Source organism: Onychostoma macrolepis, chromosome 13 (genome assembly GCF_012432095.1).
Source record: "Onychostoma macrolepis isolate SWU-2019 chromosome 13, ASM1243209v1, whole genome shotgun sequence".
Taxonomy (NCBI): Eukaryota; Metazoa; Chordata; class Actinopteri; order Cypriniformes; family Cyprinidae; genus Onychostoma; species Onychostoma macrolepis.
This window is the reverse complement of record NC_081167.1, coordinates 29,172,889-29,285,344: the sequence shown is the minus strand read 5'-3', so window position 1 is coordinate 29,285,344 and position 112,456 is coordinate 29,172,889. Positions and strand designations below refer to the sequence as shown.

General features: G+C 35.9%; 2 protein-coding genes and 1 long non-coding RNA gene across 5 annotated transcripts; 2 read left to right on the top strand and 1 right to left on the bottom strand.

Annotated features, from left to right (window-relative positions):
• The first annotated feature begins 26,355 nt into the window (after window positions 1-26,355).
• Window positions 26,356-65,766, top strand: fbxo11a (F-box protein 11a). Of its 2 annotated transcripts, XM_058795155.1 has the most exons (22): window positions 26,360-26,692; window positions 44,382-44,509; window positions 44,877-44,958; window positions 45,054-45,198; window positions 47,567-47,696; window positions 48,050-48,133; window positions 48,985-49,117; window positions 49,697-49,803; window positions 49,948-50,059; window positions 50,958-51,064; window positions 51,161-51,298; window positions 54,020-54,237; window positions 54,342-54,522; window positions 55,618-55,740; window positions 59,495-59,580; window positions 61,707-61,783; window positions 61,881-62,024; window positions 62,110-62,220; window positions 63,024-63,131; window positions 63,219-63,327; window positions 63,410-63,508; window positions 64,545-65,766. In XM_058795155.1, the coding sequence occupies exons 1-22, from the start codon at window positions 26,605-26,607 to the stop codon at window positions 64,672-64,674; spliced, it is 2,640 nt and encodes an 879-aa protein (XP_058651138.1). In that variant the 5' UTR covers window positions 26,360-26,604; the 3' UTR covers window positions 64,675-65,766. The 2 variants fall into 2 exon arrangements, with proteins under 2 accessions (XP_058651137.1, XP_058651138.1); XM_058795154.1 differs by having other exon boundaries at window positions 26,356-26,692; window positions 63,024-63,327.
• msh6 (mutS homolog 6 (E. coli)) lies at window positions 65,735-77,795 on the bottom strand. The gene is made up of 10 exons (XM_058795153.1): window positions 77,290-77,795; window positions 76,016-76,224; window positions 75,715-75,890; window positions 72,505-75,058; window positions 71,387-71,673; window positions 70,316-70,433; window positions 70,140-70,229; window positions 69,883-70,037; window positions 67,467-67,666; window positions 65,735-65,941 (listed from the first exon to the last, which is right to left on the bottom strand). Exons 1-10 carry the CDS (start codon window positions 77,520-77,522, stop codon window positions 65,860-65,862), a joined length of 4,104 nt encoding a protein of 1,367 aa, XP_058651136.1. The 5' UTR covers window positions 77,523-77,795; the 3' UTR covers window positions 65,735-65,859.
• On the top strand, window positions 76,831-85,841 carry LOC131551916 (uncharacterized). 2 transcript variants are annotated; one of them, XR_009273849.1, is made up of 5 exons: window positions 76,831-76,893; window positions 80,305-80,481; window positions 83,654-83,810; window positions 85,049-85,264; window positions 85,352-85,841. It is a non-coding gene; the product is annotated as an uncharacterized LOC131551916 (long non-coding RNA). The 2 variants fall into 2 exon arrangements; XR_009273848.1 differs by having other exon boundaries at window positions 85,049-85,841.
• The last annotated feature ends 26,615 nt before the right edge of the window (window positions 85,842-112,456 follow it).

Here is a 112,456-nt window from a genome sequence, read left to right as displayed (position 1 = left end):
TGAACACAAAAATATATATTTTTAAAAATCATTACACCAGTGTTATTTTACTATAAAGAGATGCTTTTATTATTTTAAATTAGTTTATATTTTTATATTTTCCATTTTCATTTTAGTTTTTTTAAAATAGTTTTTATAATTTTTATTTCAGTTTTAGCTTTAGATATTTTAGTACATCCAGATAAACTAAATGAAAATGAGAAATGTTGTTAGCAGAAATAAAATAGGTTTTTAAAATTTCTTTTTAGACACGTTGTGTCAGATTTTAATCAAGAGGACAAACAAACCAGTCACATTTTATGTCTTATTCAACAGCATTGGCTGCACTAAAAATCTTCACAAATTCTCCTTTTGTGTCGACAGATAAAAAACAGCATCCTGTGAAGGTTTGAAACCACATGAGGGTGAGTAAATAATGCTTTAATTTTGGGGTGTGAACTAAAAGAAAAGGATTTTGATCCAAGAACCCTACTAAGCAAAATCAAGCTCACTGAGAAGGAATATTGTTAACAATGGAGTGTCAGAGGACATTGAGTACATGACATCCGCTCACATACATCACGTCCTTGCAGTTTACTGTAGCATCATGTTCCTGATCAGAGCTATTCATAGAGCTAAGAGGCACTTTGAGATGCCCGTTCTCCCACAAGCCCTGCCATAATGCCCAGAGATAATGAAGTTGCAGTACCAGCGGCTGGGAGACAAGATATAGCAATCAGCTCGCCAATGGAGCTGATTGGAGATCAGCCTTTAAAAAGACTTTTACTCTGTGCTGGTCCGCTCTAATCAGATTGAGGAGCTAAAAGACTTGAAGGAGACCCGGTCTGAACAATTGAGTTAAGAAATGTTTTGGTCTGATTCTCTAAGGAAGCTTTTGAGCAATCGTGTAAATAAAATAGAATGGATTTTTCTTTGAGAATAAGAGTAAACGTGGATCATGTTTGTTTAGGAGGTGTTAAGGAGCTGTTTGCCACTGGGCCTGATGTTTGAGCACTATTTGCCATGCTCCTACATCAACATTCTTTGCTGGTAATCGAAATACGTTTCTATCAAACATTCGCAATGTTTTCACTTAATATAGACATAGAAATTAAAATGTTGTTCAGGGTCTAAGACTCACCTTAAAATCTGATTGGTCGATTAGACTGTTGTTCCAAGACCAACAAGCGTGTAGATCCAGGAATGTGTACTATGTTAAAGTCAACATGACCCTATTTAATTTCTAAATATACATGCATGGTTTTATTGTAAATACTTCATAAGTGCATGTTATTCCAAATAAAAAAAATGTAATCACTTATATAATAATTTGCTCTTGCTCAAAAATCTTTCAATTTGGATCTATTCTGGTCTGCAATTTTTCCAATTTCCAATCTTTCCATTTTTTTCTGATACAATAAATTGCCAATTAATGTAAAAAGTAAATGTAAAAATTAAAATGTAAAAAAGTCCCTGTATTTTTTCACTGAAAATCCCATTTCATTCAGAAATACAACAAATTATTGGAGTAAAATAGGCTGCATGTTGACTTGAAGTATATTTGAGCAGTTGGACATGTACAAAGGATTAGAAGTAAAAAAAGAATAAAGGAACTGTTCTCTGTACAACTTGTTGCCTTACTAATATTTAGTTTATTACGTATTTTTCATTATTATTTTTTACATTCATCTTATTTTACCACCTACTATATATTTATATTTAAGTGGCTGACCAAGTTTACATTTCACTGCAAGTTGTATCCTGTATATAACTGTGAATGTGACAATTAAAAATCTTGAATATTGAGACTAAAAGTATATATATATATATATATGTGTGTGTGTGTGTGTGTGTGTGTGTTATTCCATATTATATATAAACAATATTAATAATAATATATTTTGTTTTCATGATTATTTCTTATGTTCAAATCTCATTTTACCATTTTAATCCATCTAAATAGCTGACCAGATTTACACTTCACAGCAGGTTGTATCCTGTATATAACTGTGTATGAGACAAACAAAAATCTTTAATCTCAAAACTGAAAGTGAAAGGAAAGGAAAGGACATAGGTGCACCATAGATGAAGTGAGCCAGGGTCGATAATTGGGTGGACGGTGTGTAAGGGTGTGTCCATGCAGTCTGTGAGTGGGCGGTGTGCATGTGTGTGTGTGTGTGTGTGTGTGCGTGTGTTTGTGTTTGTGTAGTGGTCAGATACCCTGCTGCTTTTATAGCCCATAAATCTGAGCAGGCCAGCGGCTGCTGTAGTCAGCTCACTGAGAGCCTTTCATGCAGAAAATGAATCAGACCATTTGAAAGTAAGCGCAAACACCTCACTTTCACGCACACACACTGCATGTCTGCCCCAGCCAATACACAGGCACTCCACTCCATTCCAGCCGGCTTTAAGCTAATAAAACACTCCATTAATGACGAGCATAGTTTGTTCACAAGATACTTCCATCTCGCTTTCCATGATAGACGTTCTTGCTCTCGCGCACACACGGAACACGCTTGTTGCTGTACTTAATCAAAACGAGCTGTGACACCGTATCTGGCAGTGGAGGGTTATTGAATTAAAGCAGCTCTTTAATGTACTCTAGTCTGCAAACCCATCTCTGCAGTCTTCAATATCGCATTAAAGTGAGACGCCTTTCCGTAATTTTATCATCTCACATGCAAACTTGCTTGACCTACACGCCATCCGGAAGAAATCAGCATTTATGCTTTTCCTATTTCTGCTTCCACACTACTGAGTACAATCACCTTCATCTCTCTCTGATCAAAAATAATGTATCACAAAAGGATAGACTAAGTTATGCTTGCCTGTGCATAAGTCGCTGCCATGGTACTAGAGTGTTCTGCGTAGGTGCTAGGGCATCTGGTTGCCAGGATGTTGTTGTGCAGTTGCTAGGGTGTTTTGGGTAGCTGCCAGGGTGTTACTAGTTGCTAGAGTGTTTTGGTGGTTGCCATGGTGTTGCTATGCAGTTGCTAGGTTGTTTTGGGTGGTTCACAAAGTGTTACTAGTTTCTAGAGTGTTTTAGGAAGTTGCCAGGGTGTTGTTATGCAGTTGCTAGGGTGTTTTGGGAGGTTGCCAGGGTGTTTCTATGCAGTTGCTAGATGTTTTGAGTGTTTCCCAGAGTGTTACTAGTTGCCAGAGTGTTTTGGGAGATTGCCAAGGTGTTGCTATGCAGTTGCTAGGGTGTGGGTGGTTGCCAGAGTATTGCTATGCAGTTGCTAGGGTGTTTTAGGAAGTTGCCAGGGTGTTGTTATGCAGTTGCTAGGGTGTTTTGGGAGGTTGCCAGGGTGTTTCATGCAGTTGCTAGATGTTTTGAGTGTTTCCCAGAGTGTTACTAGTTGCCAGAGTGTTTTGGGAGATTGCCAAGGTGTTGCTATGCAGTTGCTAGGGTGTGGGTGGTTGCCAGAGTATTGCTATGCAGTTGCTAGGGTGTTTTAGGTGGTTGCAAAGGTGCTACTATGCAGTAGATAAGATGTCACTATGGGTGTTTTGGGTGGTTGCCAGTGTTGCTATGTAGCTGCCAAAGCATTACTATGCCGTTTAACATATTGTTTTGGCTGGTTGCTAAGGTATTACTATGCAGTTGCTGAGGTGCCTCTGTCTCTGTGGGGCCAAAACATCTCAACTCCATATTTAGGATTCAAATTCAATGTTTGTAAAATACTTAGTCAACACACAATGTATGTCTCACTCAAATGAAAATCCAGCAAAACACATGAGCCTTCCCTGTCAGGCAGTTTATGAGCATTTACATAGATAAAGGTGTAAGGGCAGCCAAACCGGGTAAACAAGAACTATTTGCATTCACCTGAGGGCAAGTGCCGACTAACTGTGGCACTCCCATCAGCCATCTGCTTTTCTTTTCTTGTCTTTCTAAAAATAAACACCATATGATGTCAGTTTTCATCTTATTGTCCTGTACATTATGGCTTGACATAGTGTGTAATATAGCACTTAAAATATTGATTCTGCTTGGATGATTTTTGGAAAGAATATTATTACTAAAAATGATCTTTTCAAGAAATGCACAAATACACACACACACACATATAAAACAGAGACGCACTTGAGTGACGCACTTGAGTGACGCCCAATGCTGGGTAGTAACTGATTACTGTAATCTGTATTACGTAATCAGATTCCAAAAATGAAGTACTTGTAATTTGATTAAATTACATTTTAAAATACTTGAAAACAGACGACAGTTACTTTTTTATTGATTACATGGTTACACTGGTTATTCACAAAATAGCAATGAATTATTTATCATTTATGCATTCTAACTAATTCCTGTTTTTCAGCTTTTAAATGTTCCTTTTTAAAATAGCCTGCTACTTATATACATTCAGAAAATCTTCCAGTTTTAAGTCTTTTCTCAACATTTCAACATTGCATCAACTTCTAATGAACAAATACATTTTTATTTGAATTATCACTATTTATTTGAATGTACTACTATGTTTTTTGGGAAGCTTTTTTCTTTCAAACACAAATTCATGTTATTTCTTATTTACATGTGATACAGGCATTCTCAAACTTTTTATTTATTTCACCTAATATTAATTGGAATTCCCCCCTGAGATTTTAAGGTAATAAATTAATAATTAAGTAATTTGCCCATTCACAGTTCTGTGACATAGTTAATAGTCACATGACATGCAGGTAAACAAATTAAATATGTAATTTTTAAATTGTAAAAATGTACTTTAATGTAATTGTTCATTTAAAATGATTTATTTTAATTTTACATTTTTATGATTTAATTAATTATTAGCTTTTCATTAAACTTACGAACCCCCTGCAGTTTCTATAAGAACCCCAGTTTAGGAAACCTTTACATAATGTTTAATGCACTTCATTATGTTAACAGCAAATGTAATATATTTTCTTTCTCTTTGCATTTTTATATCAATATGGAACAAGTTTATCCTATTTAAATCAATATGATAAACAAGTTAGCTCAAAAGTAATCTAAAAGTAATCTGATTATATTACCTAAAATGCGTAATGTAATGGATTACGTTACTAACTATAATTTTTGTCATGCAATTTGGAATCGGTAACTAATTACAATTTTCAAGTAATCTGCCCAGCTATAGACCATCGAATCTCGACTCAAGCAGTTTGCTTTGCGGCTCACGGCATTAACAGGCTCTCTGTTCCTCCAGATGTGAAGTGTGGAAGGATCTCCACGGGTGGCGTTTGTCTGACACAGAGAGCCTTATTAAACACTGTGACAGTGGAGTGTGTTTGCTTACAGAATCCCCGTGTTTGACAGCCCTTTGTGTGCGTCGGGCCTTTATGAAATGTGTCAACAGCTCCTGCTTGACTCTTATCTGGCTGATAGACACATGACGGTAATAAAACACTCGACATGCAGCACAAAAGACGCAGAAGCTACGGTGCAATTAACCCACGGTCTGGGTTTGATTTGGCCTACATATACAGAATAAATAAACAATTTTTAGTCATATTGGTGCTGGTTAGTGACATATAGACTTGCTCTTAAAGGTTATAAAGCAATATAATAAGATGAAAGTGTAAACATGTAGATGAATGATGTATTAAACCTGCTATATATCTTGTGAAATAAGCAGTAATTGATTACATGCAGTGCTGGGTAGATTACTTACAAATTGTAATCCGTTACTGATTCCAAATTACATGACAAAAATTGTAGATAGTAATGTTATCCATTACATTACACATTTTAGGTAATATAATCAGACTATTTTTAGATTACTTTTGACCTATCTCACATTGACCGTTTTTCACATTGATTTGAATAAGATAATTAATTGTTTATGATTTAATTAATTATTAGCTTTTCATTAAACTCACAAACCCCTTGCAGTTCCTTCATGACCCCAGTTTGGAAAAACTTGACGTAATATAATGTTTAATGCACTTCATTATGTTAACAACAAATGTAATATATTTTATTCCTCTTTGTATTTTTATATTAATATGGTACAAGATTATAGGTAGGTCAAAAGTAATCTAAAAGCAATCAAAAAGTAGTCTGATTATATTACCTAAAATGTGTAATGTAATGGATTACGTTACTAACTACAATTTTTGTCATGTAATCTGGAATCAGTAACGGACCACAATTTGTAATAAATCTATACTGGACATAAGGACGGTGCAAGAGTGAAAAATTAAATAATAACATAATGTGACAAATACATCCTGCACATTGTGACTTGATTAAATACCGTCCCTTTAAGACGTTATGACTCAAACTTGTTCACTTTTCACTTAATTAACTTCCAAAGGTGCTCATTGGCCTGTATGAAACAACCATTACTGAAGAAAAACAGAATTTACGGAGGCAATAAAACAACACAGGATCAATAGGCTGATCTGATTTGCTCCTCCAAACAGTGTATTGTGTTTCAGTCCTGCTGAGAAAGGCTTTTGTTTGATGAACTGGCTGCTTTTCAAGTGAGACACCAAAACAAAAGATCAACCCAGACGTTTAAACACAGACTCATAAATGACTGTGATATCACAGACTGTGATTCAGTGAAACCTTTCTTTTCCTTTGAGTCATTTTTCATCTTATTTCAGAGATGATCGTTTCTGGTATTAACATGTAAATGATAAATGGGAGGAAAAAACATAGAATAACATTCAAGTAGGGATTTAAAGACCAGAATTGGGAGTGGCTCTTTTGATACACATAATAGAACACCTTAGCAACACCATAGAAAAGCCCTAGCAACGATCTTGCATTGTGGTAGTTGGCAACCACCCATAATGCCCTGAGCAACCAAACAGCAATATGCTGAAACCAATCAGAACACTTTAGCAACTGCATAGATATGCCCTAGCAATCTTGCATTGTGTGAGCAGTTAAAACTATTCAAAATTCCTTAGCAACTCCCTAGCAGCCACATAGCAACACCCTAGAAACCAAATTGCAACCTACTAAAATCAATCAGAACACTTTAGCAACAGATAGAAATGCCCTAGCAACCATCTTGGACCGTGGCAGCCAGTTTAAAACTACTCTGAATTCTTTAACAACTCTATAGCAACGCCCTAGCAACCACATAGCTACACCCAAAAAACAAACAAATTGCAACATACTCTACACTGCCCTAAAACCAGAAAACCTCTTTAGCAACCATTTTGCACTGTGGCATCAAGTTAGCAACCACCCAAAATGATCTAGCAACTGCATAGAAACGCCTTAGAAACCAAATTCCAACATACTAAAACCAATCAGAACACTTAAGCAACAGATAGAAATGACTTGGCAACCATCTTGCTTTGTGGGAGCCAGTTAAAATCTATTCCGGGTACCTTAGCAACTCCATAGCAACGCCCAAGAAACCACATAGCAACACCCTAGAAACAAAATTGCAACATACTAAAATCAATCAGAACACCTTAGCAACTGATAAAAATGCGCTAGCAACAATCTTGCATTGTGGCAGCCAGTTTAAAAGTATTCTGAATTCCTTAGCAACGCCCTAGCAACCGCATAGCAACACCTTACACCTTTCACGTTTCACCTTAAAACCAGAACACCTTAACAACTGCACAGAATTTCTTTAGTAACCATTTTGCATTGTGGTATCCAGTTAACAACCATCCAGAGTGCCCTAGCAACCACATAGAACACCTTAGCAACCACCTAGCAGAGCACAGTAAGTAGCGCAGAGATTTTCTTGAGGAGCTGTGGTTTGTGGGACCGTCAGTGGTGTTTGGTGGAGCGGAGCAGTGCTGTTCATGTTCCCCTCCCCCACAGCCTCAGGCACAAGTGCACTCTTGTGTTGCGGGACAATGGTGATGCTGTGAGCCGCTACTGTCTGTCACTGGCACCATCAGCCCCGGCGTGGGCCGCAGCACATGCTAAAGCTGCCACCAGTCTTCTGATGGAGAACTTCACACCCCACACAACTCCACACACCACCAACAAACCAGTCCAAATATCACGTGTGCGTGTACATGGGAATGTACTCTATAGTGAGAAGTCTACTTCATTTCTCAATTGTTTCTACTTAATTTAATGTGCTTTAAGATATATTTATTCCTATTTTAACTTTTTTTTTAATATGTTTTGTTTAAACTTTTGAAAACAATAAAGAAAGACCAGAAAATATTCTTTCAAGAAGAGTTGTGATATGACAAGTGTATAAAACAATACTTTAAAACATGAACTTAATTAAAACATTAATATAAATTCATATTTTAACTGCATGTCAATAATTTGAGTATTTTATTTCTCCAAAGGAATTTTAGGAGAAACCTTTTATTAAACATAATATTATTAAAGAGTTTGTAAGTTCGTCAACTAAAAGTTTAATGACTGTATATTTACAAACCTAACCGAATGAACCAAAGGAATATGGCAGAGACAACGTTGATACTTAAATGATATATAATTGAGAACTTATTTAACTGCCCAAAGAAAAATCACTAACGAGAAGTCTTTAATTTCTCAATGATCTCTCCTTAATTTAATGTGTTAACATATTTTTGTGCCTTAACATATGATAAATATCTATTATTTTATTTCATTTTTATTTTAACTATTTTCCATAAAGGAAATATTCAAAATATACTGCATCTTTTTTCAGTACAAATGCCTCATCTAAACTTTTGAAAACAATAAATAAAGAGTAAAAAAAGGTCTTTCAAAACCAAATGATATTTAATTTTCTTAATTTTTCTACTTTAATTTGTTTAAATACTTTATTTTTGTGCTTTAACACATTTATGTCAATTTGTTATTTTTTATATTATTTTATTTATTTATTACTATTTTTATAAAGGAAAAAGGAAATATTCAAAATATAATCGAAATATTATGTACTGAATGTAACGGAAATATTAAAGATATAATGCATCTTTATTTGTATATATGCTTTGTCTAAACTTTTGAAAACAATAAATGACAAGTAGAAAAAGTTCTTTCAAGACCAAATGATCTAACCTGTGCTATATGCAAAGCATATAAAACAATAATAAAAATAAATAAATTTTCTAATTCATTTTCTCTCACATGTCAACAACTGACCATTTTTAAGTCTACTTTTACTTTTCCAAAGGAATTTTAGGAGAAACCTTTTATTAAACATAGTAGTATTGAAGATGGAGGAATTGAAAAAGACAGAGTTTGTCAAGTAAAAAATAAAGTCTCCAGAGCTCTCAGAGAGCCACTTCTGAGCAACAAAACGAAGAACTTTAGACTTGTAGTAAAATAAATGAGAAAATACCAATCATGCCTATCACTGCATGTATGTGTGTTTTAAGGTGAAGTGCAAATGTAAGTGTGAAAATGTACAGTAGGGTGAACACACACACAGACCTGAATGAGGCGCAGATGTGTTGATGAGTGTGTTTTCCTCATGGCTGGGTGTGTGTGACCCTTCGCCTGCAGGGGAACTGGTCTGCGAGTGTGTGTGTGTGTGAGGAACGCGTGCCGCCTCGCTGAGCAGTGCCTAATGAAGCGAGGATTGTGTCCGTAGGGCAGACGGGCCTCGTGTTCCTACGCAACCAGGAGTCATGGGGAGGTGGTGAGACAGCGAAACGGGCTACGACTGCTGCTGCTGCTTCTCCATATCAACACACACTTCTGCTGCCGCCAACCCCAACACATTCTTTCTCATGCTTTTCTAGTCACTTTCCTCTCTTTTTCCTTTCAACTTCTTGCAGACACTTGATTTGAGCAAACTTCGAACTCTAAGTATTGCATGCATGCAACACCCTAGCAACCACCTAATGCCCTAGCAACTATAATGGACACTCCAGCAACTGGACATCCTGGCACTGTGGTGGCGAGTTTTGTGTTGACGAACACCATTTCCTAAATTCTAGACCAGGATGCAATGCTGTTATTGGTAACTAAAACTATTGCGTTAAAAAATAGCTTTGATTAATTTAACGTCTTAACTGTCACCGTCCCCTCTGTGGGACGCCTATGTTTACTTCACTATTTTACAATTAAATTCTAATCTAATCATGATAAACTATATATCATTGGAAAGGTCTACGACTCCTAAATAGGTATTTTTCCACTTTTTCTGTTAAAAAATTATGTAGGAAAAGTAATAGATTAATTTATGACTAGAGTGGACCTGAAAAATCTACATCACAACAGGAGTTCTGACCTTTGTCACAGAAAGTCTTCTTAGTTGCCTTTTTCTCTATCACGCTTTAGAAATAATAAGGAATTATATATAAGTTGAAAACTTAAAATCTCAAAATTCATCCTTTGAAACCCATTTTAAAATCAGACATTGCATTACCATGGAAATCAAAATCATGTTACAAAATGTTTTCATTCATGAATTATAAAAATTTAAGTTTGGATAGTGCACTATAATGTCTATGTTCAAAACTGTGAGTGACAGTTAAGGGGTTAAATGAAGCTGAAATAAAACAACATATAAATATTAGATGAAAACTTAAACTTAAAAAACTTAAATGTCACAAAAATAAACAAAAATTTGAAATTAAATTAAAAATAAGTTTAAATTAAAGTACATAAATGACTTTATGTGGTTTTACTTTTAATTTTTGAGGTTCAATTAAAGCACTAAAAAGCACATAACAAAACTACTTAAACTTCAAATAAAATTAAAATGAAAACTGAAAATATAAAAATAAAAGATAATTTAAAATATTAATAAATACTAAAATAGTTTAGAAATATTAGCTACTAAAATAATATTGTAGACAAACACTTCATAACTTAAAAAACTTAAAAATGAAAATTAGACATTTTAAAAATAAGGGGAAGTAGGCTACTAAAACTTGAGAGAGAAAAAACAGCTAAATAAAAAAAAGTAATAACAATTTAATTAAAAGAAAATTAAAACTAAAAATATAAAAATAAAAGCTAATTCACAATATTTATAAATATTATAATAGTATAAATACTAAATGTCCAAATACTACTGTAATAACACTGGTGGAAGAATACTACATTTCCCAGAATGCATTGTTGCATATCCAAGGCTCAAAATACCAGCTTGTCAGAATGCATTGCAGTGAAGTGTGAAAGTGAAAGTGAATTCATTAACACATACATTCACAACAATATTATTTTTGTTTGATAATATTCACAAATAACATGAGTGGTATGCAATACTTTCAATTCAAATTCACAATTAGTTCTTCGATTCTGCATTTTGCACAACTGCTTTAAATAGTTAAGAAATGGCTCAGAAAAACACATTTCAAAACAGCACAAATGTAAAGCTGGTGGTTTTTTACAGTATCACTGGCTTCAGCCCACATGATAGACTCCCATATGCCTGATTCACACTCCAGTCCTTCACTATCTCGAGGGCTTTGATCAGCATATGTGTGTCTCCCTCCTAAATGCTCTGGGACAGTCTGAGGAGGTCAAGAAGTGACCCAGTAATGGCCAGTCTGTCATCATGATCCTTCTGCTCTGGCAAACTCACATCCAGTAAAGAGCAGCCAATATTACTGAAATATTCTGAACCAACAAAAGTATTATCTGAATGCACATTTGAACTGTTTTCCCATTTGATATGCCACAAAATGCCCTTATATGAAACTATTAAAACTGGCATATTAGTGCCTTCCAGAAGTCCATATAAGAAATATAAATCACAAATGAGGTCTCTTTAATATCTCAATTAGTACATTAACAGAGTAACCGGCATTGCATTCTGGGAAATGTAGTGTTTTTCCACCCTAGGTCAAAAAAGTGAATTTATTAGATATGATGGAATTTATAAACTAAAATATGTCTAAATATATAAAATAAAATTACACCAAATCTACCTGTCAGGCTTATTATTAAAACATGAAACTTGAAATTCTGTAAACCCTATAAATTTGAAAAGCAGTTTCTACACTGTTAAAAAATGTCTCACAAACTTTTAGCCTTATATACTGAATCTCGTTCAAATTTTTAATCTCACATATCCCAGAAAAATGTTGTTGAAATTGGTTAAATTATTGGAACTTCCTCGGATCTCACAGATGGATAAAGAATCTTTGGAGGCCCCATTAAGTTTGGAGGAGCTGCACGTCTCTCTAAAAAGCCTTCAAAAGGGCAAATCGCCAGGTCTAGATGGTCTCCCCCCTGAATTATATTTAGAAATTTGGGATTTGGTAGGGACACTTATGCTTAATTCATTTAATTTTGCAATTGAACATGGGGTATTTCATAGAGATCAAAAAACATCACTGATGTCATTACTTCTTAAAAAAGGGAAAGACCCATTAGATTGTTCCAGCTACAGACTGATTTCGCTTATCCCATGTGATCTTAAAATCTATGCTAAAGTTTTTGCTTTTCGTATGGAGAAGGTAATTCATAGTTTGATCAAAGAGGACCAAACTGGTTTCATCAAGGGGCGCAATGCATCTGACAATATGCGTCGACTCTTTCATATTCTTGACTTTGCAGACTCTCGTCCGACCCCTTGTGCGGTCTTTTCACTTGATGCAGAAAAAGCCTTTGACAGGCTAGAGTGGAACTATATGTGGGCAGTTCTGCAATGTTTCGGCTTCGGTGAACACTTCATTTCTATGATTAAGACATTATACCACTCACCTGCAGCATCAGTCATAACTGGTAATATTATTTCCCCCCCATTCCCTTTGCAGCGGGGAACAAGGCAGGGATGTCCGCTTTCGCCCTTATTGTTTTGTCTATCTCTTGAACCCTTAGCACAAGCCATCAGGAAATCTGAAGTATCGATTAAGATTCATGATCATAATCATAGTATTTCATTATACGCTGATGACATTATTCTATATTTAGACCACTTTGATGTTTCAGTCTCTAGTATAATTAAGGAATTTGATCATTTTAGTAGCTTATCAGGATATAAAATAAATTGGAGCAAATCTGCTTTAATGCCAATTAACAATGTTAAAGTTAATTCTTCTATTCCCTCATTTATCCCTATTAAGGAATCTTTCATCTATTTGGGCATTACCATACATTAAAACATTCATAAGATTGCCAGAGACAATTTTAATAATATTTTAGTTAAGGTCAAAAATGACATTCAAAGATGGAAGAATCTTAAAGTCTCTCTTCAAGGAAGAATCTCCACTGTTAAGATGAATTTGTTACCTCGATTTAATTTTTTTTTCTCTATGCTACCACTTTCTCCCCCTCCAGGTTACTTTAAGGAGATCAACTCCATACTTTCTCAATTTATCTGGAATGATAAATGCCCCAGAATTAAGCTTACCACATTACAACTTCCTAATAGCGCAGGAGGACTGGCTGTACCAAATTTTGAACTGTATTATTGGTCGTTCCAGCTTAAGGCTCTTCATAATTGGGTTGATCCTCAATCTACAGTTTCTTGGAGAGTGATTGAAGCTGACAAGGTTAAACCAAATAGACTCCAAGATATGTTATTTACTGGCACAGGAAAAAAAGGGGATAATTATAAATTTGGTCCGGTTGTGGCCAACTCTATTAAAATCTGGAAAACGGTGGAACGTCTGATAGGAGGAACCTTCAAATTTTGTAATAGTACACCTTTATGGCACAATTTTAATTTTGTATGCGGAAATCGTCCATTTGTCCAACCCTCTTGGTCCTCTTTGGGTGTAAACACATGCGGTGATATATATGATAACCAGGGCTTATGTTCATTTCAGACATTAAGAACCAAATTTTGTCTACCAGCATCCGCATATTTTGTCTTTCTTCAATTACGTTCTGCTCTCAAAGCGTATGGAGTTCCTTGGGCATCTCCCATCTCCTCTCATCCTATGCAAGATTGGATTGCACCATCTGTTGGTCGGCCGTCTGTTTCTTTAATATATAATAAGATTATTGATTGCATTACAAAACCTCTTTCTATTAAAACTATTTGGAATAGGGAATTATCTGACCTTAATTTGTCTGTCGACTGGGAGAGAGTGTGGTCTAATCTCAGTTTAACATCTAAAAATCTGGCTCATCGTCTTATTCACTTCAAAGTCATTCATAGAGCATACATAACTCCTTACAAAAGATTTAAAATGAAACTACAACCGAATCTCAACTGCCATATATGTAATACTACATCATCAGGTACTTTTCTGCATATGTTTTGGGAATGTCCTGTCGTCATCAGTCTATGGACACATGTAAACCTGGTTCTATCATCCTTACTGCATATTGATTGGTCTGTTAATCCAAGTTTGTGTCTTCTTAATGATGATTCTGGCCTCTGTATAACTTCAATGCAAAAGAGAATGTTGTTTGCTGGTTTTACAGCTGCAAAGAAGACAATAATACAAAACTGGTTGACACCGCATATGTGTGGAAAAACATATTGGATCCGTAGCCTCCTACAAATAGTGACTTGTGAATGTACAACAGCACGAATCAATGGGGCCAAGCCTTCTACCATTGATGCTTGGCAGTGCTTTCTCTTTGATATACGTGACTGTATAAAGGAGTGACTTTTATGTTTTTCTTGTCCTTCCCTCTCTCCCTCCCTTTGACTGGACTTTGAGATATTGAGTATGTGTCTGTTGTTTTTTTTGTTTTGTTTTTTTATTATTTTGTATTTTTTTATTTATTTATTATTAATTTTTTTTGGATGTTATGTATGAAAAATAAAAAATGTTGATAACAAAAAAAAAAATTGGTTAAATTATTTTGTTAATTAGGTTTTTATTATTGGTTAAATTATTTTGTTAATTGGGTTTTTATTATAAATTGTTTATTATTTTATTATTAATTTTATTATTAACATATTTTTAATCTCTTTTTCCTGATTAAATAAGGGTATTATTTATTGAGTTAATGTAATGGAAAAACATGTTGCCATGACTTATTGATCAAATTCAATTCATATCCAGGAATCCATTGAAAACTGCAGAAGAGCCCTGATCTCAGTGTCTCAAGTGTTGCTCAGTCTGTGATCAAAATATTTTTTCACAAATTCTCCTAAAACCATATTATCTTTACATTCATTATATAACATATACATGCTGTAAAGCCAAACTGTGAAATTTCACTGAAATATTACTGAAAGTTATAGAAACAACGTTAGCTGAACTCAAAATCTGATTACATAAATTTATTAGAATGTCACTTTAATATTTTTATAATACTTTAATTTAGTCAATATTTTAATTAAAATTGCAATTTCTATATGTAATGTTTCAGTTAATATATATTTTAATTAAAAAATCTAAATTGTAAGTTCAACTTTTTTCAATCTTCGAGTTTGTTAACTTTAAAAATTGGATGTAAATTAGTGCCTCAATTTTTGAGTTATGCCAACTTATTATTTATATATATATATATATATATATATATATATATATACACACACACACACACACACATACAGTATATATACATACATACAGTATATATATATATATATATATATACACTGTATACACACACACACACATATATATATACATATATACTGTATATATACATACACATATATGAAATAATAATTATAAAAGTCTGAAAATGGTAATAGTTATAACAACACTATTATTATTGCAATTTCAATATGTAATATTTCAATTAATATATTTTGTATTAAAAATCAAAATGGGAAGTTCAACAAACATAATCTTCAAGTTTGTTAACTTATTACCTCACTTTTTGAGTTATGTCAACTTATTATTCTTATATACATTAAATAATAATTATAATTAATTATTAAATAATAATTATAATAGCAAAAATATAGTCACATAAAAATGCACAATGTCAAAGTAATTTGTTTTTAAATGTTGTAACTCATTAAAAGTCTGAAAATAGTAGTAGTAATAATAATAATTATTACTATTAGAAATATTATTCCTCTAAAAACATAATTTGTTGGTAAAAGTCATAACTAATTAAAAGCTTTAAACTAGTAATAATAATTAGATATTAGGGTTTACAGTGTTCTGTATTCTTACTGTATGCCAACATTTTTATTTCTGAGACAAAGCAGATCATTACTCCAAGATACTTCCTTCCAAGAGTTACGAAAGAGCAACCTGTGAGCAATAACGTCTTACTCTGGGTGTAAGTGTGTCTGTTCTCAGATCAGTGTTACGGTTGAGGGATGAAGCGGTGCGGTCAGTGCTGTTCTATTCTTAGTGTTCGCTGAGACTCGGCTGGGCAGGAGAAGGTGCGAGAATCTGCTGCCAGCTCCCACCGCGCTGATCAAACCGGCGGGGCCCATCAGCCATCTGTCCCCGAGATACAGAGCCCCGAGAGCAGCAGCAAGGGCCCGCTAACACTCCTGCTGAACGGAGGGGGCTCGTTCTCCTAGCAACCTGCCCTTCTTTTACATGTGTTTCAGGGGGTGCAGTGTCCTTATGGCAGGCCTCGCTCGCTCTCACTGTCCTATTTATGGTAATGAGCCATCTGCCCTTTCTGCAGTGCTCGAGGGGAGTGTCTGTGACGGGACAGGCCAGGGGTCCCGGGACGTTCGCCGCTGTAGTGCTCATGTCTGTCTTTTAGCACTTAGCAGACGGACTTGTTGATTCACTGGAAATGGAGGTAAATGAGCCGTGATGTGATGCTCGTTGTGTCCAGACCCATTCATTTATTTGAAAAAATTAAAAATGCAATTCATACAGACCATGACTTAAATACACCTCTTTTATCAGGAGTTTCACATTCACTCAGTTGTCTGCGTTTCAGAACTCCAAATCAGTTACATCGCAAAATGATTCACATATATTCAGATCGCATTACAAATAATTTGATCCAGATCGGGAGTTCAAAGTACATATCGCAAATCATTTGATTCAGATCGGGACTTTGGAGTGCGGATCGCGAATTGTTTGTTTCAGATCGGGACTTCGGAGCACATATCACAAACCATCGTTTCAGATCGGGATTTTATAGCACGTATCACAAATCTTTCAATTTGTGCGTATCGCAAATCATTTGATTCAGATCAGAATTTCGGAGTGGGTTTATGAATCATTCAAATCGGGACTTCAGAGCACATATCACAAATCACTTGATTCAGATCGGGACTTCAGAGTGTGTATCAAAAATCGTTTGATTCAGATCGGGACTTCAGAGTGTGTATCGAAAATCGTTTGATTCAGATCGGCACTTCAGAGTGTGTATCGAAAATCGTTTGATTCAGATCGGGACTTCGGAGCGCATATCACAAATCATTTGATTCAAATCGGGACTTCAGAGTGTGTATCGAAAATCGTTTGATTCAGATCGGGACTTCGGAGCGCATATCACAAATCACAAAAGGTCACTTAAAATGAGATTGGATGAACCAATTGCCAAACCAAGTGAATGAATCTTTCTCAGAAGAGTGACAAAACACCAACTCATTTCAATGTCTGATTTATAATTACGTAAGCTTTTTGTGAAATTTAGATTAACTCATGTTGCTTGACCTCTACATATTTAAGTGTGCGTGTGTGTGTGTGTGTGGGGGGGGGGTGTTATGTCCCCACCAATGTCAAAATCAAACCTACACCCTTGAATGTGTGTAAATATATATAAATATAAAAAATTATATAATTTATTATTATTTTTTTTTAATTATAATTGCAAAAAGATGATTATGCCAGGCTTTGTACTACATTACTACATTATCTGTGTATGTATGTGTATGTCTGTGTGATATTACAACAACTTACAAGAACTTTAAAATAACTCTTATATAATGGATCTTTTACATTTCTCTATAACAGTAAATTTTGTCTTTATCGTAATCTGAAACTTTCTTATTTCTCTCTGACACAGAAGCAGAGCTTTAGTCCTTGAGTAACATCCTTTGACTCCCAGCATGCACCCTGGCCTGAGTGTTTGCATGTGTGTGGGCCGCAGTATGACACACTCGCAGTGTGTGACGGGGAGGTGTGAAGGTAAACTGTGAGATGTTGTTGTACCGAGCTTGTGTGTATAATGTGCTGGTTATGAGTGTGTATCAATGAAGCACCAGATCTACACTAGACTACAAGTGATGACCAACACAGAACCAGAACTGTGCAAAAGTAACAAAAATGCCCGTAAAATCAAATAAAAATAAATTTCTATATTCGTTGATAAAAATACATTTATTAATATTACCACAAACTACATAGGCCCAATTATGTGCAAAATTAGTCACAGATCTGTTAATGGGTAAATAAAAAATAACATAGTGTCAGATTAAGGAACAAAAATAAAATAATATCTATTTTAATTATTATAATTATTTTAAGTATTTTATTAAATTCACTTATATATAATATATTATATTATATATAAATTCAAAATAATAAACATTTAGTTTAGATATTTATAGAATGTTTATTGTATAATATTAAAATATAATAAATTATGCAGATTTTAAATATACTGTATATATATATATATATATATATGGGAACATATGAACATAAATTTCCTGTTTTCCATCCTCACATGAAAGAAAAATATTTTTGATATAGAATATTTATTTATTAATATTTATTTTTAATTCTTATAATTATTTATTGTTTATTAATTTATTATGAATAAATTTGTTTATGAATTTGTGTGTGTGTGTACAGTATATATATATATATATATATATGCAGGTAATAATAAAACAATAAATAAATAATGAATTTGTATGTGTGTGTGATGTATATATTTATTTATTTATTTATATAAAAATGATGATTCTAATGAATTGAGACATGAGCAGAAGCAAAATGTGCTGTTTTCCATCCTCACTAGCAGCTTCTCTCAGACTGTATGAGAAAGTCTCTTGGCGTCGTGCTGACGCTGAACTCATTACTATGGCAACTGATGTAGATACATGGGATGTTGGCTATACTGAACAAACGGATCCGATTTCATCACTAGCAAAGTAACAGTGCAGACAGTCAGTCTTGAAGATCAGAAATGAACAGCAAATGGCTTTGGGTGCAGGTTTGCATCTTTGCTCATTTTACACACTAGCGTGTCACACGTCATTCGGATCATTAGTGACAGTCAGACAAGACCGAACGTCTCTGTGAGCAGCTGTGCACACATTACTAAAACACAATCAAATCAGCAAATATCAGTCCTCCGACGTCTGACATAAAACACATCTCACATCTCACTATCTTCAGTAAGGAAAATGGCTTCCTGTGACTGAAACACACCGATGTGTTGCCACTAAGTGAAGAAACCGATAGCTGAACGTTACGAATACAACTTAAGCCAAAAATCTAGTGAAATCTATATTCAGTTTGCTCAAACACTTTGTAACACAACATTGCACTGAACTGAATGTCATTAAAATAAAATAAAAAATAAAAACAAATAAATACATTTTTAATAATAAATACATTTAAAAAAATTCTTAAAATAAGAATGCGTTAAATTGATCAAAAGTGACAGAAAAGGCATTTATAATGTTACAAAAGATTTCTATTTCAAATAAATGATGCTCTTTTGAACTTTCTATTCATCAGTGAATCCTAAATAAAACTTTTTCCACAAAAATATGATGCAGCACAACTGTTTTCAACATTGATAATAATCAGAAATGTTTCTTGAGCAGCAGATCAGCATATTAGAATGATTTCTGAAGATCATGTGACACTGAAGACTGCAGTAATGATGCTGAAAATTCAGCTTTGATCACGGGAATAAATTACATTTTACAATATATTCACATAGAAAACTTATTGTAAAATGTAATAATATTTCACAATATTCCTGGTTTTACTGGAATCTTTCAAAAGCATTTTTTTTTTATATCAACATTTTTTATTTATTTATTTATTTATTTACTGTGAAACATGTTTTGTGAAACATATTTTTCTGAAAAATAAATGTCACTGGTCTGACATTTTGTTATACATCCCTGCATGCGTGTTGTTTTAAGAGGGGAATGACCCTCAGAGCAGACGGATCAATAACAGCGTCAGACTCAACATACGGCCAAATGTGTTTCAGATCAAGTCCCAGACGTCCACAGAGGAAGACGAGCTGTTTAGGGATACAGAAAGTCAGGTTTGGGCTACAAACATTAGATTAAGCCGAGTAAAAACACACTGTCCAGGAGAAGCCCATAACTGTGTCAGGACTGAGAGCATCACAAGACCATGTGATTTATACATGATACGGTTGTCATGGCAGCGCTAAGACAGCGGAGGGGCGAGCTAGACGAAAAAGATGATTAAGGCCAAGAATAAATAATCATCAAAGTTTCAGATTATGAAGGGAAAAGAATTATACAAATAAATGCATATTATTTTCAACATTCAAAATATTTTACAGATAAAACATTGTCTGAATAAAACTTTTGCCACTACAAAATATGAAATTATTTTGAATTAAATTTAATAAATTTACAATATTCATTATTTTCTTATTTTAATATTATATTTAAATATTTTACAGTTAAAACATTGTCTGAATAAAACATGAGTTGCATTTCTCTGTATAAAAGTTGCTGTTACAATGCCAGAAAAATAAAAACATATTTTAATTCATTAATTAGTTAGAGATCGTTTTATGGGTAAATGACAAATAAAAAAAAGTTTATGAAGGAAAGGATAGTAAAAGATTATTCTAAATTATTACAGTTATTTATTTAATTAATTTATTATTTTATTATCTGCATATTATATGAAGGAAAAATTATTACAAACAAATATTTGACATTATTATAATTAATTAATTTATTTATTTATTATTTGCATCTTATTTAGAACTTAAATTTTGGGAGAAAATTATAAATCTGTTTCAACAACTAGCCCCTCTTCAATCAATCAATCAATAAAATAATTTCAGCATTTCTTATTTTTTTATTATGGATAAAAGAATCTGCTAAAATAAATAAGTAATAAATAAGTACTAGTAATGTCTGCAAACACCACTAAAAAGAAAGCAAAACCAAAATGATGATGTTTAGATATTTAAATGAGCCTTCAGGACAGTGTTGTTAATGTCAACTAAAACTACAACTATTAGTAATAAATAAATACATTAACATGCTAAAATTACTAAATCTAAAAGTTAAATACAAATAAATTAAAAGATATATATATATATATATATATATATATATTTTTTTTTTTTTTTTTTTAAGTAGTAAAAATGACAAAAGCACAATTATTAAATGACTAAAACTTAGAATGAAATCAAAATGAAAACTGATAATATAAAAATAAAGGTAAATTCCAAATATAAATAAATACTATTCTATTACTACTATTAATAAATAAAAACACTTTTTCAAGAACAGCTACACCGTTTCTGCAGTAAGTCGTCAAGGTCTCATACACAGGAACAATAATTCTTCCAGTATAGTTCAACTAAAACATGGTACAAAAAAAGCAACAGCAAGTTCAAGGGTTTGATGCATGTAGTAATAAATATGCATTCCTTGAATGCACTATAAAAGAGTCTGACAAAAGTGTGAATGTAATAAATTCATGAAAGCGTTCTCCGGTTGAAGGTTGTTTCTGCAGTGTTTTTGAATGGAACTGAGTGGCACCAACCTCAGTCAATGAAATCTCAGTAGATCAGCAGGTGTATTATACAGTCCTGGCCCTTAATAACGAGCACTTTCGCTTCCTTTAGCGCCAACCATAGGGAACTGCGCATTTGTTCAGCAGTCGATGTGAGCGACGTGCCACATCCTGCTTCACACACACAAACACAAGCAGCTTCCTGTCACTGGCCACACCAGCTGGAGTTCACTGATAGCCTCACATACAGCTCAACACTGCCACATCAACTCACAATCAACAAGATTCTCAGACACACATTCATGCATAAAGCACTAATTGGTCTGTTGTCTTCATATTTTACAATATTTTCAGTATTTGATCACAGGTTTTGATCAGCTGATGTGCATCAGGGCCTAAAACAAGAGCTGAATTTAAAAGGAAGGTATTTCCCTTTTTGCAAAAAAAGGCCAAAAATATATTTTAAATATATGCTAAATATGTGTTGTAAACAGTGAAACTCAATGAAATATATTTTTGAAAATGAAAATATATTTAGTTTCAACTTTCATATACCAAAATATATTTTAAAAGGTATTTCAGGGGCAAGAAAATAAATGTCAAATCTTTAAAATCTTAACAGTATAGATGACAAATAAAGTGAGGGTAAAATATATTTTTGAATGCTGTAACACACACACACACACATATATATATATATATATATTCAAAAATATAAAAATGGGATATATATATATATGTGTGTGTGTGTGTGTGTGTGTGTGTGTGTGTGTGTATTTTTCAAAAATATAAAAAATGGCCAAATAATATAAATAATATAAAAAAATACATTTACATAAATATATTTTGAAATATATTTTTTGTCCATTTTTGCATATTTTGAAACACATTCAAATATATATTTGATAATATACATATTTTTGCTGTATGGCTTGCATTTTCTGCCCCACATTCAAGGACCACTTGAATATTAAAACTCTGAAATCTAAAAGGACTAACTTGTTAAAAACAAGGTTTAATATAATCAGCTTTTCTTCTAAGTCACATGCACAGTTTCTATTTGATGATTAATAACAAATAATGACTAATGCAACCAGTAGAAATGTAGACTTCCGTCTAATGAGGACAAAATAACAATGCAGGCTTGGAGACCTGAGGCTAAAGATGTTTTTCGTTTGACATAGACTAGATTCATTTGAATTGTTAAACGCAAAAGTTTAATGTCACTTTTTGCTCCGTTGTGATATAGTGGTCTGCACGGACCTCTAGTGGTCAAACTCTAGAACAACATGCCTATTTACCAGCTCAGAAACTGTTCATCCAGACCTGCATCATTTTTGATGTAATATACCAAAACAATACAACATGTTAATAACCACCAATTAAAAACGAAAAAAAAAACTGTAGCTTTTTGTAATTCAGTACCAGGTATTACAGGGACAGGTACTGATACATTACAAAATGCCAAACAACCACCTACAAAAAATATTTTATACATAAAAATACATATCTTTTTTATTATATGAATAGATATAAAAATGAAATAAAATAATATAAAATGATATAAAAATAATTTATTTATGTTTTTCAGGTGGGTGTCATTGAAAATGTTTGCCATATATTAATGGACTAATTAATAATATTAATTATCTTGTTATTTGCCTCAGAATCAAATAATTAAATGGATCCTTACAAGATCCTTTTTTATTTTATTTGATCTATTTTGTGTGTGTTGAATGTGCATTCTAATTAAAACAAATGAATGGGCTGAGTAATAATATTTACTTATTTATAATGTTATTTTGTTATTTGCATCAGTGTCAAATAATTCAGTTCTTTAAAAAAAAAAAAACTTTACAAGATCCATAAGATACGTTTATTTATTTATTTTGGTTGTGTTGAACGTGCATTCTAAATGAAAACAAAGCCAAGCCAAACATCTCGTTCTGTGCCAGAAATACATATGTGATTCATTTAAATATACATCATGCATTTGTTTGTTTCTGATCAGACTCAAACATCAACTAACCTGTTGTTTATATGCAGATTGTTGTATTATTCACCTCTCACAATATTTACGATTTAATTTTGTGATTGTAACAGCTAAGGAAGCATCACCTGCTGCGCAAATGAGGCTATGCTGCCACATTAATATTTAATCATTTATGAATAATATAATTACCATTAGCAATCTGCCATTTTCCTTCTCATACAAAGGTTGTGCAAAATTCACAACTGAAGAATTGGCTGCCTGTAATGGATGTGAATTTGAACTGAATTGACCACAAAGTGGAATTTGTATCTGAATGACAGGAAGTGGAATTTACTAAACTGCCATTAAAAAAAAAAAAAAAAAAAAAAATCAATGAAGGTAATGCATTCTGGGAAATAAAGTTCCATCTTGATCCACCAAAATGAGTTTATTAAATATGCTAAAACACATATAAATACTAAATATAAATCTAGGATTTCTTTGCATTTCAATTCACTTTACTTTGCCTTCCTTGCAGTCAAATTTGAATTCCAGTTCTGTATCCTGCTTGCTACCTCAATTCAAATCAAATTCAAATTCAGGGGTTTAATTGGAATTTTAAATGCATTATCTATTCAGTTTCGAAAGATGCATAAGTCTGTCTACAGTAGTGAAGACACAAAAATCTTTTCTTTCACTGAGCTTCAAGCATGTTTACAAATGACACATCTGAATTCACTCAGTGATATATCCATGTCAAGAAATGCCACATTTCCAGCTGATGGATGTGTGCACTAAAAACATGCTTCACGCGAGTATGATATTGTGCAAACAATATTGCATATGTTACACAGCATTGTATAACACCAGTAGGCTACTGTTTGGCTTTTCATCCAAAAGCTGCAACCAAATGCCAGGAGGTCTCAGATACACAGTTGCAGTTCCATTCAGTCACAGCAGATAGCGCTGTCATGTCTTTGGGCTCTTAAAATAATACAATACACTGTCATCTGAGAGTGATGAAATGATAAAACTGATGAAAGTGTCTTCAGCAGCAGAAACTTGCGTCACACACCAGCAATGCAGAATTCAAAGGCATCAACACGTGTTTCTCTCTTTTATTTGACATACAGTCATTTAGACTCAGTCCTGTTTTCAGTTGTGATTTTGCTGAACCTAAGGCAATATGAAACCATACTCATATTATGCAAATAAAACGACATATTCTGCCTATGGCTAAAATATTAATTGCTACAAATGGTAGTATCATTGCTAATAATTGCTAAAAATTGTAATATCATTGATATACTGTTATAGTTTTCATAATTATAGTTTTCATTTTGAATTATAGTTTATTTTTATATTTTCTGTCTTCAGTTTAATTTCAGATGATTTTAGTCATTTTATTATTTTGTCATCTTAATAGTTTTTCTAATATTTCTTTTTATTATTTTATACAATATATGTTTTCAATTTTATATTCCAATTTAAAGTATACATTATATATATATATATAGAGAGAGAGAGAGAGAGAGAGAGAGGTTAAACTAAATAAAATTTACATTACTTCAGTATTTTTTATTTATCTTTTGAATTCAATTTTATTTTAATACATTTATTTTCTGTTTTCAATTTAATTTTAGTTAGTATTAATAAGCTGTTTTTCATTTGTAATATTTTTAATATATATATATATATATTTTTATTAGTTTTAGTTATTTTAGTATTTCAAGTTAAAGTTATATATATATATATATATATATATTTTTTTTTTTTTATTTTTTTTTTTTATTTCATTTAACTTTTATGTTATTTCAAGTAACAACAATGTTTTTTGATGGCTTTAATTTTTAGTTGACTATAATAAACCTGATATACGTGTTATTTTTGTATGTTTTATTCACTTATTCATGTTGAAATCATGCAGACCAGGGCTGCGTTTCATCATAAGCCTAAGCAGATCGTAAACCATCGGTACTAATAGTTTCTACTTAACTTAAAATGCTTTTGGGAAATGCAACCCAGCTTGAGAACCACACTGTTCTTCTTCTTCTTCAGTCTTATCAGACAAATGACCTTCTATCCAGCTGCAATTTATTAAAATGAAACAAAAGCGTACTTGACATCAAATTCAGACCACTGTTTTGGACAAAAATGGTCAAAACCTTCAGCACAAATCTGAGTTGTCCTGTGGATCTTATGTTCGTTATTTAAAGGTAATTCTGATATAGATTGTACAAAAAATGTACATTATTTCAGTTCATACACCAAATGTGACCCTGGACCACAAACCCAGTCATAAGGGTCATTTTAAAAAAGGAAATTTACTCAATTTACTTATTTATTTACATAAATAAGCTTTCCATCGATGTGTGGTTTGTTATGATATGACAATATTTGGCCGAGATACAACTACTTGAAAATCTGTAATCTGAGGGTGCAAAAAAATCTAAATATTGAGAAAAATAACCTTTAAAGTTGTCCAAATAAAGTTCTTAGCAATGCATATTTCTGATCAAAAATTAAGTTTTGATATATTTACAGTAGGAAATTTACAAAATATCTTCATGGAACATGATCTTTACTTAATATCCTAATGATTTTTGGCATGAAAGAAAAATCTGTAATTTTGCCCCATACTGTTGGCCATTGCTACAAATATACCCCAGCGACTTAAGACTGGTTTTGTGGTCCAGGGTCACAAATACGAAAGCCTATTTATCTAAATAGACCTTTTAAATTATTGAAAAATGTAAATGTATTTGCAGTTGTATTTTGGACATGTACTATTAGATTTGTTTATTTATACCATGGTACACTGGCTTCAGTATCATGGTGTTGCTCACTGTATTATGGGACATTAGTGGCCCCAATAGTACTAATTGATTAGTACCATGTACCATGGTATTACCACGGTATTCTAAGCCGTTTCAGAGAATACTACGGTTTTACCATGGTACTTTTTGTAATGGGAAATCTACTGTGATTGGTGGAGTGCAGCACCATGTGGTTGTGTATGGGAGTGTGTGTGTAAGTGTGTGTAAGTGTGTGTGTAAATGGCTCCTCCTGCCACTGAAAACCGAAATCGGAGCGCCTGGACAGTAAAACCGCTTCCCCTGAGCTCAGACCAAGCAGATTCTCAGTGCAATGCACTTTAGGCTTTTATTTACATTTTCCGAGCTCAGCACAGTGTAAGGATCCAGAGGAAAGGGCTGCAGCGGTGTGTGTTTTGACCAGAAACCCGTCAAATGAACTCCGTCAGAGCGACGAACCGCAGACCCCGGCGAGTGTCGAGGCCGCGCCCGGTGCCGCCTGACAGAAACAACGCAGAAAGAGGTGACTATATCTCTAACAAACACAAACCTGGGCTTGATTCACACCAGTCCCTCTTCTTTCAGAAGGCCTGTGTAGATTCCAGCAGCATTCGTGTTGTGATGTTGTATTTTGAGGTTATTTGTGTTAATGTTCATTCGCTAGGAAACACCGAGGCTTCTGATCCCCCCGCAGGCCGCGCTTTGTTTAACTGGGCTTGACTTGCTCTCCACACTACTATAAACCCCATTTAACGGGATATTTTGGACTAGGTACAATCCAGAACGAACTAGTCGTGATTTTAAATGCGTCATGAGTCTATACGGTGGCACCGACGATGAGATATTCGTGACAAATGGCAGCGGTCAGTTGTTTTACAGCGCTGTGATGGTTAGCATCTGCTGTTAGCAGCACAACAGCTAAGCCAACCAAATATAGCACAAACCCCAGTAAATATCACTGTCACAACCGTTATTCATTAGATTATGTATTAAACCCTTTACTTAGGCCGTTTGCAGTCATTAAAGTGTCGTGGAGATACTATGTTTTTACCATGGTGTTTTTGATGTGCCTTAGAGTACTATGTATATATATATATATATATAGTGGTACGTGAATATGATATATTTCAGTACCATTATTATTATAAACCCAATCACCAATGAGTTTAGACATGTACTATAGTAATAATTTTCCTTAGACGTATCACAGTAGTACCATGGTACAACGATGGTGTCAAATGATAATACCATGGTACTTTAATTTATTCCATTGGACTGAAGTTCATGTAATACGACATTTCCAAGAAACTTTTGTACTACCACAGTATGTCTAAAAACCATTGCAGTACCATGATGATTTTTGTAAGTGAGACTTCTGCCATGGTATTGCCAAATTTTTGCACATTTACCATGGTAGCAGCGTGGTATTTTTGAGTATCATATAAATACCTTAATATTTATTAAACGTACCATAGTATTACTGTATGATACACTATGATACCATCACAGCACTTAATTTGTAGGGGTTATATCAAAGAGTACAACACTACTGTCAGGTTTTGTTTTAGAAATTTATGGCAATTAGTTTTTGGACAAGTGTCAAGGTTTTAACATGGTATTCTTTAAAGAAAACTATGAGTACCATGCACTTACAAAAAAGTACTGTGGTAGTACCATACGATACACATTGTACTTCCAAGAACACCATAGTAAATGTCCAAAAACATGGTATTATAATGGCACTTTTTTGTGAAGGCTTCCTGTTTGTTTTTTCTTTGGTTTAATTAGTCCGCTGTGTTGGATGTTGTAAACTTGATGCCCTCACTGACTTGTTTATTGTTGTTGGGGTTTGATTTGCTTGTTGATGAGTTGTAATGACTAGTTAACTGTTTCAATTCCCCAGCAAGGCTCTGGTGCTGAGAGCTGGGTAATGAACCCCTCTGATGCATATATGCATGCAGTCATTGATGGGATGTAATATCGTTATGACAGAATAGTGCACTACTACATTTCCGGATTGGTTGACCACTCATGCACCTCTAGTCCTTTTGGCCATCCAGTCCAACAGCTATAAGAGTTTGTTAATTTGCTATGCAAATCTAACAGCGGGACAGCTTGTTTGGGATTCAGGCAATCAAACTTGAGAGCTGGTTGTACTAACCACATCTTAACTTCTAATTAGAGTGTAGTCATGGGACTAGAGCGAGACTGAAATTGAAGGACGGTTTCAGCACATAGAGAGAGGCTCTGGGTATGTAAATGAATGGCTGCTGTCACCTTATGGGAATGTTCTGTAATCAGGGTTGTGAGACAGGTGTTGCATTGAAAACATGCTTTAAACAGCCTTCTTCATGCAGGTGTTGAGTTGGACACAAGCTATATTTTTTAGTTAGATGCGGATGTCATTTCTTAGAACAGATTGTTCTATATTGTACATAAGGCTTCCCATTTTATCGAGTGTTTACTCCGCATTGGCAGTGTAAAAAATGACAACTATTTACAATCTCATTTTTCTGATAGAGGTTGTGATTTTAATATGATAATAATAATATTAAACAAATTAAACCTAAAATAATATTAAACAATAAATATTAATATTGAATTAAAAAATTAGTAAGATTTAAGCATTTAACTGTAAAATTAAAAATATTAAACTTTAAAGTGTGTAAAAGAACTAGGGGTGGGAATCTTCAGGCCCTTCACGATCCGATTCCAAAACGATTCTTGATCTACATTTTTTCCTCAATTAATTCTTCTGCTGTGCAAATACATATTTACAACTTCACATTTTAACCAAAATTGCAGTTTCTATGCTTTTTGTTTATAGTTGGAATCTCTGTATGTCAGTACTGCCATCTTAAAAATAGGGGAGTGAATCTTGGTTTCATGATTCAATTCAATTACGGTTATCATTATTAACTCAATATCACGATGCATCACATTCTCAGTTTTTAATATTGCTGCACATGGCTACATTTTCATATAAATTTGAAATCAAATTTATTTATTTTTATTATACAAGCAGGCTACTTTTTAAAACAATTACTTATTTAAAATAAGTGTTTTTTTAAGTATCCGAAAGTTTACAGACAATATTTATGGGTTTTTCTTTTTTTCCTCAGCATTATTGCCGTTTGATTATTACTGATGAGATCATAGACAGTGGCAGCTTTAACAGGCTGCATTCAGACTAATGCACAGATCTATTTCGATATATCAAATGTTTTGTCCTGTTCTGAAAACATAAATGACTGTGTGTACATCACTTTCATATAAAAGTATTCAGAATCGTTGAAGAGAGAATCGCAATGCTTCGGAGATTTGATTTTTTTCTCCCACCCCTAAAAAGAACACAGTGCCACATTTCACTTTTAAACATGCAGCGCAGATATTTATGTAATTAATAGTTATAACAAGTAGTGTGGTAACTGTAGCAATTGTTATATATATATATATATATATATATATATATATATATATATATATATATATATATATATATATATATATATATATATATATATATATATATATATATATATATATATAAAATATTTTAATTTAAATAATATTTATTTAATTAAAATTAATATATTAAATTATTTAAAAATAAATTATTTACTACTACTACTATTGGAATTTCTGAAACGTGCAGTGCATATACTTGTGTAATTAGTTCACAGCCTTTGTGATTTGATAATTGCACTAAGTCATATTACGATTTCTGTTTTATTTCAATTCATTGTGGAGCCCTAGTTTGTTCTCTGTTTTCGCATTTTATCAAGTGTTTCCACTGCATTGGCAGAATCTTCTAAAAAATGGTTGCAACGGGTTGCACGACTTAATAAAGCTCTTAATTCAAATGAATTAATTAAAATTAATTATGTCCCTTAATTCCCTTAGGTTATAACCGAAATCCAAAACATTGAGGTAATTTTCAAAAGAATTGAAAGGTGCTTTACCGTGCAGAATACTTCCTGGAAAACTTTAAAAGCTGAATTTACTGTTGTGATAATACTCCAGGATGGAGATATTTTTGTCAGAAGTGTTTATTGCATCGGTGTCACATCTTTGGGGTTTGTGAGTAATGGCAATGATGCTACCGTAACTCTCACAAGGCGTGTTAAGGTGAGTCTAGCACATATTTTTATTTGGACGGCTCCGCTGGGGCACTGCAAGGGAATGTTTGGAAATAAGCTGGAATGTATCTTTCTTACGAAAACTGGGTCAAAACTGCAAAGCTTTAAAACAGGATTGGCCAGAATTGGACTGAGAGATAGCGATAACTGAGAGGGTGTGTGTGGTGTTTAGTGACAGCTAAGTTTGCCACAGAGTTCTTGCTTAAATTGAGGTGTAAAGTTCACACTAGGGGCTTGGTAACTACTAGTTATATGTTTCTTCTATCTCCCGGTGGTCAGCTTTTGTGTTTCTACTATAGAAAGCAAGATCATGGGTTCAATTCCCAGGGAATGCATGAACCAATGAAATGTAAATCTTCACTGCAATGTAAGTCACTTTAGATAAAAGCTTCCTCCAAATGCATAACTGTAAATGTAGCTAAAACAGTAGAGCATGGTGCTTGCAATGCCAAGGTTATGGGCTCAATTCTCTCAGGGAATGCATGAATTGATAAAATGTAAACCTTTATTGCAAATCACTTTGGATAAAAGTGTGTCAAATGCATAAATGTAAATGTAGCTCAAAGAGTAGAACATGGTGTGGTGCTTGCAACACCAAGGTCATGGGTTCGATTCCCTGGGAATGCATAAACTGATAAAATGTGTACATTAAGTGCAATGCAGGTTGCTTTGGCTAAATACAGAAATTTGCACAATGCATAAAATAAGAAATGTTTAAAATGATCAAATGTAAACCTTCAGTGCAATGTAAGTCACTTTGGATAAAAGCATCTGCCAAATGCATGAACGTAAAACTGTTTATCAATAACTTTATTTTCCACTCAAACTCGTAATAATGCTGATAAACTGCTGCTGTAACGAACCAGTAAAGCTGCACTTTGTATCACAAGCTTCATTAAGTCAAATACCTTCAGCCGATAAGATCTAAACCTCACTCAGCATCTATTCATGTGTGTCCTGTAGGGGGTCATGTATGTCTTTGAAGCTTAGCAGCTGTAGTCTGAAAAGAATATTAATAAAAGGTGGGGCGATCAAGTCTTGTAATTCAGACGTTACAGATTGTTTAAACGCTATTCAGTGAAGCTTAACATGCTGTCAGGCGTATTCCCAGCATGAGACTTTCTCAAGAAAATGGACTTTGATCGAAGCTCTTTTAGTCAGTAGGTTAAGTGGGATTTACAAGGTTACACTTTTTTTCTTTTCTTTTTTTCTTCTTCCTTGTTGTGGAGGAATTAAATGGGGGGGAAAAGTGTGGCTTAAATAGCTGAAAGCAACAAAATATTTTATTAAAATCAAATTGGCATAATTTATAATTAGAAAATTTTATTTAGTCCCATGACCTGTGCACCTTTTCTGCACTGATCATGTGGTAGAATTTTCTGAAATGATGTAAATACGATAAAATCTGAGGGTACTACACTTTTTGGTAGCTCAAGGCTTATATTGTTGTTGTTGTTGTTATTCTTATTCATATTCTTATTTTTAGATGAAATGCTGTATTTGTTAATATTAATTGTATTATTTAAATGTGTAATATATGTTAATAATATTATATTACGATGAATACATTTATAAACATATGTGCGCGCACACACACAAATGAAATATTACAGTAATTTTTATATTTATATGAGAAGACTTTCTACATTTTCATATCATTTATACCGCAGAGGAATGCGACAACCGCAGCAACCGCAATATTTGCGTGTTTTCTTTATTCGTAATATTATGCTTTTCTTGTTTCGTGCATGTGTACTAAATATTTAATAAGTTAGTAATGATAACAATTTTTGCCACGCTGATTTGTACAGAGTCTCCCTAGATTTGCACTTAACAATCCTAAACAGACAGCGAATGAGAGAGAGATCGACTGAGCGTGTGCGATTACTTGCATCTGTCCTTCATGCCGAGATGAGTCATGTATTTGTGAAAATAGGTTGCCATGTCCAAGGAAAGTGAAATCTCTGTCTTCGCATTGACACATTGCAGTTAAGCTAAGCCTTTAAATGTGGTGCTCAAAGTTAAAATGATTTCAACAGTGTGTTTCGTTACGTCTCTCTTTGAATGAATCAGCGTTTTTGAACGTGTAGTTGAAGAACGGTTTTAAACAATGTCTTAAAACCTTTTAACAATGAAACTGCACTCACCAACAACCTGTCAAGAATGCACAGGTGAGATATCAACAGAAAGTCTCATGTCCAGTCAGATTCGAGGATCAGCACTAGGTTAACAATAACTTAACAATCTTATCGTCAGGTTTATGTATGGACCATTGTTTTGTCATTCTCTTCTGTTTCCTTCACTTCCTGTTTCAACGCTATTTAGTTTCGGTTTAATTGGCTTTTAAATATGACCTCGTTACATCGTAACGTATTCACACAGATGTGGCGATAATACCACATATCGTGCTATTGAGCCACTCAAAATTACCACAAGGGAAATTCCTTCACCGCGACAGCCCTATATATATATGTATGTTATTTTTAATCACTTTTTAGCTTTTTTTCCCCAGTTTATTTCAATTTTACATTTTGTTAAAACATTCCATATTCAAACATTTCATTATTCTGAATATTATAATGTTATGTTTAATATGTACAGTCATGGCCAAAAATATCGGCACCCTTGGTAAATATGATCAAAGAAGGCTGTGAAAATTAATCTGCACTGTTAATCCTTTTGATCTTTTATTTAAAAAATTCACAAAAATCTAACCTTTCATTGGATAATAATAATTTAAAATGGGGGGAAATATCATTATGAAATGAATGTTTTTCTCTAATACACATTGGCCACAATTAACGGCACCCTTTTATTCAATACTTTTTGAAACCTCCATTTGCCAGTTTAACAGCTCTAAATGTTCTCCTATAATGCCTGATGAGGTTAGAGACACCTGACAAGAGATCAGAGACCATTCCTTCATCCAGAATCACTCCAGACCCTTTAGATTCACAGCTCCATGTTGCTGCTTCTTCTCTTCAGTTCACTCATTTTCTACAGGGTTCAGGTCAGAGGACTGGAATGGCCAGCAGAAGCTTGGTTTTGTTCTCAGTGACCCATTTTTGTGTTGTTTTTGAGGTTTGTGTTTGGATTATTGTACGGTTGGAAGATCCAAACATGGCCCATTATTAGATTTCTAACAGAGTCAGTCACTTATTGATTTTTTTATCTGTTGGTATTTGATAGAATCCATGATGCCGTGTGTCTAAACAAGATGTCCAGGACCTCCAGCAGAAATATAGGCCCACAACATCAAAACTACAGCAGTATATTTCATTGTACACATGGGGTACTTTTTATCCCTGTGTTCACCAAACCCATCTTGAGTGTTTGCTGCTAAAAAGCTCATTTTTTAGTTTCATCTGACCATAGAAGCCAGTCCCATTTGAAGTTCCAGTCGTGTCTGATAACTGAATATGCTGGAGTTTGTTTTTGGATGAGCGAGGAGAATTTTTCTTGAAACCCTCCCAAACAATATGTGCTGATGTAGGCGCTGTTTGACAACTTTTATTTTAAGGTTTTCTGACCCCGAGACTCAACTATTTTCTGCAATTCTCCAGCTGTGGTCCTTGGAGAGTCTTTAGCCACTCAAACTCTCCTTCTCACCGTGCATTAGGATGATATAGACACACGTCCTCCTCCAGGCAGTTTCCTAACATTTTATGTTGATTGGAAATTCTTAATTATTGCCCTGATGGTGGAGATGGGAATTTTCACTGCTCTAGCTCTTTCCTTAAAGCCACTTCACTAATTTGTGAAGCTCAATTATCTTTTGCTGCACATCAGAAATATATTCTTTGGTTTTTCTCATTGTGATGGATGATTAAGGGAATTTGGGCTTTGTTTTCCCGTTTGATTCATAATCACCCTGGAGTGCTCAAAACTGTGAATATGAATGGGAATATACTTCAGAGATATTTCACTCATAAGAATTTCTAGGGGTGCCAATAATTGTACCCAATGTGTATTTGAGAAAAACATTTATTTCATAATGATATTTCCTCTCATTTTAAATTCTTATTCTCCAATGAAAGGTTAGACTTTTGTGATTTTTTTTTTTTTTTTTTAATAAAAGATCAAAAGGATTAACAATGCAGATTAATTTTCACAGCCTTCTTTGAACATATTTACCAAGGGTGGCGATATTTTTGGCCATGACTGTTATATTATATATTTATGTATTATGTGTATTCTCTTAATTAATTTAAGGTTCTAAATTACATGATAATGATAAACAAATGACAGAAATCGTTTTACTTTTAGATGCCTTGTATGCTCGCTGCAGGGCAGTGCTTGATATGTCACTTATCTAAATATCAGTAATTCTTAATCAATAATAACATTTACACAGAAAGAAAGCAGTTTTTTTGTGGCTGGATCTCCTGAGTGTGGATGATCTTTGTTTGGAGACAGCATGCTGTCTGTTGTGTTGCACTAGTTGGTGGGACACCGTGTTTGTAGTGGTTACTGGACTAGTAGCCCTGGAGAGCCCCCAGTGCAACCAGAGCAACAGCGCTGCGTTTGCAGGATGTCTCTCATTCACCGACGATCCTTGTGCAGAATGGCCTCCTTCCCACCTGAAGGTAAACTAGATGCACTACAGATTAGAATCCTTTATTAATCACATCCTCCCACGACGTGCTTAATGTGATAAAGAGCGTGTCGTGTTACAGCGGAGCATGTGTTTGGCGAAGTCCGCCGGTAATAGTGATGCTAATTTGAAATGTGCTGTTTGGATTTGACTATGACTTTCAACATTTGATGCCTCTGAGGGATCTTGAATCACATGTATTTAAATCAGCGGTTTCACTAGCGGTGGATATTAGTATCGCTTTAGAAAATAGCCTGAAGCATCCACTTATACTCTTCCTGAACCTAGGCTTTCAGTGCATATGATTTATGTATTTTCACACATGATTTTGTGGATACTGCTTCTTAATCGTCTCTCAGGGTGTGTTATGTGTCCTGTTTGTATATTGCACGTATATTAGCTACAGATTTGAGATGTCAGATTATCTTGGTGTTATCGATGCGAGTGTTGCTAAATTTGAGCGAATTGCTTTGTATCTCAATCCTAACCTTTGTCCCTGACGCTCATCTCAGTGTATTGAGTTACAAACATCACTGCTGGATTTGAAGGCTGTTAACGGTGTTGGAAGCTGATTGTTTAACAGCACGTTTAATGTGTTAAATGCACTGAAAACCGAACTTAAAAATCCACAAGATTAGAAATGCATTATTGTGGAGAGGTGATTTCTTTGTTAACAGACTTTGACACTGAGGTTGTTGTGGATTTTGGACTGTATGTTATGGATGTAAAGTTGTCTGGTTCCTGAAGTCTTCAGTTACTTTTGGCTAGCAAATCACTGACCAATATCATGAACAAAACGTCTCTTGAATGCAGTTTTACAGAACCTGACTTTTGAATAGGGGTATAATGCAATAATACATGGCCCATAATTTAATCTGTGCGAGTGCATATAATTGTTGTGATGCAACCTGTTTTCATTTCTCTAAAAATGTTCACAGTTATGTGCCTTCTGTGTGCTGATACGGCTGATTCTGCCGTTCTATCAAACGTTACATAACTTCATCTTTACATTCTTAAATGCAGATTTTAGATTGGTTAATATTAGCTGTCAGTCACTGCTTTCCGCTGTCAGGTGACAGGGAGCTAACTACCACGGGAAATGCAAAGGGCTGAAGAAGAGAGAAAATGAAAAGAACACTGACAGATTTCTTTTGTAAACCACCTAATGTTACAAATAATGGTGCTGGTGATAGCGATCATGTGGTGAATGTTGATCCACCAGCCGAAAAGAAGGCGTACAGTTTTCGGAGAGATTGGTTGAAAGACTTCGAGTGGCTCCGCTATGAAAATGCACTGTGCTCTATGCACTGCATTCACTTTAAAGCCTGTGGGACGGAGTTTGCAGGTAACACTAACAGCATTCGCCATTTTAAGCTCGAGTGCTTGGTTAAACACGGAGCGAGTGCCAAACACAAGAAATGCAGGGACAAGTGTGTGGCAAAATGTTCAGGATCATCAGGTTCAATCGTTAAGGCCTTTAATTGTCATGATGCTCACGTAGGGGTCTGTGATAATATCGTAATTGTTGTTTTAACGATGTGCGATTTGACATTATCGAGTATATTGCAAAAACCAAACGAAACCCCTACAGAGAGTGCACGTATACATGACGTGATGAAGTCTAGTAGGTTAAGGCCCTTTCACGCGGGACGCGCCAGTCGCGAGTGTCTAGTTCATTTTCAATGGGAGACATGCGGAAAGCGGCAAACCGAGGGCGGTTTCGCTGGCGGTGCGGAGCGCAAGTGGTGCTCATGCACCAAAATCCTGCCAAAGGATTTTATCTTTTTGTGAGCGGCAGCGGCAGCCACATTGGCTTTAACAAATCAGTGAATAGATTATTAACAACCAGACATAAATAAAAAATCCAGAGAGTGGGAGCTTGTGAGCACACGAGTTGGTTTGCCAGGTAAAAATACAAATACGTACAAAATGTCCAAACAATACATTATTGTGCGTGGTTAAATGTTATGATAAACACTAAACTACCTTACAAAAGTTTGGATTTGGTATAAATACAAATGTGACCTTGACAATTGTAACTATGGCAACGTCCGCCCCAAAACCGCGTCGCAAACACCGCCTCCACTGCACAAAATGCTTGCACTACAAGAGAATGCGGCAGTCGCGCGGCAGAGGAGTGCCCTTTTTTTCCTCCAAAAATCAGCATGATTACAAATGTGATATTGATTGTATACAAGTTAAAATTTAATTTTACTGACTTACGTTTTAGACACCTATTTCGACAACAAAAATAACTCCAAACACAGCACTGTTTTTGAGCAACATGACGGCATTTAGTTCCTGCATGAATCAACCGTTTAAATGATTCGGTTCAATCGCAGTGACTCACGTATTAACAGTGACTTGCTGCCACCTGCTGGCGGTTTTAATTTCACATTTAAAGTATTTTTAATTTAAAAAAAATAATAATTTCAAATATCGGTATTCAACGTTTTATGTGTACAGTATTTAAAACATTATATATGCATGTGTAACTGCAGGTTAAATGCATTCATGTCCTGCATTAAGCAGTGTGTAAATGCATCTAAATGCCACTTCAGAAATTCAAAGATGAATTTTGTTGATACTGATTTCATTTGCTTGAAAACAGCCCAAATGTCTTATTCTAATTGACTGATTAAATGTAAGAATTTGACATGATGATGCACACTTTTGGAAAAAATGGCTTAATTGTAAAAATGACCATAAAATGTAAAAATCAATTTAAACTTATTGGAAAAGATTCATTTCTATCACTGCTGTGAACTGACTACCACACAGATTATGAAGAATATCAAAGTCAGCTGTCCACGGTAACACAAGATCAGCACAATACTCAGCAAAATATCGTCTAATTATCGATAAAATCCTAGAAAATATCGAGATATAATTTTTTTTGTCAGTATCGCATACCCCTAGCTGCTAGTCGTTCTGCGCAATCGCCAGAGCTGAATGTAAAATTTAACACTGCATACACCATCCTAACCCTCGCCAAAGAGGAGCTCTCTCTCTGTGTTTAACCAAACTCAAATTAACTTTAGGTGGTTTACGAAAGAAATCTGTCAGTGTTCTTTTCATTTTCTCTCTTCTTCAGTCCTTTGCATTTCCCGCGGTAGTTATAGCTCCCTGTCACCTGACAGCGGAAAGCAGTGATTGAGTGATTGACAACTAATATTAACCAATCTAAAATCTGCATTAAAGTTAAGAATGAAATGAAATTTGTAGTTGTGGTGCTCATTAATTTTTGCTCCTAAAGTTTTGCTGGTGGTCAAAAAGTTAATAACAGTGCTACCAAGTCAAAAATTTACTTTCGAGCTCTGTAATGTCTTAAGTGCATGAGGTACTTTCATGCGCACAGCTATTTCTATAAATTAAACACTTTTTTTCTGTTTAGAGGTCATGTTGAGATGTCATTTGGGAGTTTACTTTACTGGAAAACTTATGAAGAAAGTGTAGACAAAACCATAAGATTACTAGTTTGAGCATGTATGAGATTAGAGCGCTCTGATGTAATGATGATTGTAATTTTAATGGTAAAAGACTAACAAATGGTTCATTAAAAACCTGTTAATTGGTTAAAAACTGTTATATATCTAATGAGTCATTTCATGCAGTTTTACTGCTTTTTTTACGCTGTTAAATATACAGTTGTTGTAAGTAAAAAAGAACAAGTCGTCCTGTAATGTTCAGTGAAGAAACTGTAAATTCATTCCCAGAATTGACACTTCACATTTGATGTTTTTTCATTTATATAAATGTTGCTTTACTTAAATTTTTTCTGATTAGTTATGTACATTAGGGTTTTATGTTACATTTTTAATTTGATTTGTTAATGTTAAAGCTCATTGCATTATTTCAGTGTCATGCTTGTTACCATGATGGTGTTTTGGTTGATATTACGATGCACCTTCTAGCTTCTATAGTGATTTGGTATATAAACTTTATTTTTTTACTTTAAGTTTAATCTGTAAAACTTCAAATATTATTGCCATATTTTTTTACTTTCTTTTAAATTAAAAAGTAAGATTTGGTTTTACTGTAAAAATTAGTTTGATTTTGAGCACTGTCATTTTAGAAAATCGTCCTTGAGCATACCGTCTGATGCTGAGACTACTTGGAGAAAATGTAGATAATCTATTTTTTAGGTTTAACCAATTAAATCACAAGCCTTCTGCAATGGCAGATCTTTTTGAATTGGCGTTTTTTCAGAGGTGTAGGTGCTGTTGTTTCTGTTGTCTCAATGATTTGATGTTCAATTAGAGGACATGACATTGTGATGACATGGCTTTGAAATCCTCTTGATTTGATTACTGTTAGATGCTTTCAATTTCTTCATAACAGCAGTTAGTTTCACTTTCAGTTCAGGCAGACCTCATTTTGTGTGTTTCAAGACGTGAAGGAAACACGAAGAGATGCTAAAAGCCTTCAGCAATGAGCTGTTTTGTTCATCTGGATGTGAGCCATACGGTGAAGCTTCTGTTGCACTGCTGTGTTCATCAAGCTATTATGTAGCTTTGTAGACAACATGGTGTTGAAATGAACCCTGTTTAATGTCGTCAATTGTTCCTGCTATCATTGTGCACGATTGATTGGTGAACATCTTTCATTTCAACATTATAAAATGATTGTTTTGTGTTACTCCATGTTCTCTTTTGATGCTTTAAGAAATCCAGCTCAAATCTGTATTTCATATCCATTGCAATCTCAGTTCAGTGCAGTTTCATTCGACTTAAATCTGTCAAAAGATCCTCGTTTTTGTCTGGCGTACAAATCAGTGATACAAATGGAGAGATGCTGTCCTGTATGTGACCTCCATCAGATGGGGAGGGTTTCCATAGCAATGACCATAGAGAATATCACTGCAATATTGTACTGTGGCAAGTAAGTGTATTGTCAGATGTGCCCTTTAGAGATCCCATCAATTACAGAAGCTTTTTCTCCTCAGCGGTTGGACAATTAAAGGACTAGTTCACTCAAAAATCAGCTTTTTCTCACCCTCATCTTGCACCAAAACGTTTGACTTTCTAGCTTGTGTGGAACATAGAAGCAGATGTTTAGCAGAATGTTCATGTTGTGTTTTCTTATGCAGTGAAAGTGGATGGTGACGTGTCAGACTCTGAAAAGGACAAAAATATACCATAAAAATTAAATAGTGTCCACACGACTTGTGCAATACATTTACTTTTTCTGAGGTGAGAGAAAGACTGAACTTTTTGGTCTGTTGTTCTTGTTTTTGTTATAGGAGTAGTAAATCAATGTAGAATTTCTATACTTCTGTGTGTTGACCTGACGAGTGCACAATTTTATAAAATCTAAACATTCAGTGAAATAACATTATTTAGTGGGGAACAAATAGAAGTGAATAAGTGTACGACTAAATCTGGTAAAATGTTGCACATTGCTCTTTGTATTGTTGTAAAATACATTAATGAAAACAAGTAAATGTATTTATACAAGTCATTTCTTTTAAAGGTATAGAACAGTAATGAAGGCAGCAATATATTTTAAATAGGAGTCCTATCTATCATATGTTGCTCCCTCCATTACTGTGCTATGCATTAGATTATTAATAGCCTCTCTTTTTCCGTCCTATCATAGGACAGAACAAGAAACGCTATAAATAATCTGTCGTTGCGCAAAAGTATTATAATATGAAAAGCTCCAATGCAGAGCAGCACAAAGCGCTTATGCTCATCCCGTGCACAGAATGAGTCACAGCGCGCAGCTCCGGATAGAGAAGTTCAAAGCACAATGGAAAGAGATATTGATGCGTAGTTTATTAAATCGGTGCAATAGTTTGAGCCTTTTTTTTTTATATATATATATATATTTTTTACAGTTTTAAATTTCTGTTACTGTGCTCTCTTGGAGAAAGATTCATCATTACTGTCGTAACCGTATGCGACACAGTTTGAATGCTGAATGGAGGATGACAGACTGCTGCAGCAGAGAGAAGAGTTTACTTGAATTTAATGACTTAAGTATTCATCTGTATGTTACATTAATCTATGCATGTTTCAAGTCAATACGCGGCGCAGGATGACTTAATGTGAATGTATCTGAAGGGAACCGACTGTCCTCAGAAATGTGTCGTTGGCATTTTAATTTCATCTAAACTATAATTCCTGATAAAGCAGCGTTTCTGAGCGCGGAGCTGCTTTGTGTACAGCGTTTCCGGGGAAACCGCAATATTTCAGTGCTCCTAAAGCGCCACCTCGTGGCAGAGAATGATTTTGCATTTCCAATAAGCCTTTCTTGCTGTTTATGGTCAGATCAATGCAAATATCAACTCATGTTTTTACGCAGCAAACACATAGAGTTGTAAATGAGAAAGAAGTTAATATGCCTTCTAAAAATTTAAACAATTAAGACAGTTAATTAAAGTTATTAAATTAACAGTTTATATGCTTGATTTATCCCTTTTCATAAAAACAGTTGAAATGCTGTAAGGTTTTTGTGAAAACCTGTATCTGAACTGTAAATCATGTAATTTTATGGCTCAATACTGTATGTTACCATAGACATTGTCCAACCCCGCTCATTCTGTGTTCATTTTACTTGTGCAGCTCTTAAAATGGGTCATAAATTGCCTTAAATTTATTTTTAAAAATTCTGCAGATACCCTGTAAATAGTGAAATAAGATTCCTTCCTTCATATTTGTTGATATTTGTGTATTGAAAATATTTTTGATTTGACATTTAAACTCCAATCTGACTTTCTATATTTAAAAAAAAAAAAAAAAAACTTTTGAATTTGGGCTAGTTAAATTAATTTTCGGGCTACCAAACTCTGAAGAGTACCTGCCCGAAGGGCTACCAGGGATTTTGAAATTTTGCGAGCCCTGAGCATAAAATTTGGTCGTCATTGCAGTTTTTTTTGTTTGTTTGTTTTTTTTAACCAAGAAGGCAGCACAAGTTGCCATTTAAGTGTGAAATACACCTTCACATCTTTTTGAGCTGGTTATTTTAATATCATTGAGATGATGATATAGTTTTTTTAAATTAATATTTCAATTAGTTTTATTTTTGATTTTCTGATTTTATTAAAATTTTTGTTAGTTTTAGTAATTTTGTTCTTCTTTGTCTTTTTTTTTTTTTTTAGTTATATGTCTATAAAAATATGTTTATAGTTTTATTAATTTTATTTCAGTTTTAGTCATTTTGGTATGTCAAGTTAAATAAAAAAAAAGAGAAATATTGGCTTGACAACTACCTGAAATGATATGAAATAAAATGGAATAAATCAATCAATAAATATTTAAATTATTATTTCAGTTAAAGTTTGTTTCAAGCAGCGATTATTTTTAAATGATTTTTTTTTGGTTAACTAAGTTATGAAGAAAGATACTAAGAAATGTTGGCTTGGCAACTACCTGAAATAAAATGAAATAAAATACAAATTAGTATAAAATTAAATATAAATGATATTCTAAACCCAAATGATTATTATTTCAGTTTAAGTTTATTTCAAGTAACGATTGTAGTTAATTTTAGTTTTAGTTAACTATAATAACCCTGATTTGAGCCAGTCAGACCAAAAAAGATTTAGATCACCATATTTATTTTAGTAACTAGGCCAATACCGCTGTGTGATGTCTACGGTTACCAGTTTCTGAATGAACTCGGCTTTTATGTTCTATCAGCATCCTCTGAAACGAATCTGCCGTTTCTATTTGAAGAGGTGCTGTTGGACCTGCAGGAGTCTGGAGAGGAAATACGGTCTGTGTTTGTGTTGCGTCTCGGGTTTCAGGCCTGTTTATCAAAGGGATGCCACACGGCTAATTCACCCTGGATGGGTGTCACGGCCGCTCCATTCAACCTCTGCCTCCTTTGACCCCGCTTCTCGGCGTCACCTGCTCCGTTTGCCGCAGCTGCCGAGGAGATCAGCCGTGTGTTTTCGGAGAAGGTCACAGCCTCTCTGCTGTTTTCCTTCCCAACTGATTCACTGCTGCCTTACAAGTGTGTCGTACAGTGCCTTGATGAGATTTCAATATGCCGTTAAACTCCCAAGTCCAAGTTGTTCCACCTTTTGCTGATCCGAGCGTTTATCCCGGGGAAGTGCATCAGGACGAGGACTGGAGTTCTTAATCTTTCATTCGGCCTGAATTATTGAAGTCGCTTGTTTGAGCTGACTTTCACTGACGCTGTAGATGTCTGATTACAGGGAAAACATGAGTTAAAACAATTATGCAAATATTGATTATGCATCCACCGTATGGTGATTTAGATGAGTTGAAGTACATTCTGGAGCATTGAGGCAAGACCCTGGGAATTGGTTTAGCAGGGAACATGCTGTTTTTCATTATTTCTAATGACGAAGTCTTATACTGGTGTCTGCACACAATTGGTTGAGGTTGTTCTTGATGTGTAGAACAGCCTTTGGGATTTTGGACGTTTGTTTCCCTGGCTGTATGTGATCATCATGCTTGGCATTGTGTGAAAAGTTAGTTAAACATCAATTTGCACACTTTTAAGTGCTAAAAGTATAACTAAAAGGAGACTTGGGGTGGGACAAAAACTGATTCTCTGATGCATCATGATTCTCTCTTCAATGATTATGAACAATTTTTTTTATGATGCAAAATTAATGTAAACGGTCAGTTATAATAGTAATTTATAGAAATATATGTAGAAGAAAACGAAAGTCCCTCATTGCGTTTGTCTGGACAATTTTCAGATACTTAAAGCACTTTTTGTTCATTGTGTTTCTTTGTTCCCCGTTTTACTTTATATTATATTTACTTGAAGCTATATTTAGTTGGTAATCTTAACTTGCCATGGTTTTGATTTTATTTTTCATTTGTAAATATTTTTGCACAAATGCACAAATAATTATTTTCTAAAAGTAATTATTTTAAAAGTAATGTAATAAATGCTCAAATAAATTGAATATTTTAAATTGGTAAACTCATTAATTGTTTTGATTTATGATTAATTTGTAATAATTTTTAAAAAGTATTTATAATTAAGTAATTTAATATGCACAAATAAATTTGATATTCAATGTCGGTAAACTCATTAATACAAAAGAGAGAAAAAATTTGATCAATGAATTGTTTTGGAATCAGATGGTGATTCATTTCAGAAATGGATTATGAGGTGCTTAAAGATTCTCACCCTTAATGCAGACTGACATACATTCAGTGTAAAAAGCATGCACGGATGTGTACTTTGCAAATAGTATTTCATACATATTACCATTGAGTCTTGGAGGCTTTGTTATCTGTGATGCTCTTATTCTAATTTTGCATGCTTTATAGAACATAAGTTCAGGCTTCTGTCCAGAAATGTCTGCAAATATTGTTCTGTCCATCAAAGAACTGAGCTGTTCTTCCCAAAAACAGAATAAAGTGCTTTTATGCGGATGAATTCTCACTTATCCGATGTGACCTTTGGTGATGATGTTAAATGTAAAGGTGTGCTAAATTCTTTTTTATTATTTTTCTTAATGAGCTCTATATTTAACTTTTATTTTTCAGATGAGGAAGTTCCTGCCGAGATGGTTGCAGAAGAATCTGGTCAAGGCGCTCAAAATAGTCCGTACCAACTTCGAAGAAAATCTCTGTTACCGAAGAGAACAGCTTGTCCAACAAAGACCAACATGGAGGTGCGTAAATGCTGCTAAACACCGGATGGACACGTTAGAAGTTTTAGATTTAGATGTCTTCAATATTAATTCAGACTGAAAGAAAAACAGCAGCTTTAATGCAAAAGAAATATATATATTTTTTTACCCAATTTCAGGTTTATTTTTTCCCAAATTCCGTTTTTTTGTTTTGTTTTAATTTATATGGATTACATAACCCTACTTTGATTTATTCACTCAGAATTATCTGTTATTTTGTAAATTGTAAATTCTTTTATTCTGCAATTCTGTCCGTGTTTTCCACATTGCAAAAATCATGTAGCCCTACATGCATGGAAAAAAAAAAAAGATTCTGTATGTGAGGTTAAATATCTCTTCTTGTTCAAAGGGTGCTTCCACGTCAACAACAGAAAACTTTGGGCATCGGGCAAAACGTGCCAGAGTGTCAGGAAAATCACAAGATCTGCCTGGTAATGCACATCAGACTCGATTCTGCTCACGGCTGAAATGTTGTGATATCAGCTTCAGATGATTTTTCATTAACGCCGGTTCTCTTATGCTCCAGTCACCCCAGCAGAGCAGTACCTGCAGGTGAAGCTTCCAGACGAGGTGGTTCTGAAAATCTTCTCCTATCTGTTGGAGCAGGACCTGTGTCGAGCGGCCTGTGTGTGTAAACGCTTTAGTGAACTGGCCAATGACCCCATCCTCTGGTAGGTTAGGTTACTGGACTAAAATGCATGTTTTTTGTTTTTTTTTCTCAATCAACTAAACAGCCATTTCAGCCAAAAATATTCAAAATGTTTAATGCAAAAATAAAACGCAAAGAAGTTACAGTAAAAATATGATCAAGGCGTTATTTCCATGCTTGAAGTTGAGTACAAGGAAGAATGTTGAATCATTTTACATTTATGCAATTAGCAGACACTTTTATCCAAAGCAAGTGTCCATTTCAGTAGATTTTATATATTTTCATTGATATGCACTAGTACAACATAAACCGCAAGAAAGAGCATCTACTTCAATAATTTAATAAATGAAATTAAAATTCCTCATAGAGACTTTTTTGAACGGATTTATATAGATAAATCAGTTTTTAACGAATTCATTGAATTGACTTCATGGAAATGAATCAAATTTAGCTGCTCAAAAGCCTTTCAGAGGCTTTATGAATAAATACAGGATTATATTAGGAATATATTGAAAATAAAAGCAGTATTTATCTAGTTATGTACTTCAACAATTTAATATACGAAAAAAGTAGTGCTGTCAAACGATATATACATAATAAATATACACAGTAGATACATATATTATGTAAACATACTTTTATTTTGGATGCGATTAATCGTTTGACAGCGCTAGGAAAAAAAGCTATATTTCTTCACTCAATGACTCAAATAAATCATTGAATCACAGTTTTTAGCCAGTTCATTGAATCAGACAGTTTGAACTGATTCATGGAAGTGAATCATTTAGCAACTCTAAAGCTTTTTTGCCACTGAAGTTCAAATCAGAAACTTTATAAATACATCTGTCGTAACTTTTTTATGGGATTGAAAAGGATGGCTTGCAAAAGTAGTGTAATAGCCAAATACAAAAAAAAAAAAAAAAGTATTTATAAATTTGTCAGGCCATACATCTTCAAACTTATTTGAGTGATGACTCAAACAAATCAGTGAATCACAGTTTTGAATCAATGAATTGAATTGGGCAGCTTGAATGGATTCATGGAAATTAATCAAATTTAGCTAGTGCTGTCAAATGATTAATCGCGATTGATTGCATCCAAAATAAAAGTCTTTGTTTACATAATATATGTGTGTGTACTGTGTATATTTATTACGTATATATAAATACACATACATGCATGTACATATTTAAGAAAAATGTTCCGTTTATATATTAAATATATTTATATGAATATAAATATATACATGTAAATATTTTCAAAATATATGCTGTGTGTGTAATAAAAATATATATATATATATATGTATGTATGTATTAGGGGTGGCACGGTACATGTATTCGTCCCAAACCGTCACGGTACGGGCATCTCGGTTCGGTGCATGAGGTCTTACGACGAATACAGGCAATTCACCCCCAATCCAGAAGGGGGCGCCCGCAGTAATGCAACGCTGTTTGATAACCGCCAGCAGAAGAACAGCGAATGCCATGAGTTGCGTACTTGAAAACAAAGCCCCCAGACAGTGATCATGTGCTGATTCTGAATGCATCTGACAAGGGAGTATACTTTAAAGGCTTGCGCACTCAACTGTTTGCGAAATGGGGCTTTGAGCTCGTGTATCCTACCTCTCTCATTCTGCACAAATCCAAATATTCCATAATATTTCCATATTTGCGATGTAACGTATCTGAATGCTAAACTATTATTTATTATGTAAATGATAGGCTTTGTACTTCAGTCGCGTTCCAACGGTGACACAGAGGCGCGCGCTGATGTTTGGTTCACTGTATTTTATTTTGATAAAAGTACCAACTGTGCTGTCAAGTTAGCAATGCTGGAACTGGTGTGTGTGTGTGTGTGTGTGTGTGTGTGTGTGCGCACTCCGGCGCGATCACTTCAACTGTTTCCTTACACCAGCAGAATCAACTTTAAACACTTATTGTCTTATTAATAATCACTGTATAAAGGTCTGCTTTTATTTATGTATACTCACAATGAAAACAAAACAGATTTTATATATATAACTTGTAATAATATTTAGTATTTTCACATCTAGATGGAAAAATTGTCACTACTGTCGGTTCAAAATAAATGAAAAGAAACTGAGCATAGTAGATTCAACCCCCCGTTGTACCAAACTCGTATCGAACTGTGACCCCCGAACCGTATATATATATACTTCTATTTTGGATGCTATTTTAGAAACTTTGAATTTGCTAAATAGATATCACAAAGTTGTTTCATTTTACATTGGCACTGTTATTCAATACATCGTCTACCATGGTGCATGAATACGGTGATCATTCAGTAGCAGGGTAATGCTACCTAATACTGTCAGAGTGGTGTTTTGTAAGGGTCACTGATCTTTATTCTTCTCATCTGGTCTGCAGGAAGAGACTCTACATGGAGGTTTTTGAGTACACACGTCCCATGATGCACCCCGAGTCTGGGAAGTTCTTCCAGATCAACCCAGAAGAGTATGAACAGCCCAATCCCTGGAAGGAGAGCTTTCAGCAACTGGTACTGTTCCTGTCATTCATTTCTAATAGGTTTTGGGTTGAAAACAGTCATAATTTAATATTTAATGACCATTTAACACACGCTCTGTGACCTTGTGGAATTAAATGGACTGTTTCTGTTTTTCTCATTTGACTGCAAGTGTTATTGTCAATTTAATAGTAAAACAATGCATATCTAAGAATGAGAGATTTTAGTCTTTTCCCCCTGAATCTGAAAGAGGACAGATGGTGTGGTAATGTGATAACTAGGAAGATCTCGATGTGTCAGTAATCATCAGTTTCATCAGTGAGCTTTATGAGAGCATATTTCTGAAGAAGCACAGACTGATGGATCCCTGACCTTTGTGTTTGCAGTATAAAGGCGCTCACGTGAAGCCCGGCTTCGCAGAACATTTCTACAGCAACCCGGCCAGATATAAGGGACGAGAAAACATGCTGGTAAGTCCTAGATCATCTATTGATGCATTATATGGCTCGTTCATTAATTATAAACACAAATGGCTTGTATCTTGTATAAAATGACATTTCATAAATGTGACCCTGGACCACAAAACCAGTCATAAGGGTCAAGATTTATACATCATCTAAAATACATCATACATTGATGTATGGTTTGTTAGGATCGGACAATATTTGGCCGAGATTCAACTATTTGAAATCTGGAATCTGAGGGTGCCTTTAAAGTTGTCCAAATGAAGTTCTTAGCAATGCATATTACTAATCAAAAATGAAGTTTTGATATATTTACGGTAGGAAATTTACAAAATATCTTCATGGAACATGATCTTTACTTAATATCCTAATGATTTTTGGCATAAAAGAAAATCAATAATTTTGATCCATACAATGTATTTTTGGCTATTGTTACAAATATACCCCAGCGACTTAAGACTGGTTTTGTGCTCCAGGGTCACAAATGATTACATTTATGAATAATAATAATAATAATGACAACTATAATTTAAAAAATGAAATTAAAAAATATACTTTTTTTGGTTGGTTGCCCATTAAAAACTTATCCTAGACTGTATGATAATTTAATGTCTAGATATAATTGGACTTCAAGCAAGTCTATAGGATTTTTTTTGTCACCCACCAGGCAAAAAGTAACAGTTTTTTTTTTAAAGTAACAGCCCACCTCCCATTCCTTTCTGTAGCACAAACTCTGCAGGACAAGTTAAATATGTAATGCTAGGAGGTTGTTCGAATAACAGCATCAAATTTAGCTTGATCCTTATTTAGAGATGCCGTGATCTGTTTTGTAATCCTGCTTTTCACTTTTTCCTCAGTATTATGACACGATTGAAGACGCTCTGGGAGGAGTTCAGGAAGCGCACTTTGACGGTTTGATATTTGTCCATTCTGGGATCTACACAGACGAATGGATCTACATCGAGTCGCCCATCACAATGATTGGCGCTGGTATGAGTACGCATATGAGTCTTTAGCCATGTCAATATTTACCTACAGTACCATTCAAAGGTTTGGGGTTGGTATGATTTTTTTTAAATAATTTTGAAAGAAGTCTCTTCTGCTCACCCAGGCTGCATTTATTTGATTAAAAATTGTGAAATATTATTACAATTTAAAATAAATGTTTTCCATTTTAATATATTGTGAAATGTAATTTATTCCTGTGATGCAATGCTGAATTTTCAGCATCATTACTCCAGTCTTCAGTGTCACATGATCCTTCAGAAATCATTCTAATATGCTAATTTGCTGGTCAAGAAACATTTCTTATCATTATCAGTGTTGAAAACAATTGTGCTGCATCATATTTTTGTGGAAACATTTTTTCAGGCTTCTTTTTAATGAATAGAAATTTCAAAGGAACAGCATTTATTTGAAAATCTTTTGTAACATTTATAAATGTTTTTGCCACTTTTGAGCAATTTAATGTGCATTTGCAGAATTAAATGAAGTAAAGAAATCTTACAGACTTACTGTTTGATTTTCTCCTGTATAACCTAAATATTAATCGTACATCTGCTTTTGCAGCTCCGGGGAAAGTAGCGGATAAAGTCATCATCGAGAACACTAGAGATTCAACGTTTGTGTTCATGGAGGGGTCAGAGGACGCATATGTAGGATATATGACAATAAAGGTGAGTTTCTTCATATGCCTAGACGGTTAAAGGAAAAGGTCACCTAAAATGAAATTCCTGTATGCATTCTTTCACGCACAGGAATTACTGCAACAGTTTTTAGGTAGACGTGCATATGATGTATATAATGGGTTTCTATTGCAGTTCAATCCTGATGACAAATCAGCTCAACATCACAATGCTCATCACTGTCTGGAGATCACCGTCAACTGCAGCCCCATCATTGACCACTGCATCATCCGCAGTACCTGCACAGGTGACCACAGCGGCTTCTTTCTTTTTCCTCCAAATGTGTTGGTTTTCCTGCATTCATATATTGCATGTTTGTTGAACTGCTCAATAGTGAGTTCAGAAGTCAATCATCTTCATTACTGTTGCTCAAACTTGTGGTTAGGGATTTTACTGTATAATTTTACTGTATTGGTTTGGGAATTTACTGCATAATACAGAATGTTACAAAATTTGGAAAAGTTTTGGATGAATAAATCAAAAGTAGGGCTGTACACTTTTATCAACTAGTGTTTTTGCAAAAAATTAAAAATAATTGTTAAAATTTAATTTGATTACTTTTCAAAATATTAAATTAAATTGTTAATGTTTTATGCCTTCATTTGATTACCACAGATAAGTGTATGTTAAATCAAAAATCCAGAAAAAAAATGCAAAAAAAAAAAAAATCATTGTAATAAATTATTAAATTAAAGTTTTAATAAATGCAACTAATTAGATGAATTAATTAAAACAGGAAACACAAAATTTGTTAGGTTTTTAATAAATTCTTGTATTATTGTATACATTTTTCTGTTAATTACACATGCTTTGTAATAGCCAAAATTTAATTAACCATTAAAATGGAAACCAGAAAAATTTAAATGGAGAAAACTGAATCCATAAAATTACAATGCTAACAGAATTTGGATTAAAATTAAAATAATTTCACAGGGCCTTACTTTAACCCTAAGGGCTGGTTCACACAGAACATGCTTTTGCGTACCTTTGTCCTGCTTTTTAATTGTTTTTCCTGAGTAAACATGCGTAATTTGTCCTAGAAATCGTGTATATTTTGAGATTTTGAATAGCGGTTTAATGTGTGAAGCCCTTCGGTTGAGCTGTGTGGTGTCTGATGCTGACGGTGGTGTGTTGTCTTCCTGCAGTGGGCTCTGCAGTGTGTGTGAGCGGCCAGGGAGCATCACCCACCATCAAACACTGTAACATCAGTGACTGTGAGAACGTGGGGCTCTATATCACAGACCATGCGCAGGTAATATGAAGCTCTGTCTGGAATATTCCCTCAGGTTGGTTTCTGTGGTAGATGAATCGCAGTGCTTAGCAGTCGCTCTCTCCGTTTGCTCTGCAGGGCATTTACGAAGACAATGAGATCTCCAATAATGCTCTAGCAGGGATCTGGGTGAAAAACCACGGCAACCCCATCATCAGACGGAACCACATCCATCACGGCAGAGACGTCGGGGTGTTCACGTTTGACCACGGCATGGTACAAACCTCTCCGTCTCTACACACCACAAACGTCCACAGACTGACTTTAATAAGAAATAGAGAAATTGGGGATATTTATGAATAGGCTAATTATAAATACAATTAATTAAAAGAATATATAAATATGCATTTATTATCTTATTTTTAAGATAATAAATTTTAAGATTTTTAAGTTTTCAATTAACAAAAGCGATTTTTAATTTTTCTGTTATTTTAGTATTATTTATATACTATAGTATTTATTAATGTTTTAAATTAGCTTTTATTTTTTCAGTTTTCATTTTAATGTAAGAGTTTAACTTTTAGTAATTTATGTTGTGCTATTGTCATTTTTATGAGTTTTTTATTTTTCTATTTAACTTTAACTTTTATTTCTATTTTAGTTTGTCTTTTTAAAAACTTAAAAAATAGAAATGTTGCCTTGGCAATGAACTGAAATATTCAAAGTACTTCATGACAGCTTTTATAATCTTTATATATTCAAAAAAACTTAATAGCTTTCTATTTGAGTTTATTTGTTTTTGTTAACATTGTTTTTTTTTTTTTTTTTTTTTTTTGTTCTTTTATTGTTTTTTAAATGTATCTATATAGTATTTCTTAATTTGAATTTCAGTTTTATTTTTTAATTTTTATTTGTTTTTAATTTTTTATTTTACATCTAGTTAAACTAAATGAAAATGAGAAATGTTGCCATGGTAGTGTAAATATAATATTATGGCCCGGTTTCATAGACAGGGCTTAGCCTAAGCCAGGATTAGGCCATAGTTCAATTAGGACATTTAAGTAATTTTTATAGGGTTGTTCCGATTCCGATACTAGTATCGGAAATTCCACCGATACCACAAAAAATTCTGGCATCGGTATCGGCGAGTACTTGAACCCATGTACCGATCCGATACAATTTTTAAACAAGACTTATGCCCGCTAACTTTGCTTAACGCTGCAAATCGGAAATCAATTCTTCTTCGCTGCTCAGAATGCAAACACAGGAAGTTGTGCACAAGCAACCACTATTTAGAGCAGTGAAGAATAAATACAAACGTGGTAGCGCATAGCCAGTAAATCACTCGCATATGCAACTAAATCTTCACCCTGGGTGACTAAATAGTGTATAATATTAGCCACTGGCTAATAAATGCTCAGATTATACTCGCCAGTGTGTTGAGTTGGAGGCTATGTATAAGTTTAGCACAGATATATTTTCACTCGCTGAACACTCTGACCAAGCGCTTCAGAGTTTCACTCTCCGTCAAGCGATCTGGGCCATTTATCAGTTCATCTGAATGAATGCGCAGAGCAGCGCACCTGTATTTGACGTACCGTAAGCTCTAGTGTGAAGTGCAAGACTCGCCGTCGCTTTGCTTTTTTCCTCACACGCAAAAAGAGAGAGAGAGAGTCTTGCATGTAGCGCGTCAATTCTGCTTGGTATGTAAACGATATTCTTTGTTGTATTTTCCTGTCAGAATAACGGAGTTCCTTTGGAATTCTTGAGCTTTTAAGAACTGCCGGTTCTCCGGTAGTAGGCGGAGCTAATGCGCAAGCGACAATCTCATTGGCTGGCGCTCACCAATAATCGTCCCTGTTTTGATTTCAGCAAATCAGTTCAAGCGAACGCAGACAACGTGATTAATATTCATGAATCCAGCAGCTCGTTAATCCTTAGTGCGTTTTATATTGTTCTTAGTAGGATTCATAGTATGATTATTATCTTATCAGTATTATTGATAGTTTCCCCCCCATTTTTTAGAGAAACACTCAATTACCAAAAAAGCACCACCACCAGTTCAGTTAAAATGACTGTATTCATGGTTACCAAGTTTTAATTCTAATTGCTAAAGTTATATCATTAAATAATACTTGATTATCATAATACATTTATAATGCTTGACTGACTGATGTTAAGAGTGTACTTTTAGATATTTAAATAGATGTGCCATTTTCCAAACATTATATATTATATTTTTTTGTTTACTCGCCAGACTATCTATCTATCTATCTATGGTGAAGCACACCATAAAATAATTGTATCAATTCATACAGGGCTAGTAGTACATACAGCTGTATAACCAGATACACACCCAGGTATCAGATCAGCACTCGGTATCGGCCGATACCCTGAGCCTAGGTATCGGAATCGGTATCGGGAAGGGAAAAAGGGTATCGGAACATCTCTAAATTTTTATAAACATGCCTTAGAAAAAAACATTACTGGTGTGCATCTTAAGACAAAACAAAGGCACTGACATGTTTTAAGATCAGTCAGTGCAAGTTTCTTTCAGTTGAAACAGCTCAGACTTACATTTTAGTCTAGGACTAGGCTTAAGCCTTGTCTGTGAAACCAGAGGAATATATATTAATAAAATGCATTCTTGATAATATTTTGAATTTGTTTTATTCTCATATTTGCTGTTTTCATTTTGATTTGAATTAGTTTTAGTAATTGTGTGTTTATTTTTAGTGGTTTTTTTAATGTCTGCATAGTTTTTGTAATTATTATTTGTTTAAGTTTTAGTTATTTTGTACATCAAATTCAAGTTGAATATTTAAACTAACTTCAGCTAGCTGACAAAAAAAAAAAAATATATATATATATATATATATATATAATTTTTTTTTTTCCAAGTAACTTTTTTTTTAATGGTTTTAGTTAACTAATTCTGAACTTTGCAAAACAAGACTTAGAAGTGTGTGTTTGGTGACTCTCTGGCTCCCTCTGCAGGGCTACTTTGAAAGCTGCAGTATCCACAGGAACCGGATAGCAGGTTTCGAGGTGAAGGCGTATGCTAACCCTACGGTAGTACGCTGTGAGATCCATCACGGACAGACGGGCGGCATCTACGTGCACGAGAAGGGCCGAGGCCAGTTCATCGAGAACAAGATCTATGCAAACAACTTTGCGGGCGTGTGGATTACCTCAAACAGCGACCCCACGATCAGGTGAGAGACTCATCAATAAACACACATCTAATCATATCATACTGCGATATCTGTACAGTTACACTGTGTATGCTCGTTATAACCCCTCTTTTGATCAATCACAGGGGTAACGCCATATTCAATGGCAACCAGGGTGGTGTTTACATATTCGGCGATGGCCGAGGTCTCATTGAAGGGAACGACATCTATGGCAACGCTTTAGCTGGAATCCAGATCCGGACCAACAGCTGCCCAATCGTCCGGCACAACAAGATCCATGACGGACAGCATGGAGGCATTTATGTGGTGAGTGAACAGACAAAAACATCTACCAGTCTTATTTTAGTACAAGGTCAGAAATTAAAGGCATAGTTCAGCCAGAAAGCAAAATTGTCATCATTTACTTACCTTCAAGTTGTTCCAAACCTGTATGAGTTTCTTTTATCTGTTGAACACAAAAGAAGATATTTTGAAGAACGTTGGTGACCAAACAGTTGCCGGTAGCCATTGACTTCCATAGTATTTTTTTTTTTTCCCCACAGAATGGAAGTCAGTGGGTTCTATCAACGCTACCAACATTTTTCAAAGTATCGTATATTATAGATTTTTATATTTGTATATTTTATATTATAATGTATATTTCTACCTTTTGTATGAGCGATTTTTATAATTACCTTATTAAATGTATCTGTGTTGTCTTATGTCATGCTTATTGAACCATGCACTTTTTATGCATTAGAAAAGCAAGACTTCACATTGGTTATCTTAGTAGGATTAAAAACAAAATGTTTTTTTTTTTTTAAATTGGGAATAAATAATATACTGAAAGCAAGCAAAGAACGTTCCCCATTATAGAAACACTCATTGACCTCAAAATCACCAACTTCTGTGCGCAGTTTTCCAGTTGATTGTGCACTACAACATAGATATTTTTGTATTTTATATTTATTTTTAATGAAATAAAATAATGTACATGTTTTGTTTTTAGATTTATATTATTTATTAGTTTGTCAATATTTATGCATTTATTATTAATTTTTATCTTTATTTTATATTATCATCATTATTAGTTATTTTTATATTAGATTATTTCATTTATTAGTTTTATATTATTGACTAATGTGCTTTTGCAAAAACTCGCATTATGATCAGTAAAGCTGATTACGCTGCATAATGTTTTTACATCATGTATGCAGTTTGTTGTTTATGATAAATTTAACCCCAACAGTCATAACTGATTTAGTGTAATTGTGCGGGGGCATATTTGCCCCAGTATCTTGAAATTGTGGGGCATTTTTGCCCCAAGCCCATGTTAATTTCCAACCCTGTTCTGGTCAACCAGGTTGCTCACTAAAGCATCGCTATAGACTGATTGTCTTGTCTCTCTGTGGTCTTTTGCAGCATGAGAAGGGTCAGGGAGTGATCGAGGAGAACGAGGTGTACAGTAACACTTTGGCCGGTGTGTGGGTGACCACAGGCAGCACACCTGTACTGCGCAGAAACAGGATACACAGCGGAAAACAGGTGCGTGTGCTTCACTTCCCTCGCTCTGTGTGACCTGATTCCACATGCACACTCGATATGGACTTATGGTCTCATGCAGAGATTGTGAGGTGTCCCTTTTATGACGGTAAAACAGTTGCAAAACTAGAGCTTGTTGATTTGAATGTGATAACTTGTCGTATTAATATTCATATTTGTAAGTTGAAATTTACACTCGCAGCTCTGATGTGAAAAGCTGAGTCTTTCGATTTGCACACACAGACAATACTCCAAACACCCGTGTTGTGAATTCGAAGTTGCAGATTATTAGTTACAAATGTGTAAAATGACATTCACATAAAGAAAATGACAGACACGCATGTGTACGTCATATTTACTTTTGCACTTCGGTTTTGCTGAACAACCTCAAGTCGGCACTTAAAGCTTCTCAGATCTGGCAGTACAACTTCAAATCCTAGCGCTTTGACTTTTGCTACTCCTTTCGTGATACTCCTTTAGCAAAACTCACTTGTGCACTTGTAAATGCAGATGCGAGAGAGCAGAACCAGGGGTGGGGCTGGGGTGGGAATGAAGCCACTTTATTGGTCGATGCCTGACCAATAACATCGGATGATTTCTTTGCGTGATGACGTCACGCAACCACAGCAGCAACAGCCAGTGTTTTGGTAGAAGAGCCGGCATGCACGGCAGAAGACTGCGGAAGCTGTCAGCTCACCTAATGGACGATGCTGGCTGCTGGGAAGCCGTGGTGGATCAGGATACTCCATTCGCGTCCTCCCGGCTCCCACAGCAGACTACATACTGTGCTGTATTGTAGGCCTAATGGTCTGTTTTATACAGTGATGTCCGTTCTAAATATGCAATTCCTTTTAGCAACATATGGTCTGCTTAAAGGGGCGGTTGACTGCTTTTTTTTCTAGGCTTGATTGTGTTTATGGGGTACAGTGTAACGTGTTCATGCTTAGTTTTTAAAAAACTGCCTTATTTTTCATATATGCGGTCTCCATTGTCATTTGAATGGGCGGTTGACTTCCTGTTTCTATGATACCACTCCCTCCTAAATACGCAATGGGCATAGATTGATGAGCTGGCCCAGTGTATTGTGAACTCGTATTGCACATTGTCCGGAAACGTCACGCCCCTTACGGGCAATAGTTGCATGTGCTCCGGTGGAAAAGCCTTGCAACATAGCCTCGCCCCTTTATTGCGTGTTCCCGGGGGGCGGAGTTTATGTAAATTTCAGGGTTTGTGATGTCACCAACCCGGGAAGTAGCTCGTTGTAGTCCCTACCAGTCGTAATTGTAGGCATTAAACAGTCTTTTCTTTAAAAGACGATATCTCCGTTTCCATTGAACTTTCAGCTTCGCAACTTTGCAGATATTGTTTACGCTCAATCAGCAACATTACACACAAACTAAAGTTAAAAAATGAAATTGCAATCAACCACCCCTTTAAGGGTTCTTATGGAAAAAAATGCTGCTATTTTTAAATGAAAATAAGATGATGATAAATCAACGTATTTTTGACATGAATAATATTGCACTATGAAATACTAACTCTTTTGAAGAGTTAAGCCAGATACAGTTGTAGAGTTTTTAGCGAAAATAAATTTGTGATTTTTATTTTTTTGGCATGGCGTTAAACACACACAAACACTGTGAAATACTAAGAGTATTAAATGATGTAGTGCTGCTCAAATGTTTTCACTAAAAGCTCTTTGCCTGGAAGCAAAGGTGCCAGTTGTGTGATATCATTTAGTGACGGCATGCACAAAACATGAAATAAACTGTACAAATGTATCTAATAACATTTTTGTAACCTGTGATGATTGTGCTATCCTCAGTTTCTTGTGTAAATAAATTACAATGGTAGACTTGAAGTAAAGGAGCATGCAAGAGCATGAAAAAAAAAAACAAATGTTGTCTGTTCTTTGACCACGTGATACACTGTGGACCTGGATAAACATCAGTTTGACACACATCAAACTATTATATAAAGGTCTTCCAAACAGATTTATTTGTATGATCAAATGTGCTGGCCTAACTAAGTCAAATTGTATGGGCAACTTCATGGGCAAAGTGTAAATACAACGGTTTTGGCATATACATACTGCTGAATGAAATAAGCAACCCATTGTCTTATGATTTTTTTTTTTTTTTTTTTTTTATACAAATGTGCATATTGGAGAAAGCTGTTAAACACATTTTATGTGTTGGCCTGTTCTGTTTACTTGATATATTACATTCATATCATGCATCATATTGGTAAGTTACTCACTTACCTTCATCAGTTTCATTTTCACTTGTGCCTTAATAGCTTTATATTGGCCTTAATGGTCATTATATAAAGTGGTTAAACAAATTCCCATGCTTTATTTATACTGCAATGTGCAGTAGGATATACATATGAAAGATGTTGCATTATTTGTCTACCAAATAATACTTGAATGACAAGATGAATGCATTGTCTTCAATAAAATCCTGTAAAAGCTAAGGATATTCAATGAAAATAGTTTCCAGCATTTTACAAATAACTGATACATGTGCATATTAATGTTTCTTCCGATCAATAAAGTGGTTTCATTCCCACCCCAGCACCACCCTGCTCTCTCGCATCTGCATTTACAAGTGCACAAGTGAGTTTTGCTAAAGGAGTATCACGAAAGGAGTAGCAAAAGTCAAAGCGCTAGGATTTGAAGTTGTACTGCCAGATCTGAGAGGCTGCAAGTGCCAACTCGAGATCGTACAATGAAACTGAAGTGCAAAAGTTAATGTCATACATGTGTGTCTGCCATTTTCTTTATGTGAAAGTCATTTTACACATCTGTAATTATTAATCTGCAACTTCGAATTCAAAACACGGGTGTTTTGATCATTGTGTTTGCAAATCGAAAGACTCAGCTTTTCACATCAGAGCTGTGAGTGTAAATTTCAATGTACAAATACATATATTAATATGACAAGTTATCAAATCAACAAGCTTTAGGGTTTTGCAACTGTTTTACTTCCATATACTTTTTTTTTTTGCCATTTTATGACTCAAAAGACCAAACCTGGCACGGGCTTAGGATTGCATTTGAGATGGAGTTGTTTTAAAGATAAAATTAAGATCTATAGTAAGGTCCGTATATATTTGGACACTGACATAATTGTGGCTCTGCATGCCACCAGAATAGAATTCAAATGAAACAATCAAGATGAAATTGAAGTGCAAACTTTAAGCTTTAATTCAAGGGTCTGAACAAAAATATAACACAAAATGCTTAGCAATTGCAATTATTTTGTACACCGTCTCCCCATTTTCAGGGGCTCAAATTGAAGTCTAACAATTGTCTGTTTCTCTTGTATGGAGAGATTCTTTGACCTCATGATGTGGTTCACAGCAACAGCCTCCAAATGTAAATGACACACTTAAAATCAACTCCAGACCTTTTACCTGCTTAATTGATGTAGAAATAACGAAGGAATAGCCCACATCTGTCCATGAAACAGCTTTTGAGTCAACTGTCCAATTACTTATGGTCCCTTGAAAAAGGGGGGAGGTACATATTAAAGAGCTCCAATTGTGATGAGAATACCCTCAAATTAAAGCTCAGAATGTGCACTTTAAGCCCATATTCATTATATAACTGTAAGTTCAATATGTTTTAGTCAACAGCTAAAATAATACAAATTGTGTCAGTGTCCAAGTATATATGGACCTAACTGTACGTCTAAAGCCTCTGGGATCTCTAGATCTTCTTGGAGTGATTTTGTAAATGTGTTTTTGTCCACAGGTGGGGGTTTATTTCTATGATAACGGTCACGGAGTGCTAGAAGACAATGACATCTATAACCACATGTACTCTGGAGTTCAGATCAGGTCAGTGACTTAACAAGCATTATGTAGGGATGGGCGATACTCAAATTTTATTTTCAGTTTCAGTGATAATGAAACAAGTAGAGATGCACCGATTGCAATTTTCTTGGCCGATTCAGATTTTTTTTGTTGTTGTAAGTGTGACCTGCCGATACAGATTTATGCCGATTCCGATTTTCTTTATAAAAACTATAATTATGAGCATATACAAACAAAAATCTATACTTTTTTTTTTAATGCAAAAAAGTATTTACATCATAAAAAAATGTTAAACATTACAATTCCCCCCATCAGGAGAAAGATACAGATGTTCTCTCACTTAAACAAGTCTCAAAATAAAGTGCTCTGTGACTAGAAAAAAGGTAGAAATAACAATTAACTGAAAAGGAGTTGCTGTACTATTAAAAAAAAAAACAAAAAAAACAATGTCATTTCCCAATGTTTCTTAAATTGTAATTTTTCACTAACTTTATTAAATGTCATCTTTCACATCAAATTCTTACATTGTTTCAATTAATTCAGTTAGAATAATAAGAAACTGTAGAGCTGTTACCGTTCAAATGAAATCAGTATCAACAAACTCCTGCAGGAAACACAGAAGCTGCATCTGAAGAAGCATTAGATGTATTTACAGACTGTTTGATGAAGCTGCGGTGCCATAAATACATTTACACTGCAAACTTTCGAATGCATAAAGAATTTTATAACATTAATTTTTAAAATATTTTTTAAACATACAAATGTTGGGAAAAATGCAATAGTTTTAAATATGAAACCAAACCAGTAGGTGGCAGCACATAACTGTATGAGTGAGTCATTTAGTCCTTCATTCAACAGATTCGTTCAAACGGCTGATTCATTCAGAGGCGAGGCAAGTGACTTCTGTCTTTATGAACGGGATACTGAATCATTGACTCACTTGATTCGTTCAAAAACATGGATTCATTCAGTAATGAAACACCGCTGTGTTGCTCGGAGACACAAAACCGTTCTGATGTGGCTTTGATTGGAACTATTTTCATCGGCAAAATTGAGCAAAAACAGTCAATATTGTCTCGTGCAATCGTGTTGAAACATTTTGTTCGTGCAGTGTTGCGTACCTAAATCATATATTATAAATGTCTTTTTATTTATTTTTTTTACTACCGCAGTATGCATCTGTAAGTTTCTGTGTGTGATGTTTTGATTCTGCACGAGTCTCTCTCACACACTCACTCAGGCTGCGCAAGCCTCATCTGGCACGACACAAATACATTATCAGTCGCTGTAAGTGTGACGTCAAAACAGACCGGTCCGGGCTGGTCAGGCGGAAAATCGGCTAATTCCGGTCCCTGGCCATTCGATCGGTGCATCTCTAGAAACAAGATAATCAACATGAAAATGTTGTGCCCCATTCAATATCACAATGATGCTCTCACTTTTGACCCTTTTTTCAGTCTTATATATATCAAATATAATATATTATTATTATTTATTTATATTTTTTGTGGATGTTAAACAAATGCTCAGTGGTGTGGAAGTGCACTAGTAGTGTGAAGTTTTGTTTTTTTGTTTGTTGTTGTTTAATCATTTATTTTATTTATTAGTTTTATTGGTTTAATTGATATATTTTCATTAGAATAATACTATTATTTTGTTGTTTTATTTTATGAATAGTTATATTAATTTCAATTAACAATTGAATTGTCATTTATTATATTATTTTACATTTTATTTTAAATTGTTTATTATTAATGTATTTATTTTTTTTACATTTATTCTCACAGTTCAAGGAAAGGCACTGTTAAAGACAAGTTTAGTTTAATGCAACAATCTATCTTTTTCAGTTTTATCCATTTTATTTTTTTATTATTTAATTAACATTATTATTTAAAATTATTTTTATATAATTTTTTTAAATATTTATTTTTAATGTAGTAATTTTTTTTTTTTTTTTACATAAAATATGATTTATTTATTTTAAAAGTTGAATAAATGCATGATGTTTCCAAAGTCAGCGAGTAGTTGTGTTAAGTAACCGTGATTATGAGTTTCACCATAATTGAGCAGCCACAGACTTATAAGACTTTTAAGTTATAACATGACTTAAAAAAAGGAATAAAACATGATATTTTTTGTTTTTCTTGTAGAACTGGCAGCAATCCCAAAATCAGGCGGAATAAGATCTGGGGTGGACAGAACGGAGGAATTCTTGTTTACAATTCAGGTAATATTTCCGTCATTGCCTTTTGATGTCTTGCTTGATATAAAGGCTCATGTTTCTATATTTCAGATAAATAAGTGTCCTCTGAATCTCTTGTCAGGTTTAGGCTTTATCGAAGACAATGAGATCTTTGACAATGCCATGGCCGGGGTTTGGATCAAGACCGACAGCAACCCCACGCTCCGCAGAAACAAGATCCACGACGGGCGGGACGGAGGAATCTGTATATTCAACGGAGGACGAGGTGATGCTCCTCTGCTCATATAATCTGTTCTGTTCTTCGGAGCGCTTCAGCTTCATGATGAGGTGCTCATCATTTTCTGCTGCAGGGTTGCTGGAGGAGAACGATATCTTCAGGAACGCTCAGGCCGGAGTCCTCATCAGCACTAACAGTCACCCTGTGCTGCGCAAGAACAGGATATTCGACGGTTTTGCAGCTGGTGCGTATTTTCATTTCAGTAATGTAACAGCTACTGCATCAACTCTGACTAGGTATTATAGGCATTTTCTAAACAAAAATCTTAACTTGATTTTATTTGAACAGGAAGCACATGGATAAACAAATGTTGTGTGTTTTGTTAGGATTGTGAACCCTTTCATTATGGTTTTTTATAGTAAACATTTTGTGTGTGTTTTTCTGCAGATTTGTGTTTTAATACATTGATATTTATTGATTTAGCATGACACAGTGCAGTTTAGCAACACGTAAAGACATGCTTTTTTAAATAATTCACTCGCTATGATTTTAGCATCAGTGGCATGTTATTATAGTTTTCATTAAAATTAAAAAAAAAAATTATTGAAGTTTAAATTTTTGTCATATTATATATGTATATATAAAGAAATCTAAAAAATAAAACGTATATCATCAAGGCCCAGTTTCACAGATGACAAGTTCAATTAGGACAATTAGGTGCCTTAGAAAAAAACATTACTGGTGTGCATCTAAAGACAAAACATGTTTTATGATCAGTCAGTGCAAGTTTATTTCAGTTGAAACAGCTGACTTGCATTTTAGTGTAGGACTAGGCTTAAGCCTGGTTTGTGAAACCGGGGGCTATTGTGTGTGTGTGTATATATATATATATATATATATTTTTTTTAAACTTCTAGAAATGTACTAAACTATACAAATGTATAAAACTTTGTTGTGAAAATGCTACTTTTTTTTATAGAATCTCAGATGAGATGCATACTAAATATTCATTATAGACAAATAATTGTTAAGCTCTGTCTGTTGCAGGTATTGAGATCACGAATCATGCGACGGCAACATTAGAAGGCAATCAGATTTTCAACAACCGCTTCGGTGGATTGTTTCTCGCGTCTGGCGTCAACGTCACGATGAAAGGTAAAGTGGAAGCATCTTCACTCACTTTTACTCACTTCATGATCCAGTGGACTTTAAGTGAACATTATTCTCATTTAATCTTCACAGACAACAAAATCATGAACAATCAGGATGCCATAGAGAAAGCGGTGAGCAGAGGTCAGTGCCTGTACAAGATTTCCAGTTACACCAGCTATCCAATGCACGATTTTTACAGGTAACGCTCCTCCTGAGAACCCATCTGAAATCTCAGTGTAAGACCGGCAGCTGCTTTCTCACGCCTCTGTTTCTCTGTGCAGGTGTCACACCTGTAACACCACAGACCGCAACGCCATCTGTGTGAACTGCATCAAGAAGTGTCATCAAGGGCACGACGTAGAGTTTATTAGACACGATAGGTCAGTCGTTCCCTCCAAGTATTACTTTGAGTTTGCTTTGCGTTTACTACTAAAACAAGAATTATTTTGCCTTTTAGGACCTTTTTTTTTTTTTTTTTAAGCATGTAATTTTCCTCCACATTAATGCAAATGTGAGGAGAAAACATTACTGCGTACAATTACAAAATGACTTGTAAAGTACATTTCTGTACCTCCATTAATTAATGCTGATTTAAAAAAAATATTGTCAAAAAAATACTACTGCATTTATAGATGCTTTTGCATTATAATGATGACAATTTGGAAGGAAAAGTGTCATGCAAATAATGTCACAATGTTATTATAATTCATAAATTAAATGCAAGGGCGCATAAAGAACTTTAAGAAAAATTCATTTATTTATTAATAAAGGGATAATAGGAGACATTTACAAGCAAAGTGATTTTATTTATTTGAACACAAAAGTACACTAGGCTTTTATATATTTTTGTTTTAATCTGTATTCAAAGAAATATATATTTTTATTTTAGGTGTTAAATATGATCCAGATATTTTTTTAAATAAAACTGAGTTTCTAACTGACCTTGTTTTTGGCTAATTATCGTAACTTCCAAGTAAAATTGGTACAAAATGACTTAATTGGTAAAAATATATATATATTTTTTTTGTTTGCTGTACACGATTATATATCATATATGCAGATTTAATCTTAAAATTAAATGTATTTTTCTGGACACTTTTTTGATTTTAATACTGTATTATAGATATGAGAATTTAGGGGAAAACGTGCTCAGTTGTCATGAAAATAATTCACATTTAAAATATACAACAAAATGTATTTTATTAAAAATATATCAAATTAGACTTCACTTTCTCTAATTGAAAAATTAAATTTCAATGTGTGTATAAAGGTTTCTGAAAGTTTCTGAAACATTTTCCACCTTTTATATAATTATTTTTGTGTGTGTGTGTATATATATATATATATATATATTTATTTATTTTAATCCTCATTTGTGCATCTTCAGTGTGTGACTGAATGTGTTTCTGTCTGCAGGTTTTTCTGTGACTGCGGTGCAGGGACTCTGTCGAACCCTTGCACACTAGCCGGAGAGCCGACGCACGACACAGACACGCTGTACGATTCGGCGCCTCCTATAGAGTCCAACACGCTGCAGCACAACTGAAGCGGAGCCGCTCCGAACCGACAGACTCCATGTGCTCAGATGAGATTACACGCTAGAAATAATTCAATTTTATTCAAACAAACTCTTGGAGAAAGAAAGCATTGCGTAAACGCAGAGAGGAAACATTTCTATTTAACAAACGTTCTGCTGTGGATCCCGTTTGTCCCTGCCGCTCTAGGGACGGCGGCGGCGACTCAGGATTCGTGGGATGGAAAATGACGAGAGAAACGGACCCAAGGCGTATAGACTCGATGCTTCCCATGCAGCCGTCACCGCGCTCTTGTATATGTACGGAAAAAAAATGACCCAGCACTTCAGTTTTGCTTTTGTTTCATTTTTTTTTTTTTTTAAAGATGTTTAGTTCTTGAGGTTTGATTTTAATGCTTTCTCATGTAGTTTTGTATTTTCAAGCAAAAATCTTAAATGTACTTGAATGTCTTTTTATTTTATTATAAGTATATTAATTTCGGGGTTGTTTATACCTTAGATTGCTGTATTCGTTCTCATGTCGCAGGATGTATGTTCTTTCTGTGAAAGAGATTTGAGGAAAAAAAAGAGAAAAGAAAGAGAAACACTAAGTATTCTCCAGCAATGTTTTGAGTGTGAAAGTGATATGAAGTGTTTTCACGAGGCTGGTGGTAACGATTCGGCCCATATGCATTAGTCCGGAAGGGATTTAAATGATTAGCCCCGCCCCCTCATCCTGAAAAAAGCGCGAACCGTTCCATAAGACGCCAGACTTGCGAAAGCATCGCGTTCTCGCGCCGCTTCGCTCCGAATGCCGCGAGCGAGGCGACGTGAGCCGAAGTGGCATTGCTGGAGATTTTAAGAGGCTTCGTGCTGATTTGAAGCTCTGATGAATATCTGTACAGCTTTTTTTTTTTGTGCTTTTTTTCCCCCTCCATCCAACTGTATTTGGTGACTGTGGGTTCTCATACGGCCTGAATTGTATGCATGTTCCATGACATCTAGACTTAATATATTGTGAAGTACTCAATAACCATTATGTAGCTGTTAGTAATTAATCAAAAGTTTAATTTCCTAGTCGAAGAGGAACGTGTTACATTTTTAAAAATAAACTTTATTAGATCATTTCAGTAGTGAGTGCTTGCTTTCTACGTGACAACAAAATAACTCATGGAATGGTGAACAGAAGAACTTAAAACAAAGAAAAAACATTTTCCATCACAAGCTGCCGATCATCTGAACCAGTGTTGTGAACTGCTCGCGGTCAGCCGTGGGGCTTTCAGCAAATGAGCACAACTTCCTGTTGAACAAATGAGAACATTGTAAATAAATTAGTACAGGAGCTGAACGTGCATTAAACACAAACACTCTCACTTTTAACAGGTCTGGGAATGCATTTCTGTTCATTTAATTCAACCAAAACTATTTATTTTTAGTGTTGGACACTTTTGCTTGATGGCAAAGCCTCATTTTAAGCATTCATAACTCCAGTCGACTTTGAAAACCTTGCGTTATATAATGCTTTTAATGTGTTGGTTTGGTACTTGAGAGATTTGAGTGTCTCTTTTTGGAGTTTCGAGTCCATAATGTGCAACCAGCTTCATCTGCAACAGTGAGAGACTCTGAGATGCAGTTTCAAATATAACATCTGACCAAGATAAAACAGGCAGAAGAATAAAGATTTTGATGCTAAACGATTAGAAAAGAGTTTATATATGGGTGAACATAAGATTGACACCGTGGGATGTGCTGCAGAAAGCATGAGATGAAGCTTCAACTTCTCTCTAAAGTTTAATTATCACATTAAGCCATATCGTGAAAACCTCTTCTAATTCATAATTAAGACGCTTGTTACACCGATTAGAAAAAAGTAGTCTGTGTTAATGGTTCTCCACAGATTTCACCCACAAATACATGCGTATGTAAATGAGTCTTATGAACAGTTAAAATACAGCATTTATTTAAAACAGTTATTTGTAACATTATAAATATATTGAGTCCTTTCGATTAATTTAGATCTGTTTTTAGAGCCATTACAGGGTTTCTGCAGGTTTTGTACAGATAAATTAAAGAAAAAAAAAAGTCTTAAAGAATTTAAAGGGCATTATTTTTCACATAATTTACCTTTATTCTACACCGCTCTGGACCTTCTCTGATAAACGCTCTGATTATTTCCTGGTTTCATGAAGCCCCTCCCTCAGAAATACGTGATGGGCTCTGATTGGTTAGCTGGCTCAGTGTGTTGTGATTGGCTAAACCGCTTCTAAACGTCCCGCCCCTCAGCTCAGCGGCATGTGCTCCGGTTGTATTGTAAACAATGGTGTCATCTATACTGCTTATCAATTTGAGCCCGATTGATTCCCGAGGGCGGGGTTTATCTGGGTTTGTGACCCGGGAAGTAACTCGTTGTAGTCCCTACGAGCTGTTTTTGTAGGCATTAAACTGCCAGAATTTTAAAAGATGATATCTCCGTTTGCATTAAACTTTCAGCTTCGTAACTTTGCAGATATTGTTTATGCTCAAACAGCAACATTACACACTGACTAACGTTAAAAAAGTGAAGTTGCAATCAACCACCCCTTTAAAGACTAAATGGAAGGGGACACAAAGAAATTGAACAATAAACTGAAGTGAGAATGTTTGTTTTAGGTATAAACGCACTTAAATTTGTTAAGTTTCTCAGAAAACCGACTTGTCTTCATTTGCATCTCAAGTAAATGCATCTTGATTTCTGGTCATTTTGGTGTAAAAAGTACTTAATGAATATGTCACAATGCAAAAAATCTGAGCGCTCCAATCAGAACACAGATCGTAAGGTCACTCACTTGAATATCCGGAGAGACACGGTGCTCCTCTCAAACTCGCGGGCCTTCTTATGGCCGGACTGGATGACTTCCTCCGGGATGTTCGCCAGGCGAGCTGCGTTGAAGCCGTAACTCTTGGGACATGCGCCAGCGATGAACTTGTACAGGAAGGTGATGGTCTCCTGACTGGGGTCCTCGCACTCATTCTCCACCATACAGGCCTGACAAGAAACACAGGGAGATCATTTCACTGATTTCATTTTATTTAACATTTTAAAAATGTCTAGTTTTGTGACTACTTTCAAATATTCATTATTTATAGACTTTATTTAGTATCATTTATACACCATTAGAGTTTTTATTACCATTTAAATGAGCTTTTTTATATATTCTGTCTTTGCTTTAATTTTTGTTAATATTTTAGTAATTTGTTTTTTATTTTTTTAAATATGTCTATATTGTTTTATGGCTGTACTTTCAAAGATTTTTTTTTTTTTTTTTTTTTACATTCAAACATTTATTACTTAGACTTTCTAAGTTACACTGCATCAGTGTTATTTTACTATCATTTATTCGTTTATTAATATTTTGAATTAGTTTTTATTTTTATACTTTGTTTTTATTTATATTTATATTCACATTACATTTAGCAGACGCTTTTATCCAAAGCGACTAACAAATGAGGACAACAGAAGCAATCAAAACCAACAAAAGAGTGATCATTTGTAAGTGCTGTGATAAGTCTCGGTTAGCCTAACGCAGTACACGTGGCAAGGTTTATTTTATAATAAATAAGTAGATAGAATAGTAAAAAATAGAGAACATTAGTGTTAGAAGGTCTTTTTTTAATTTTATTTTACAAAGAAAGAATAGAAAAAGAATTGAGAATGTTAGAAAATAAAGTATTGTAAAGAGAGCAAGTGTTAAAGGATCAAGTGTTTTATTTACAAATAAAAAGAAAACAAGTAGAGAGAATAGAAATAGAATAGACCAGGGGTCGGGAACATTTTTTTGACCAAAGTGCCAATTTTGTATTTTTCCAAAACAGCCAAAGTAAAAAAAAAAAAAAAATTATATATATATATTTTTTTCCTTCAATAATGTCTAAAATACACAAATATGCAACAATCCGTCAGAAATTGTGCAAGGCTTTTACTGTGAGGTTGATTTACAACCTGAGGAGGATGAATTCTCTGAGTGAATGAAAAATAATGCACGGTGCTTATGTCGACCGTATTTATGTGAATACTCATTTTGACACACCGTGTTTTGACCGTTTTAGGCGCGCCACTGAAGACGAAATCTACTATGCTTGTCGTGTTCCACTCGGACCTCACGCGCAGAAAACATCCAGTCAGAAGCAGATTGAGCTTTGAGTTTTTAATACTGTCTGTCTTTTTAATATCAAGAATGTCTCATTCATTCACGTTCCTTTATTAATAACGCTAACAGTCCCACTCGCTGAAAGCTGCGCGGAAAAAGTGAAAGTAACTGGTGAAATGTTTCTAAGTATAAAATAAATAAAACAAAGTATGTGTTTCAGTCCTGTCACTTTTTAAAAAATTTTTTTTTTTACATTTAGACTTTGTCTGCTGTTCAAAAAATCTTATTTTTGCTATTATCACAAACAAGCTACGAATCTGAGTGCAGGAGCTCTGCGTTACCAGAGACACGTCAGTGGTTTGCTGTGACTCATGACTCTCGTGAACAGTACTGAACGCGCATTGTGGCCGGAATGAATTTTTTAAAAATTATTTTAAACCTTTTATCAGCTTATGTAGACTCTACAACAAAGGAATGGCTGATATCTATTGATGTCTAATTTTTGTAATAGATTTTTTTGGCGAGCCATAGGTTCCCGACCACTGGAATAGACAGTGCTAGTATTTGAGGGTCAAGTAAATATATAGTTTTGCGGCTGTACTTTTAAAGATTTTTTTTTTTTTTAAACTTTTAAACATTTCTTATTTATAGACTTTCCAAGTTATAATGCGTGTTATTTTAGTATTATTTATACAATATTAAAGCTTTTATTCATATTTTATTCTTTTCATATATACATATTTTTAGATTTTCTGTTTACATTTTAATTTTAGTTAATGTTTTTGTCATTTCTGTCTATATATTTTTTTTTAATCAATATTTTAGTTTGTTATTTTAGTATTTCAAGTTAAGCTAAACAAAAATGAGATGTAAAAGCTTATGTATTATTTCATTTAAAGTTATTATTATTATAACTTTTCATTTTTTTAATGGATATAGTTTGTTAATAATCCTGATGTGCATTAGTGTAAATGATTTTTGCATGTTTGTACAAACATTTTACATTGTAATCATCGGCAGGCCACAGAATATTACTGAAAATGTTTGTTGTAGTAAAATATTTTGGTCAGTTAAGTGATATTTTCAGTATGAAGGTGAAGACAGTGAAACTGACCATGTGTCCGAGTCTGACGGCGGGGTCCTGGACGTGGTCCTCCACCAGTGAGTGGTAATGAGTGGAGAACAGGGTCCGGCAGCAGATCTTCTCTGACAGCTCGTTCACCACTGCGCTCGCAATGGCTGTGCCGTCATACGTGGCCGTACCTCTGCCTGCAGTTCAGGCGAAGGAAAAGGTTACAACTTACTCATTTTAGAATTTCACTTTTCATTTAGTGTGTGCAAAGTTTAATGTGAGATGAGCAACTAAATCACCCAGTTCATCCAGCAGGACGAGGGAGTGGTTGGTGGCGTGCAGCAGGATGCTGGCCGTCTCGCTCAGCTCCACAAAGAACGTACTTTCCCCTAGAAAACCAAACACGGTCTATTAAGTATCCTGAGTGAAGCTCACACATGATGGCCGAAGGGATAAGAAACAAGTGGCAACTTACCTGACATTATACGATCAGAGGCGCCAAGACGAGTGAAGACTCGGTCCACAGGAGTGAGGCGCAGACTCTCAGCAGGTACATAGCAGCCTAGCTGGGCCAAAATCACCACCAGACCACACTGAAAAACACACGGCCATATAAAACACGTTTTATATGAGAACACAGGGTGAAATCTGATAGAATCTGCATATTACTTTATTTCATTTTAACAGGGCATTGACATTTGAAGTCACATCAATGTTTAGGTCACGTCAACAGTCCTGCGGTAAGAGAAAATGTTTTCAAAATTACAAACATTCCATACAATTAATATGAGGTTATTTGTTTATTGACAGGCTAAAAACATGATATAGAAACCTGCATAAATAAGAACTCAAACCATATCCGTCTTTCTATTATTTAAAAAAAAAAAAAAAAAACACGATCCATGATTTTTATAGATTTAATTAATATTATTTTGTTATGTTCATCAGTAGAATTTACAGGCCCAAACAAAACTGGCAGAAAACATGATACAGAAACCTGCATTTCCATAAATAAGAGTTCAAACCACATCCTTCTTCCTGCCTGAACAGCTGCTCAACACATTATAGGGTGAAATTTGCCTAAATGTTTCTCAACTACATACAAAGTCACTAATAAATGATGAGGGCTGTAAGGGTATAATTATCTGCTCTGACAATAATTCAATTACAATTATTTACTAAACAATGCAAAGCACAATGAACTTTGAAATTCAAAGTGTGGCTCAAAATTATTTAAAAAATATACATGGGATTTTTAAAACTGAAAATAAGTCAAGAATTGAATTTCTGTAGCTGAATCATAAAAAATGTGAACTTTGAATACAATGCAAGTCATTTTGGGTAAAAGCGTCTGTATGCAAAATGTATTCAGGAAAAGAATAGCATGGGTAATACATTTGGTATCGCTATTCAATGCATTCAATTTAGATTTAAAATTGGTGGACTGTTGGACATTAATTCAGTTTTATACCTCAAAAAAAAAAAGATTACTTTCTTAACACGCCATGAAGATTGTTTTTGTTGAAAACTGATTAGCGACACTCACCTGTCTCATTAGGGTGGACTTGCCTCCCATGTTTGGTCCAGTGACCAAAACACATGGGGCAAGCGCTTTACCATTATCATCATCATCTTCACTACCAGGGCAGCCGATGAAGATGTCATTGGGGATGAAGTCATCACCGAAGAAGGTCTTGGTGACGCAAGGGTGACGGGACCCTCTGAGATCCAGGAAGGGGCGTGACTGAGACCCGTCACCCGGGAGAACTATCTCTGGTCTCACCATGGGCCCGTCGCCGGTCTGACTGTACCGGGACATGCTCAACAGCACGTCTACAGAGGTGGAGAGAACAAGAACATATCATTGTGAATTCTATTACCAATATCACTAATTTTTCAGTAAGCATGGCATTTACTATTATCTTAATCTCAAATTCTGGAAAAAAAGTAAAATGTTTATATTAAACTAAATTTGAATGCATTGGTGTACTTGTGCATACAACCATTCTGTGGCCATTTTCAATGCCAAATAATGCAACATGCTGCTAAAACTTTTTAATTAATTACATTGAATTCATTTACATGCACAGTCATTAGCGATTTACACAAACACTGTATCCTTGATTTTGAATGTGAATGTCTGACTTTTTAAAATGAAGTGTTGCAGGGCAGTGGAACAGAAAAAAATGCAAAAAGATGCAAAATGCAAAAATATTTTTTAAAGATTTAACTTTTTAACTGTCCTGTTAATGCCCAAGATGCTGCAAAATATGTAAGTGCAACATTCAAAGACGTTTGTATCTTGCATTGTCAGCTTACTGATTTACACATAAACCTTTAAAACCGTTTTGTTGTTTGTTCTTTGTTGTGCATGTAAATGCATTGGTAACTAGCTCAAATCAACACTTTGACCACCTATCCATAAAGAAGAGCTACATAAACTACAGCCCAAGTTGAAAAACCTCTTATTTTCAGATTGGAGTTGAAAGATTATGAATGAATATAGCATGTTGGCATTATTGATGTTAAGTATGGTATATATGATGTAAATATGACACATGTAGTATATTTTGATGAATAGGAAAAACAATGTGTTCTCTTCTCCTTTTTTGTATATCAACATAGTTGAGAGTTTAAATAAACCATAGAGTTGATTTTCCTTACCAAGCACTGCCATGCATTCAACCGCTGTCTGCCAGTCTTTGCAATTCTTGTCGAAATTGTAGAAGAGTCTTCTCATGCAGTCCTTCAGCGCTGTGTCTCGTTTGTCTTCCCAGGTCTGTAGCTCTGAAAACAGCCGTTCAATCTCTTTAGTCGAGTACCGTTTCCAGCCTTTCTTAGTGGACCTCACCTCGTACTCCTCTGGCAAGCTTCTCTCGGAAACACTGTCTGGAACTTCGAGCTGGTAGCGGTTCCTTCCCGTTCCCCAATAAGACAGATTCTTACAGCCCAGTCGCTTCTTCTGTCGGTCCAGGTATTCCTGCAGGCCTCTCTCACAGTCTTTTATCCCATTTAAGGCTTGGTCGTACTCGGGATCGAAGCCAGCCTTTGGCGAGATGACGCCTGTGGTGCGAGCTTTCTGATGGTCGAAAGCCGTATCCCAACGTTTGAGCTCTGGCGAAAGGTCGGGGAAAAGCCCATCTTCGTTTTCGGTCTTAAGGAGCATCACTTGACGCAGCAGTTTAGATTTGAAGCCTTCTGCAACGGGCTCCATGATCGTCATGATTTCTCTCATTACTTTAAAGCCCTCAAGTGCTGCGAGAAAGTCGGCGATCTTGCGTTTGCTGTAGACGACTTCTTCGTACAGAATGGCTCGGGAGTCCGGATGGTCCTGTCCTTTCAAAGGAGTACCCATGCTGTGAATCTTGCTAAGCAGTCTTTCGAGATCCGGAAGCTTCTTTAGCAGGTCTGTGACTTCGGTCGATTGGGACGGCGTGCCCATCAGGTCCTCCACGGCATCGAAGCGATCTCCAATGGAGGATGGATTGCAAAGAGGGGCGCAGAGCCATTGTTTTAGCAAGCGTTTGCCAAAGGGAGTGCAACACGTGTCCAGTCGCTCAAGTAGGGTTCCCTCAGGACCTCCAGTTGAGCTGTTCTGAAGGATCTCAAGGTTAGCAAGAGTCACTCCATCCAAAACCATTCGTTGACGAGTCTGGGCAAAGAAACACGACGCTCCTCCAGCCTGCTCCATCTCTACGTCAACAGGAACATACTCCTCGAAGTTTCCCATTGAAAAGAGCTCCTTATCCACTAGACATTTCTTCAAGTAGAACATGCACCCGCCAAGTGCAGAAAGAGCAAGTTCGTAACCCGTTTTTGGAGTGAGACATAAAGCATCGCATTCGGACGTCATTGCTTTTAGAGTCGAAGGCAACACTGATGCCTTTTCATCATCGGCTTTGCTTTCGTTGAAGTAGTCTTCCTCTGCAAGGACCTTGAGGGTCTTCTGTGCATCCCAAAACTGCGAACCAGCATTGAGGCCTTCTTGTAGAGTTGACGACAAGATGGCCTTAAAGATTTTCAGCGTCTCAGCTGACGGGTTGCCCTTCTCGTAAAGCACCTGGGCTGGAGAATAATGCGCCACCAGAGTACGCAAACGGGAACAATGACGGTCATCCTGGAATTGACCGATATGGAAGCGTCCCACCGAGGTGTCAATGAAACACACCCCGTAGATGTGTCCGTGTCCCGCGCTGTCCTCCTCGCTCTTCTCTTTAATGCTCAACAGATACTTGCTTTGAGTTTCAGAAGGGGCGCCGTCGAGCACGCTGTACGTCTGAGTCCCTCGCGTGATGATTCGGCAAACCTCTCGCTTGACGACGCGGTCGAATTTAGTGGGACGTGCCAACGTCTTACATCGTGCTTCCATCATCTCAGGGGTCTCGGTCTGTTCCACGCGAGCCACTTTGTAGCCCTTTTGCACGAGCACGTCTGAGAAGCGCCCAAAGCCGATTTCGGGGAAACCAGAATGGGCCCAAGCACCCTTCATGAAGGTAAGACCGAGTTCATTGACGCCAATCACAGCGTCCATGTGGTAGAGTTCGTAGAACTTACCAACTTTGTAGAACAGAACGGTATCAAACATCTCAGACTTCAGCTGCCACCAACGGCGCATTCCAGGCGTCGTCCTGTTAAGGAAATCATCGGGTACGTATAGAGTCGTAGGGTCGTAGTTTTCGTCAGACTGACGTTTACGTTGTGCATCCTTTCTCTTGCCGTCTTGCAGCCACTCGAGCTTCTCGTGGTCCCACACAGTTGGTCCTCCATCTGTCCCGTTTGTGCTGCCGCTCTGACTTTCGAAGTTGTCCGGTGCGGAGAAAGCAGAAAGTCGAGATTTGGTGTCAGATGCCACTGATGAAAGAGCTGCAGGTGCTCGTTTTGGGGGATCTGGTTTGCCCTTTGACTTGGCAGGCTTTTCTGAAAGACGTTTGCGCTTCACCGGTTTCACAGGGCTGTCTGGTTCCGTCTCCGGCTCGCTTTCTTCTTCCTCAGCCCCGCTACACACTCCCTCCTCGTCATCCTCGTCACTGCTTCCTCCTGCCTGATCAGGTTTGAACTCCTCACCGGAGTCATCGCTGTCAGACGCCACCACGATTCGGCGACGCTTCGGGTTTTGACCTTTATCAGCTGCAGCACGAGATGAACGTCGACTGGGCTTCGCCTTTTCTTTAACCTCTTCCTCAGACATTTCTGCATCTGATAAGGTTGACTTATCAACCTACAATAAAACATTACATAATGAAATTAAAATAACGTAAACACATCTGAAGATGAATAAGATACAAAATGTGATACAATGTTCCATCTAATGACAAAATGATTAAAAGACCACATAAGAAATAAGTAATTGATGTTTTATGCAAATTGCAACTATGTGAACTCACATAGCTCCTATATTTCTGAGAATTAGAAAGAAGTTATTAGATTTTACTTTTGTAGTCAAAGCTTGCATGTACAACAGAAACACTTTGTTTGATAGATGCTGACAGGCAACAGCTAAAACATGAACGATCAACAAGTCAATATTTTCTCTTGAAATACCTATAAAGGATTTAAAGATTATTTTGATTTGTCGTTTAGTTTACCCCCCCCCTAAAGAAAAGTTAGGCTTTTATTTTTGCACATAAAACTGGCATCGATCAAATGTGTGGTAGAAGCTTCGTCCTACAGAGCGTCTTTCACTCTCTTTCACAGGCTTTTGGCTGCTATATTTTTTATTAATCACCAGATGGTGCTGTTTTCGAACACACTCAAAGCTTTTCCCGAAACAGTCCCAGTGTGAACTTGGCTTAATTTAATTTAAATTTTTGTCTCTTCAAACTAAATGCATCTTTTACGAGAATATTAATTTTCTTCACTCTAGTGTTTGCTCACCTCCATATCCTCATCATCCTCCTCTTCGTCACCTGAAGGATCCATGCACATGGACATCTTCAGTCTCTGCTCAGGCTTGTCCTTCATCGCAACATCTGCCAGCTCCATTGCTTTACGGATCACAGGCTTACCGCTGAAGAACACGCCACCGGATTTGGCATCTGCATGATCAGAGCCTTGAAGGAACAAGTATGCAAGGTCAGAATAAAATATTTTTTCACATATGATTAATACTTTATACTCTAACTTGAGAAGAAAGTTGACAAAGACGATGTTCTTCTGGAAATAAAGACCTGCTCACCTTGATACTCTCTTATGTATTTCGTGTTAACCCAACCTCGGGTTGGTGGTTCATCAAAGAAGTGAACGTGTAGTCTTTGGTCTCGGCCACGGCCCCTCATCTGCTGTCCGGTGAGAGGCTGAGGAACAATCATACAGGGCCACCAGGGATGTCCTTCCATCTTGGCCCAAACCAGAGTGCCAGCACTAAATATGGATGACGGTTCTTTGCTGGAGAGAAACAATGATCTTTGTGAGACATTCATTCAAATAAAGCAAGAGCAAAAATCACATATCCACCTAAAATATGATACAAAAATATTATCGGGTTCATTAATAAGAAGTTTGTCGTCACACTACTAAAACGAATTGATTTGTAAATGAGTATGACATTAATGTACTTTTCATAATTATCATTTTGTATATTAACACATTTGAAGCAGTCATCATAGATTAAACATTAAATATAGTCATTTAAAGAATACAAACCATATATAAGCGCTTAATAAAATAAGCAATTGGTAACAGATTATGGCCCGAATCTATATACGTTAACTACATAAATACTATATACAAAATACTGTAAATACAAATACCAATAATGTCATAAAAATAAACAAACAACATGCTTTCAGGGTTTTTAGACTAGTTTTCGCCTCATAAATATTCATCTATCGTTTATATTGACCTCAAATTAATGTGTTATTTAGAGTAACGACTACTGTAGTAGCGGATTTTAACGGAACGGTTGCTATGGAGATTTTTTGTAACGGATGCTCCTATTGGTCAAACCCGGCTAGGAAAAAATCGCTGGGAAACTAGATCCACCCCCTTCCACAAAGTCTCCCGCCAAACACGCAGAAGTAGCACGTGGAGTCAAATATTAGACACAATCCTCCGGTAAGTTTTCCTAATGAAACCTCTGACAGTGGCAATAATCTACAAAATTAAAATTATTCAACTAATACTTGCAATGTATGACTCACGAGTGTCCAAAACATGGTTTTACAATGTGACATGTTCAAAGCCCATGTAAGTAAAAAATAAATAAATAAATAAAAAGTAACATTATATTCTAGGAAATGCCTTGCAATAAAACACTAATGCAAATTTCATGGCACAATCATGACAAAACAGGTAACATTACTTTGAAGAATACCATTTTACTTATTTGTAAACTCAATTTGTGCATTTATCAAAGTACTGTTCAAGTATACTGTACCATGTGTCACCATGGTAACAGTCCAAAATCATTGCACTGCACATGAACTATTGCACATAAAACTGTAACGTTACCTCTCTTTTGCAGTGACTGCTTTCTCTCCGAATAGTTTCGCATGCCCAGCTTTAGTTTGAGATTTGAAGGGTTTTGATGGCGTTTTCTTGCTGTTGACTTTGGCTTCTTCTTTGGGCGAGGTGTTGGATCTGCTCACTGCATCTGCCTCCACTGGAGATGGGTTAGATTTGGCCTTCACCGCGAGAGGCGGCGACTTCGTGAAGAAATTAAAAAGAGAACTTTGCTTCGCCATGTCTCCAAAAGGGTGCTGCGCAATATAGTGTTTAATTATTCAAAAAAAAAAAAAATCATATATTCCATTCCAGCAGGCCCAGAACTGTCCAGCTCAACTGAGTTATTGTGGAGCTGAGAGTTCGCGGGAAAACGCTGCTGGCGCGCGGAAAGGGAAGAGGAGGATCGTTTGACGCCGCGAGACTGTGTGGACCAATAGGAAGCGCTGTGTATCATTTTACACTACCCACGTGGCTGACATGACCTGCTTTTATTTTCATTTAGGACTTGTATTTTGTTAGTACATGCTTGTGCGCTATTTTCCGTTATTTTTCTATGTAAACACGCTCTGATCGTTACGCTCGTGTCACGTCGCGCGTATGATACGACGTTCTAAAAACGCGACGCTTAAGCTAAAAACGCATGCGCCCTGTGTGAGCCAAAGTAATGTAAAATAATGAATAGAGACAGAATGTTGTGTCTAATAGTAACATCTTCTTATGAGACATATAAGAGGGCGCTAGCAAGCCAAATTTCAATTCTATCTCAAATCTATGCTTTAAAAAAAAAAAAAAAAAAAATTGGGAGATAATTGTTTACATCCTTTAATACCATGAAACCGTGTCTGTGATGCAAATTAAATTCCGAAATTATCGTATATTGTTGTAATCACCTTAGAACTCTACTATGTCCAGTGTTGGGAAGGTTTCTTTGAATGTAATAGGTTACAGATTACAAGTTACCTTTTAAAATGTAATAAGTAGTGTAACTATTTCAATTACTTTATGATTTCATTTGATAACTTTTTGAATACTTTTCTAAATTTCTAACGTATGTTTTCAACTGTTAATCATTTTGAAACATTTAAAGCAGGCAGGGTTAACCTTACAGTAGTACTCAACACTGATTACTGTCACTTTCGAAATCACTTGAATTAAGATTATAATAATTTAATTTTAAAGCACAACCACCACAAAATCAGGCGTTAGCACCTATTTTCAATGGTTAAATGGTTAAATGCAGATTTAAAATCATAACAATAAATAGTTTAGTAGCTATGATACTGTTTTTGAAATCAAATCTTTGCTTAGCTGTGACAGGAAACACTGTATCTAACAGTTAATCCTAGAAAATAAAGCATATACGTAAACCCAAATAGGAAAAAAAAAAACAGTTATTGAATAAACATGTCTATTCTGTGTCCTAAACTCCTGTAAACAGTGGGGTCTCATATTTTAGAGCAGTCAATGCAATTTGGGAAAGAAATCAATTAAATCTCTCTCTCTCTCTGTGTGTGTGTGTGTGTGTGTGTGTGTGTGAAAATATTCAGATGTAACTCCCTTTGTAATCTTTAAAATTTTCATAAGTAACTGTAGTAAAAGTAATTTAATTACACATTTTTTCTCAGTAACTGTAACTGATTACAATTACATTTATTTTGTAATTAAATTGCGTAATTCCGTTTCTAGTTACTCCCCAACACCGATTATGTCTAATCTTGACTCTATAAAATCTTGACCTGAAAAGTACTGTTACTTTTCTCCACGCTGTAAGGATGGACCAATCACGGTCGTTTGTTGTGATCAAATCAGTGACCCATACAATGTATTTTTGGCTATTGCTACAAATATACCCCAGCGACTTAAGACTGCTTTTGTGGTCCAGGGTCACATACAATAATGATAATCGCTGTCAGGATGGACCAATCACAGTCGTTTGTCGTGAGCACTTCAGGACTGGGTTGGATAATAATTTACAGCTGATAGTGAGACACAGAGAAACTTTATTAAAGCATATGCAATCAAAAACACCCATTAAAGAGTTAAAATAAGATATTTATTAATTAGAGTCGACACCCGACTCTGAGGTGCGAGTCTGTCAGAAAGTGTGTGTGTGTGTGTGTGTGTGTTTGATGAAGGCCTAACCTGTGAGAAAAGCCATCATACTAGTTTGAAAGCGATGTGATGGACTAGAAAGTCGTATTTTGTTTTCGTGTTGCGTCAGCAGGGAGCAGTGTTGGACCATTTAACGTCCCACAATATTTTTACACAACCTCACACAGTATTTAATCAGATTTTAAAGTTTTACGATTAGACACATTTAGAACAGATTTTTTTTTTGTAATATTATATAAGATTATTTTATTATCATTTAGATACTGTTATTTTATTAATTATTATTGTTTTTTAATTTTGGTATTTTCCACTTCCATTTTAATTAAAGTTTTAGTAATTTTGTTGTGTTTTTGTTGGTTTTGTTATTATTATTATTATTATAGTTCATTTGTTAAAATGAATAAAAGCTATATATATAGAAATTTTTTCATTTTTGTTTCAAATTTGAGTTTTCTAGTAAATCAAGTAAATAGCTTACATAAAATACATTCTTAAATTTAATTTTATTGTCAATGCTTATTTTATTTCAAGTAACAATACTGATTTTAAATAGTTTTAGTTAACTATAATAACCCTGATGTAAGAGATGATATACATAGCCCTCTCTCTCTCTCTCTCTCTCTCTCTCTCTCTACACCAGTCATGTGAACTCCTTCTACTTTAACTCAAATGGTGCAATCTGAAACAATGTGTAAACGTAGACAAAATCCATAATAGGAGCATCTTTCAGAGTTCTCAGATTTGGACCCAACTGTATAGATTTGTATAAACAGTATAAACATGAAATGGCATACGCAATACAGAAACAACAGAACAACCTGTGACTTAATTTGTCCAAAATCATACTGTATGCCTGTGAATCTGGGGATCTGGTAATTGTGATCGCCCAAATCTCCTTATCTGTTTCAGGAAATACAGTTTCCTCATCAATTGCAGTGGTGTTTCTATCCCATCCGAGGTGTTGCTGGAGTGCAGTGCTGGGAATTATTAAGACTCCTGCTCTGCTGACAGCTGAATCGTGTGTTTCTGTGGGAGGAAGAGGTGTGGGCTTCTTCATCAAGTCAGTAATCATCTTCAGGATTTTCGGTGTGTTCGGTAACACTGATTATTAAATCTGACAGACTGAAGTATAATAGCATGACTCGGTAGCAAGCTGTACTTTAAAGTGAACACTTTCTCAGCTACACGCTCTCATTTGTTTGGTCAGGATAATTTCCAGTCACTGTTGACTCTCTCATTAAGTCGTCTGCGGTGCTTATGACTCCTTATTCTCACTATTCTTAGAGTCTAAGGTGTTTATCTGTCATGATGCATTGAATGTTTCTGTGTCTCATCTAATAGAAAGCGCTTTGTGTCTTTATTTAACCTTGACACTTTCACACAGAAAAGCTCCACGTCGCAGCTTTTAGCACACAAACCTGTAATGCTCCATTTGGCAAATTAATAATCAATCCAGTTAGGTGATTAGTGCATGTGGGAAAAGCGCATTCAAATACAAATACAGAGCTTTTTGGCATATGGATATGAAAACTCTCATAACCTTTACAACAGGTAAAAATAACACACGCCATGAGTCATTATTTATAGTCTGAATCAGCAACGAATCACAGCCTTTTGCATCATATGTTTCTGCTTGGATGTTAAAGATTGCATTTATTCTTTATATAAATCTTGGTAATTTAATGACTTAAAAAAACAGTATTAGAAGATCCAAGGATTTTCTAAATGTTACAAGGAAATTATTTTGTGGTTTTACTCGCTGCACAGTATACAAGCCTAAATGCTGCATGATCTATCATACATGGTCTTCAGAGACAAAACTTAATATAATTAATTGCTACGACATAACTAATAAATTAATAGGATGTTGTTTTAAAATCAGAAATATGCTTTCAAAAAAAAAAAAAAAAAAAAAAAATATATATATACAGTGAGGAAAATAAGTATTTGAACACCCTGCTATTTTGCAAGTTCTCCCACTTAGAAATCATGGAGGGTCTGAAATTGTCATCGTAGGTGCATGTCCACTGTGAGAGACATAATCTAAAAAAAATCCAGAAATCACAATGTATGATTTTTAACTATTTATTTGTATGATACAGCTGCAAATAAGTATTTGAACACCTGAGAAAATCAATGTTAATATTTGGTACAGTAGCCTTTGTTTGCAATTACAGAGGTCAAACGTTTCCTGTAGTTTTTCACCAGGTTTGCACACACTGCAGGAGGGATTTTGGCCCACCTCCACACAGATCTTCTCTAGATCAGTCAGGTTTCTGGCCTGTCGCTGAGAAACACGGAGTTTGAGCTCCTCCAAAGATTCTCTATTGGGTTTAGGTCTGAGACTGGCTAGGCCACGCCAGAACCTTGATATGCTTCTTACAGAGCCACTCCTTGGTTATCCTGGCTGTGTGCTTCGGGTCATTGTCATGTTGGAAGACCCAGCCTCGACCCATCTTCAATGCTCTAACTGAGGGAAGGAGGTTGTTCCCAAAATCTCGCAATACATGGCCCCGGTCATCCTCTCCTTAATACAGTGCAGTCGCCTGTCCCATGTGCAGAAAAACACCCCAAAGCATGATGCTACCACCCCCATGCTTCACAGTAGGGATGGTGTTCTTGGGATGGTACTCATCATTCTTCTTCCTCCAAACACGTTTAGTGGAATTATGACCAAAACGTTCTATTTTGGTCTCATCTGACCACATGACTTTCTCCCATGACTCCTCTGGATCATCCAAATGGTCATTGGCAAACTTAAGTCGGGCCTGGACATGTGCTGGTTTAAGCAGGGGAACCTTCCGTGCCATGCATGATTTCAAACCATGATGTCTTAGTGTATTACCAACAGTAACCTTGGAAACGGTGGTCCCAGCTCTTTTCAGGTCATTGACCAGCTCCTCCCGTGTAGTTCTGGGCTGATTTCTCACCTTTCTTAGGATCATTGAGACCCCACGAGGTGAGATCTTGCATGGAGCCCCAGTCCGAGGGAGATTGACAGTCATGTTTAGCTTCTTCCATTTTCTAATGATTGCTCCAACAGTGGACCTTTTTCACCAAGCTGCTTGGCAATTTCCCGTAGCCCTTTCCAGCCTTGTGGAGGTGTACAATTTTGTCTCTAGTGTCTTTGGACAGCTCTTGGTCTTGGCCATGTTAGTAGTTGGATTCTTACTGATTGTATGGGGTGGACAGGTGTCTTTATGCAGCTAACGACCTCAAACAGGTGCATCTAATTTAGGATAATAAATGGAGTGGAGGTGGACATTTTAAAGGCAGACTAACAGGTCTTTGAGGGTCAGAATTCTAGCTGATAGACAGGTGTTCAAATACTTATTTGCAGCTGTATCATACAAATAAATAGTTAAAAATCATACGTTGTGATTTCTGGATTTTTTTTTAGATTATGTCTCTCACAGTGGACATGCACCTACGATGACAATTTCAGACCCTCCATGATTTCTAAGTGGGAGAACTTGCAAAATAGCAGGGTGTTCAAATACTTATTTTCCTCACTGTATATATATATACAGATATAGATGATTGACGTGGCATATGAAGTTAATATTTTCTCTGGCACAGACATTTTGTAGTTCTGTGCTGTGATTGTGTCTGATATGAGTGACTATTAATGGTTTTCTTTGTTGTTTTCAAGCTGTTTGTTGCATCTGATTTTAGAAACGATGAACGCAATGTGATTATATGTGAAATTGGTTTCAGTATTGCTGTTGTAAAATAAATATAAGTATTAAATAAATAAAAAAATTGAAATTTAGAAATACTGCCTTGGCAACTAACTGAAATAAAGTAAGTTTAAGTACTAAACTCACTAATAAAAATAAATGAAATAAATATTTTTATTAAAAACATTAAAAAATAATTATTAAAAAGTAAAAAAAAGTACTGAAATAAAATGAATTAATATCTAAAAACAATTACAGTAGCACATGGCAAAATTACTAAAACTGGACATTTAGAATAAAAGCAAATTTAAAATATTAATAAATGCTATAATAGTGGTTATATATTATATTATATCCAGCTCAGCATAATGTCATTATATTGTGTTTTTATTAGGTAATCATTCACCACTATACCTTGCCTTTCAGCGATGGTGTTATTGTGTTTTCTTTGTATTCTGCCAACTGTAATAATAACAACTCACTTTTATGAGGGAGTATTTAATTTGACCTTGCTTTATAATACTCTTCCTTCTCAGATGGATTTGTTTGGCATCGTTTAATTGCTGTTTGTTTAATAGGTTTCCCTGTAGCAGTCAGAATGACACACAGCGTCTGGCCAGGCTTGTGCGTGTATGAGTGAGAGAGTTTTCCCATCTTCCTCGAGATCGTTCTGGTTCTCAGCCTTTGGCAGATGCTTCAGCCGGAATGACTTCCAGTGCACTAATTGCAGGGAATGTAATTACGGAGCAAACTGTAGTTAAGTACTTAACTCTGGGGTTCAGTCATGACGGAGTATTGCAGCCATCTCAGTAACTCTAGTTTGGGTGAATTCACCACCTTTGTGTTTGTGACCCAGATCATAAAACACTGCAACATATTTTCTGAAGTCATAGATTTTAGTGAAGAATGGCTTTCTGGGATGTTGTGGGATAGTCTTGCACAAAGTGTCTTAAAGAGGCAGGCTTGAACGTACAGTTTGTTATTTCAATATCATTGAGATACCATTATAAGGTTTTGAGTTAGTTTTTATTTTTATATTTTTCATTTTCATTTGACTTTTTGTTAAAAGTTAGTTATTTTGGTGTGTGTTTTTGTCATTTTTATTTGATTTATTTGTATGTCTATATAGTTTTTGTTTTTGTTAATTTTATATTAGCTTTAGTTTGAATGATTTTAATACATCAAGGTAAACTAAATGAAAATGAGAAATGTTTCCTAGATAGAAAAAAATATTTTTTATCAAGTAACAAAAACAAAACATTTTGTTTTTAACTATATAACTTTTCAACTATACTATATAGTTAACTATATAATAACCCATATCATTATATATTTCTATACTGCATATCTTCTTATTTTATTATATATTTAATTTATTATATATTTAATTTATTATATATTTTTATTTTAGTACATCAAGTTAAAGTCAATGAAAATGATTTTTTCATATATATATATATATATATACAGTATATATTATTTGTAATTTTGTCATACATCATACTTTTTGACATTTTTGGGTTTTGTAGTATTGGAAATGACATACTAAACATCTTTAGTCACCACATAAGAAAGTAACTCATACAACTTTGGAAAGGCTGAGTAAATGAGCAAACTCATCTTTAAGGAGCTTATCTTATAGTCTCCGTAATTAATTTTAATTAAGTGTTCAGAGTTTTAATAGCATTCAGAGTTAACTAAGCGTCTCAGACAGCTTCATCATCTCACTGTCTGGAGTGTAAACATCTCCCGTACAATCTGTAAAAATAGGGCACATAATTTATAATGTATAATTTGAAGGAATTTTTCCGTATTTATTTTTTACACGTGTTTAACTAGTATTTTGAATTTTACACTTCATTGCACCGTGTTTTAGAGTTAACAGAAATGTCCGTAAAATGAATGGACAATGTCGTGTGAAATGAGCTGCGAGTACTTTTTCTGTTATTTTGTGGATTTTTTTTTTTTTACAGTGTACCACTGCCTGCTGGGAAGACATATCAAAGAAAGAAAGGACAGACGGATTGAGAGCTAATCTGAGCGTTAATTGGAGATCTGAGAATAAGACGTCTCAGCAGAAAGGAGATCATTAGGAATCAGCACCTGTGGACGAGGCTCTTTTAACCTGCTTCAGCATCATTCTGACCTTCAGCGCCACTGAATTCATCTTCGCTGAGTTTATATAGCAGGTTTAGCTCATAGTTCATGGGTTTGCTTTGTAGTTGACATTTAATAAGTGCTTTCATCCAAGGTGACTTGTAGTATGCTAATTTCAGGGACGGAGCTCTTGGAGGGACCTGAGGTTAAGCGCTTTGCTCAAGGGCAGCGGCGGCCGTTATCTCGATTACTCCGGTTTCTGGGTCACCCTGGTTTGTGATTAACATTGCAACCTTTGTGTTAACAAAAAACAATGTTGTCTGCACACTGAATAAAGATTTAGACTAAAAAGGTCTGGAAAAGATGGGTTGTTTTTAAATTTGCATCGTGAAAAAGTCAGATCAACGTGAAAATGTACTTTCTTCAGATCACTGAAGGATTCCTTACTAGATGGTTTCTTATAGATTGTTTGTTAGGTCTTGGACTTATCTTTTTGTTAGATGGTTAATGGCAATTATTATAGAAATTTCTGTGGAACAAAAAAATTGATTGGACATTTCTTTGGAAGAAAAAGTGAGTGGAGCTTGCATGTGAAAAACTTGTTGTTGCTAGGGATTTCTGTGTGATTGTGAAGACATTTGGTTGGTAAGGTGTTTTGGGTGGATGGTTACTGGCAAAAGTGATATTTTTATAATAATGTTTTTTTTTTTTTATGTGCATACAGATTTATTTATGTATCAGTGTTATTTTAGAGTCACTGAGATACTATTATAATTTTTATTTGAATAATTTCACATTTTTATTTGATTTATTTGCATTTTTAAATTTTATTTGATCTCATTTTAATTTAATAATTTGATCTGTTTTTAATGAAGTTTTATATTGTAATTATTAAATTACATTTTTAATGATTTTTTTTAAATGATTTTTTAAGTAGCTGAAATAAAATGTTTAAGTCTTTGATATATTTTATTTTAAGAACTTTTTTTTTGTTTTGTTTTTGTTTTAGTTAACTATAATAATCCTGGTGCAAAGTCCGGTGAAGTAAAAACAGACCAATACAAACAACATTTCAGCACATAGCTTTCTTCAGAGTGATGAAATAATGTACAAAATGCAACAATACTCTCTGTTTTGCATGAACTTTTGTGTTAAACCAGACAGGCATTTGTTAAGGTCTTGCAGTCTCTGTTATCTTCTTGTTTTACATCACTAAAGATGAAGCATGTACTGTGTGCACCATCATAAACAAATCATGAGAAGTTGCTTACTTTGCTAGAATCCCTCCTTAAATGTCAATCTGTGGGATTTTATGATCCATTTTATCATTCAGCAGGTGAAAGTCAGTATGATTTCTTACTGAAGGAGCAGCACATCACATGAGAATGTATTTTAATCAAAGAAATTACACAGTTGACCTTTAGGCTACACCTTAATCTGCTCCATTAGAACGATGACGTGCTCATCAGGGATTCATTCCACTGTCCTTTTCTCCATCTGCATGTTCAATGCAGAAACACGCTCCAGGACCTGATCTGGTAAATGACTCCCTGTAGGAGTGCTGGATTATATGGTTATCGCTGCGGTAAATCCCTGGGCTTAACCTGTGCTTTGCTCTGACACCCTCCATCAAGAATCAGCAGATAATCAGCTGTTTCAACTAAACCGCACTTCTGACTTCAGCCTGAATTACACGCTCTGTCACAATAGTCATAAAGATGGCAGGTGGGCAGTAATATACCTCCCAATTAAGAGAAAGCATCAGTGATATAGTGTGCTGCCTGTACACTGTAAGAAGTGGAAACCTGCAATTGTTACCTTAAAGGAATAGTTGAGCCAAAAATGAAAATTTGCTGAAAATGTACCCACCATTAGGCCATACAAGATGTATATGAGTTTATTTCTTCATCAGATTTGGAGAAATGTACATAACTTGCTCACCAGTGGATGCTCTGCAGTGAATGGGTGCCGTCAGAATGAGAGTCCAAACAGCTGATAAAAACATCACAATAATCCACACCACTCCAGTCCATCAGTTAACATCTTGTGAAGCAAAAAGCTGTGTGTTTGTAAGAAACAAATCCATCAAGATGTTTTTAACTTCAAAATATTGCAACAATTAAATGTTTTTGATTTGATTAAAACCAATTAATTTAGATGTTACCATTTTTTTCAGTGTAGGCACTGAACAGGTCTTTTCCACAGATTTTATTTTATTTTTGTTTGGTTTTATTACTTATAAACGTTAATTTGTGCATGCCTTTATTGCATGTACTCAAGGCTAGTGATTTGAGCAAACCTCCAAACCTAAGTATTAAACTTCGGCACGTAACTCATGCTAACTACAGCTTGTCGAGGAGAGGTGCGCTGTTACTTTAATAAGAAATCAGATATGGGATTCCTGCCTGCAGAGGGATAGGCTATACAATCCATAAATTGTAGGTTTACATTAAAGGAGAAGAGTACCCATGATGCAACCTGAGGTTAAATGCTTTATTCAAGGACACTGAAAGAGGCTGCCAGTAACCATTACATGAGGTTAGAATCAGTGAGTGTTTCATTAAAATCACTTAATCACTCGCACATTTTTAATGATTTTTCATAGAATGTGTTTAGACAATATAAGAATTTGTCTATTATGCACTGTGTTCTGTGTGAACATTTGGATTTTTGGTATCCATCGATTTCTTTCCTTAGTTTGTTGAACATTTGAAATGAAATTAATTCAAAGTCCTTTTAAAGCCATTGGAGACATTTTGCCTGGAGACCTGCTAGCTTTGGTCATAAATAGTCTTAATAAACATCTCATCTGGGTCGTGTGTAGCTGCATGCATCACGTTTTCTGAAGAAATCATGCCTGATTTAAAAATGTGCATTCTCCTGAATATTCCCAAAAAGATATACTCATGGTTTCCCCCACTTTTCTGTACTATATGTGCAAACAAAACCAGCCTCAAGTGTATTTCACCTTGTTTAGAGATTCATGCTCATTTCTTTTTAATGTTTGCAAAAACTGCTCTGTATTTATATATTATATTTATATTTAGTCATTTAGCAGACGCTTTTATCCAAAGCGACTTACACATGAGGACAACAGAAGCAATCAATTGTAGTATTAAAACAACTAAAACAGATCCAAAACTAAAAGCTAAAACTTTATCAATACTATATATACACGTTTAAAAAAAAAAAAAGAAATTAAATAAAAATGTCAAATGCATACAACAAAATTTCAAAGCTTAACATTTAAATGAAAACAAAAAATAAAGCTAAAATCAATATAAAAGGCATAAGAGTATAATAATGATTCTAACATAACATTAAGCCAAACACCAAAAAAACAACTGCATATACCTATACAGACATAATAATAATAATAAAAAAAAACGAATAAAATGGCAAACATTACTCCAAATTTAACTAAAATTAAAATGTCTTTTTTTTTTTTTTTTGGTGTGTATGTCTTCTCATAACTCCATAATTACTTTTTTAGATGCACGGATATAAACACATTTTCTGTTAATGGATGTTAATGGCTAAAAAATAGTGAAATAACAGGAGAATCCGAATATTTAGACTCTTATTAGAAAAGTGGATATGAAAGTGGTCCAAACTGAATGCAAAAAATCTGATCTGAAATGGGGTTTTGCTGTTTGCCCATACACAAACATATTATTATATGCATATACGCTCATGCATAGTAAAATATAGACATATTTAAAAAAAATATATATATAAAAGCATATAAACATATAGATTTTTGCAAATATGTTGTTTTAATAAAGTTGCATATTAAAAAAAAATATTATTTTAATTTAATTAAAATAATTTTACTATGGGGATTTCATATGTTATAAACTTTTGTATTCATCCACCCAGATAATGTATGTATATGAAAATTATATATCACCATGTAACATATATTGCAAACCCTTAATATAGGGCAATATATGTCATATATTAGATTTTCTTATAGGTGCAAGCAAAAAGATCTGATCTGTGCGATCTGTTGTGTTCTTGTGATCCTGCAATGTAAATCTTGGTGTTTCTCTCTCATTTATACATCATTTAGTAAAGTAGCAGTAGACCCTTTTTTTTTGATAAGTCACGATTAAAGGTATAAATTCTTTCTCTGCACAAATAATTAAGCACAAGTAATGTTTAATCCATAGTTTGGGTGTTCTTCAGATCACTAACCCAGAGTCTGAGCAGCAGCTGTAGCCTTACCTCTTCCTCCACAGGAGAGAATTAGAGAAACAGAGCGATAGGAACGGAGTGAGAGCTCCAGCCGGGCTCTGCAGCTTTGATGATGTCTCTGTACTCGGAGATGTAGTGCTGCTTCACACGTCTGTAGAGTCGCTGAATCATCTTTATGTTCCTCGGAGGCTGATGCAGCTCCTGCACTGCGGGATGCAGCAGTGAGGTTATTATAGTTTGATTTATTCTGAGAACTGAGATGCTCTGCATGTGCAGCAGCTGAAATGTGCCACCAGAAGCATCCAATTAGAGTGGGAAAGTTTGCGCGTTTTGTTTTTTTTCTGATGGCCGGTGTAAACGAGCACACGAGATGATGACGGTACAAACGCACCGGACGCTCATTAGAGCAATGCTTGTCGGCAGGTTTCGCGCTGATGTCTAATGTATTCTTCTCCACTGAATTTTCTTGAATGTTCAGATGCAGCATTAATTATATACTGGCATGATTTTAGAAAAGCTTACAGTTGCCTAAAACAATGACTAAATAGTTATTTTACTACAGAAAAGTCATTTCACCGGAAGATTAAGTTGTGATATTTTGGATTGAAAACTGAGAGTTCAAAAATTTCTTGTAACACTTTACTCAAAGCCTTTATATCATGCATTATAAAAGTATTTTAATCCATCAATTATGCCTGGTAATGCATCTTATAATGGTAAATGTTTTTTTAACATTGACTATTCATTGTTGCACCTTTAAAAAGTGAATTTCATTAAAAGAGATGACAAACAATCAATTTCATATGTAACAGTAATCTGCAAATATAATTCATTTTATCTTTGGTTACAGTTATTTATGAAAGAATATGCATTATATCATACATTATGCATTTCTTTAGAATGCATTATATATAAAAACTTTAAGTAAAGTGTTACCAATTTAAAAACATGCATGAATGAATTGTTAACAATAAGAACAATAACATACAATTAGAAAATATATAGGGCAAATTTTCATTCCATGCCTGCTTTAAGTAAATAAGGTCAATTTTGATTTGATTTCATGTTGATTCTGCAGGAATATTCCAGTTTGAGTACTAGTTAAGCTCAATCAACAACATTTGAGGCGACATCCTGCTTATCGACAATTTAAAAAGCCTAGATAGATAGATAGATAGATAATGTCATGGTGAAGTTCTTATGGAGGACCAGAATTGTCTTGGAAATATTAATGAAGTATTTAGTTAATTAATAATTAATTGTACAAAAAATAGGCATTCATAAATTAGTTTTTCAAATTAATTTATTAATCTATAAATAAATTGACTAAATTACAAAGTAATTATTTAACAAAAATGAATAAATATTTCAAATTAAGTAAATGAGGCCGATTTTTGTAGAATTTAAATGCCGAAATATGAAGCTTATAATTTTATGAAAGCACTAACTTTAATTGCTCTGTTGAAACTTACATGATTTAAGCTGTAAAGTTGTTTAAATCGTAATTTTTACTGTTGTGATAGGGTTTATGGCATTGCATTATAATGGCAACAAAGTTGTACAAATTAAATATAACTACATAGAAAAGGTTAGCAAGCATTTTTTTCAATCATGTTAACACTGATCCTGTTGAAACTGTGTATTTCACTAAGCTTAAATTGTACTGAACCTGGAATATTAATTTACACTAGTTGCTGTTTTCTGTATCTTTAAAAAATATATGTGTTCACCTATGTATTTCCTCCTTCACACTCCAAAATATCTCTACTCTCATCCTGAAATTCAATCGAGCGATCGAGTTCATAGTCTCCTGAATGTGGCAGTGGTTCAGTAACTGATGTGAGCGATCGAATGCAGTTGAATTTCTTGGCTGTTCTGAGCAGATGCCACCTCAAGTGTGTTGAGATTTATCAGTGTCTCTGGGGTGAGCGATGACGATGTGTCGTTCATCTAGTCAGCAGGAGGTGTGTCTGTTCCTCTGATACCAGCAGGGACTGAAAGATCTGCACAATGTGGAGGGGAAAATGGGCTTTCTTGTTAGTATAGGGTTAGTGATTGATGTTCCCCATTCCCTGTTATCATGCACTGCAGACGTCAGCATTGCCATCCTGTATAGATCAGTAAACCTGGATGCATTATTCAGGGGCTCTCCTTCCTAAACAGTCACACATGGGTGTGAATATGGATGACTCACTATACTGTTCAAAAGTATGGTTGAAAGAAATCTCTTATGTTCACGGCTGCGTTTATCAAAAATACAGTAAAAATTGTGAAATATTTGTAGAATTTAAAATAACTGTTTTTAATTTGAATATATTCTAAAATGTAATTTATTCCTGTGATCAAACCTGAATTTTCAGCATCATTACTCCAGCCTTCAGTGTTACATGATCCTTCAGAAATCATTCTAATATGCTACTCAAGAAGCATTTGTTATTATTATCAACATTAAAAACAGTTCAAATGCATAACATATAACGTTTTTTTGTGGAAACAGTGATACTTTTTTCAGGATTCTTTGAGTTCATAAGAACAGCTTTTAATTGAAATAGATTTTTTTTGTAACCTTAGAAATGTCTTTACTGCCATCAATTCTGTGCATCTTTGCTGAATAAAAATATTAATTTCTTTAAAGAGAAAATTGACCGGTAGTGTATGTTGCTTAATTGAGTGGCATTTGCTCTCTCATCTTGTGACCTCACATTTACCCTGTGTTGTTTTTGTCCTCTGAGATCATATCTTGTTCTGTTCCAACACATCCTGTTCCTGTATGTAGAAGATCAATGAGACTCTGCTGAGACTGTTCAAAGAGAAGGTTTAACTTTGAAATATACTTTATGATGATTTTGTATTCCAGAGGGCAGCTGCAGAAACGTTCCTCTCCTTTGAGGAATCGGACCAAAGCTCGCATCACGTTTTCTAGGAACACAAGCGGTCTCAGCAAACACTGTGTTCTGATTTGGGGAATCTTATTTGGTGGGTAAATTAGCAGGGTTCGCTAAGGTAAGCACTGTTGCAATTGCTCAAACTCCTATGTTAAGTGAAGTTTTTCATCTTTGGAGAAATGTAGCATTGCATCAGTGTCTCATCAATGGATGCTCTGCAGTGAATGGGTGCCGTCAGAATGAGAGTCCAAACAGCTGATAAAAACATCACAATAATCTACAAGTAATCCACACCGCTCCAGTCCAGCAATTAATGTCTTGTGAAGTGTAAATCTGCATATTTGTAAGAAACAAATCCATCAAGTCATTTTAACCATTGCTTCCAGCTAAAATATAAGACCTCTATCCATAACATTGCTTCCTTCATTGAAAAAAACTCGTCTTGTTTGAATCAGGAAAGAAATATGCACAGATGTGAATTTGAGCACACAACTCGAATGATTCCTCAAATCTTGTGTGTCTTGCTGAAGAGAGGTGTGCTGTTACTTGAACATCCTAGCAACCATTTAACTACCTGCTGAAAAACCACCTCCTTGGCAACCGCAAACAACACACTAACATTGAAAGTGGTCAGATTTTCAAGGCAAAACCACTCAAACGACTGTGTTTGCAATAGCGTTCTAGTGTACTACTCGTAGTATTTCCATTATATTCCATTATAAATGTAGCTGCTGACTTTGTGAAAGTGTTGCCTATTAAACTTGTGTCTGTATGACACATTCAGTCTGCCTTTGTAAGCAGACCGTATTGATTAAACTGGTGGTATTTCAATTAAGGTTGTCCATCGATAGCGTTTGTAAAAACACAGGTATTAAATTGTGCGGCTTGTGTCATGTGTTATCGACTCTGAGCACATTTGCATTGATCCACTGAGTGACTCACCATTAGATTAATGCATTTCATTAAACATGTTAGTGACAGTGTAGTGGGAAAGACCGCTCTGATAAGCCAAACACCTCACTGTGAAGAACATTTATGAAAACAGAATCAGCAATTTCCTTGAAGCTCTTAAAGGAATAGTTCACCAAAAAATGAAAAATGTCACCCTCAGGCCATCCAAGATGTAGATGAGTTTGTTTCTTCAGATTTGGAGAAATTTAGCTTTACATCATATGCTCATCAGTGGATGCTCTGCAGTGAATGGGTGCCGTCAGAATGAGAGTCCAAACAGCTGATAAAAACATCACAATAATCCACACCACTCCAGTCCTTCAGTTAATGTCTTGAGGAACTAAAAGCTGTGTGTTTGTAAGACTTCAAACTGTTGCTTCTGGCTTCCGAGTCCTCATATCCATAATATTGCTTTCTGCATTGAAAAAGTAATCTGGTCTGTATCGTGAGAGAAATCTGCACAGATCAAACACCGTTTACAAGCCAAAACAGTTCAAAACAGCTCTAAACAAATATGTGACCCTGGATGACAAAACCAGTCTTAAGTGTCAATTTTTCGAAATTGAGTTTTCTACATCATCTGAAAGCTGAATGAATAAGCTTTCCATTGATGTATGGTTTGTTATGATCGGATAATATTTGGCCGAGATACAACTATTTGAAAATCTGGAATCTGAGGGTGCAAAAAAAATTAAAATATTGAGAAAAACGCCTTTAAAGTTGTCCAAATGAAGTTCTTAGCAATGCATATTACCAAAGTCTCTTTAAGACAAGTCGTGTCACTCGGCGGCCATCTTTGAAATGCCTCTTGGGCATCCAAGTGCAGCTCCTATCTCTTTGAATGGGGAAACATCAAATTCTCCAAAACTGTTCACTAAGCTTACGATTAAATTTCATATTTGAAATCACCAAAGAAATCTGACAACAACTGTATCATAAATGTTGTTTCTTTTGCTCAAATAGCATTATAAAAAGCTAATTTTTAGGCTAGATCAGCCAGTGCGCGTGCGCAGTCCTGAGCGCACGTCTCAGAGCGCTGACTGTTTCTATAGCAACCGGGACTTCTAACGGCAGTTGCAGTGACGCGCTGACTTTACCGATTAGTGATTGGCTCTTTCATTCAGAAGGCAGGGCTTCCTGCGATTGAGCGGCCATATTGAGCGTTGCATTTTTGCCCATTCAAAACCATAGGAGTGACATGTCTTGGGTATTCTACAGTCTTTGATATTACTAATCAAACATTAAGTTTTGATACATTTATGGTAAGAAATTTACAATATATCTTCATGGAACATGATCTTTACTTAATATCCTAATGATTTTTGGCATAAAAGAAAAATCGATAATTTTAACCCATAAAATATATTTTTGGCTATTGCTACAAATATACCCCAGCGACTTAAGACTGGTTTTGTGCTCCAGGGTCACATATGTGGGTGGCTTTTGTTGTGAGAGGACAACAGGAGATGGACTTTTTCACTGAAGGAAGTGTTATTATGAATTATGGACTCATATTTTGGCCAGAAGCAACAGTTTAAAGTTAAATCTTAATGATGGATTTGTTTCTTACAAGCACGCAGATTTTCACTTCTCAAGATGTTAACTGATGGACTGGAGTGGTGTGGATTATTGTGATGTTTTTATCAGCTGTTTGGACTCTCATTCTGACGGCACCCATTCACTGCAGAGCATCCACTGGCGAGCAAGTGATGTAATGCTACATTTCTCCAAATCTGATGAAGAAACAAACTTATCTACATCTTGGATGGCCTGAGAGTGAGTCCATTTTCAGCAAATTTTTATTTTTGAGTGAGTTATTCCTTTAATGGTTAACATAATGTAAAAAATAACACTTTCTTTCATTGAATTGTGTTGAACATGTTCTCACACAGTTTGCAGTCTCACTTCAGTAATCCCAGGCAGATATTAGTGGATTATCACAGCGCTGTCTTCGTGATAATCCTCCGCTGACGGACTGCTCATCTTCACTTGTTTCTTTTTGACAGAATGAGCAAAATGTATTTAACATGAACTTAAAACCAGTAATAGGTGTAAGATGCCATTTTAGAGAGACCTTTTCACAGACCACGATTCCGGTTCCAGGAGAAGAGATCAAACACTTTTGTTAGCAACTTGAGTCGATAGAAATAATAGGGAGCTCAATAGACTGAGGTCAGTTTGCATTAGTCAGCTGTTCTTTACCACCTAAAGTAATATATGATTCTTATATGATCTCATTAGGTAAATGACGTAAATAAGAGAGTAAGCCTGCCAATAGACTAATGAAGCCCCTTTTAGCATCAGAGAATTGTGGGAGTTGCACCATTGTAAATTGTAAAGAATCTTTAAACAAACATTTTTAAATTTATAGAAAATTATATATGTGCGTGTGTGTGTGTGTGTGTGTGTGTGTGTGTGTATGCACTTGCTTATGTGAAAATCATGGACATGATTCGAAAAGGTTAAATGGTCCTGGGAAAAAAAATAGTCCCACGTGTATTGTTCATGATTAAAAACCGCATTGGAAAGAATGGGAAGCGAATTTCAACATTTGGTATATTGCATCCAAACACAATATTACTGAAAGCTAATTTTGTAAGATATCAAACTCAGATTTGGAGCACAACTTGTTTAGATTTATGGCTTTGATGTTCTTGATTTTGTAGAGTAAAACATGTTTTGGAAATGTATAGTCCATATAAAATTGTAAAATAGTTTATGTGCATTTTTTGTAATGAACCTAAACTTCTTTAACTTTTTTTTAATTTTTATTTTTTTAACTTTTTTTTTTCACTATATTTAATCTGCCGAGTGTATTCTTTAAAATGAGATCAAACTTAAAGGTGCAGTAGGAGATCTCGGAAAATGCTAACTTTAGCCTGATAGCACTGAAAGCGAACGTCCCACCCTCCCTGCAATTGCCGTCCAAAGCCACGCCCCCTGAACGCACATACGCTCAAAGAGCAGAATACCAGAGACAACATTAAATTACTACAATAGGCTACATCAACGGTTTCCAATTACAGTCCTCGCACCCTCCCTGCTCTGCACATGTACATCTTATCACATCAGACGGTTGTTCTATTCAACTGTAAGTCATTAAGTGCCCTGCGAAGTGGACATCACCAGATATTTCGCCATGATTCCAGTTCAAAGTGAGCGTTTATGTTCCATACAAAGGGCATTAAAGTGTGCGAGATGTGAATTTAAATTGTATTTATTTACAGAGGTATATTATGTCACACTTAACACTTCTCTAGTAAGTTTCGTCTGTGTGTAAGACGCTGCGCAGCGCAAATCCGTGAATGTATGTTCCGAAGTGAAATAAACTTCAACGGATTTTCCCTGCTCAGGGAATAGGGAGCAATGAAAACTGTGTAGGGAGCATGTCAATCGGACAGCGCTGGGCTACAACATGTCTCATTCACTCGTGAGAAAACTATAGTACAGTTAGTAAAAGTACTACAATACCAGGAAGGAAGATCGGGTTGTTGATGTTTGCCTGCCATTCTCTTGCTCTGTCTGCACAGTGTGCGTGAACGCGCTGATGACGTATCTGTCTGCGCGAACAGGGTGCGCAGAGGTATGCAAATACATAGACAGGCAGGTAGGAAAGCCAATCAAAACGCTCGGACCGAACGTTTTGATTGGACAAACGTTTCTTGGTCCTACGCCTTCCACAGAATATATAAATACACATAAATACATTTAGACCACTTAACTTAATAATTGCTATCAGGATGTGAAGAAACTTTCAACCAGAATAACAAAAAATGTTTCTGAAGACAATCACCCATGACACCTTTAAGTCTGTGCTCTAAAGATATTTTGTAAATTTCTTATCGTAAATGTATCAACTTAATTTTTGATTAGTAATATGCATTGCTAAGAACTTCATTTGGACAACTTTAAAGGCGATTTTCTCAATATTTAGATTTTTTTGCACCCTCAGATTCCAGATTTTCAAATAGTTGTATCTCGACCAAATATTGTCCGATCCTAACAAACCATACATCAATGGAAAGCTTATTTATTCAGCTTTCAGATGATGTAGAAATCTGAAAATTGACACTTAAGACTGGTTTTGTCGTCCAGGGTCACAAATATGATTTAGTACCATAAAATCCCCTAAAAAATACAAAGGTAACACTTTACAATAAGGTTCATTACTTAACATTAGTTAACTACATTAGTTAACATGAACTAAGAATGAACAATACTTCTACAGCATTTATTAATCTTAGTTCATGTTAATTTCAGCATTTACTTATGCATTATTAAAATCACAAGTTGTGTTTGTTAACATTAGTTAATGCACTGTGAACTAACATGAATAAACAATGAACAACTGTATTTTTATTAACTAACATTAACAAAGAATAATAAATACTGTAATAAATGTGTTGATCATAGTTCGTTCATGTTAGTTAACACATTAACTAATGTTAACAAATGACACCTTATTGTAAAGTGTTACCAATACAAAATATTAAATAAAAACATTATCAAACAAAACATTCACAGCGATGCCATAGAAGAAGCATTTTTGGTTCTTTAAAGAACCATCTCTTTCTTACCTTTTTATAATCTGAAGAACCTTCTTTCACCAGAAAGAAACTTTTGTCAAGTCAAGTCACCTTTATTTATATAGCGCTTTTAACAATACAGATTGTGTCGAAGCACTTAACAGTATCAAATTGGAGGATAGAGTGTCAGTAATGTATAATGATAAGATTAAACACTCAATTTTCAGTTAAAGGCATTTCATTACTGAATTCAGAGATGTCATTGTCTAGCTCAGTTTAGTTTAAATAGTATCTGTGCAATCAAATCGGCGATAATCGCTAGAAATTAAGTGTCCCCAACTGAGCAAGCCAGAGGCGACAGCGGCAAGGAACCAAAACTCCCTCCGAGACAGAATGGAGAAAAAAACCTTGAGAGAAACCAGGCTCAGTTGAGGGTCAGTTCTCCTCTGTCACGGCCCTGCTGGTGGGCCCTGGTTGGCCACCAGATGTCACTGTGTGTGGTAGCACATGGCTTGTTGTTTGTTGTTGGTGCCATGTGCTCTCCTGTCTATTGTCTGACCCCGCCCTCCTTGTTATCTCATTATTGTTTCAGTTACTTCACCTGTGTCCTCCTCGTTTGGCTCCCCATATAGTCTCCTGGTGTATGCAGTCCTGTGCTGTTACGTTGTTTGATGTCGGATGTTTCATGTCGTGTGTGGGTTTGTTTGCTTGTGCTGTGGTCCTCTGCCTGCCTGCCTGTTTTTCCCCTTCGGGGTGGTTTTTGTTCATTTTTTGTTGTTGCACTTTATTATTAAAAGACCCACTTTCTCCTGCACTTGAGTCCTCGCCTCATCTCTCGACCGTCCCGTGACAGAACGTAACAGCCAAATGAGGACTCAGCGGAGAATGGGCTCACACCATCCACCAGCCTCTAACGTCAGCAGCCCCCTCTACCAACGCATCCTCCAGTTCCAGGCCCTGAGCTCCCTCCGTCAGCAGGGCACTGATGTGAGGAAGTTTGCCCTGAGGTTCTGTGGTGCAGCAGAGGGTTTGGGGTACAATGATGCGGCCCTCAAGGACCTTTTCAATAGTGCCCTTGAGGAGCCCCTCAAATGGTGGAGGATGAGGGGGCTGGACCACCTGACGTTTGGGGAATTTGTGGAGTTCCTGGCACGTTCCCCAGCTAGGGTAGCTGGAGTGCCTCAGGCAGTGCTCGCCGAAGCTGCAGCACCTCCAGTGGTGGCCGACAAAGCTGCAGAAGCTGCAGGGCCCCCAGCGGCAATCAAAAGGGTGTCAGAGGCCTCGTCTGCCGCACCCAATACCTCCAGCCCGCTTCCAGAACGTCCCGGGCTGATACGAAGCGTGCAGGAACCCCCACTGATGTCAATGCGAGCGGCGTGGTCTGCTCGCGCTCACGAGGCGGCGGTACCCGCTCACGTTCCTCCCGAGGCTGCGGTACCCGCTCACGTTCCTCCCGAGGCGGCGGTTTCCGCTCACGTTCCTCGGCGGCGGTGTCCGCTCACAAGGCTCCCGAGGCGGCGGTGTCCGCCACGTTCCTCAGGCGGTTTCCGCTCACGTTCCTCAGGCGGCGGTGTCCGCTCACAAGGCTCAGCGGCGGTGTCCGCACGTTCCTCAGGCGGCGGTGTCCGCACACGTTCCTCAGCGGCGGTTTCCGCTCACGTTCCTCAGGCGGCGGTGTCCGCTCACAAGGCTTCAGCGGCGGTTTCCGCACACGTTCCTCGAAGCGGCGGTGTCCGCTCACAGGCTCAAGCGGCGGTGTCCGCACACGTTCCTCAGGCGGCGGTGTCCGCACACGTTCCTCAGGCGGTTTCCGCTCACGTTCCTCAGGCGGCGGTGTCCGCTCACAAAACTTCAGCGGCGGTTTCCGCACACGTTCCTCAGCGGCGGTGTCCGCTCACAAGGCTCAAGCGGCGGTGTCCGCTCACAAGGCTCGAGGCGGCAGTGTCCGCACACAAGGCTCCAGCGGCGGTGTCCGCTCACAAGGCTCCTGAAGCGGCGGTGTCCGCACACGTTCCTCAGGCGGCGGTTTCCGCTCACGTTCCTCCAGGCGGCGGTGTCCGCTCACAAGGCTCCCAGGCGGCGGTTTCGCACACGTTCCTCCCGAAGCGGCGGTGTCCGCTCACAAGGCTCCCGAAGCGGCGGTGTCCGCTCACAAGGCTCCCGAGGCGGCAGTGTCCGCACACAAGGCTCCCGAAGCGGCGGTGTCCGCTCACAAGGCTCCTGAAGCGGCGGTGTCCGCACACGTTCCTCCCGAGGCGGCGGTTTCCACTCACGTTCCTCCCGAGGCGGCGGTGTCCGCTCACAAGGCTCCCGAGGCGGCGGTGTCCGCACACAAGGCTCCCGAGGCGGCGGTGCCCGCTCACGAGCCTCTCGAGGCGGCGGTTTCCTCTCACGTTCCTCTCGAGGCGGCGGTTTCCGCTCACGTTCCTCCCGAGGCGGCGGTGTCCGCACACAAGGCTCCCGAGGTGGCGGTGTCCGCACACAAGGCTCCCGAGGCGGCGGTGCCCGCTCACGAGCCTTTCGAGGCGGCGGTGGCCGCTCACGATCGTCCCGAAGCGGCGGTGCCCGCACACAAAGCTCCCGAAGTGGCGGTGCCCGCTCACGATCCTCTCGAGGCGGCGGTGCCCGCTCTCAAAGCTCCTGAGGCGGCGGTGCCCGCTCACGATCCTCTCGAGGCGGCGGTGCCCGCTCACGATCCTCTCGAGGCGGCGGTGCCCGCTCACAAAGGCTCAGGCGGCGGTGCCCGCTCACGATCCTCACAGGATCCCAGGCGGCGGTGCCCGCTCACGATCCTCTCGGCGGCGGTGGCCGCTCATGATCCTCACAGGATCCCGAAGCGGTGGCCGCTCACAAGGTTCCTGAGGCGGCGGTGGCCGCTCACGATCCTCTCGAGGCGGCGGTGGCCGCTCATGATCCTCACAGGATCCCCGAAACGGCGGTGGCCGCTCACAAGGTTCCTGAGGCGGCGGTGGCCGCTCACGATCCTCACAGGATCCCCGAAGCGGCGGTGTCCGCTCACAAGGTTCCTGAGGCGGCGGTGGCCGCTCACGATCCTCACAGGATCCCCGAAGCGGCGGTGTCCGCTCACAAGGTTCCCGAGGCGGCGGTAGCCATTCACAATCGTCCCGAAACGGCGGTGGCCGCTCACAAGGTTCCTGAGGCGGCGGAAGCCGCTCATGATCCTCACAGGATCCCCGAAGCGGCGGTGTCCGCACACAAGGTTCCCGAGGCGGCGGTGTCCGCTCACGATCCTCCCAAGGCGGCGGTGTCCGCACACAAGGTTCCCGAGGCAGCGGTGTCTGCACACAAGGTTCCCGAGGCGGCGGTAGCTGTTCACGATCGTCCCGAAGCGGCGGTGGCCGCTCACGATCCTCACAGGATCCCCGAAGCGGCGGTGTCCGCACACAAGGTTCCCGAGGCGGTGGTGTCCGTTCACGATCGTCCCGAGGCGGCGGTAGCCGTTCACGATCGTCACGAGGCGGCGGTAGCCGTTCACGATCGTCAGCGGCGGCAGCCGTTCACGATCGTCGAGCGGCGGTGGCCGCTCACAAGGTTCAGGCGGCGGTGGCGCTCACGATCCTCACAGGATCCCAGCGGCGGTGTCCGCACACAAGACTCCCGAGGCGGCGGGGCCTGCTCACGAGTTCCAGGCGGCGGTGCCCGCTCACGTTCCTCCAATTCCCAGAGGCGGCGGTTCCCGCTCTCAAAGCTCCAGGCGGCGGTTCCCGCTCTCAAAGCTCCCGAGGCGGTTCCCGCTCTCAAAGCTCCCGAGGCGGTTCCCGCTCTCAAAGCTCCCGAGGCGGCGGGTCCGCTCTCAAAGCTCCAGGCGGCGGTTCCCGCTCTCAAAGCTCCCGAGGCGGCGGGTCCGCTCTCAAAGCTCCAGGCGGCGGTGTCCGCTCACGATCCTCACAGGATCCTCAAGCGGCGGTGTCCGCTCACAAGGTTCCCGTTCGCAGTTCTCCCGAGGCAGAGGTATCCGCTCACAAGTCTCCCGAAACGGCAGAGCCTGTCATTGCCCGTTCCCAGGTGGCAGCTCCACACACACGCTGTGGTGGCGCGGGTTCTGCCCTGGGTCCCCATCCCGCCGGGCGCTGCCTCAGTCCCCAGGTCCCCTCTGCCGCTACATGGGCCTGGCCCACCATCTCTCCCCTGATCCGCCTCCGGCCCACCTCTCTCCTAGACATTTTTATTTCAGTTTTAGTGTGTGGGCGTCTGGAATCCGCTCCTTAAAGGGGGGGTTGTGTCACGGCCCTGCTGGTGGGCCCTGGTTGGCCACCAGATGTCACTGTGTGTGGTAGCACATGGCTTGTTGTTTGTTGTTGGTGCCATGTGCTCTCCTGTCTATTGTCTGACCCCGCCCTCCTTGTTATCTCATTATTGTTTCAGTTACTTCACCTGTGTCCTCCTCGTTTGGCTCCCCATATAGTCTCCTGGTGTATGCAGTCCTGTGCTGTTACGTTGTTTGATGTCGGATGTTTCATGTCGTGTGTGGGTTTGTTTGCTTGTGCTGTGGTCCTCTGCCTGCCTGCCTGTTTTTCCCCTTCGGGGTGGTTTTTGTTCATTTTTTGTTGTTGCACTTTATTATTAAAAGACCCACTTTCTCCTGCACTTGAGTCCTCGCCTCATCTCTCGACCGTCCCGTGACATCCTCTGGCCAGACAAAACCCGCATGTTCAGAAGTTTATATGTCTATTTTTTATTTTGTTGTAATTTCTAAAAATAATAGTATTATGTAATTAGGTATTTTATTATATTTTTAGTTATTTTGTTATATTTTTAGTTATATTGTATTTAACCGAGGTCTTCACTGTGGCTCTGTCTCTGGGGCTCATCTGGGTGTCCTGGTCTCCGCTGACGATCAGGGCTGTAGACATCATCTCTTGGTGCTGATCCACCTTCTAAACCTTTGTGAAACAGAAAGGTTCTTCAGATGTTAAAGGTTCTTTACTGAACCATTTAGACAAAAAAAGGTTCTTCTACGGCATTGTGAAGCACCTTTATTTTTAAGAGTGTAGTACATTCATTTAATTTAAATAAATAGTTAATAGTTGAATGGTTTTTTTGGACTGGTACGCAAACAGCATCAGTATTTGTACTGTATTTATTTCTTATTTTTTTCTCCTCTCGTCTACCACCTTGAATGACCCCCTTAGGCTCAGTAGGTTTTGGAACAGAACGTCTGTGTGTGTGTGTGTGTGAGTGAATATGTCCCATTTAAACCTTTTTCTGCACACCTTTTAAGGTGCTTATGTTCTTTAATCGTTTTTCATTAATGAAACAACCGCAATGGGGAAGGATTTGAAGACTTTAATGCCTTAATCTGTATGTTTTGGCTTTCACCATTCTGCCTTCCCTAAGAATTAGCTACAACATTTAAATCAATGCACATTCCTGCTTAAAGCACTTCAGGACAATGGTTTGATTTGTTCATGCTCTCAGCAGTCGTTTTACGCTAACAGAGCTGTTGTTTTGCAATCTCAAATCAAGTCTTCACAACTTAAATATTCATAGATGGGAAATACACAGAAGATTGGCAGACCAATTTTCATTTTAATTGTCGCCACCTCTTTAGAAATCACCGCTGTGGCCCTCAGACTTCATTTTCATTTCCACACTTGTTTGTGTATTTGTTGTGCAGGTTTCAAGAGGCCAGTCCCCTAATGTAAATGTATCATTTGTCGCAGAAGCTGTAAAAGCGTTCTGTCCTGTCCCTTTCTAACCAATTTATGGGTCACTGAAATTCACAGACTGAAAGATTTAGGTGCAATGTGCAAACAATGTTCCATAGTTACCTGATGAAACATTAAAATCAGCTCAAATCAATCCTGAGCGTCGACAGTCCCACTTAAATCAGTGTGAAATGTCTTTTGCAATACATTTTGCTTCAATAATGTGAATCAAGATATTGAGTGTTTGCTCCTGTCAGGGCATGCTTTGTTTTCTGTTGACTTGAAGCGGTATCTGTCTTAATTCAAGTCTGTACGGTCTGTACTTCCACAGAAAGTTGCGAAAGCTGGATTAACCACTCCAATTTACAGATAATATGGTATCTCTTCTCACTAAATTGTCCTGGAATTACTTCAGTCAAATTCTAATTTGCGCTTGGAGAAAGTGCTTTGTGAAGCTTTTGTTTGGAGAGAAACATAAGCTCTGTTCCAAATGTGCTGCTTATCCATACAGCATTTTAAGGCATCATAGACAAACTGCAGATGCATAATTATGCTGCCGTAGATGCTTTCTTTTGGCCAAATTTGGAGAAAGAAATTGCATGTGAAAAAATGCATCCAAGATGGGAGATGAGTTATAAATATATATGCAAATACTGCTAAATATAAGTACATTTACAAAATGGTATTGATTACCATGCTCATCTAATTAAAAAATATATAAAGATATATATTAATTTATTAGAATTTATAAGATTTTTTACTAAAATTAGTGTTTTTATGCACATCAACAGTATTAAGTGCGTATATGCTTATTCATTTTTATATAATATGCAATTATATATATATATATATATATACTGTATATATATAAACCTCTTATATGCTTTAACATTAAAGTTTGTGTGTGTATGTATATATATATATGTATTATAATTATATATAATAATACTAATTAACATAATAACAAATACATTAAAAATAAATACATAAAATATTATTATATTAACAATATTAAATGCATATATGCTTATTAAAGATGAGAAAGGTAGTTTTTAATGTTATTTATTATATGCACTTATATATATATATATATATATTTTTTTTTTTTTTTTTTAACTGCTTATATGCTTTAAGATTAAAGTTTGTTTATGTACACGCACACACACACACACACATATATAAATATATATACACATATATATTGTTTAGTAAGTTATTTTTTTTTATGTTATTATATGCACTAATATATTTATTTTATAACAGGTATACTCACAAAGTATTGGAAGATGGTGTCATCTTTATATCTTTGCGTTGACATTTGAAGTGCGTTTAGAAAGCCATATAAGTTATAGATAGCTAGTGAATCTATTAAGGCAGTGGCTCTTCTGCAGGCTCATTGAGTCTGATTAACAACAGGCTTTTATAAACATAATGGCAATGCTACTGTTTGTTTTGCAAGTATCTGATTATGAGAGGTTTATATTGTTGTTTCTATAGTGTTTACCTCACGTTTCAGCAAATGTTTTGGTGCACAGGTTTGATCATGTACTGTAGTCACTTTGACTCAGTGATGCATTTCATTTGATTGTTTATCATTAAGTCTGACATTCAGTTGCAGTTTTCCAGTCTGAGTGGAAGGCAACATTAATATTACGAAGTATTGTAAAACAAAGAGTTTTCTGAGCTGCTGTAAAGTTGCCCACACTAAGAGAAGGGAATCCCACACTAAAACCTTCGAAAGCCTATAGGCTAATCAACTATATTACTTGCCAGAGGAACTTTGATTCTCGTTCAAATTAATGATTGAACATTTCCAAAATCATAGCAGTCATCCATCTTTTAGGTTCAGCTGCAATCATAGGAGACGCAGACCTACAATATTTGTATTGATTCATTTTTATAAATAAGATTAATATGTTGTAAACAAGCAGGTAACTCATTCATCACTTCAGAACCAGTTTCACAGACGTTTCATGTTGATACTGGTAGATTTCAGCTCTGGAGGAGATTACTGACGTCTTTTTCTCAGGAGAAACATCTGTGAACTTCAGCATGGTCTCCATTTAATCAAACAATTGTGATATTAAAGATATTTCCTTAGTTATTTTTCTTTCGTGCAGACTATTGTCTAATGCCTCCAAACCATGAGAGACCCAGTCTACAGTCTAAAGCTCTAATTTAAAATAATGAGTGCAAATATGTTAATTTGAGAAGGTAATATGTTCTGATTGCTCAGTTGTGACACATTATTGTTCTTCAATCTAACAGTGACAATATAGTGAGTCATAAAAGCATGTTTATATCGAAGCACCTTTCCACCACAAGATATAAAAAAGGTCATTGCAGTTTTTCTTACAATTTGTACTTTTTTTTCTCCCTCACTCTGTTATATACTGTATATTTTTTTTCATGCAATTCTGAGAAAAAAAACTCAGATTAGCAAGAAACAAACTTGCAACTGCAAGAAAAAATTCAGAATTGCAAGAGATTAAAAAGACTTTAAAGATTAAAATGACTTTTTTTAATTCTGTGGCAAAAAAAGTGAGATGTTTCTTAGAGTTTTGAGAAAAAATATCAAATTTGTGAGACAAATGCAGAAATGCAGACAAGTCGTAAATATATATAATATATCCAAATAATGCTAAATTTAAATACTTTACAAAACAGTATTGATTAACAATATTTATAATAATATGTTTAAATAATATTTATGAATTAAGAATTTAATACGTAAATGCTTATTAAAGATTAGAAAGGCGTTTTTGTTTTTTATATATATAAATACATACACTAATATATTTATATTATAATATAATATTAAGTTAATTGTTTATTATATATACAGTAGTTATGTATATGATGACGATAATAATAATAATGATATTTATTTGTATTTTATTTTTTAGCCCAGTCTCTTGGTGGCAGTTGCTTGGACTAGTCTTAAAATAACCTCATTTTATTTTATTTTTATTCCAAAAAAAAAAAGAAGAATTGTGAGATGTACATGTTTGTTTTCACCACAGGGAAATTTTAAAAGGGCAGGACTTTTTATTTAGTCTTTTTCTCAGAATTACAGAAAAAAAGTCTGAATTGAGAGATTAAAAAGTAGCAGTTACCTTTTTTATTTATTTTATGTATTTGTTTTGTTTTCTGTGAACAGCAGACAGTGAAAAATCATAATCCGATATCACATTATCCCCCATGCTGTGATTGGATGATCAGTAATTGTTATTTTTACCATCTGATCAATGATGTTTGTGTATCAGTTGAGTATTTACTGGCAGATTAATTTAACAGAGACATCTGTTTTCTTCGTTTTGCTTCATTATGTCAGTGTTAACTCTCAGTCTCATTCATTTACTTCGCTTTCTCATTCTGGATGCTGTACTGAAAAGTGTTGCGCAGCCTGATTAATGATGCAGTTTTCATGCTGAACATAATGTAGAAACAAGTAAATAATGAAGGACAGTAATGCATCAGTCCAGGGGTTATGACAGAAGGACATGACGACTGGTCTCTGAAGGGCCGTTGGCAGGGTCATTGCCATCTCTGGCGACATTAATAATGCTAATAATTATTTCCAGTACGAGGCCTTTTATGAGGCATTACCGTAAAATGACAGTTCACTCAAGGCCACAGTTACAGTCTCAAAGCTTCCTCTATTGTAGCTGGTTTCCCTGTGTTTAGGATGGCCATTATTTAAAATGTCGATTGATGTATAGTGCCTTGGCTTAATAACTTGAAATCACATTTATTATTCTTCTACTTCCCTGCTGGTTCCTGAAATGAACATACTTAGGTTGTACCTTGTGTTCTTTGACATGAAGTTGTGAAATAGTTTGTACAGTTAGTACAGTGAGGGCGTTACAACAGTAAATCACACTAAAGCTCGTTATGTGGCTGAAGACAGTTATGATGCATTGAGTCACCATAATTGTTCATGAACACATCATCTGGGTCAATGAAATTGTAGATGATTACAGCATCTTTAATATTGGCATACTGCATAATGTATTTGTGAATCTTATAAAACCAAATGTGCAGGTTACATTTGAGCTCAAAACCAAAATAAATAAATAATTGTATTATATTATGCATTACATTGTATTACATTATGTAAATATAAATATATTAACAAAATAATATTGATTTATTTCAAATTGAGGTAGCTATATAGATAAATTTATTTTTAGATTTTATAATAATAATAAAAATAATAGTTTTAGATTTTATAATAATAATTAATATTAATGTATTGATAAAATTATTATTAAAATGAAATATTATTATTAGCTTATTTTTATATCTGCTTTTTATTATATATATATATACACATTATTATTATTATTATTATTATTTAGTATTTACATGTTGACAATATTAAAAACTATATTAAATGTGTATGTTTATCAAAGATTAAAACTATTTATTTCTTTCTTTTTTGTAGAATATTTTGTGTGTAATTTTTAAGGTAACGTGATAGCTACATGCTAAACTGTAAGTCAAGTCTCGTGCTCTTTTAATCTACTTTTTTACATTCAGTAATAAAGCACTCTAATGAGAATTACAAAAGACTAATTTATGGTAATGAGATATTCTTCATGACTCTTAATTGTCACCATGTAATCAGTACCAAATAGGCTTAATTTTCTTTACTTAAAATGTTTTTAGGATGAAATGTGACCTGCATATGTTTTCATGAGATTCACTCAGTGAACTTTTGTCTGAAGAGATGCAGGCGGAAGAATGTCCTTCTAATATGCTTTCATTTAAAGCTTTAGTCACTGCAAGACAAAGGGCATATTCTGTGCGTTTGCAGGCACTGGATGTGCCTGGAGTGTCACCGGCAGTGAGGGAGAGGGCTGCTGGCGTGCCGCGGGCTGAGCGCGTCAGGTGCCAACAGAGCCAGACATTATGGAATAAATCAGTCCACTGCGGCCCAACTGGCTTCAGCAGAGCTGATGACCTTCCAAGATCTAATCAGCCTCCAGTTACCACAGCAGATCTCAGATCAGCATTCCTCCCTGCTGCTGGTTTAGGTGGCTAGCTGTGGTGCTTAGTCCCATGCTGGCACATGCTGTAACATTCTAACATTTTTGCAAGCATGCACACAGAAGTCCCAAATAATTCATTATATTATGGTGGATAGTAATCTTAGCTCATACACTGTAAAAAAAAAGAAAAGAAAAGTTGAGCCAACTTAAAATTTTAAGGCAACCAGCTTCAGCAGATTTTTGAGTTTGCTCAACTTATTTTTTGTGGGGGATTCTCAAATTCTTGTTGCATAAACTTAAAACGACAAGTTGAGAAAACTCAAAAATCTGCTGAAGCTGGTTGCCTTAAAATTTTAAGTTGGCTCAACCTTTTTTTTTTTTTTTACAGTGTACTGTCATTATATATATATATATATACTGTATGTGTATATATATACGGTATATATATATATTATGAGAGATACTTTGTCAAAGTTTTTATTTGCTGACAAATACAACTGAGTTGTATTAAAAAGATTATGGCAGCAATAATTAATCAAATGCACATTAAATGATGAAAAGTCATTAAATGATATGATATCCAGCATACACTGAAGAAAAAAAATTGTTTCATTTGTTACAGCCAAATGTATTAGTTTTTCTCAAATTATATTTAGGATTTCAAATTTAATTGAGTCTTCATCCAAAATAAATAAATAATACATTCAAAGTAAAAAAAAAAAAAAAAAAAAATAGAATGTAGAATTTCATTTAAAAATAAAAAAATCAGTTAATGTTTAATTTTACTTACTATAAAGACAACTCAAATATTTTGATGTCTTTTTGAAATGTATCATATTTTCTGCTATATGCAAAATAATAACACTACTACTACTACTACTACTACTACTAATAAAGCCCTCAATATTGTTTGCAGTTCTTTTATTTATTTATTTTTTTTTGTATGGGGAGGGTTTTTTCGCTTTTAGACTGAACAAAATGGGTTTAAACCAGAAACTTGATTTGATTTTCAAATAGATCTATGGATCTATCTATATATGATATTATGGTGTTATATTAACATGAATATATTAAACACATTAATATAAATGGATTCTACAGTATCGTGTAGTTCATCTTATTTTATCACCTCCGACAGCCTCACAACTTTATCCCAACAGATACTGACATTGCTTTACTTTTCATATTTACACATACAGGCATATAAAAGCCTTGTGGCTTCTGCTGAAAAGTTTACTCTTGCAGGAGCCCCGGGGCCGAGAGGAGATCGGGGAAGGAAGCTATCATCAAATATTGTCAACATACATAATCTGCTAATGTGTTATGCATAACTCAGCGCATCTGTCTGAGAGATGGATGGTTTGTTTGTGTTCGTGTGATTTTCACAAACTGACAGAACTTCTAATGCATCTACTACATTTCTGTCAGCGATTGTTGCCAAATATATTTAATTACCAATGATGAATCTACTGTAAATGATGCAGCTGTCAGAGAGAGGTGTTTGTAATTTTATAAAACAGATTCATTCTGCCTCATTAGTGCTGTTTGCTAATGCAACCATCACTGTTACTGTTGCTCATTGATTTATCCTACAGACGTCAGTGATGTCTCAAACCATGTGACTTGTTGCAGGAGATGAGAAGATCATTTTTTTAAGAAATCAGATGTTAGATTTCCACTTAGCAGGTGATAAAACTGTTGCAAAAATCCATATTTAAGCTTTTAACCTGACATTATGGTGGTGAGTTTTGCACATGTATTTTCTTCAGAAAAACCAGCATTGAAGTAAATGATTTATGTTTTTATTTTTTTTATTTTTTGATGTTCCTGATGTTACTCGACCTCACTTGTGTTTCCTGTCCTGGCATTTTGAATTATATGTTTAATCGAAGAGTATCTGTAAGCACACAGATCACTACAATCATAGTGCTTTATTCCCAACTGTCCTCTTAGAGATGAAATTATGCAGTGAGACTCTCTGTACAGATATCTGAGAGAAAGTATATACATTTATGCATATTTTCATGCATTATTTATGTATTACCGCAGGGAGTAAAGACAGGTACAGTGTGAAGGTGACACATGATGGAGAGTCTCTATCTATCTATCTATCTATCTATCTATCTATCTATCTATCTATCTATCTATCTATCTATCTATCTATCTATCTATCTATCTATCTATCTATCTATCTATCTATCTATCTATCTATCTATCTATCTATCTATCGTTTTATCTGTCTGTCTGTCTATCTATCTATTGATCATCTATCTATCGTTCTGTCTGTCTGTCTGTCTGTCTGTCTGTCTGTCTGTCTGTCTATCTATCTATCTATCTATCTATCTATCTATCTATCTATCTATCTATCTGTCTATCTGTCTATCTGTCTATCTATCTATCTATCTATCTATCTATCTATCGTTCTGTCTGTCTGTCTGTCTGTCTGTCTGTCTGTCTGTCTATTCATCTATCTGTCTGTCTGTCTGTCTATCTATCTATCTATCTATCTATCTATCTATCTATCTATAATTTCAATTAATTTCATATTGCTTTATTGGCATGACATCCTTAGATACATATTGCCAAAGCATTGTACATAGCAGAATAAAAACAAAACAAATATACGTCCATAAATAAACAAAACAATATACATCCATATATATTTACATAAACATTAATGGTACTACTAATGCAGATGTGTTCACTCTTTAATTCTTAGTTTGTGGCATTTATAAATATCTTGTGCTATCAAAGAGGAAGTGGGTCCTTCACCAAGTAATATTCCTAGTTTGTCATTTTCATGGAGTGACTGGAACTCAGGAATAATCTGCTGTATTTGACAGAACAGTGCGTCTCTTAAGGACGTGTATTTGTCACAGTGGAGGAGGAAGTGTTCCTCCGTCTCAACTGATCCAGATCTACATTCGTTACAGATTCGCTCTTCTTTAGGTAACCACGTCTTTTTATGTCATCCTCTTTCTGTGGCCAGCTGGTGGTCATTCAGTCTGTACTTCGTCAGTAAATGTCTGTGAGTTATATTCCTGACTGAGACCAGATAGTCAGCCAGACTGTACTCTCTGTTGAGTTTCAGATAACATTTGAGATGACTTTGGTCTTTGGCTTGTTCTTTCCAATGCTGTATGTATGTCTCCTCCTCTTCATTCATAATTTCTTTGATTCTTCTATGTTTTTCAGGGTTGGTGATATTGAGTGCTTGGTTAGTCAGATCTGACACCATTGCACAAAGATGAATTTTTTGAGCACTAATTCTTTTTGTGTTTTTAGTGCTTTAAAATGAAGAGAATCTTCAGAACTAGAGTTTAAGTGGATCCAGAACTTTAAAACTCTTTTTTTTAATGATTAGATTTAGGTGGAGATGGCCTAACTGTGGGCATGAAGGATGCTTCTGCAGAACTCTACATGCAGAGCTTCTGAAGGGTGTTTGTGCCAATCTTTATGGCTGTAGTTACTCGTTGGGCCCCAGATCTCGCTTCCATACAGGGCAATAGGCAGTATGACACTATCGAAAATCTTTGTCCTGATTCTGATGGGATGTCTATTTTGAATAATTTTGTTCGTATAGCGTGCAGTACCCTGCGGGCTTTTACAAGTAATGTTTTTATTGCCAAATTGAAATTTCCAGTGGGAGTTAAAACCAGACCAAGATAATTATATTGTAAAGCATGTTGAAGCATGGTGTTGTTTAACATAAATATGTGTTTATGTTCCAGATTTCAGTTTGTTTTTCTCTGAAATATCATAATCTTAGTTTTTTGGATGTTAACTTCTATGGTCCAATCATGGCAGTATTTAGTTCAAATGTCAAGGTTGTTCTGGAGACCTTCTGGTGTTTTAGATAGAATTAGCAAGTCGTCTGCATACAGTAAATATTTGACTTCTGTGTTGAATAATTGTAGTCCTGGACTGTCTGATTGGTCCAATTCATTGATATATATGTTAAATAAAGTCGGGCTGAGGCAGCAGCCCTGTCTCACTCCTCACTGTTGAGAAAAATAGTCTGTCCTTTGCTGTCCAGTTTTTACTGCACATTTATTTTGGTTA

Coding starts and splice junctions, on each gene's coding strand:
- fbxo11a (XM_058795154.1), top strand. CDS start 26,605: ATGAACTCCGTCAGAGCGACGAACCGCAGACCCCGGCGAGTGTCGAGG. Junction 51,065..51,160: donor ATATCACAGACCATGCGCAG/GTAATATGAAGC, acceptor TTTGCTCTGCAG/GGCATTTACGAAGACAATGA. Junction 55,741..59,494: donor GGATACACAGCGGAAAACAG/GTGCGTGTGCTT, acceptor TTTTGTCCACAG/GTGGGGGTTTATTTCTATGA.
- msh6 (XM_058795153.1), bottom strand. CDS start 77,522: ATGGCGAAGCAAAGTTCTCTTTTTAATTTCTTCACGAAGTCGCCGCCT. Junction 75,891..76,015: donor ATACATAAGAGAGTATCAAG/GTGAGCAGGTCT, acceptor TGTTCCTTCAAG/GCTCTGATCATGCAGATGCC. Junction 65,942..67,466: donor GTGTCTCTCCGGATATTCAA/GTGAGTGACCTT, acceptor TTTGTTCAACAG/GAAGTTGTGCTCATTTGCTG.